At 42.0% G+C, this 143,579-nt stretch overlaps 2 protein-coding genes across 4 annotated transcripts; both read left to right on the forward strand.

The window, feature by feature from the left end:
* The first annotated feature begins 5,980 nt into the window (after nt 1–5,980).
* Tagap (T cell activation RhoGTPase activating protein) lies at nt 5,981–60,610 on the forward strand. Of its 3 annotated transcripts, XM_058583203.1 has the most exons (11): nt 5,981–6,074; nt 29,995–30,159; nt 52,409–52,493; nt 52,588–52,641; nt 52,944–53,013; nt 54,311–54,477; nt 55,149–55,310; nt 55,527–55,636; nt 56,976–57,171; nt 57,766–57,880; nt 58,564–60,610. In XM_058583203.1, exons 3-11 carry the CDS (start codon nt 52,467–52,469, stop codon nt 59,838–59,840), a joined length of 2,178 nt encoding a protein of 725 aa, XP_058439186.1. In that variant the 5' UTR covers nt 5,981–6,074; nt 29,995–30,159; nt 52,409–52,466; the 3' UTR covers nt 59,841–60,610. The 3 variants fall into 3 exon arrangements, with proteins under 3 accessions (XP_058439186.1, XP_046312601.1, XP_058439187.1); XM_046456645.2 differs by lacking the exons at nt 5,981–6,074; nt 29,995–30,159 and adding an exon at nt 51,697–51,855; XM_058583204.1 differs by lacking the exons at nt 5,981–6,074; nt 29,995–30,159 and adding an exon at nt 51,891–51,948.
* A 23,704-nt stretch (nt 60,611–84,314) lies between these two features.
* Nucleotides 84,315–108,947, forward strand: Rsph3 (radial spoke head 3). The gene is made up of 8 exons (XM_046456644.2): nt 84,315–84,664; nt 90,315–90,402; nt 99,552–99,693; nt 101,316–101,461; nt 102,480–102,683; nt 105,068–105,230; nt 107,197–107,283; nt 107,639–108,947. Exons 1-8 carry the CDS (start codon nt 84,549–84,551, stop codon nt 107,962–107,964), a joined length of 1,272 nt encoding a protein of 423 aa, XP_046312600.1. The 5' UTR covers nt 84,315–84,548; the 3' UTR covers nt 107,965–108,947.
* The last annotated feature ends 34,632 nt before the right edge of the window (nt 108,948–143,579 follow it).

Here is a 143,579-nt window from a genome sequence, read left to right on the forward strand (position 1 = left end):
AACACCTCCCAGAAGAAGGGGAGATTCCTCATCCTCTTTGAAACTTCCCCCTACGCACAGGATCCTGTAGAGTGCTTTGCATACCATAGGTGCTCAATAATTGGATTTTCTGCCCTGTTTGCCACAAAGACCCAAATGCCAGTGGTCATTTCCAATGACATTTAAAGAGTCTGTGAATCAGACTAACCACATCTTTAAATCCTGACCTGATTTAGCTCAGATCTGGTTTCACAACTTCAGTTGCAGACTGCCAGTCAAACCAGGATCTCTGGACTCCTTCCATGTACCTGGCACAGAGATGGGTGCTGGGAATATAAAAATGAATACAACAAAGGCCCCACTCTCGAGGTTCTCAACATAGCGACAGGTGAGCCAGTCGCCAGGAGATGGTGTGAGAGATGGAGCAGGTGCTAGGAAGCTTAATGGGAGATGCCCCGGGGGAATCTGAAAGGTCCAGCAGTTCCACCTACAGGTGGAATCTGATCTGGGTTCTGATAGACCAGAGGGGGTTGCAGAGCCAGAGTGGGTTGCTCAAGTGGAGAAGCGCAGCACCCTAAATGCCATGATACCTTGAAATGCCCCAGGAAATGCCATTTGTGTGACCCTACCTCAACAACCACCTGGGGGCAATAAGAACACCCTGGCTTTGGATGAATATGTTATTTACATGTTCATGAAAAAAAAAAAGAAATCTTCTTGTAAAACATAAAGTGCTTGACAACCATCTGGAGCCCTCCTCCTCCACCCAGGCCCCCAGGGCCTTGGGCTGCCTTCCTCTGCCTCTGCCTCCCCTGTCTGGCTTCCCTTCCAAACCACCCTGGTCTCTCTCACCAATATGTGCTGGAAAGGGTGAAATGTCACAGCGCTGGGCCTCCTCTGCCCAGAGCAACGCTGAGCACCAGCTGTGGGCTGCTCAGCACGAGCTCCTCTGCAGGGGACCTGGTCCTCTTCCTGCTGCTCACACACGTGGGCGGCTCCAAGACCGTGGTGTTTCCCCTGAGCCCCGGTGAGCTCATAGCTAACAGTGTCTGCAAATAGAACGTTCCACGGTGGCCTTCATGTTTAAGTGGGAGGCTCTAGATGACACTTACAAGGAGAAAGACGCAGTCATCAACTCTGACTGGTGCGCATGACTGAAGGCCCAGTGTGGAGGCCCCACTTCCACCCTGGCCCTGCCTTTACTCATCCTCCGCCCCTTCTTTCCTCTGAGCCTTCAGGTTTCCCATCTATGAGCAGAGCTGGAGGATTTCCATCCTATTCATGGGACCAGAAAGAATTAAAATCAAGTGAGATAACATGAGTAAAAGTGCTTTGAACTCTAAATCTTGTGGGGAAAAAAAAGCATGCATTTTTGTTATTGTAGAAAATACTGAGGTCCTGGTGTTGGCATTGTGCTGGGTAGCATTTTACTGCAATTCAAGAATAAAATATCAACAGGAGAAAAAGTTAAAATCTAGACACCCAGTGGGGATGGGGGATGGCTTGGTGATAGATCACTTGCCTGGCATGTGCAAGACCCTGGGTTCAACCCTCAACTGCAAGAGAAAATATCATCAATCTCTGCTATGTTTGTCCACTGGACAATTTTAGAACAGAGAAGGAAAGAATGGGACCTTTAATATCATTCCGAATAAAAGTTAGGCACTTTCTGCCAGTTCCATCTGGCACCTAGAGCCCTGGCTGGCACATAGTAGGTGCTCAGAGAACATTTGTTTTTACTGTTCAAGAGTGTTCTGGCCTTGAAGGACTGCTGTGTTGAAGGACTGTGTAGGAATGTTCCCCACCAGGCCACCCTGGGACAGCAGGCCAGAGGTGACTGATCCAGGTAGGGACCTGGATGGATTCCCACCACCCCCAGGTTCCCCAGCCTGGTACTTCCACATCATTCTACAATTTGCCCCTGACTTCAAAATGGCCACAGGAGGTGATGGCTCAGGATGAAGTGAATCCAGATGACCTCAGTGGAAAGCAAATTAAGCAAGACACAGAAAGGTATAACGTAGTTTCACAAGTTTTATTCAGCCATAAAGAAGAATAAAACTGTGTCTTTTGCAGGAAAATGGGTAGAACTTGAGAACAATACATTAAGTAAAATAAGCCAAACTCAGAAGGTCAAGGGTTGTATGTTTTCTATCCTATGTGGAAACTAGAGAGGGAAAAGGAAAAGAAAGGTTGGGAGATCTCATGAAAACAAGGGAGATCAGTAGAGTACAGGAAAGGGACGTGGCGGGGAGGTGGGGAGGAATGGGGAATACTGGGGAGTGATGCTGGCCAAATTATAGTGTGATACCGAGTGCACATGTGAATATGTTACATAGTGTAACACCATTATGTACAACTATAATGCACCAATAAAAAAAATATGGGGGAAAAAAGAACGTAGCCCCATATGTCCTTGAATGCCTCATTCATTCCTGGGGCCTGTTCCACATCCCAGCAGCTACCAGGGATGCAGAAATGAATGAGATTCCTTGTGCATTACAATAGAGAAGATAGACAAGCAGGATAATCGGGCAATAGCAGTTTGCAAACAGACACCCACTCCAAAGTGCACACGGTCCCTGGGTTGAAATGGGAAGAGGCCCCTCAAGAGCTGCAGGGCTCTGGTCACACAGAGAGGGCAGCACTGCAGGTAGGAAGCCTGGCATTGGGTTAGACACATGCAGAAGCTTCCCCCAGCAGCTTTGTGGAGGGGACAGAGAGTTGAGGGAGTTAAGATGTAAAATAAGGAAAATGTCGAAAAAAGAAAAAGAAGAAGAGGAGGAAGAAGAAGATACTGGAAATAATGTGGGTGGCCTGCCCCCAAGAGCACAGAACTTCAGCAATGGCAACTAAAAAGAAAAGGAAGCAGTGAATGGGAAATACTTAGCAGATGGACTCCAAGGAAAGGTCACCAGGGCCACACAGACCTACTCCCGCTCTCAGCCCTGCCGTGTGGTAGCTGTGGGACCTACAGACTGCTTGATGTTGCTGAGCCTTGGTTTCTTCATCTGTAAGGTGGGCCCAACTCTATAGAGTGTTTCAAGACTGAAAAGCAACGAGGGTAAAGAGGTTAAGCCCGCACGTGGCAGGCAGCCATAAACTTAGCCCCACTGAAGGAAATGGTAACTTGTGCCTTAAACTGAGTCGAGTTGAAGGTGAACATTAGGAGCGAGGGAATGAGTGGAGTGGAGGGGCTCCATGCACAGGGTCTCCCGTGTGCAGCCCAGCCCAAGCCGGGTGGAACAGAAGACCACATCTGTGCACCTCGAACCCCAGGCCCCCAAGGAAGGACAGCTTCCTGCTCAGTCCCCGATTTCAGAAATCAGTTTGTCTGCGCAATTTTTTTTTCACAGTCACCAGTAACTCAGAGAACCCCAAATACTAAATCCCGCTCTGTTCCTTTATGCCAAACCCACTGCGGATGATGGAGTTCAGGCTGGAGAGACTGGAGGAGCACACCTCCCGGCTCCACCCCCCACCAGGATGCACCCCCCAAACTCATTCCAGCCACCGCACACCAGACCATTTCCCCTGCAGCATTCAGGGGAGAAGGTGAGGTCCCAGGAAGCCAAGGCCAGCAGCACTTGCACTGCAAGAGCCACCAGCCAGCCCACTGTCAGCTGGAAATTTGTCACCGCCCAGAGAGGCAACGGGCAAAGTTGTTTCCGTTCGCCAGGTATTAGCTACGTCACTTGTTTCCTATTTCGGCATGTTATAAAAATTTCCCCAGGCGAGAGGCTGAAGCCTCTGTTGTGAAATCTGGTTAACACGAGGCGCCGGGTGGTTTTCTGTTTTCATGACATCACTCGGGTTAGTCTCTGTGTGTGTCAGAAAAGTAAAGCCCCAGGAAGCTGGCAGCTCTGCTGGGGTCCCAAAGAAATGGGGGACAGAGGGCAGAGGAAGGACAGGGGAACAGAAATCCCAGGAGAGGAGACAGACCACCCCAGGACCAGGCGCTCAGCAGGGATCCCTCAAGGAAGAAACTTCCTTTGCTTCCTGTTTCTAGACGTGGCCACTCTATGCTTATCTGACAGATGCAGACCTGTGATCTCAGTCCGGTTTATAACATCCTAATGAAACTATTCAAATATTTTACCCACTCCCCCAGAGGTTCCATATCGGCTGGATGTTCTCATTTGCTTTAAATCTGCAGGTGGCTGGAGGAATTGGGCCAGAGGTCAGAGCGATTCCCCCAAGCACCATTGTGCCCAGCCTGGTCTCAGACTTGTGATCCTCCTGCCTCAGCCTCCTGAGCAGCTGAGATTACAGGTGGCAACACCACAGCCAGATCCCCTCAGGAGCTTAAAGACTGCTACTGTAGGCTAGACAGTGAGGCAGCTCTGAAGGTAGAACAGGTGGACCGAACCATAAAGTTCAAAATGAGAACTATATTAAAAAAAAGGGGGGAGGGGTTTACAATAAAGCACAGCAAAGTGAGTATTGTTGGACCCACTTCCAGGAACAGCTAATATGTGCTTGTCGTGTCCATGTTAAGAATTCCTCTGAGAATTTTAATCTAAGGAAATACTTTTCAGACTTTTTTTACACCATAGCACACACAGTGGAGGGTAACATTCAGGTCATGTGTTGAGGTAAACCCAGGCAGCTCAGGCCACTGGCCCACCCAAGGTCCTGCTCAGAGCTGAGAGGATCAATAGCGTGGCTTTGCCCTAACTCCTTTGTGGAACGTGCTGGAAGCTCCTGCTCACTCATTTACCCTGCAGAAGTCTTCCCCAAAGGTTGTAAAGTTATCTATAGGTGGACCAAGTGGTCCTCCATTCTGGTGAGTTATTTATCCCTCAAATATAAGGAAAATCCTTTCCACAAATAAATTCAGAGGAAAACGGAAAATGTTTAAAAGCAGAACAGGAAGTTCTGGGTCCCGTGCCCCACGGTTTGAGCCCCAGTTTCTCTACGCTGTTCTCTCCCTGAACAGTCAACCAGTCTTCAGCAAGGGCTGAAACCCCCTGCCTCCCGCCCCCAGTTCTTCTCTGGGGCTGTGTCATTTATGGACCCTGCCTGCAGGTGAGGGAAATGGCTGAGTGGGAGGTGTCTGGTGGGCAGAAAGGCCGGGGAGCAGTCGCCCTTGATGCGGGAACCTGTTGTCAGGGGCAAAATCAAAGACTCGTGCCACATAATTGATTTTTGGAAATTACAGGGTACTGACATTTTCAGTGTTTGTGTTTTGAATTACAGAAATGTGTCCTTAAATCCCAATACAATTTTATTCAAATATCATGTTTGAATGAAACAGAAGTTTCTCTGTACAAAAGATTAAGCTCAAAGAGTTACTTTTGCTGTTTGTAGAATGGAAAGAATTTGGCTGTGAGCAGGAGCTAGAAACAGCATGTGGAAGAAGACCACTCAAGGAAAGAAACTCTCATTTAGAGGATTTGTTCAGATTCGGCAGGAGCCTATAGCTAACCTTCACAACTTTTCGGGAAAATTTCTGCTGGGTAAATTAGTGAGCAGGAGCTTCCAGCATGTTCCACAAAGGAGTTAGGGCAAAGCCACGCTATTGATCCTCTCAGCTCTGAGCAGGATCTTGGGTGGGCCAGTGGCCTGAGCTGCCTGGGTTTACCTCAACACATGACCTGAATGTTACCCTCCACTGTGTGTGCTATGGTGTAAAAAAGTCTGAAAAGTGTTTCCTTAGATTAAAATTCTCAGAGGAATTCTTAACATGGACACGACAAGCACATACCAGCTGTTCCTGGAAGTGGGTCCAACAATACTCACTTTTCTGTGCTTTATTGTAAATCTCTTTTTTACAAAGTTCACATTTGAGAAGCAAAACTACAGTTTGGCCCCTGGCTCTCTCCCCTGCTAATCTCCACCTGGTGGAGCCAAACAGGAGCGGTGTCTTGCTGCATCCATCCTGGATTTGTCTGTGTGTGCTGGCTTCCACTGAGTTACCCACAGAGACTGACCCCCAACTCTCCCCCCAGGAGAAGCCAGGAGTCCGCAGAGACCCTGCCCTACGAGCATGCCATGCCTGGCCTCCAGAGCCCTGTGGTGTTGACCCCAGGCCCCAAGACCACCAGGAGGCGCCTCCTGCTCTTCAGGAACTGGCTGGTCACCACCAAGCAGAGGTGAGTGGTAGACAGTCTCTCCCTCTGCTGACAGTCTCTTTCCAAGACCCTGCCACCACCCACAGTGCTGCAAGGGACCCGGAGCATTCATGGCACTTCTGTGCTGCAAGGACTGGGATGGTTTGATTCTAACCTTTTGATTGTCAGGTGAAGCCCCAAAGGACTAAATCCCTGGGACAACATCACACAAATAATGTGTAGAAAACTCGGGTGAAGAAAGGATGAGAAATCCATCATTCAAAAAGAAGCCCTATGAGAACATGACCCTTTGATCTCATCCAAAGTAGATAACGGGTTCACACCCATAAATTGGAAATTTGGAAACCCAAATGTTGCCCACATCATTTTTCTCTTTGGGAAGTTTTTCAATTATATTTCTTCAGCATTTGCCTTAGATTAAGGGAAGGCAAGTCAACAGAATACAATGTGAATTTGTGTGCCTGTAGGACAACTGTGTACTTGCAATGCCTCCTCCTGACTTTCCCACTCCCAGGACATGCGGGTGTGCATACGTACTGTACCGTTTCTATGTGTTCTGGATACGTGTCCATCTAATTCATCACGGTTCTCTGGAACAGGCGTTCCCACTCCACAGATCTTTAAAACTGCCCAGATAATTAATTATCAAGGTCATTAATGGGGCCCAAATAAATTCTTTTCCAGGAGCTCAGTCTGAATCTGCAGGGCAAATATGCCTCCCCAGGCTGCGGCCTGGACCTGGTGTGCAGAGGAAAGGAAGAGGCCAGGTGGCCTCTCCCTACACCGCTCCCAGGTCCCTTGCCCCTTCCTCCTCACAATTTTTCTCATATTAACTGAAGGAGAAATGGGACCAAGGGTCAGCACCAACGAGGTCACTCCTTTGCTTTCCCAGGAGTTGGGGAAGGGACCACAGAGGCTGAGGGTGTGAAGAACCCCTGGGGAAGCAGCAGAACGGGACCAGAGTGGGACAGTACCTCATGGCCCAGTAGAGGGGCAGCCACCCAGGGCCAGCACCCACCCCCCTCAGCTCCCTGCTCACTCTTCTCCCCTCGGTTTTGGGATTCTCTCTTGCTCCCTGCGGATCACAAAGCCTAATGGAAATGTAAAGGAGTCATTCCCAGAATCAGGGCCCTGGACCCTGGTACTGTCTGCAAAGTACCAACTCAAGCAAGGGACAGTGGCATGGGCTGCCAGAAAGGCTGCCCACTGGCACTGGATGCCAGAGATGTTCTGAGCCTGAGTAAAGGACCCAGTGGCCGTGAGGAAGAACACAGGGGATGAGAAGGTACGAGCTCCCACACCAGAACCCGGGCCCCAGGTGGAATCCCAGGGCCACGACTAAATGGACGAAGGTTACCTCGGACGGTCAGGTTCACCTCCTGGACATGAGTTGTGCTTGCAGCTTCAGAGCCCCTCGATGGCCACAAGATCCGGAGAGGAGCCCCAGACCAGAGCTGCAGCACCAAGGGACAGGCACCGGCCCCACCCCGCCACTCTGTGATGGAGCAGCTTCCAGGACGTCTCGTGCTTCAGTTCAAGCCTCACGACCCATTTTACAGATGAGCAAAGTAAAGCTCGGGAGATGGAACTGGCCCTGCGTCCACAGACAGAAAGTGCCAAAAGCGGGACTTAACTGGGCCACCTGTCCCTCCGAGTGTACAGCTCTGCACTGAGGCCCATTGGCCCTGGCCCTGGCTTTCTCAGTGAGCCACATCTCCCAGGATTTTGTGCACTTTTCAAAAGAAACTGGACTTCCAAAAATTCCACAGTAGAAAGGCAAGCAGGGAAATAAATGTAGAAACAGGCTTGTTGGATTCATCAGAGAAGTATTGGGACCCCCTGGGACAGCACGGGATATCAAGGGTCAAGGTCAGAATTGATGCTGGCTAAAGCCCAGAGCCCCGGAGAGGGGGGACTGCTTTCTGGGGTGGGGGTGCCTGTAACACTAATTCCTGTTTTGTAGGAGGAAGAACATTTACATATTTTGATACTTTCATTCAATTTCCCCTGAAGAGTTCTAATTTAAGCTTTGTGGGGAAATGGGCCACATTTTAAAGAGCTTCTCACACCTACCCACCAGGCTTATTATTATTATTTTAGATGTTTAGAGATTTCAAAGAATTCAGAAGCTATCTGGCATCCTCCTCCCATACCCAGCCAGGGATGCGATGTTTTCAGAGGCCCAAGAAAGCCCCAGGGAGACAAACAGAGGCTGGGGAAATCCTGCCTGCCGAGGGTCAGGAAGGGGACTCGTCTCAGTCTCCACACGGGCAGAGGACGTCCCCAAGAAAGTGAAACAGCCTCTCAGCTGCTGGTGCTCACAGAACACTAAGCAGGTTGCCACCCAACTGCCACTGGGTTTGTGCCTGGGGCTCACCGGATCCCTCAAAACACTCATGCTCACCTGAGTGGGGGAGAGAGGAAGCGCTGTGGGCAGGGTGTGGGGAGGAACCACAGTGGGGAAACGCAGAGTCAGCTGCCAGCACACCACCAAGCTCCGGGCACTGTGGCCACCATAGGCAGGGGACATTGCCAGACCTGGAGAAATTCCCACTGGGCAGTGACCTAGCACGGCCAGGAACTGAACATTCACACCACTCCAGAACAGGGAAATGATCCAGAAAGCCTTCTCTTCCACGACCCAATAGAGAATCAGGGGGACCGGGAAGGTATGGCGCAGTGCACACACCCCATGCCCTGTGGGATTCCTCAGTGGACCTTGCTCCTTCCTTCCCCTGCTGCTCAGGCCACCTGGGACACCACACCTTCTTCCTGTGGCCAGCTCTTCCCATGTGTGGGGACCTGGCCCCAGTGTGGTGGATCAAAACACACATCCTGGAACCACAGTGCAGGGGTTGGGGCTCAGTCCTGCGCTTATTAACCGATGCTCTGTGTGCCTTCATGTCTCACCTGCAAAACAGGAATGAGAATAGGGCCTTCCTCCAGGAGGCGTTGTGGGGAGGTGAGCAGGATTATTAGCCATGCAGAACTAGACCAGGGCTGGGATGTGTCCGTGCTTGTTATGAAGTGGGGCTGCTTCCTGTGTGCTTTCCAGGAGGGTTCTGTGCCCCACGTTTCACACACACACACACACACACACACAAAGTCTCCTCCCCTAGACTGAAAGTTAATGACTTATTAGCTAATCACTGCTGATGTGGCGGAGGGTCTGCTGGACTCTGGGGCAGGAGCCGCAGTCCCAGCTATTAAAGGGTTTATGATGCAGCGGGAGAGTTTACAATTCATCAGACTAGATGACTCCCTGGTTTACGTGTGTGTTATTCAAGAGGGAAGTTGCTGAGTGTGGGGAATTTATCCAAAATATCCAATTTTAACTTGGAGTTAAATTTTCTACTATATGTTTTCAAGATGTACTTGCTACCATACTCCAATATGTATATGAAGAACTGTTTTAAAGCAGTTTTACCATATTTTTACAAGCTTGGAGATGTGACTTTTAGAGCACAAATAATTCAGAGCCACGTGATTATTTTCCGATCCATGAAATTAGCCTCTGAGAGCAAAAATCCAGTCTAGCCTTCTCCATCCATTGACAAGAAAAACACGCCCTTTGCCTCCAAAGCCAGAGGGCAACTTTGTCAGTTGCATTTTACTATAAATAGTAGGAGATGTGAGGAAGTATTTCATAACCTGCCTGAATTGTTTTGAAACATCTTTTTAGCCTTGAGGCAATAACTACTCACAGTTGATAACAAGCAACTCCAGTACCAGCTACAAAATGTGTAGAACCCAGGGTGAAATAAAATAGGGGGCCCTGTTTTCAAAAAATAATAGAATTTTCAGACAGCAAGAGCAGGACATTAAGCCCAACACAAGGGCCTCTGAGTATAGGACCTGGGGGACTGCATGGGTCCAGGACTCTGGCCCTGGTTTCCCCTCTTACTGATTAAATGAGTTTTAAATCCTCACTTCCAAAGTGAAGCCCTTTACCAACATTGACCATATTAAACAGCATTGACTTTGTTTAAAAAAAACAAAAACAAAAACTCATTTCTTTGCCAAAAATCATGCTTTCAAATAAAACAGATACAAGCTCAACATTATTTTTAAAAATAAAAGTTACATAAGTGCATTTCTCACATTTTATGTGCATTTAAATAAATAACTTTGTTTTAAACTGAAAATGAGAATTTGATATAGATTGTATCAGGCGATCTCATGCAGGGGCTGACCTAACCTGAGTTTCTCATTTTACAAAGGCCATGCCATCAAACACCATGAACTTAGAAATTTTAGATCATCTGTCCCTATTGCCTGCCATAATAGAGACCCATCTATTTCCCACACGCTGGGAAATTTCCTCATCGACACTCATCCAGGGCAGTCCATCTGGAAGGAAGACCTTAGGGCTGCTACACAGCACACCTGCCCAAGATTTCAAGTGTCACCGTTCATTTTCACTTTGTGCCAGGAATTGTTCTGAGCCCTTTGCTTGCAGTAATTCCTCGAATCCTGGGGAAAAAAAAAAAAAAAAAAAAAAAACCATCTGGGAGGAAACAAGATTCCATCACTTCTGCTAATCTAAACTGAGAAGCAGGCCCAAGGAGCCCCGCCCAGCCTGTGCTCCAGAAGAGGAAAGTTAAGTTTTGTCTTGTGAAAGGAGAAATACCAAAGAACTTCTGGGCATCCTTTAAAACCAGGCATTGATATCTAGATTACCCATTAAGGTGTCAGTAAATCTAGTAAATTCACCTAGGAGTGAGTGTGGAGAGGATACCAGGGCTGAGCCCTAGGATGCTTCAGCATTAAAAAGCTGTGATTTCTGGTTTTTAGAGAGGCAACTGAGGCACAGAAGTTCCACAGCTTCCCAAGGTCACCAAGCTAGTGACCAAGTTGGGCAAATAGGAAGGCTAATGAAGGTGCATAAACCGATATTTGCTGTTTGGTCTGGTGTGTGGGATCCATTCCTTCTGGAGGTCTTGGCCTCAAAGTTTCTGCCACTAGTTTATTGCACAACTTCTTGTTCATTTGTTCAACCAGTATTCACTGCATTTGTACATGCCAGGCACTATTGGGATAAAAGGAAAAAGCAGTCCTGCTCTAATGGAGCTTTAGTCCAGGAAGGGGAGATGGGAGATAGGTGAGAAGCCTAAGTGATACAGTATGTCAGGTGCTACCGGGTGGGGTGGTAAAGGAGAGCTGGATAAATATAGGACCTGGGGGACTGCATGGGTCCAGGACTCTGGCCCCAGGAATTGGCAGTTCATGGCAGATGGTCTCACTTGTGTCCCTCTAGCTACTGTGCTGAAGACAGCTGAGGGCTCAGGACAGATGCCAGGGGGAGAAAGAAGAACCAAGCAGGGGCTGGTGGGGGCTTGGCCCCCAAACCTGCAGGCACAGTGCTGAAAGGGGGATGGGTCCTGAATGCAGACACTGTGAAGGCGAGAACCACCCACCACCTTAGGTTGCTGGAGAAAGGGAATGTCCAGGAGGACTATGACTTCCTGGCCCAAGGAGCCAGAATGATGGATTGGCCTTTCCCGAGACGAGAAAGTCTGAGTGGAAGGTTCTGGACCGTGAGACCAGCAGTTTGGACTTGGACAAGTTGACCTGGAGATGTTGGACATTTAAAGGAAGATGTGAGGAGGCAGCTGCCTATGGGAGTGGACTGTGTGGTTGTCTTCTACCAGGTCACATTACTCCACATACTTTTTCTATTAAAAATTGTCTTAGAGGTAAGAAAAGTATCAGCTAGCATCAGCGTAGGTACAACACGAAATAACATTCCAAATTGAAGCATGATTTTTTTTAAAAAAAATCACAAACTCAATTAGTTCAGTAAGGTTTAACTCTTCTTAATTGCTATGTAATGTAATCACATATGACATAAAAGTTTGAGTACAGCTTTTATTCAAATTCACTTTATAAGTTAACTATCTTGAAAAACTTATGACTATTCTAGTGCTACAGAATTGATACAAAATGATTGGACAAGCTGCCCAAAAGAACATACTACTGTAATCCAAGTAGATAAAGTAGAAACGGACGTCCCAGGATTCATATTAATTCATCAAATTCTTTACATAGGATGAAACATCTAAAAGATCCAGTTATGGCCCACTCCTGGTGTTTTGTTCATCGCAGTCTGCTACCCCTGCTCCTGTCCTCCCTGCTGGATACATGGAAAGGGGACCCTATCCCCAGCCTCTCACTTGTCCTGGAGCACATTTTCACAACTTGCCCACCAATGGCACAAGTGCCATGTCTATTATTTTGCAGTATTGATCTATTTGATCACTGAAGCTGAAATCCCTGGATGGCACCTCACACACCTGCCCAAATCACAGAGCAAAATAACCCCTCACAGTATGTTGTCACATGTCAGGTAAAAAAAAAAATACTAAGGTGAACTATCGGCCTTTGTTTAAAAAAGAACTCGGGTTCATTTTTGGCATTGGAAGTGAAAAGCTGAGATTAAGGTTCATTTTACTTATTCAGTCTTAGATAATTTTTTTTTCCTCAGGGCTTCATGGGAAAAAGTAACCTCCATCCATAGGAGTAGGTCATTTTGACTATCTCATACTACTCAGGGGAATTATTTACATAAAGCCTCAGTGTTGATCTGAGCACTGTTCTCCTTATAAACAAGTGAAACCATGAAATGAGTGTCTCCACAGAGAACCCACCTATGGGGACCTGCCCGGACTACGGGGCACCAAATGAGAAATGACTCGTCCTAGGAGTCAGCCTGCGGTCTTTGAGGCCCTCGCTCTTTTGGGTGCCTTCCTCAAAAGAGCCCCAGGTCAAAAGAATCAGCCCCCTGCAAGAATACAGTCAGGACAAGACAGAGAGGGTTGGCAGTGGAGACCAAAAGCCCGCGCTCACTGGGCAGCTGCTGTGTGATACACTCTGACTGAAGCCCTGTGCTATAATACCTAATCTTGCCTTTACAATAACTCTATGCATCCGATACTGGAGAAGATAGCTCCTGACACAAAAATGACACAGAACACACCATGTCAAAATATGGTAGCTTCTAAAATGCAAGCATTTATTTCTTGTTCAGGCACCTGAAGTTTGTGTAGCACTCAGCTGATCTAAGCTGGGCTCAGCCAGGCTGGCTGCCCAACACAGCTGAAGGTCAAGAGCTCCCAGTGGCTCTTATTCTTCAGGGATGAGTAGGATACTCAAGGCCTGTTTTCGGGGGGGGGCAGGGTGCCTGGCATGGAACCTGGGACCCTGTACATGCTTATCTGGTGCTCTACCACTGAGCTACCCCACCACCAGAGCCCAGGACATGTGTTTCTGATAGTGCAGAGTGCAAGAGAGTAAACCCAAGTCACAAGGGCCTCAGACTTAGCTCACTCAATGACACTCTCATCCTGTTGTCCAAACAAGTCAGATGGCCCAAGGTCCAGAGTCAGGGAAGTATGCTGTGTCCACCATGAGGCCATGTCTGGATGAAAACTGAGACCAATAGTCAAATCTAGCACAGGTACTATTATTATGGTCATTTAAAAATGAAGACACCAAGACAAGGTAGAAGAGTTGCCCTATGTCCCACTAATGTCAAGTGAAACACGTCACATGTAAATCCAAGTGGACCCAGGGCTCAGGTTCTCACGCAGGCTGGCCTGAGAGGTGAGCAAAAGAAAAGACACAAAGGGTCAGAAATGGATCAGAAAAAGGTCATGGGGAAAAGCAGGCTGGAGCGGGCTCAGAGCAGTCCTGCCTGAGCTGTGTCACGCCTGTCTTCACATCCGGTGGCCTGCGGGGTATAGAGAGCCCACTTCTGGGAGGGTCACAAGTGTCAAGTTTGCACCCACAGTGGGGAAGTTACTCCCAAATCTTTGAAATTCCCATGAATTATCCAATATTTTGTGTTTTTCGTTATATTTGTATTCAAATAGTCTGCACAGAGCAAAACAAAATCATAACTTTGAAAATGAGAAATGATTCATAAATATACTATAGTACTTTCCCATTGTTTGAGAGTTGGTTTATAAGAAGCCTTTTTTATACATTTAGTATATTTAAATATATTTTGAAATAGATTATTTTAACTTGTGGGATTGTAAAGATTTTCCTTTTAAAACTATTTTTATCAGAACCCGAAAATATATGCTACTTGCATGTCTAAGACAGGAGTAAATTTCAATGACTTCAAAAGTGTTTTCTTAGTACTCTAGTTTTGCATGCAATAGATAAAAAAAGTAATAAAATCAATGTAACTTGTCTTCATATTTCCAATAACTGTACTGCACATAACAAAATAAGATAATGAACATAATTATGACTGATGAGAAGAGTCTTTTACATTTTAACTTTTCAATGTTTTAATTTTCTATTATGGCAAAATGTTGCCAATGTGGACAATATTTCTAAAAACTTCAGTAAAATTCAAGCAGCCATTCCTTATCAATCAGTTTCTTTTTCCTGACCAAATCAAATACATAATAGGCAAAAGGATTATGAAAGAGTAAATCAAAGGAAAAAAACCATCAAAGGAGAAATAACAAACTTGTTTTAACCCCAAAATAGATCAAGTTGCAATTACTCAATATGATGATGATGTAACCCTAGTACTTTCACAGAAAGGAAAAGGATTCTCATGTACTACGTCATTCTGCAAGGGCATATGCCACCCTGGTTTACTGTAAAACTTCTGTCCTGGGATGCTGTGTTATTTTAATTAGCAATGGCCAGGGCAGAGTTTTGGAGTAAACGTGAGCTTTGAAGATGGGCAGTTTCAAATCCCTTTTGGAAAGGATTTTTCTTTCTTTTCATTTCTGAGCTCTGAGAGCTTGGACACATATTTGTAAACATAATGTACAAATTTCATCTTGGTTGTCAAAGCCTTTAGATATAATTGTGGTTAAAAAAATCTAAGCACATTGTTAAACTAAATATAAATAATAAATATTTTTAAAGGAATCTTTTATTTTGATCTTAAACACAAAACTTAAAAACTAGCCCATGTTATATATGTTAGAAATACTGGGGTGCTGCAAGGAATCAAACATGTACTCAGAAGTAGCTCAGCAAAGCAAGCTTTCCTTCTGCAGGAGGGTGTGCTACCAAACCAGACAAGCAAGCACACTGAGGTGGGTAGTCCACATGTGTTTTTTGGTTTTGTTTTTATTTTCATTTTTAATTTTTTTAGTTGTCAATGAACCTTTATTTTACTTATTTACATGTGGTTCTGAAAATCAAACCCAGTGCTTCACACATGCTAGGCAAGCGCTCTACCACTGAGCTGTATGGCCACCCCAGTCCACCTGTTTTTATCCCTAAAACAGCACTGCCCCTTGCTGATAGGAGGAGCTTGGGGTCACAATCTAGAAGACTAGCTAATTTTAAAATTGGGAAGAGGAAAGAGAAGGGCTTACATCCCAATTAAGACTAAATACTGTATTCTGAAAGTGTACCACCAGACTTTCTCTCACATATATTGTTTACCTTAAATGCAATGACCACAAAATAAAAAAGATGAATAATACATGAATCAATCATTTAATTAAAACATATAGAAAACCAAATTTAAAATATATACAAATAGAAAAACATAAGAAGAAATTTTAAATTGAAATAACAAAAGTGTAAAATGTAAAAATAGGAAAAGATTTAGTTTGAAATTATTTTTTAAATTATAATAGGAAATAATCTAAGGAAAAAATGTTCAATACCTTTATAAATAAAGCTTTAATTACATAAAAATAAAAGAACACTTAAACAGTAGAAAGCTATACCATATACATGGATGGCAAGACTCAATTATGAAGCTGTTATTTTTTTTCTAAATTATTCTATGATTGCTGTGTTGATCAAAATCCTAGAACTAATTATTAATTTCTTAAGTGCACCAAAATAGTCAAGGCAAGTCTACAAATACAGTAGGGAGACAGACCCTATCATCCACCAAAACAAAAGATAAAGCCACAGAAATTAAGTCAGACATAGTCAGGTGGTGGCATTGTGGATGATTGCTTTTTTCTTAATATTTTTTCAGTGTTTTTTAAATATCAGCTTATTCCCCCCAAAAAAATGACAATGTGTAAGACTAATATATCTCATTATGGAAAGAACAAGAAGGAAGAAGAGGAACTATAGGAAACATTGAGTATTTAAAAAGAAAATCTGCACAGCGGCAGCACCAACAGATGGCCCACATTAAACGATACCATAGGGTGAATGTGTGACATTGCAAATTGCCTAGTGATGTTGTGCATCATCACAGACTGCGTCTTCAGATATACAGCAATATGTAGATATGTACATACATATGTTTGCTATTGGTAGATTCCAATTTCATCATCTTCACAGAAATAAAATTTGGCTATAGCCCTGTCAATTACTATACATACAAATGAATCTCACTTTACTAAAAAATCCTGTCCTTTTGCAATTTTTTAGTTGTTAATTGGAATGTCAAAATCCTTTTCTCAAAGCATGAGAGTCAAGGGTGGCTGGGACATTCCATTATCTGTTGCTTCCCAGTGCGATTCTGTGTCGTGCTGATTCTGCAGCGTGTGCTGCTTTTTTCCAGCATGGCTCTAGGAGGTTTCTTATTTAAAGCAATTTGCTTTATCTCCTTTCCTTGGGAGATGAGACTTCGCCCTGGGGTGCTGTGTTATCTTAATTAGCAATGGCCAGGGCAGAGTTTTGAAGTAACCGTGAGCTCTGGAGATGGGCAGTTTCAAATCCCTTTTGGAAAGGATTTTTATTTCTTTTCATTTCTGAGCTCTGAGAGCTTGGACACATGTTCCCTCACCTGTGAAAAGAGGAAACAGAACTCCCCTCTTGGGCATTAGTGAAGAATTGATGTGTCAAGTCCTTGGTGCTCAACAGATATTAGTTACTTCCCTTAAATGTTGATGTAAAAACTAAAATGGGGTAGGTTTTTAGGAAAGTGTGAAGGTTTAAGTACATCCAAATTCAGGTGTAGTCTGTTTTTCTTTATTTTCCCCCCAATATATTCTCTTGCTCCTGATCCGTTGTTTACAGTGACACCTGATTGTAAGGATGATGAAAGTTGGTCATAAGGCAGTCTGGCAGGACAGCCCAGCCATGGGATGTGGGGCCGGATGAGGGGCTGAGGACGCCCCTTTATCTGTCTCTCTTTATCCCATTGCTGGCTTCACACATAGGGAGGAATAATAGAAATGAGGGTTATGTTAATAAACAAAACAAGCCCTTGAGATCCTTTCTTCCCTTCTTTGGACATTACACTATCATGCACAGCCAGGAGGGAAAGAAAGGGACCTTCCTTGGCTCTGGACTCGGTATCTGAGCTCCACAGTCCTTTCTGCAGCAGGGGAAGCCCCGGGGGCCATACTCTGCCCAGCTACTTTCCCCTTAGCGGATGTGGTCAGTTACACTGGGCCAATGTCAACAAAGGACAGCTTCTATGCTGTGTACAGGCCCAGAATTTGGGGAGATGGAGGATGTGGGCAAAGTTTGGGGCTATTTTAACCTTCTTAAAGGTTTGGTATCTCTTGTACTGTTGAAGTACAAGGGACCCTACCAGGGTCCTTGGTCCAGTCTCCGTTTCATGAATTCCAGATGCACACAGCTGTTTCTGAAAATAAACCAAGTAAGGTAGCTCTGCAGGGCCATGAAGCCTTATATGCCCAAATGCCACTCTGTGACTTCAGTTTAGAGGTTGATGACACAACAAAGAGCTAACATTCTATTCTGTCTTGTCTGTGCTGACATTTTTATATTACTTATATAATCTGGTCCTCATGGTAACTGGTCCTAGGCATTTTTATTCTCATTTTGATGGGAGAATGGATGCTTGAGCTACCTCCATCCCTAGAACCGCAGCACTGGTGAGCAGTCCCCTGGGGATTTGAACCTGGCTTCGCCCCTGCTTTGAATTGCTATGCAGAGGCTTCAGATCTGGGCACAGATGCATCCACAGTTTATGTGAACTAGGCTTTCTTGAAATAGCTAGTGGAAAAATTATAAAACAAAGTAAAGGGAAAAAATGTAAAACAAAAACAACTTGTCCCAGGAGACTGTAATTCAATTTTACCAACGTTCTCTAATTAAGAAAATTGTCTGAATTTGTCTTCTTCCTTCTCCTCATTTTATAGCCCACATATTTTATAAAAACCTAAAGCTCTGGGTCATTCAAATGTCCTTGAAGAGACTTTGTCCTTTACCGGTTGGGGGTTAATACTTCCTCACTGCAGGCCTCAGTTTCTTTTTATTGCATTCCAAATAGATTTGTTTTCTCCCAAACTGTGAGCCTCAGGTTGCTGTGCTCTGATGCAGGGAGCCCGCCCAAGGCAGGGAACAGCTGGAAGGCAGACAGGGAAGGGGACACCATCTTTGACAGCTAATTACATCACCTCTCCAGAGACTCCCGACTTCCTCCAGCACAGCTCTCCCAGGGCTAGCTCTCCTTGTAGATTATGCAAGGAGACAAATAAAAGAAATGGACAGGTAAAACATAGGAACTTTAAAAGATCGCCCTGACCTTAGATAGCCGCAACCCTGAAAGCTCACTTAGGGGTTTACTAAGTCAAGACAGACTGTCTCCCTACCATGAGACTGAGACCGAGGGTTCAGGGCACAAGCCAAAATGCCCTCCCACCTTTTCTTGTAGGTCCATTCAGTGAACAAGACTACGTTGTTTTACCCCACCCCCTCCACTCCTGCCTGACCCTTCAGTCAGGCCCCCCGACTCTGGCCTCACTCCCATAATTGCACTAGACCACACGTGCCCCGAGGAGGGGAAGATGTGAGCTGTCCCCCAAAAGCTCATGTGTGAAACAGTGCAAGGTTAGAGGTGAGGTTATTGGATAATGAGAGCTTAACCTCCTCGGTGTGTTTATCCCCTGACAGGGATCGACTGAGTGGTGACTACAGGCAGGGAGGTGGGCCCCTGGGCCCTGCCTTTTGGGGTTTACATTTTGTCCTTGTTGAGCAGAGCGCTCTCTCTCTCTCTCTCTGTCTCTCTCTCTCTCTCTCTCCCCTTCCTCATGCCAGGTTCCCAGCTGCTTCCCTCCTCCACACTCTTCCAGCATGGTGTTCTACCTCACCTCAAGCCCAAGGAGTGGAGCCAGTTATCTATAGACTCAGGCCTCTGGAACCCCGAGCCTCTAAGTAAACATTTCCTCCTGTAATTGTTCTTGTCAGGTCCTTCTAGTCCCAGAATGAAAAAGCTGACTAGGACAGGTCACCCTGGCCATGGGGGGCACCCGAAGCAGGTGCAAAGAACTTCGCTGGACAAATGAAATGCTAGCCCAATAGAGGCAGTTAGTGCCTATGAAAGAGTTGTTTTAACTAGAAATTTCCAATCAGAAAATACAAGGAAGGACCATGATAAAGAACAAACTGATGATTCAGCTGGACCAGAATTGACTCCCAGATATCAGGGGGTCTTAAACCTCTGGACGCCAGCCTTCTCCTCTGTAAAATGCTGCTGCCCATGAAAGTTACAGTACCACCACACAGTGATGGAAGGAAAGATAGAAAAGACAATGATTAGGAAATATGTACCACAGACCTAGGGACGAGGGAAGTGCCCCCAATTGTCAACATTTAAAAATGTACCTGGTTCCATGAGCTCTAGTTTTATTATTGTTTTGTTGTTGTTATTGTCCCTGAATCTCTCACAAATCAGAAAGAAGTGACATAAGTGCTTGCCTTCTCAGTGAGAAGGAGCCCAGTGTCCAGTCCTTGTTGCAGGTGGCAGTGGGAGACAGCTGCACTGGGTCAGGAGGGGATGGGTGCATGGCTGCGGGGTATGGAATTAGAGGTGCAGAAAACCCATGGTTTGCCACAGAAGATGGGCTGTGGTAACACCAGCCCTGCCTTCCCCCCACTGGGCCCCCCCGTGGAAGGACAGAGGCGCCTGCAGCTGGAAGCCCACTCTGTGGTTTGACTTTTCCTCCCACTTGCTGCTGAGTGGGCTACGACACTATTACTCACGGGCCTGGAGGCCTCACACCCCAGAGGCAGGGGAATCACAGACCAGGCCTCTTCCTATTGGCCCCAAAGCACTGGGTTAGACACTGAAGCTCACCGGGTTCCCGAGCACTGTTCACTTCCTTTGAACACTGGGATTCCTCCTGCCAGAGCTTTTGAGAACAAAGGAGCCTGTGGCAGCCTCCGTTTCCCCTAGCAAACAACCATGTGGTTTAAGGAGTTACTGTTGTCCTTATCCTCTTTTAAAAAGATCTGAAACTTTTTGTGGCAGCTGCAGTCCTGAGAAAGATCTGCTTTTGGCAAAAGGCCTTATACTTGCATCTCTGCTGAGCAGTGACTCTGGCCAGTGGGCAGCAATAGAATCACACTCACTGGCCTTCCTTGTCCCTTCTGGAAATGAGCTTCACACTGCTCTGCCTCCCAAGCACTGTCCCAGGAGGGAGCACCTGCCCAGGTCAACAGGAGCCGCAGAGGTCAGACAGGATTTCATTCAACATAAGCTTGAGCCGTGAATAGTACTTCACTCCCTCCCCAAAGTAAGAACCTGACATTGCAAGTAAACAAATCATTTAGTACACATGGGCATGGAGGTAGCAGGAAAGGATTGACGCTTGTTATTATCAGGAAGCTTTTGTCTATCTTACCCTCATGCCAGGTTCTATTCTAGTCCCTGGTACATCAAGGGGCTTTCATCCAATCTAATTGGTAAAAGAGGATGTGTGCAGAAAGCATGAGCAACCATGAACCCCATGGTCATCTTTGAATAGCACTCCAAGTCCCAACAGATAGTTCCCTTAAGAAAGTTCTGGGCATTAAGAGTGGGAAAAGAAGTACAAATTGAACATCTCTCATCTGAAAATCCAAAATCTGAAATTGCCCAAATCCAAACCTTTTCAAGTGATGCCACAGTGGAAAATTCCACACTCTACCTCCTGTTTTTGTAAATAAAGTTTTATTGAAACATAGTTATGCTGATTTGTTTACACATAGTTTAAGGCAACTTTTGTACTATAATGGCTGAGTCGAGTAGTTGCACAAAGCAAAAAATGTTAACTTATGTGGTCCTTTACCGAAGAAGTATGTTGACTCCCGGTGTAAAAAATTCCAAGAATCAACCAAATTGCTGTTTAAAAAAAAAAGAAATTATCCTAATTCTGTTGGGTAGGGTTGGGAAAGGAGGTAAACTTGAGTTGTATAATCTGTTCTTGTCCTGCCACCTGAAATATTAAATTGATCTAAATAGATGTCCAGCCCCCAAAATCAATCAAGACTCATTCTTATTCAATATAAGCTTTGTGAAAGGTGTCCTGTAATTATTAAAATGAAATCTGTTGTCTTTATTCAGGATGATGGTATTATCTGTTATTTAAAAAAAAAAAAGCAAAGAAGTGATTTGGGAAAAACATTAGGCTTTGAATCGGAAGGCTTGGGTTTCAATCTCAGTTCTGCTATTTGTGAGGTTTTTGCAAAGTCTTTGCAGCCTTGGTTACCCCTTAAAAAAAACCTCCGACAGGGTGAGGATGAGATTAAATGAGATGTGTAAAGTCCACCTTGAAAGCTAACATGATGAACAAATGCTAGCTCTTCAGAGGGTTTATGTGTGAAATTGTTACAGGTTTATGGCGTGGTATTTGAAAGCTGGTTTACCGGAAAGTCAGAAAGGATTCTAAGCATGTTCATAAATCAACAGATTTCAGAATTTAAACAATAACATTTTGGTCAGAAAAATAACAAAATGTCAACAGACTGAAATGATAAGAAGATAGGAAAGGTGGGAGGTGAGAATGACTAAGAAAGGACTTAAGGGGGAGAAAATAATGAAAGAAGAGAGAACAGACAGAGAGCGAGCCAACATCCCCGGCTAAGATGGCAACGTCAGAGGGAAGTGAGGGACATGGGCTGGGGGCGCCAATGACTTTAACCCAAGAAGGCAATGGTGACTTCTCAACTTTATAAGCCCTTTCCCACCTCAGGTTGTTTGTATGTGCTGCTCCGTGTCTCTGGAATATTCTTCTTGCCTCGGACAACCTCTGCTCTCACTCTAACCCACCGTTCTTCCCCAAAGCCCAATTATCACCTCGCAGAGAGGTCTCCCTGCCATCTCATCCAGCATCCATCGCTTAATAAATGAATGAGTAAATGGCAGGAAGAAGTCACACAAGCAAATGGGCAGGCTGGAGACCTAGTACGTCTGAATTCTGAAATCTGTGGATTTATGAATGGCACCCACAAGTATGGCCAGTGCTGTTTTTACTCTTTAACAAAGTGGCAACCGTGTCCGTAAGTGTTGAAGAATTCAAGTATCCACAGACTCACATGCATCTAAAGTTTCCTGATGCACTGTTTTCATCCCCTCAAAAATTGGGTGCCCAGATCTGCTCCAATGGAGGCAGAGACTCTATTGCTCCCCGTTGTGTCCTCAATACCTATCACAGTGCCTGACACATAGTAGGTGCTCATCAAATACTGGCTGAATAAAGAAAGGTGAACTACTCTTAGCAAAACTCCACAGAACTGGGGGGGGGGCACCCAAAATGATTCTTTGCTTGCCAAAGCACAGAAGAGATGTTGCCAAATTTGTGTGGCTAGTGCTCATGCTAGACCAAGAGTCAGACATTCTGTTCTCTACTACTTAACTAGTAAGTTACTTCACTACCACGTTGTCTGACCAGGAACCAAGCACGGCTCTGGGCCAATACTGTAAACATAGCTTTTTCTACTTTGAATTACTTTTATTCCTTTAAATGACCATAGCACATGTACAGATTAATTCAAATTGTTAATACTAAATTTTTGTTTTGTTGTTCTTGAAATTTACAGATAATTTTATTCACATTTTCTTCATTGAATGGCTTTTACATTTGTTTTTATTTTCCTACAGAAAGAAAGGAAAAAAAGAAAAAACCATAGTATGGATAATGCTACCCCCACCCAACAACAAAAACCAAAGTTGCCTTTCCCAAAACTGTGAGGCATTTCTGAAGAACATACAAATGACACTCCACCAAAATATGTCTCACCAGAATTTATCCTTACTGAGTTTTTGTTTTTAATCATTCTCTCTCTCCTTCCCCCTTCTACATCCCTTGAAGAATTTTTCTATGGATGGTGAACTCTTAAGTGAATATTTGTAGATCTCAGAGTGTTGGTGTCACATATGCATATCCACTTCTTCCTTTCTGAAGAATCCTGGTTTTGTAAACATTCACTCTTCCCCCTTAGCCCTCAGTTCTTAGGGGAAGTTGATCCCTTCTCTGCTTGACTCTGGTGGACTTAGTTGACCTAAGGCTAATCCTTACCCCCTGCAATGATTGGTTCAGAGATAGACATGTGACTTCATTCTGGCCAATGAGATGTTGAGAAAGTTTTCCTAGTGTCTTCTGGGAAATACCAAACTGCTCTGTGGGACTATTTCCATAAATAATAGCATAGGAGACTCCAAATCACACCAGGGAACAAACACCAAAAGGGGGTGTTAGTAATCACAGTTAATGGGAATATTTGCATTGTAAGAACTGGAAATAATAAAACAATCTTTAAAGAATATATCTATATGTATGTATGTATGTATGTATGTATGTATATACATAGGGATAAGGAAAGATATACTATAAAGAATGAGTACGCGGAAGGGGGAAAAGTAGATGAACCTTTTCCCAAAAAGCCCAGATATAAATTATGCAAATTAAGCTAGAAGGCCTGGAAATAAAGATTCAGTGGATGAGTTTAACAGTAAGTTACATGTATCTGACCAAGTAGTAAATTAGGATCTAGAACTAAAGAAATCACCTAGAATATAGGTCAGAAAGATAAAATGTAAAGTACAAAAGATCCCAAGGCAGAATGAGAAAATCTAACAGGGGTCTAATCAGCATGCCAGAACAGAGGGTAAAGAAAACGAGAGGCAAATTCAAGAAATAATAGCCGAATTTTTTTCTGAACTAGAGGAAAAACTTGAGTCTTCAGATTTTCTAAGTAGACTGGATCTAGGGCAGTATAAATAAAAGCACTCAGGCACCTGGTAATAAAACTGTAGACTATCAAAGAAAATGAAAAAAACCTGAAATGCTATCTAAAGGGAAAACAAAACAGATGAATTGAAAGGAATAACAAGTCAACTGACAGATTTCTAAGAAACAATAATGTATGTCAGAGACCATGAACACCTTTAAAAGACTCAGCAAAAAAATTATCATCACGCAAATCTAACTTCTAGATAAATTACCATTCAAATTAACAGCTAAACACAGACAATTTCTGACATACAAAGGCTAAAAAAGATGAGTGCCTATAGTCTTATTGGGGAAAAAATTACTATTTTTGTTGTTGTTGTCCAATGAGAAGGAAAGAGGTACTTCTACAAGAAGGAAAGTGGAGATCCAAAGACCATGGTGGCCCAAGAATTCAATTAAGTGTATTCATACATCTAAATACTTATGGACTTGTACAAATAATAGTAACTGCTAATTGGGAATTGCTTAAAATCAGACTGGACCTGATATAACCAACAATAACAAAAAGATGGAAGGGAAAAGAAAGAAGTGAAGCCATTCTAACTCTTCAAGAAAAGCATAGATCTATTAGTCACCTCTAGATTTTGTTAGAAAAACACAAGGGCAAAGTATACACATTCAAAATGAGTGGGTTACCTCTAAAATAGTGAAAAGAAATGTATGTTTCTACATTTTAACAGGAGATCAAAGAAAATTCTGAAACAACCTAAAAGAAAGTCTGGTCAGTTCCAGGAAGTCAGGAAGGGAAATGAGAAGAAGCGATGTTAAAAGATGCAGGCAGGAGGCAGAAGCCATGCCGGCCAGTTTGAGAGGGAGAGTGTGACCTGCAGAGTGGCCGACCAGCTGAAGAAATGGAAAGGCAAAGTGGAAGCAGCAAGACATCACCAGTGTGACAACCGGAGGCAGCTATCTCGGCTGGGCTGGGAGAACAGAGGGAAGAAGTTGGAATTCCTAGCATCTTGGAGGAGACTATTGCAGAGCAGGAACTAGGATCCTCAGATATGGCTCCGCGGGGATCTCCAAGATCAGAAGAGGGACCTGGGGCTGCATCCTAGAGCTCTGAGGAGGTGTCAGGACAGCAGGTGCTAATGGCCCCAAAGCTGTGTGACAAGGCAGATTTTGAGAATCTTCAGTGGAGTGGGGGATGGGGGGGGGGTCTGAACTCAGCTATCAGATCCCGTTACTGGGTGGGACTAGCTCTGCCAAAGTGAGGATGCATTTCTCAGGTGATGCTGATAAGGACCAGAAGAAATCAAGCAGAGCAGGGAAAACCAGGCAGGAGCCCTTCTCCCCCACCACCGTTCTGTAGCTTGCTGATCAGCAGAGCCTCCCAGGCAGAGGCAGAAAAGCAGGAATGAGGTGTGCGGGCCCAGACCTGCCTCCCAGAGCAGAGGGGTGGTTTGGGCCTGGGAGAACAGCACTGCTGAATGTCACCTGTGGCAGTCTGGCTTCCACACACCCCTTTCTCCTGGTTTAAACTCCATGTTCCAACTTAACAGGATGTGGAACTCTTTCATAGAAAATGAAGAAGCTCCCGTTGCCCGCCAAATGAGGGAACACCAGGTCCTAGCGGTCATTGTTGCTGTCTCTGGGGAACAGTCACCATTGTAACCTCTGGACTGGACTTGTTATTCCTCCAGTTCAGCCACAGTCCCATCTGAATACGGTGTTTACCGGAAGGCCACCTGTCAGTGAACCTCCAAGAACACTTGTTCAGAGTAATAAAGAGGAAGGGAAAGAAAAGAAGACATAGGATGATAAGTAGGCACACCCTCGGATCGCACATGACAAACACGTGAGAAAATGGACGTAGCTTCTACAGTCAAGAGGCTGTGTGGGGCTGGGGATGTGGCTCAAACGGTAGCGAGCTCGCCTGGCATGCGTGCGGCCCGGGTTCGATCCTCAGCACCACATACCAACAAAGATGTTGTGTCTGCCGAAAACCAAAAAATGAATCTTAAAATTCTCTCTCTCTCTTTCTCTCTCTTTAAAAAAACAAAAAAAGAGGCTGTGTGATTGGTATTTGTAACTTCTTTCTGTACCACCCCTTCTGTGTTCTGGGTCCTCAGTCTGTGGAAGTTCTCTGAACAGTGACTTGAACCTCATTCCACGAGGTCTGAATCCTCACCGGCACTGAAGTTTTCTCTCTTGCTGTAGTTTTCCTTCACTGTCATTGCTAGCTAGAGAGGGACTAAGGGACAGCCCCGTGAATCACCAGGATCCCAGACAGTCCTCCTTTGTGATCTGTGTGGCAACGACCCAGTTTCCTCTTGATGCCTGACTGCGTGGCCTGCTCCCTGCCAGAGGTCGTTCCCTTCCTTTTCATTTGGTTCACTGGCGTGAGGATCCCCAGATGCTCAGGGGAAACTTCATCTTCCAATCAATGGGATCACCACTGGGTCCTCTAGTGGAAGCATTCCTTCCTTCTAAACAAGATGTCCTAGAAGAGCTCAGAATCAGGACTATGGGAAACAAAAGTTCTAGAAGTGTGTTTCTAAGTACAATAGATTTCCGACCCAATAATCCTGGCTGAGGGAGGAGCAGTGCCACATGCTGAAGCCCAGTCAACGAGCAAGATCACATCCATTAACTGGGGAAGTGAGTCTGGCTCACTTTCACTTTTCTCCCCCGCTACCCAGGCACTCCCCTGGTTATAATCAGTGTCACCTAGTAAAAACTGACTGATGGTCATTTTCTGGATAACAGCTCCCTGGCTTGAGGGGCCGCCATCTTGGCCTCTCTGAATGCCTTCCCCTCTTCTGAGGCTTCAGAGCCATCCCCTTGCCATCTTCTCTCAACAGCCAATTCCACCATCTCTTCAAAGAGGGGGCATCCCCATTGCACATTCCCTACTCCTGGGAATAAGAGCGTGTCTCCAGAATAGGAATGCAGTTCTTCCCAGGAGCATGGAAAGCTGTCCTCCTGGCATCTGAGCTGCCTAGCAATTGAAGACACATTGCCTCATTGAGTCAGCTCCACGTCAGTTAGTAACCCTCTGCAAGTGAGGCAAGACGCTGGCCACTTCAGGGAGACCATGAGTCCCCCAGAACACACACCACTCGGGGCCCTCTCTTGGGGAAGTGCCCTGCCTACTCTGCACCTGCTCGGCCCTCCCACTCCATGTTCTAATGGCTACATACCAATGGTGACCACAAAACAAGGAGAGGGGTCCTGGAACCCACACCACCACTTGATAATCATACTTCACACCTTATATTTTTATATTCAGTCATGGTGAAGTCAAAAGTCCAAAAAAAAAAAATAAGAGCCAAAAACTGATTGTGAAGATAAAGGGCTTCATCCCATCTTCTAGGAGAGAATATTAACCATTACCTGATTTTCTTTTTTGTTCACATGAACCAAATAATAATAATAATAAATAAAACACGGCGTCTTACTGGATTCAGTATCCTTTGTCCTGATAGATACAGAATTGATCGAAAGGAGGAAGTCCTGTATTAGTTGGTAGTGTGCATAGCCACCCACAGTAAATAACACAAACTACTTAAATAACACAATAGCACAAGCAAACACCAAGGCCCGGCTGCTTCCCTTGAGTAGGTGGGTGGGCAAAAATCCTTTATGAAGATCAGAAAGCTTAGTGGGGTGGGCTGAGGGACAGGAGAAGGGACAGTCACTGCTGAGTATCCACAGCATGGCTTTAAGTTCTCAAAATGAGGAAGAAGGTGACTGTCACTGCTTAAAAAAAAAGAAGACACTGAGCCTCTCTTATGCTTTTGACAGATGATGGGCAGCAAGGGGGAGCTGTGTTAGTACAAAGTTTGTACCCCAAACACATCCCCAAACGGTGCTGGGAAGAGGGCTGTCACACCAGCTCTTGACATACTCCATTCCTCACAAAAGCAAGTTTTGAAAGAAGGACTTGAAATCCTATTTTCCTCCAATAGAATAGCCCATGATCTCACCATAGCAGGTGACATCTTTAAGGAGGATAAATTTGCCCAGTGGTGTAAGCCGTAGGAGAGTGCATAGTGACCTCTTTCTTGGTGTCCTTGTGGAGATCTTTACTGGCCATGCTCCTTAAATCTGGGCAGTCTAAATAAGCCGAGGTTCCCTGGTGCAGTGTGAGAGAGGGAAATGGAATGCACCCATATTTCTTGTTTATTATTTCAGGCAAAAAAAAAAAAAGTTGTTGTTACGAATATATATATTTAGGACTGACAGGTCGGCCTGCCCTAGGGAGTAACGGGGCTGTTTCAAGGCAGCCAGGAGAATCCCTTTGGTTCACCTTTGGAGAAATGAGAGACCTGCTGCCGTGGCCAGCCCCTGCCCTCCCTCCCTTTTGTCCCCATTCCCCCTGGTCAACGTTATGTTGCCATGTGCTCCAGAGATGGTTGAGATGTTTTGCAAACATCCTGAGGCTCAGTGATATTTATGGGTCCCTTGTTTTGCACTGAACTATTATTCCATTCTCATTCAACTGAGATCAACCCAGCAAGATAAAGCCATCCTCCCCTCCTAAATCAAGGGGCAACGGGGGCCTCCTTCCAGCCCTGGCTCTTAACTTCTCCACTCCTAGCCAAAGCCATGGTTGTTTTCTGCCTACAGTTCTCCTGTTGAGCTGAAATTAGGAGCTTCATTTAGAAAAAGCTTGATGAGAGTCCAGAAGTCCAGACACATCCTGCTTTTGGGGGGAACATTTCCTGCAGGTTCAGAATTTGTTTCTTCTATTAATTGCAGGAACTGTGTTATGGGACATGGTGGCGGTCACTAAGATTGAGAGGGAAACTTTCAAGTCTGTCCTTGTCAGGAGGGAATGTTTCGAACCTCTTGGGAGCCCAGGAGTCTTTATTCATCCTTCAAAGCTCCTGATAAATTCTGATTCTTCTGTAAATTTCTCTTCATTAAGTGCCTACAGTGGGCCTGCTGTTTTACTTTTCTTTTGATCTGTTAAATTACACTTTTTATTTATACCTACAACAAAGCTGGGAAGCTCCTAAATAAAAGAGGGGAGGTCCTTCCATTGACTTTTGATGCTTTCAAAACCAAAGTCATGGAAAAAAATAATGACCCTCACCTGTTATTATTGCTTTTATTATCAGAACGCCTGGCCACAAGTGCGTCATTGCTGGGATGGGGGGCGGGGGAATGACCTCTCTCAACTGCATTCAGGATGCCATGTTATAGAGGCTGTGCCAGATCTCAACACAGGTCTCTTCTCCACTTGGAACTGGACCTGGTAGAAGTCTCAGGTGTGTGGGTGCCATGTCAAATCAAGGCTACCTGACAGCTCCTTACTTTAAGAGCCTCATACTTGAAGATCCTGAAACATTTGCTGATGCTTCTCTTTATGTCCAGGAAATATCTTTAACTAAATAGATGAACAACCAAATAAAAGAATGGATAGAAAAGCCATGAGGGCCAATCTTCCAAACTGGGGCTGCTCAGGGCCTCTCACAATTGAGGCCATTAACTGGATACTTTCCATCAAACTCCAGCAGAAGTGTCCAACAGTCAGATGGAGGATCCAGACCAAACATTCATTTTATATGTGGTGTATGTGTACAATGGAATATTACTTAGCCATAAAAAGAATGGAATCCTGTCACTTGCGGCAACATGGATGCAATTGGAGGTTGTTATGTGAAGCGAAATAAGCCAGACATAGACAAATACATGTTCTCGCTCACATGTGGAAGCCAAAAAAAGTTGTTCTCAGTAGTGGAGAGTAATGTAGTGGTCACTAGGGGCTTGGAAAGGTTGGGGTGATGGAGGGAGGCTGGACAACTGGTACCAAAATCCTAGTTAGAGTGATAATTTTCAGCATTCTACAGCACAATAGGATGACAACAATTTATTATACATTTTATAAACATCTAGAGGAGAGGAGTTTAAAGTTTTCCAACACAAAGAAATAATAAATGTGTAAGGAGCTGGAATGCTGTTTACCTTGATTTGATCTTTACACGCTGTATTCTTCTATCAAATTATCACACTGTGCCCTGTAAATATAAACAAGGATTATGGCTCAATTAAATTTTTTTTACTTCTCATTTTCTTTTTTCCAGGTCTACCAAGAGCTTCAGATCCAAAGAGAAGCTGCATCTCTCTGACTTGCAGGCAGCGTCCTGGGACAGAGAGGAACTGCTGGATGATGCCCGTGACCTCATTCCCAATCCAGGAAATTCTCCCTTCCTCCCCGTGGCCTTGGACCCTTGTGTTACAGAGTTTCAGTGAGTACCAGCCATTTCTACTGCACAATTACCACACAATGTTCCAGGAGCCCCCAATCCTCCCATTAACTCTTGACCATCACAACAGATGGAACATGGACGTATCTGCGGAAGGGAGACCAAGGTGTGGCTGCAGTGTGGTCCCCTGAGGGTTTCTCAGTCTGTTTTTACCTTTTCCTGAATTTACCCAAATTAGTTTGCTTTTAAAGAAATTAAAGAAGTAAGTTGTATGCAAAAGGAACATTGGAAGAGAAGGCGTTGACTCGTATCTTTCCCTATCCATGCCAGGACTCGGGCTGACTCTTAGTGTGGTTTCTCTATAAAGGTCTTATTACACAAACTAAGCCCCTTTTCCTTAAAGGGCTGCTCCTACCCGGATCTCTCGTGAGAAGACTCCGAACCGGGTTAGCACTGGAGATGTTTCTTTCTTTACATGTTTCTAGCAGCTCCTTCCCAGAGTCCTTCTCAGAGTAAAATTGCTGTAAAGATAATGATATGATGTTGTTGTTGTTATTATTATTATTATTATTATCATCATCATTGTTTGGTACTGGGATTGAACACAAGGATGCTCTACCACTGAGCTTCATCCCCAACCTTTTTTTAATTTTTTATTTTGAGACAGGGTCTCACTAAGTTGCTTAGGGCCTCACCCAAGTGCCGAGGCTGGCCTCAAACTTGCACTCCTCCTGCCTGGGTCCCCCCAGTCTCTGGGATTACAAGGGTGCGCCACTGCAGTCAGCATGAGCACAGCATTATTACAGTGATTGTTTCTGTCTTTGGCAATGGTTGTCCATGTCAGCCATGTGGACGGACAAGAGCCTCCAAAGATCAGCACTTGTTCCTTCCACGTGGGGCCAGAGGTCTTGCAAACAAGTTCAAGTTTGTTTTCAACATTCTTTGCCAGGTGGACCCTTGTAACACACACACTGCTAGGGGCAGTTCCATCCTCATCCCCAGAAACCGAGGCCTCCCAGTCCCCCACCTGCTGTTGGTCCCCAGCCTGGCAATGGTACATGGTAGCATCCAAAAATTGTGTTGAGTTGCTCTTTTCTGGCCATTTCTCTGGCGCCTTCTTCATCTCTTTGTCATCCAAACTCATCTGGGCCCTTGGTTAGCTGGCAGGACCCACCTGCTCTGGAGGTTCTTCTGGACATGAAGAACCTAGAACTTAGAACCACGGAGGCTTACCTTGGAATCTTGGGCCTACCTTTTCCTATTTTCCATGAGCAAATTCCCTCTCAGCTTACTCATCTGTTAAGGAAGTGATTAAATCTGCCTCATAAAATTTTGAGGAGGAATAAGTAAGTTTTGAGGATTAAGAAATGAGGCACCTTAATTAAAATGGTTATTAGGGAATTCCTACTCCTTAGCAGATTTTGTGATAGAAATGTTGGCTGCTAATTGCTTTTTCTCCAAGGGGAAGTTGAGGCCATTAACCGAGATGATTGATAAGATTAGAATTGCCAATCAAAATGATGGATATTCTGGTACACCCCTTGTAATCACAGCAACTCAGGATGCTAAGGCAGGAATACCACAAGTTCAAGGCCAGCCTAGGTAACTTAGCAAGACCCTATCTCAAAACTAAAAGGGCTGGGGATGTGGCTCAGTGGTAAAGCACCCCTGGGTTCCACCCCTAGTGACAAACAAACAAACAAAAAAAGATTTGCCAAAGTTTCTGGTCTCAACTGATCTCAGATGATGACTTTAGGAATTCACCATCAACCTCCCTATTTGTTTCAAATTGTTCTTAAAAAGTGCTTAATGTTTTTAAAAGTGCTAAATGTAAAATCTGAGGAGGGTTTTTATATTGTAGAGCAGATACTCACATCTGCACAGAGGGAGCTAAGAAGAAGGTACATTGCAGCCCTGAGGAGGCCCACGTTAGGCCGAGGCCTCCAGAGCCACCCCAAGAACTGAGATGTGAGGAAATTCACTCCCACAAAGTCGGCAGCCACAGAGGACAGCTTGGGCAGGAAGCGGACAGGACTGTGTTACTTTCCCACTTGCTACAGTATTCAGTCTTTCAAACTGGGCGTCACAGACAGATTTTCCTCTTTCTAGACTGGCTTCCCCTGAGTTACAGAAAGTTACTTCTTTTACTAATGTGGGAGTCCCACTCCCTCCACCACCAGGAGATGGAGAGGTCCTCTGCAAATCCATTCATGGTGGCCAGGGGATGGCCACGCCCTGTGACCTATTGTAGCCACTGGGATATCATGAGATCATATGATGGCCCTTCTTGGCTCAGCCAGAGTCCATTTCTAATGTCAGCCCAGGCCACCCAGCATCTGGGACATTTCTCTTCACGCAGAGGAGCTTCAGATCCCAAGCTGCTATGAGCTGATGCACGTGAGCCCCAGGCTCAGAGCCTGCTTGGGGCAGAACCTGGTTGATTTGAGAAATACAAGAGTGTGTTAGAGGGGCTGGGGCTGTAACTAAGTGGCAGAGCGCTTGCCTAGGACATGTGAGGTACTGGGTTCGAGCCTCAGCACCACATAAAAATAAAATAAAGGCATGCTGTCCATCTACAACTACAAAAAAAAATTTTTTTTTTAAAAAAAGAGTGTGTTAGAGCTTCCATAACAAAGTACAACAGACAAGGGGGCTTCATGGATTGTCTCACACTCTGGAAGATGGAAGACCAAAATATCAAGGTGTTGGCAGGATTGGTTCTTTGAGGGCTTCAAGGGAAGGGCCTGTTCTGGGCTTCTCTTGTTGGCTTATAGATGTCTGTCTTCTCCCTGGGTCTGGTGTGCTCTTCCCTTTATGCATCTTTATGCCCAAGTATCTTATTTTGTAAAGCCAGCAGTCATATTGGATTAGGGCCCAGCCTAATGCCCTCACTTAAACTTGATCATTCCTTCAAAGGTGCTATCTCCATGTCAGGCCACTGTCAAGGTGCTGGAGGTCAGGACTCCAACGCATGAATTGAGGAAAAGGGACAATTCAACCTAACAGCAAGAGACCCACTGGATTGAGTAGGAGAGTGGACGGTGAGGCTTGGGGGAGAAGGCAGGGCAAACAGAAAAGACAAAGGGCCTGAAAAGCTCGTGGGAAACCAACCCCTTTACAGGTGTTCACGGAACATCCACTGTACATCCTCCGTCCTGGGCTCAGGGAATTCAGAGATAAATCCGGCCGTCACTGTCCTTAGGAGCTGAGTCTGATGAAGACAGGCTTGTGAGAGACCAAGTGCTGATAGGGACAATGAGGGGCACCGAGGAAGAGCCTCCTGCCCAGTGCTGCCTGGAGTTGGCCAGGAGAGGTTGGGTGAGGATGGGATTGTGCCCAGCCACAGAGGAGAGCAGCCCTGGGGGCCAGGCCCTCCCCCGGGTTGTTACAGCCCCTCAGCACTGACTGAGGGGGCTCCAGCTTCCTTGGGCAGTGCTGTGCAGATATCCCAGAACACCAACTCTGCAGAAATCCCCCGGCAGGAGTGGGGATACGAAGGGCCATGGGGTCAGATCCTACCCTGTGGAGGGTATGGCCTGGCAGGAGAAGGCGGACAATACATGAAAACGTAAGACATGGAGTCCAAGGGGACGGTTTTCCGGAGAAAAACCAGGTGGAATGACAGGAGAATGGCCATGTGTTCATTTGGGGGGCTAAAGTAACAAGTTTTGACAGCTCAAGAGGCCAGAAGTCCAAACCTGAAATACACACAGGGTGGGTTCCCTCTGGAGGGTTAGAGGGAGAACTGTTCTGGGCCTTTGTCCTTCTGACCTCCGTTGCCTTCCTTGGCCTTCCTTCATTTCAGTCCCTGCCTCCATCTTTACATGGTCCTTCTGTGTCTTCCTCCTTTTTGACCTTATAAGGACCCACCTCTGGATTTAAGGTCCATCCTAATCCAGGATGATCTCATCTCAAAATCCTTGTCTTAATTACATCTGCAAAGACCCTGCTTCTAAGTGAGATCACCTTCACAGGTACCAAGAGCTAGAATCTTGTTGAAGGTCCCAGATCAACCAAGTTCAGGGTGAGACACAGGGAGCATCTGAGCTGGGTCTTGTAGGAGAGGCAGGATTGGCCTGTGGAGAAAAGTGGAAAGGACCTTCCAGAAGGTCAAGCAGGGAGAAGGTGCACCCACACAGAAGACAGCAGCCATATTGGAGAATTCCAACAAGGAGTTAAGCAACACAACAGAAATAGCAAACACAGAGTGCTCATCTCCTCCCTTCCTGTAGAGCAATTCCAGCTTGGCCTAGAGTTGTTTTGTTCCAATTCCCTTAAAATATCTATGTTCAGGCAAAAGTACCCAGGGAGTTAGCAGGACCCAGGCATGCATAGCTCCCTGCACCTCAGCTTTATCCTGTAGCTGATGCAAGGTATCCACCAGCTCATAAATGTCCATCAACTAATGGGAAGATGATACCACAGCAATCAGGGAGGGCAATGTCTGTGCCAGATGAAAGATAAGGTCGACAATTCCTAGATGCATTTGGATGGGGGCAAGAACAGATACATTACATGCTACCTTTTCTACTCTTTTTAGAGTGATTTGAGATATGCTGTATACTATTATCAAAATGCAGGCACACATTTCTTTTGACACCAAAAGATAGGGTTGTCACAGTCTTTAGACAGCTGTGTTTGCACAATGAGCCATCAGTCCTGGAGAGCTAGATGATCCATTCAGGTAGTTCTTTGGTGGCTAGTCATTTTGTCCCCAACTTGTGCTCTTACTGTTAAACTTTGTTAATTTCTCTTTTAAAACCCACATTGAGTCACACTGAGTTAACTCTGTCGTGGGCATTTCCATCACTTGACACAGAGTTTCTTAGCAACAGCCAGAGGTGGGACTTTTTGGCAAATGCTGTTTATCCATCTTTGAGATGAAACGTTCATTAAAATGAACTTAAAATCAAATTCCAGTAAAAACTTTCTTTTTTCAATGATAATGTTTGCTTTTTTTTCACTTGCCCATAACTTTCGGGAAAATTCTATTTGGGATGAATTTTCTCATAATTGTTTTCAGTGTAGCTTTTTTTTTTAATGTGCGATTATTATTAATGGAAAGTTCAGGGGGAAAAAATCCTGTTAATAACTTTTGAGTTGTGTGACTGCTTTTTAAAACAACCTTTTTCCAAGTAAAAGAAAACTTAGCCTTATTATTATTTTTTTAATTAAAACCATTGCACTTGGGAGCTCAATGGTAAAGCACTAGCCTGGCATGCATGGGTCCTTGGGTTCAGAGTCCCCAAACCAGAGCACCACAATAACTAAATAAATGTCATCAACCAGGAAGTCTTTTAATAATTTAAAAAAAAAAAAAAAACTTTGCATCTGAGGACTATATGGACCCTGAGCAGTTGTGCCCAGGGATAGCTTCCCATTGAAACCCTTGAGGAGTTTTAAATAATACTGATGGAAGAAATTTTTTTAAATAAATACTGATGAGTTTTAAGAAATTAAATATTTCAGAAACTTGGTCTGGGTCCAGTCCAGGCAAGCCCTGGATTATTAAAAGCTGCCCGGGTGATCCCAGTGCTCAAGCAACACTGAGGGATGTCCTAAGACATGACCACCCAATATCCACACTCCTAGAAGGATCAGAGGTCTGGAGATCAGAGAAGGGAAAATTAATTCCTACTGGATATAATTTTCCACCTGTTAAAGGAAAAATAGTTGTTTCTGTTATCTCTGAAGCATTTGGCCCTGAGGAAGACGTGGAGGCCCAGCTCACACGTCTTGATAGACCCCATACACAGTTGGGACAGTATTGCTAGTCATCACTGCTGACCCTTAGAGAGAGATTGGCTCATCACTAGCATTAATAGTGAGCAACCCCCTGCCTAGCTTCAGAAAAGTACTTCTTGAGCTTGTGGCCATCAAAGAACAAGAGACAGACTGGGAGACCAGCCATCCTCCTGATTCTGTGGCCACCTTTTCCCATTGTCTTTTCCCAAACTCATTATAGTTTTCTAAGAAGCTGCCAGGATGGAGCTCTGTCCTCTGCTCATGATGGAAAGTGTGGCTTCTAAGAAGGGCCACGGAGAAAGTCAGCCTGAGTACCACATAGGAAATGCATCTCCCTTTCCACCTGGGCAAGGCCAGGTGGCACAGAGTCCCCAAACCAGAGGGTTTCTGCCTCTCCTCTCTCCTGCCTGTAGACTAATACCTGGATGAGCCCAATGGACGACATTTCATCACCCCAAGCTGCAGAGTGACAGCTGGGCGTGCCTGAAGCTCACCCATGTCCCCTACAGGAACTTGTTCACTTAGCAGCCTTTGAATGCCAGTGGGTACCCACTGAGGGAGGACACTGGTCTTAATGAGATGCAGCTCCTAACCTCCTAGATAGCCCAGGGCTTCTTTCCCAGTCTTGTTTACGTGTCAGAGTGCCTGAAAGTCAGGTGAAGTTTTTTGAGTCACCATAAAACTTTAATATGTTGACTGTAAAACAGTTTTGTACCAAGTCCAGCAGCATCACGGAGTAGATTTCACCATAGGTGACTGTTAGTGAGAAACTCTTGATAAATATGAGAGGGGGGAAGGTTAAAACTAAGCCAGCTTTATTTCTCAACTTAAATTTGTTGGTGTTTAGGAAGAGACCTCCATTATTAGGCTCAGCAACAGTGTAAGTGAGGAAATCTGGGCAGAGACCCCTAGGAGACCCTCATGGGCCTTCTGCTCTTGGACAATCTCACCCAGACAAGCAAACCCTTCATTTCCAAAGAAGAGGCTGTGAGATGAGGTGTCTCAGATAAGGCTCCTGTTAGGGGGGTTCCCTGTTGAGAAATAGCAGTACAGGAAATATTTACATACTTCACTCATTTAATGAACTCTGAGTAAAATGTATACAGCTTCATGTCCAGGGACACTGCTGAAATATCACACAAGCTCTCTTGGAGTCTTCCCTCTTGAAAATCAAAATAAAACAAAAGTGTGCAGGAAGGCAAACCAACTGCAAAACTGAAACCTGCAGGAATAAGATTTTCCATCTGGGACACTTGTGGGGACATGAGCAGAATCCCCCCAGTCTCCTAGTGTGGACTTCTGCCATGGGACTCAGTGTCTGTAGGATTTTATGTTTTTACCTGTCTATTTTTGTTGGCAATTCCAATTTGGGGGCTGTGGTGTTAGCATGGGCTCACTGTTCCTGGGGAGGCTTTTCATATTTCCTTTTTGAAACCCCACTTCTGTCCTCCACAGCCAGCATAAGGGCGTCACCTCCTGCCCCGAAGGCTCCAAGCCCTTCTTGGGGAAGGGTGCGGGAAGTCCCCCTCTGCCTACCCCTAACACCTCCACCAAGAACACTGAGCAGAGTCTACATGAAAACCGTTTGGGAAAGTTATAATAATAACTTTCTTATCCTTCTATTGAATACATGACCAGTGTAATTCCCCATCACGTGCAACCACAAGAATCGGATCCTAATTAGAATAAGTTATATGTATGTACAATATGTCAAAATACATTCTGTTGTCATGTATAACTAAACAAATTATTAAAAAAAAAAAAAAGAAGAAGAAGAAGCAAAGCATCCTATCATACAGTGCGGCTCTCACCAAGGACAGCGCTGCTGGAGGGTGAATGACTGAATATTTGTTAAACTTCTACCATTGTACAAGTAACCTAGTATTTTCCTGGTTGTGTGTGAAATACCTCAGTCACCAACAGAACAAGTCAATAAACAATGACATAGTTAAAAAAAAAAAAAGTTTGGGCAAGGAAGCTCAGACAGGAGGATTGAGCCAACCGAGGCACGTGGGCAGAGCTGGGAAATGGCCCACCTCGGGGAACCCGCACACGCCTCCCCGGCTCCTGTGCCCAGATCTCCCAGCCTTCTGGAGAATTCCCCTTCAGTTATGAAGTGGGTGTGGCTTTGTTTTTTTTTTTTTGTTTTTTTTTTTTTGTCTCTCGGATAACCTGACTCTTTATTTGAAATGCCTCCAGTTGGAGAAAATAGGAAGTAAGTGAGTTTCGTTTAAGGAAGCAGAACTCCTGTCTGCCTATCACATTAAGGGGAGCTTAGAAAATGAGAAGGAAGAAAAGAACCGCCAAAAAATGTAATTTCCCCTTTGACAATTATTTCTGAATAAGAACTTGAGCAATCTCTCGGGGATATGGGGGTTTTGTCCCTGTTAATTCACTTAGAAATGACAGCCCACGCCCCTCCTGATGGTATTGGCTGGCCTGCAGGTTTGCATAGTCGCTTGAGTTGATATCACTGACCCTGAGCCCTCGAGACACCAGCAGCTCTCCTGGTACTGCTTTAAAACCACCTGCTTTATTTTATTTATTTATACGTTTATTGTCTTTAGCTATCAAAGCATAAGGTGGCCCACAAGGTAGAGAACTGATACTCTTTGACAGAAAAGCAAGTGCAGGTGTGCTGCTGGACACACACACACACACACACACACACACAAAGGAGCTGAAATGCGTCCTCCTCGAAATTCAGAGGTTGAAGCCTAAGTTCCTCAGAATGTGACTATATTTGGAGATGGAGTCTTTAGAGAGGGGATCAAGTTAAACTGAGGCCATTAGACTGGGTTCTAATCCAATCTGACTGTCATCCTTACTAAAGAAAATATGGACACAGAGACACCAGGAGGCGTGCACAGAGAGGACACAGCTAGAAGGCAGCCATCTGCAAGCTAATAAGAAAGGTCTTGGAAGAAACCAAATTGCCAATACCTGATAACATCTAGCCTCCAGAACTGTGGGAAATATACTTTGGTCATGTAAGCCACTCACTTTTTGGTATTTTATTTTGGCAGCTCTAGCAAATAGGGTGTGTGTGTGTGCACGCACATGTGTGTATAAAATGAGGAACTGATAAAAATTGGATTGAGTAGTCCCAAGGCAAAGCCTACTCACCAAACCAGTTCTCGATTGTTGCATCCCATGATCCTGGTGCCCGCTGGAAGCCCCTTGTCTAAGCTGAGGAACGAAGAGTCCCACTCCTCCCTTCTCTGTTCTTAATGGTGTAAGGGCCCTTCTGGCCACACTCTGACATGTGGTCAGCTACTTTGCCCCATAGAACCCTATGGGCACAGCATGCCCTATGAGCCAGTGCTCCTCTCTTCACACTGAAGGACTGTGGAACAAGACTAAATTTGAATGCCTGCTGCTAGAACCAAGAGACACACATCAACAGCAGCTGACAACTTGGAAAAAATGTAAAAACAGAAGGCGCCTAACATATACCCTCCATCCATTTCAGAGTCATGGGTTTCAAACTCCCTTAACGCTCAGTAAAACACTTTGCATATTGTGGGGACTCCAAAAATATTGATTGACTAAATACAAATAATATCAAAACTAAATTTCCAGAAGTATCCCAGTTTAATCCTCGAACACCCAGAGAATGTCATTCTTTTCTGGAGTTTATAGAAGTCCTGCTCAAAGTTGTATATACTCCACCCTTCAGTTTTGCATCCTGAAAACTACCTTCTATTTAATTTCATCTATAAGCACTGTTTTTTCCCCCACAACTGGTTGGCTTTAATTTTACATCTCTTCAGTATCTTAAACTTTATTATCTTGAATGCACTAAAAACAAATGACAAGTGTTGCCCTCTCTAACCCACCTCTACCTCACGATCCCTTCCCCTTCCCTAATAATCCTAGGGTTATTCTTAACACCATGAGAAATACTGTATGAATGGCTCACTGTGGTGCTTTAAAATAAAACTAGATGGCTTCTGCTGAGAAAAAAGAGGCATTTGGCGCTTTTTCAAATTGGCATTTGCAGTGCTTTGCAGTGGTGTCTTCATGGCTCATGTGCGAAAGTCATGGTAATTAGTTATGGAGTCATGATTTGTATCAGTTATCTACGGCTGAGTGATAACAACCGGAAAACTCGGGTCTGTGAAAACACCATCAGGTTCTGCTTTATCTTGATCCTACGGGCTGGCTGGCACATCCTCTGCTGGTTGTACAGGACTCACTCAAATGACAACATTCAGGAAAGTGTCTGAGGAGGAAAGCCCCAGAAGGCCTTAAACACATATCTGAAGGCTGGTGCTGGCTGTGGGCTGGCGGATCTTGTCTCTCTTCCACGTGGCCTTTCGTCCTCCAGAAGGCCAGACTGGCTTCCTCACGTGGCTGTCTCAGGGCTGCATTTGAGAGAGCAAAAGTAGAAGCTCGTGGCCATTGGAGGCCCACGCTCTAGCACTTGCACAACATCCCTTTTGCTAACATTCTCCAAGTCATGAGACCAGCCCAGCTTCAAGGTCTGGGGAAGTAGACTCCACTCTTGATAGGGAGGCTGCAAAATCTTATGGCCGCACTCAGTCAACCGCAGGATTGCAGCCTCAGTCGCTCCAGTGTTCTCACTTGATGAGCACAAACCTGTGAGTTGGGAAAGCCGTGTCTCTGAGATGGTGCTCTTCAATGGAGGGAGACTGAGGCCCTGCCTCCCACCCACGTGGAGAGTGCACCTGCTGCTTCCAAGGGGGCCCAGTGCCTATGGCTGCCTTGGGAGAGGATTCAACACAAACCATACAGATTAATCCTCCCAGAAAACGGCTGCTGAGCCACAGGTTTTCAAACTTGGCTCCATATTGGGATCATGTGGAGAGATATTTTCTTGTTTTTAAATACTGAGGTCAAGGGCTGGTGGTTCAGTGGTCAAGCACTTGCCTGGCATGCTGAGGTTCTGGGTTCTATCTCCAACACTGAAAAAAAAATTATATGTATACATGTACATAAATGCACATAAACATCTGTGTGTATGCACATACATCGGTGTGTGTGTGTGTATATATATATATATATACACACACACACACACACACAAACATACACATATATGCACTAATGTCTGGATCCCCTCTCCAGAAATTTCAGTTTCATTGGTATAAAAAGCAGCCTGGACATTGGAAATTTTGAAAGCTCTCCAGAGGATTCTCTTATGCAGCTAAGATTGAGGAGAACTGGTGTTTAAACTTTAAACTGCCTTTTCTCGTTTGGCAAGAAAGAATCAACTAATGCCTTATTTACTGTACACACCTGGTCATTTGTGTGCGGTAAAGACATGTAGGAAAAGGATCATGTTACACACCCCTGCGTGTTCTTGTAGATGACAATAAAGGAAGTATGCCATCAAGTATCCCGGGTCTTCCAAGGGTCCCCGGGGGAAACTGAGCTCTCCTGATGAGGAGTAGACACCTGTAGGCACACCACAGACTCTCAGGCTCAGAGCAAGCTGGTGCCGCTTGTGGCTCATCTCATTTCCTTAACCCAGGGCCACTGGAAGTGAGTCACCAATAGGGGAATACCATGTTTATTAAAATAAAAAAAACATAAAATTAGCAAAGCCTATTTAATTATCTCTGTTTAGCTAGTACAAGTTCTAGGGATTATTCCTTTTTTAAAGTTATTATAATTATTGGTGCATAGTAATTGTACAAAGTAATGACTTCATTGAGACAGTTCCATACATATGTATAATGTACTTTGGTGGTATCCACACTCCCCGTTACCCTCTCTAATTCACCTCTACCTCAAGATCCCTTCCCCTTCCCTAATAATCCTTGGGTTATTCTTAACATATTTTGTTTGAAAAATTCCTTAAGAGTAGCCCCCAACATCCTTGTCTGTGAAAACAGGGTTGAGCACAGCAATTGGGAGCAGAAATGTATCCAAACAACCAATAAAAAGCAGAAGTATGAATTATAATGGGAGATCCTGTCATTTCACCCCTACTCAAAAGTAAGCATTGGTGAACTGCAGGCAGGGATCCCAGGGCTTATCTCTGGGTGTCAGATGAAGTTTTTCATTGTAATGGCCTGTGGTCTAATTTCAGGGGCAAATGTAAGTGTGAAAACCAGCAAAGAATCAGGAAATAACCAAGTATTTGTAAGATACCACTAACTAAACCCTGCCCCTGCCCAGGAATAGAGGCGCAGTGCATTACTTTGTATTCTTTCTTGATACTTGCATCTTTCAAGTGTGCACTTCAGACCAGCCACATCATTCTCACTGAGAGCTTTCTAGAAAAGCACATTCTAGCCAGGCCTGGTGGCATGCAGCTGTAATCCCAGCTGCTCGAGAGGCTGAGACAGGAGGATCACAAGTTCAATGCCAGCCTGAGCAATTTAGTGAGACTCTGTCTCAAAAGTAAAATGAAAAGGGAGCCGGGTGCAGAGGGGCACATCTATAATCCCTTGGCTCTGGGGGCTGAGGCAGGAGGATCATGAGTTCAAGGCCAGCCTCAACAACTTAGTGAGGCTCTAAGCAACTCAGAGAGACCCTGTCTTAAAATAAAACATAAAAAGGGCTGGGGATGTGGCTCAGTGGTTAAGTGCCCCTGAGTTCAATCCCCTGTACTGGAAAAAAAGAAAGAAGAAAAGAAAGAAAAGGGGTCAGGGGTGTAGCTCAGAGGTAGAGAACCGCTGGGCTCAAGTCCCAGTACCACAAAAAAAAAAAAAAGAAAAAGAAAGAAAGAAAAGAAGGAACCAAAAGCAGTTCTCACGCCCACCCCAGACCTGCTAAATCAGAAGCTCCAGGGAGCCTCTGGACCTAGGTCCTACACCTGCGCTGGAACAAAGCCCAAAAGCATCCGATACATGCTCATGTTTGGGCACCACTGTGCTACAGATCTGAAAATTGGTTGTCATTTGAAATTTACTGAAGATCTGACACAGGACATATTTCAGAGAAATGGCATTTGGGTTCACTTTCCAATAGACATATGTGACATTTAGGAAAGATGTAAGAGTTTATTAAAAATAGGTCTGGGGATGGGGTTGTGGCCCAGTGGTAGAGCGCTCACCTGGCATGTGTGGGGCACTGGGTTCAATCCTCAGTGCTACATTAAAAAATAATTAAACAAAATAAAGTTATCGTGTCCATCTACAACTAAAAAAGAAATTCTTAAAAAAATAGGTCTGATGATTTCTAGTGTTTCCTGTAATACTTTCTGACCCAAAAGCATAAAACATTTTGGTTCATTACCAAGAGGTAAAGATCTCTTGGGTCATTTTTATGGAGGAAGATCCCAGGAGTAGTGGGTCAAAAAGAGCACCAGGGTGGCATGATCTCCGTCATTCCAGGAAGATTCCAGAAGGGGAGGGCTGAGCAATTGCATATACAGATGTCCAAACCTTCTCCCATGGCCAGCGGCCACTTGCTCACTCTCTGTCCATTCCCACTCACCGGCTGTTCTCTATGGGAGGTGTACCTGGCTGGCCTCGCCCTCACTGGCCAAAGTCCTTTCTCATATGAAATGACACCAGCTTTCCAGGAGCCCACCAGGATGTGTCCTGGGGTCGTATCAGCATGTCTAAAGGTCTGCAATGAGCAACTAACTCAACAGGCCCAACCACTCGTGGGTAAGGGCCTGCTGAGTGGCTGGTAGCTGACAGAACCCGTGCTAAGAAGGGACACGAGAAGACAAAACCAGCCAATGAGCATAGCACTCTAATCTTGCCAGCCCATTCCAGCCAGGCAGGAGCATACCCTTCTCCCCGGGCAGGAGCTGCAAGGCGCTGCCCACATACCCAGCCCCAGGACTGGGAGCCATCTTCAAAGGCCATTGCTAAGAGGTTTCCTCAGGAGACACCAAATAAGGCACAGTATTTGAAAAAGAGACCACACACACTCAAAATAACAAATACTTTTTAAAATTTTAAGCAGAGACGTAAAAGCCCTGGCTAATTTGTTTCATATGACAAATGAAGAAAGTGCTAAGTGAAAAAAAAAAATCAAACTTAACTACAGTAAATATATCTTTAATAGAAATTCATGGGGCTAACTAAGTGTTTTTCTGTAGTTTCTACTTTTTTTGTTCATATTTTCACAGATGCCAAACATGAATTTTGTAGGCTACTAACAAAGAACCTCAGTTTTCTTTCTTAAAAATAAACTACTGGCTCATATCATAGGAGACTGGTGTTCAAGGTCACTGCTGTGCCCTTTTTGACATTGTGTTTTCTGTGGGCACTTTTCCAGGTCAAATTATTCTCAGTAAGAAGGGGTTTTCTGGTTCTTGAGGTGACATATGCAATTAGTTGAAGCTTCGCCTGTAGTTTATATCATCAGCAATACACATCCTAATCACTTAATCTCAGGATGTTTTATTTTTAATCCTTCATCTTAATCTCAATATGTGAGGAAGCCAATTTCAAAAGATCTTTTTGTTCTAGTCTTTATTTTTCAAGCCAGCTTTCTGAAAACATGGAGTTCTTAAAATATTATTTTATGCTGAGGCTATTTTGTGTTCCAACACAGAGATAAATTAATTATCACAAAGATCTGAGAGGCAAACCTAAGATATGTGCACCCACCACCTCAGAGATGCGGGCCTTTGTGGGTACGGAGAACTATTCTGCAAGACACGGTGACAGTTCAGCCTTATTTCAGGGATGCCGTGGTCCCAGCAAACCTCGGAGAAGTTCAGGTGACATTCATACCACAGAGAGTTAAAATTTGGCTGGAGGACAGCCCTTTTTCTGCCAGGAAAAAAACGATGCCCTGAAAGGCTGTGACCTCGTTTACTCTGGCCCAGCCTGAGTCCCTAGCTACTCTCGCCGTTGGGCCCTCAGTGAGCACCAGGGCTGGGGAGTTATGCAACACCTCCTCAGCCACATCCTAGCTCCCACAGGCTTTCCTAGACGTTTCTTAGAGGACAGTCAGCCAGCAGTCACCGTATTAGCAGGGTGGGGGGTACTTTGCAGATCACTGAATCCCAGATGGTCATTTAAAGGAGAGCACTGAAGTCCAGTCCAGCGGGTGCCTGTGTCAGGACAACCAGGTGTGGCTGGCTCCCCAGCCCCTCAGACCTCTATTCCAAGTCCCCATTTCCAGGACCTCCTCAGCCTCCACATCCAAGGAAGTTGGCCCCAGAATAGTCACACATCCAAATCACTCAGGGCAGAGGAAACTAGAGAGTTCAAGAGGAGCCTAAGGAGGTGTTCTCCTCTGGAGGAGATGAGAGACAGACGGAGGCGAGAGACAGGCCAGGTGCGAGCTCACCCTGATATCTACTCACAGAAATCTCACTGTCCATGGTGATTGGGTGTGATCTCCAGCCCAACTCAGGTGAGGCCTCCTTACCAAAGGGCTGGAAAGACCAGGTATCCACTCTGAAGCCCTGCTGTTAACATTAGCCTGCCGAGGGCCAGGGCCAGGTGTGCAGGCAGAGGCTGGCCGCCTCCACAGGGATCCAAGTCTGCAGGAATGATCACTACTCCATTGTGACAAGGAGAAGGCTCTCTCAGTGAAAGGAAAATAGCTAATAAAAAATAAGTAAAAATAAGATCTCCCAAAGCAAATTTCAGTATCAGAAACATATAGTAAGATTTCAAAGTCCTCATTTTATCACACAATCTCAGTCGGGAAAAGAAAGTATTTTAATGCATGCCTACCACGTGCAAAATACCGTGTCAGACACTTGTAAGGTTAGCCTTTGGGTGAGGTTGATGCCAAAGGGCAGGAAAACAAGTTTGATCCAATCTGCAAGAGGCTCTTTGAGGAGATAGGGCTCCCTGGCCTGGGCATAGGAGGGGATTCCTCAGGCAGCAGTCCAGGAGGAGGGGCCAGTTTACCAAAGACCTGGAGAACCAGAGACACTTTCAGGAAATGACCCTCGACAATGTAGCTAAAGCATATGACAGGCGGGAGAGGGAAAGGGGTGTAGAGAAAAGACTGGATTCCTCCTTTAAAAAACTATCTTAACTTGATCTTCCTAGAAGATCGGCCCTTGGGTAGCCAGACACTGGGGTGATGTGCAATTCCTTAAGGAAACGGAACTCTTTGGGAAAACAGCCGTGTATGCAGGAAGCTGTTGACATAAATATGGCAAAGAAACGAAGGGACACAGGTCTGAGTCACTAGGTGGCCCCAGGAAGAGAAAAGAAAGTGTGTTCAGGAGGTGCGTCCCAGGCAAGATGGGTAAACAATAGGGGCAGAGATCTCCCAAAGTCTTGTTCCCAACAGGCAGAACCAAAGTGGTACCTGAACCTAGAAGCAGGAGAAGGGACAATAGTTCCTCCAGGTACAGCGTGCACTCACACACACGGTATAGCAAGGACAGGCCTGGGAGCAGAGCCTGCTGCCCTTACAGACCTGCCACAGAGAAGGCAAAGCCCATTCTTGGGAGAAAAGTCAGCTGTGACCAGGTGCTAAGTGATCAGTCTTGGTGTAAGAAGCACCTGTACAGGTGCTGTACAGGGTCTCCTTGAGATTACCTTCAATCCAGCCTAGCAAAACCACTTCCTTCCCATGTTCTGAAGATTCTAGTCATGCATGATGTTACAAACTTGCCTTGTAGGACCCAAAAATATGAAAAAGTAAAACTGATTATTCATCTTTTTAAAAAAAATTTTTACATGACTTCTTCCAAACCTCACACTGTACTTACATATACTTCTGCTATTACTCAGAAAACTGCAATTAAAGTTACTGTGAGATTTTCAGAGTCAGGGGTGCAGGACAGTTCCATTTCCATGTGATAACTGTCTTTGGTCAGGGCCACACTAATGAGAGAAGAATGTCTCCGCAGCATCCTGCCAGAACCAGCTGCCCATGGTGGCTCTGTATCAGTCACAAAATGTACCTATTAATTAAATACCCACTGCCAAACTCTCCAGGGCCACCAAGTGAGGGCACCTCCCTCTGGGTCCTATCAATAATTGAGTCTATGATGGGAGCCAAAGATTTCCTGCTTTTAAAAATGTGGGAACCCTAACTTTCCCTTTCTTTTGTCATATTTACTACTAACTTGATTCTAGAGAGCACATTCCTTGGTTACTAAAGTAGGTGTGGTAGTTTCATGCAAGACTTGCAAGTAAGAGGGAAATTTTGTTGATGTAAGCATTTATTTATGCAGGTCACCAAATCATTGGTGTACACTTAAAGATGATGTAAACAGTATTTTATTTATTTATTACTTTTATTAAAGAAACTGACAAAAGAGATGCTGAAGTTTCAGGATCTTGCTCTGTATCTAACTGTCTGCTAGGTGAGTGCTCCCCCTCAGGACCACCTTAGCTTGTCAGATGTAAATCGATGCACTACAGATGAAGCACTTAAAGGGTTATCTTTGAGACAAAGCATGGAACAGTCAGGACTTAGGATCCAGACATTCGAATGTGGCCAAATGGCTTGGGCAGGTTAACTGACCAGAGGATGCCAGCTATCTCACTATGAAACCAGGAGAACAACCTCCTTCAAATGAGCCGGTGACAGCAGTGAAATATCTGAGAACGCCCAGCAGAGCACATGGAGGTGCTGAGAGAAACCCTCCACCCGCTTTCCAGCCTCAGAATCTTAGCAAACAGAGCTAAGGACAGACTCTAAGATACTGCATGGTGTTGAAAGAACAGCTCCTACCGGATGATGAAGACATCCAAGTCTTTTCATTTCAAAAAGAGACATCCTATTTATTTATTTGTTTGTTTGGGGCAAGAACATGGGGTTTGGAAAGATGCTGAGCTTGCTAGTTGCAACTCCCAGAGAAAAATCAGCATTTCAGATGGAAGCTTTTGGAAGGCTCCATTTTCCCATCACCAGGAGCCTGCTGCCTGATGAAGAAATGACCGTGTCAGGGGCAGCAATGCCCTGGCACTCGAGGACGCCAAGAGCAACCCAGACTGAGGTGTGGCTCCCTGGTAGAGCACATACTGAAGCCCCTGGTTCAGTCCCCAGCACAGAAAAGTAAGGGAACAGTCTTAGAGAACTCAGTGCAGATGCACTAACACCACCAGAACACAGGTCTGGTGTTAAACCCACCCAGCCTTCGCTCCACGCGTCTTCTGTTTTATTACAGCCCTGAGGCATCTCAGAGAGGAGGAAGGATACTTTCCTGCCCACCAAGGCCCGCAGAGATGTGGCTTTCCACACTCTCCACCGTAGCTCTTGCCTCCAGCTGCCCCGTGTAGTCAGTAAATGTCCGCCTAGAATCCTGTAATTCATTCTCAAATAAAGAAGAAGGGAGAGGAGGAGAGGAAGAAGATGCCAAAGTAGAAGGCATTTTTGAAATTCAATGTAATTCATAGCATTTGCATATAAATCATTTCTTCCCAAGTTGCCACAATATTGTTAACAAGCCTGGAACCCTCATTCCACTCTTCAAAACTGCTGTTAAAAAAATGAACACGTTTAGATGTAAGGCATAATCAATTGAAAGACATCATTCTCTACCTGAGGAAGGAATATATTTCCCAGCCACAATCAACTCTCACGTAGGAATTGGAAAAGCCTTACCAGTACCATCGAAGGGGAAAGGGCCCTGGCTGGGTACAGCGGACTTCCCCATTTTCTCCACTGGTCTTTTGATGGCTGGGCTTGTATGGGGGGACATTTGTGTCATGAGAGGAACTGAGAAGTGAAGTGACCACCATAAAAAATCAGAGTCCCGGAGTGGAGGAGAGGGGGTGAAGACCACGTGGGGCAGCTGGAGGCCAGGGCTGCGGTGGAGAGTGTGGGACATCACAGCTCTGTGGGCTTCGCTGGGCAGGGAGGCGCTGTCAGAACTGAAGAAAGCAATATGACAGGGTGGGGGTCCTCGGACGACATACCTGGAGGAGGACTTTCAAAACAGCGATGGTAACCAGGGAGGAATCATAGGCATGTAGTACCCAAGGACGTGGCGTTTTCTCACATGAAAACCCACGATGTGAATCAGCGGTTCTCACGCGTTTGGGTCACTGGAGACTCTTAACAAATGCTCAGGAGCTTTAATTTATGTAAGTTATGCCTATCGCTATGTTCCACAGGAGAAACGAAGACTGAGGAAATCTTAAACCAAACACAAGAATATACAAGACTAGAAGGTAGGGATGTAGGCCAGAGGTAGGGCCCTTGCCCAGCATGTATGAAGCCTTGGGCTCAAATCTCTCTCTCTCTCTCCCTCTCTGTCTCTCTCTCTCTCTCTCTCTCTCTCTCTCTCTCTCTCTCTCTCTCTCTCTCTCCACACACACACACACACACACACACACAATATTGCATTTCATTAGCCATCTGAACAACACACTTCATGTAGCCTCTAGAAAAATGCCATCGTGTACTCCAGAAAATAAGAATTTAAAAGACAAGTCAGGCATGGTGGTCCTTGCCTGTAATCCCAGCTCTGCAGGAAGCTGAGGCAGGAGGGTCTCAGGTTTGAGTCCAGCCTGGGAAACATGAGACCCTGTCTCAAAATTTTTTTCAAAAAAAGTAGAATTCAAAAGGCAAATAAGATCTTAGTATTATTACAAAAACAACTTCACAAACCCCTGTGGGGGTCTTAGGGACTCCTAGGGGCCTCTGAACACACTTTTTTGAGAATCCTGATATAGAGCAATCCTGAGTTTTCTGGAATCTCCTCCAGGACTGCAGCTTGGGTTTGTCAGAAGAGGCAAGTGGACAGTCCCAAGATTTCCCACCCTTCTCCCATCAGAGAAACATACTTCTTATTAAAGAAAATTTTATGTCTTATAAACATTTACATGCCACATGACCTTTCAGTGAACAATAGACTGGACATTCAGTGGAGGACTCTTAGGATTCCATCCCCAGTGATGTTGGAGATGCTAATGATGAAGTTGTCAAGTCATGCTTATACACTCTGATGTTCAGCCACAACAAATCCCTGAAGATGCATCTCTCAGAGAACCTAGAAGAAAAAAGAAAAGAAAAAGTGCTAGGGCTATGCTCAGGGGGGAGGCTTACCCAGCATGTGCAAGGCCCCAGTTCCATCCCCAGCACCTCAAATACAGAACAAAACAGAATTGTAATTTTTTAAACCACTGGTACAATGTGTATTGTAGGTACAGTACATATTAGAGAAAAAAACCTGAGGATTAGGAAAGATGATCTTCATTCTTAAAAGGAGGGAAATATTTCAATCAAGCATTGATATTTCAATTGTAGGAACAGTATATATATATATATATATATATATATATATATATATATATATGGTTTCTAGAAAAATCAAAAAAGTATGTGTTTCAAGTGAGGAAAATTTCATAAAATATACTAGCAAAGAAGACATATTATAACATGGAGAGAATATTATAAAATAATGTACTACAACTGTTTTATAAGTAAATATGTTTACTCAGAAATTGTTTAGTGAGTGCCTGGTGTGTGCCTGGCACTAGTCCAGGCATGCATTGAATATAAATGCCCTTTTCTTTTTCTTTCTTCATTGTAATGCTGGGGATGGAACCCAGGGCTTCACAAATGCGAGGCAAGTGCTCTACCACTAAGCCACAACCCAGTTCATAAATGCCCTTTTTAATTTAAAAGAAAAATCAGCATATTTGCTTTGGAGGTTATGAAGGCAAGAGAGGGACAATTGGGGACACTGGGGAAACTCTGGCGATGGGCTATGGCAGTTTTAAGAGAGGGATCTGTCTCTCTTCAGGAAGTCTATTAATTGGAATTTGCCTTCAGGACGTTACAGGACCAGTTTACAGGACGAGTCTCCACTGCTCTGTCCTTGGATATCCTGAACACACCTCAGAATGACCTCTGTCAATGTATGGACCACAGAGCTATCCATATGAAAAGGTTCTGGAATTAAAGATGCTAAAGATGAACCAGTCAAGTTATTTAGAAACTTTTTCTTAATAACATACGCATATGTCTGGCAGCATCCTGATCCAGAAATGGACCATGACAAGCCCTTATGGGGTCCCTTGAAGTCAACACTGTCCTCTTTGGGGAGCCGTCCTGGGACTTCTCGCTGTGCAGGCTGCTTTGCAGCACTTGAGCAGTGTGCGGGACACTCCTCGCGGCTGCACACCACGTTGTGAGATTGGGCCCATCACTGGACGGCTTAGGCTGTTCCTCTCAGTGCTACATGACTGTCTGCACTGTGATATGTCACAGTTTGTGTGTGTGGAAGTTCTTTCCTACATACTTCGATAGAAAAGATCAGAACTTTCCTTATGCCCAAGGAGAGATCTGCAGAGACACTCGCCCTCCCTTGTCCACTTTAAATTGGTCTGACCAAAGGAATTTTTTTGTTTTCCTTCCATATGGAAATTAGAATTGATCTGACTATAAATTAGGTATCAATCATTTTGACAAGGAGTTACGGAAAGGATAAAGGGGTTAATATGTGGATTACTGTCCCTCGTGAGGTTTTTCCTCATTCCAAAGAAATCAGCCTGGCTCTTGATGGTGATCAGTTCTCAAAGGTGGGAACATGTCTGGGGTTTCTTTCAGGTTCCAGGACAATGCCCTGCGCCCAGGGCTGCCAATCAATGTTTGGTCCTGGTGGACAGAGCTCAGGGAGGGTGGAAGGGAAACAGCATTGAAACAGGATACAAAGGCAGGGGGTCGGGGGAGGCACCTAAAATTACCACTTTAGAAAATAAAACAATGTTTGTGCACAGAATAACACAATTTCTTATTCGCACATCCCACCTCTGACATTAATCAGCGCCTTTACCTTTGTGCAGGATGTCATCTTTTCCAACCCTAGTAGTTTACAGATTTTGTGCTTTGAAGTGGAGGCGGGGGTAGGGGTGAGGGGAACCATCCCTGCCCTAAAAGGAATGAGGAAATGAGAACTGAGCAGTGTCTGGCTGGCTCGGTCTGTGTGACAGCCCGTGATGTTCCTTCCGGTCCCAGCAATATTGTGAATTTCCACCTGCCCGCCCCTGCAGTTTATAACGCACAGCACATGAAGTTAGAGCAGGTCAGTCCCTCTGCCAGTGGGTTAGCCAGAGCGGAGTGACATGCCGTGCCTCTCCTTTCCCACAGCGCACCCGAGATAAAAGCACTCTGGCCAGAGACCCTCCGAGGGTAAGTACATAGATTAACAGGACTAGAAAACGAGCTGCCTCCCAGGTCACAGCTCCCTGAAATGACGTGCAACAGACAACGGCGATGCGGAGGGTACGCCCGTGTTTAAAAAGCTCCAAACATGGAATGCTTGGCTTCAATGTGAAGGTGGCAGTTTTAGGGAGTAGGAATTCTTTAAATGTTATCTTTGGTTCGTGCTTACTATACATAGCATCCTGGATATACATTTTATACTTTTTGAGTTGGATGAAAATAATTAATACGGAGCAATTAATATAGTACTTGAGAGCACTCCAGAAAAAAGGGTAGTTGTTATTGGAATTAATATTCAGCCGATCTCTTGTTGAGGATATAATAATAAATAGCAAAGTTCGGGATGGTAAGGACATCTGGTTTAAGGTTTTAGAAATAAGTGCAATCAAATACTGTTCTTAGTGGCATCTGACATTTGGTAACAGGCTGAATGAAAACTTTTCTAACAGTTTCAAACTCCACTTTGGCAAAGAGGCACTGAAATTGGCCAACTTATTCTTTTCCATGTGATTTATTGTAGACAGAGTCAAGGTCCCCCAGAAGTGAAATCCATCCCTAAAAAGCCAGCCCAGATACCAATGAGGTTGAGAAGCAACTTCGATGCGGTATGTGCCCATTTTACATCTGCTCATTCATATTTTCTAGAGGCAAGAGCCAAAAGACATTTACTTAATTTTATTTTATTTTTTTCTCTTTTAGTCAAAAACACTAAGTGCCGGTAACATGGAGACATTAATTGAATGTCAGTCAGAGGTAAGGAAGTGATTTTTTTAAACTTCTTATTTGTATTACCAGAAGATGAAAAGCTTTCTGTTTTAATTGAATATTATTTAGGCTGTTTGATTATCAGTCAGAAATGAACATGATAAATGCAATAAATTAAACATATTAATTGAGATCTCCTATGATACTGATTCTTACTAGAAAAATCAAAACACTCTATTGACCTAATTGTTAAGATGAATAAAATGTTGTGTGTGTGTTTTGTGGAGAAAGACTGAATAGATTTCTTCAGTCATGATTTATACTGATTTATACATGATTTATATTTTTAGGGTGACATCAAGGAACATCCCCTGTTGTTGGCATCATGTGCGAGTGAAGACAGCATTTGCCAGCTAATTGGTGAGTTTTGAAAAATACTGATCTTTTCTGCAAGTGCTAACGACCAGTGCTCTTGGTTTGCAAAACCACAGTATTTTACTCTACTAGGAATTTTTTTTTATAACTGTTCTCCTAAAGACCGCAGAACATTAACCCTTAACTGGCCGGCGTGCTCCAGCTCACTAGAACAGCGAGCACCGTCAGTAGAGAGATCCTCTTACAGGCAAACTCCGCAATGCGAGGGGTTTTTAGTGGGGCTGACAAATCTCCTGGCCATTTGTTTTGGTGGTCACAGCATGTGTACATTGAAAAATACACAGTGCCTTTTCTGTGTTCTTCCTTCCCTAATGGAGAATGCATCTAAGAGCTCATGAAGCGATTGTTGTTGATCTCAAATCCCAAAGAACCTACATTTGCTCTTATTTATTTATTTATTTTTCGGTGCATTTCATTGTAACATAACCCTGAGCCAGTTTTCCTGAAGACTCAGGACAGGGCACTTCACTTTCATCCAGCTTCTACTTGCCAGTACGAAACATGTGGTAACATATGCCAGTCATTTAGAAAATGCAGATTTCGTGATTAGGCCAAAAGGAGAAGGAAGGGAACTTTTGAGATACAATAGTCATGGCACACTCTGGATTTTGGAAGAACAGAACACTGATAATGTGTGGCTGATAACTTTCAAATGCCAGGACTAGGTTCCAGGCTTCCTAAAGCAACCCATGGGGCCCCTGTCCTAAAGTAGCACCCTGAAAGCCAAGGGGACAGAAGTCCTGAGTGGTGTAGCTCCCTCTAGTGACTATGTAGTGCTAGTGCGGCTGCCGAGGGTTGATGTGGCCCGCCCAGCCAAGAACCTTCTAAAGGATTTTGGGCAAGTCACTTCCTCTCCTGTTAAGTTTTGTTTTCATTCACCAGCCAAAGTAGCGAATTAAAATAATCTATTTAGTCATAAATGTCCCCTGTAGTTATTAAGGCTAGTACCTTAAGATGGTTGTTTATGACCTGCAAGGTTATGTTTTGCTAATTTCTTGCAACAAATAGCTGAAGAAGATAAAAACAGGAAAGGTGGGGACGATGAGGAACCTCCGGGTGATATACAAGGGCTGGTTGCCCTGGTAACCATGTGGTTGTTTTTTCAACTGTTTTTCTAGATCAAAAGTCATGCCCTTTGCTTTCTCAGTTTTTCAGAATTATTTCCCCACACGGTATACTAGAGATGCCAGTATGTGACCGACATAGCCATTTTCTTGTGTGGATCCTTGCTTATGAACCCTGTAAGCTGATTTTTCTCTTTCTCATGCTTTCTTGTCTCTAGAAGTTAAGAAGAGAAAGAAAGTTCTGTCCTGGCCCTTCCTCATAAGAAGACTCTCCCCTTCGTCAGATTTCTCTGGGACTTTGGAGCCAGACTTGAAAGTGTCACTATTTGATCAACCCTTGTCAATTGTCTGCCATGAGAACGGCGCCCTGCCCAGACCCATTCAGGTGAGTGTGCTTCACTTGTAAACCTGCTTTGGTTTCTGTCATGTGAAAAATCCTTGGATAATATGAGGGTGCTTCTCCTACTAACCTTATTGGGGTTGAGCTTTAGAATTTTCCATTCTTGCAAATGGTGCTCCCGCATCCAAGCACAGTTGGAAGAGAAGATGCCAGTTTATGATCTAGAAATTAGTGTTTGCCAGTGAGCTCAGGGTGATGGTCTCTTCCTCACCCCTCTGACTTCACAGAGGCAAGAAGGCTGGAAATGTATAGCTTCCGAACATCAACAGGCAGAGACAGAGTACAGAGGATATGATCAGAGAGCCCATGTTTTCATGGAAGTATTGACAGGTGGGAGGTCTGATGTCATTTTAGACTGAAAAATGAGCGCTTCACAATTTACCTCTTAGAAAAACAGCAGGGTGAAGGGAGACAGTTGGCAGTGGCTGCCCTAGGAGCCAGCTCTGGCCTCAAGACTCTCGTTATGATTATCTTAGTATAAAAAAAAGAATTAGCTTTGGGGGGAAAGGATATTTTACAACAGGTAAACTGAGGGACTATTCATGAACATTGCCGTAATTCTCTTTTCCAACTTGTATAGATTTTCATGTATCTGTACCAGCAAATGTGTCCAAGCCTTGGGTCAGCATTTCCTGATCCCACGTCTGTTCCCACAGGATATTCTCGCTATCCTCTGCCTTAAAGGCCCCTCGACTGAAGGAATATTCAGGAAAGCAGCCAGTGAGAAAGCCCGCAAGGAGCTGAAGGAAGCGCTCAACTGCGGGGGAACCGTGGACCTGGAAGGGCTGCCCGTACACCTGCTGGCCGTGGTCTTCAAGGTGAGCCACCACACCTGGGTCAGAGGGCTCCGCCTCCACAGCCTCAGGAAGCAAGGAGCAGGCTCCTCTCCCTACAAGGCACACAGCTGAAACTGGAGTCTCATTGTAGCTGAGCCTCTTAATTCTTCTCATAAGCACACGGGTTTAACAATCCCAGATTTCATTCCTCCAAAACAACACGAGGTGTAAACAGCCACACCCACTTTTCCCCTCCAGGACTTCCTCCGGAGCATCCCCTTGAAGCTACTGTCCTGTGACCTCTTTGAAGAGTGGATGGGCGCCCTGGAGAAGCAGAACGAGGAGGACAGAATTGAGGCCCTCAAGCAGTAAGTCCTCGAAGTCAGGAGGCAGGGCCCAAGGGTCTCCATTTTTTGCTCGTTCATAAAACTGGCCAAGTGCACCGCGATCCATGTTTCCCTGAAATTGTGATTGGGAAATTAGAGTGTAATTGCTCATTCACTCCCAAGATAAAAACAGGAGGTTCCCTGGATTTTTTAAAAGTAGTTTTAGCCAAATAGAAGAAAGTACTTCTTCAAAACATAGAAAATGACTTTAATACTCACAGAGTTCAAGGGGTGGAGGATCCAAACATATAAAGTGTTCAAAAAGGTATAAGAGAAAATCAAACGTGGAGACTTTAACACAAACTAATCAGCAGAGAGTAGGAATTAGGGTTATTCTTAACTACAGTAATTGGTGTCGAGCAAGACACTTTACCATAAACTTCCCGTAAAGGGTAGGAGAGCCATTTGGATGGGACTTTTTGTTCATAAAATTCCACTGCATATTCTGTTTGTTCTTATAATTAACAAAAAGGAAAACTATATAAGACATTCCAGTGAGTCACAATGATTACATATATAAATGACAATGTGACCTCTTGGAGACAGCACTTTTGCCATATCCTAAGGAAGCCTATCTATGTATTAGAAATGTCCCCCACAGCTAAACATTTTCAATGCCAACTTTGCAGACATGAAGACATCAGAGTGTTTGCCCCACCACCACCAAAAAAAACCCCTAAGATTATCACAATAATTTTCTACCTAGACATAAAACTCTTTGATAACAACAATTCTTCTGAGAAATGAAAAGGATCTGTATATTGGGGTCACCATTTCATTCTTTTGAAAAAGTGAGACTTAAAAATCCAATGATTGTCGTTAGTAGTAATGTTTCTATTTAAGTGCTGCCTGGAACCACATTTATGGAAACATCCAGTCTGACTTATTCTCAGAATGGTATAGAAATGGGTCATCTTGGTTTGGTGCTCACAGTTCAAAAAAAAAGTCAAGAAAATCAATCTTGTAATGTTCAAAGAGAATTTCTACAAAGTTAAATGCTTACTCAACAAAATGGTTTTGAAAACATAAAGGCACATCCTGGTGCTTAATGCGGGCTCTGTTTCATAATTTAAGATCCATATAAATAATAAAGGGCAGTGCTACTGGTGTCACGGTTATAGCAACCTTGTGGTTAATCAATCTCATTCCGTGTCAGTTGCTGCTGAAGTATCTGTAAGGGCATTTCACAATATTACTGGGAAAATGCACCTTCCCCATTTTAAAGGAAGTCTGGTTTGGGCAGAAGCTTTGAACAAGCTGCAATAAAGCTGGATAGGCCATCAGCCCCCTTAAAAATTACTGTCCCTTCTCTTTATTCCAGGGTTGCAGATCAGCTCCCTCGACCCAACCTCCTGCTGCTCAGGCACCTGGTCTACGTGTTGCACCTGATCAGCAAAAACTCGGAGGTTAACAAGATGGACTCCAGCAACCTGGCTATCTGCATCGGCCCCAACATGCTCACCCTGGAGAATGACCACAACTTGTCATTGGAGGCCCAGAGAGACTTGAACAATAAGGTTGGTTTTGCTTATTTATGAGAAACCCCTGGTTTATGATCTCACCCTCTTTGGCAGAAGCCAAGCAATGAGACACTTCTGGATTTCTCAAAGTGACTCGGGGTCACAGTTCAGGTCTAAAATGCAGAGTGCTATTGTTGTGGCTCTGCTCTCTTAGAGGTGTGGAAGAAACTGAATAAATCTGTGTCCTGTCTTCCTGGAGACAGAGAACATCACACCCCCTGGGTAGGAAGCCCTCTTGTTTCTGTCTGTGCTTTGGGACCAGGACCCAAAGCACTCAGGCAGTCCAACTACCAATTTGGGAAACTATCTGCTTAAACAATACTTTTTGCATTTTCACAGTAATATTATGAAATGTCCACTCAGATACCTTAGTTTTTTAAAGTCAGTTTTTTTTAATTCTTCCATTTAAAAATGCATATCTCAAAACACATATATCTAACTTGAATGTATATTGTTACCAAATTCCAGTATGCTCTAGTCTCATTTGGGCACCTCCCTAGTAGTTGACTCCAGTGTGTCCTCCTTCCTTGCCTCTGTCCTAAAGCAAATGGCCCTAAAGTTTATAATCTGCTTGTTTTTTTTTCCCCAAAGGTAAAGACATTGGTGGAATTCCTCATTGACAACTGCTTTGAGATATTCGGGGAGAACATTCCAGCTCATTCCAGCATCACTTCTGATGACTCTCTGGAACACACCGACAGTTCAGGTATAGAATGTGCTGTCATTCGATTGTGATCCTGGGGAGAAATTTGTGCCAGTCCATACTAGTGATGTGAAGTCTCCCTGGTATTTAAAGAATTTGCCTTTATAATCACCAATCAGACTGGCCTCCAGTCTGTAGGAAAGTCAGGAAACCTGACAACCTTGCTCCCAAATTTCTTTCTAATATCTCTTCCGTCACTCTTTTAGCCTGAGTCTGAAACTTTTCTCCTTCATATTCTAGATCTCAAATAACTGCTAACTTTACTAAGTAACCTTGAACTATATATCTGGGTAAGAAATTTTAGTCTCTACATAATGAAGTACAAGTCTATTAAAATGGAAATGGATCCTACAAAGGAGCCATTCAAAGGATTGGTTTTAAGATTTAAAATAAAATAATTCAGTGAAGACTGTCCTTCTTCCTTCTTCTCCTTACTCTTTCTCTCTTTCCCTCTCCCTTTTTTCTTCCTCCCTCCCTCATTCATTTCCTCTTTCTTCTTTACTTCCCATCTGAAATAAATTTGGAAACAAAATTTTAATGTGATAAATTTCTTGTCATATCACGCTCCAAAACAGTTCCACCAAATCACCTAGAACCATATTGGGCATGAATAGGGTGGGCTCTAGTAAATATTATTTCTTAAAGAACTTGAACACAAAGCTCAACTCTTCATTAACTTTCCCCAGACATGTCGACCCTGCAGAATGACTCAGCCTACGACAGCTATGATCCTGACTTTGAACCCACCAGTGCCATCCACAATCCCAGAAGGCAGCCCCAGGTTCCCACAGCCATGGCTGCTGGTCTGGACAACAGAAGGCCCCAGGACACCTGTGAGTTAAGCCCAGAGCCCATTGTGAGCACAGTAGCCAGACTGAAACGTTCCATCAACCAGGCAGACAGGAGGTTCTCAGAACCCGGCATGCCACCCTCACAAGAGTGCCTTGAGAGCCGGATGACAAACCAAAAACTAACCAAAAGTGAGGATGACTTCACCGTGCCACAGGCAAGCCCTCATTTGGAAAGCGAGGACACCGAAGACCCATTTCCAGAGGAGGTCTTCCCTGCAGTAGAAGGCAGAGCCAAGAGACCAGTGGACCTGATGATCAAGAACTCAACCCAGAGTTTGCCTTTGCTGCAGGGGCCAGGACCCAAAGCCTTCTCCAGCGGCTCCCTGGGTGGGTCCTCTGACAATTCACCAACAGCTTCTCCTTCCTGTCCCAAAAAAAATTTCTTCACCAGACACCAGTCTTTCACCATGAAGACTGAGAAAAACAAGCCCAGCAGAGAAATTAAAAAACACTCCCTGTCATTTTCCTTTGCCTCTCACAAAAAAGTGCTGCCCAAGACCCCGAGCTGTGGGACTGGGAAACCCAAAGACTTTACCAGAGACCAAGTCAAGAAGGGCGTGAGAAAAGAAAGTCAGCTTGCTGGAAGGATCGTCCAGGAGGGCAGGCCTGAGGTCTACAGCCAAGCAGCTGCAGGCTGTGGCTTGCCACCTGGGGCCCCCTCAGTCAATGACGTGTTCCAGATGGTTGACCAGAGGAGCCCAGGAAGCCCGCCATCTTATGAAGAGGCCATTCAGTGCCAGGCGTCTGGACTCTTAGCCTATGGCAGCCAGACCGTGGGAAGTATGCGGGCGAGAATGCTGAGCCAGGACTCCAGGCCACCACCTCTTCTGCCTTCTCACCATGGAGGAGGCTCCAGGATTGTCTGCCATGAAGAAGCACTTAGTGGACGCAGCCTGTCTTCCATGACTGAGTGTTGGGAACAGGGTGGGACTGTGAGTCCCTCTGGGGAAACTCAAGAGCCTGGGACCACACCCGGGAGGCCTGAGCTTACCAGGCTAAGGACTGTGTCCGAGTTTATGCAGAAGGACAAGCAGGACTATCTCAGGCGACGATGTAGCCAGCCCATCTTTGAGGCTGACCAACTCCAATATGCTAGAGAATCCTACATTTAGGAAGGAAGGCCATTGGCCATGACTAGCTGGTGGCATCTCTGTAAAAGAAAGAACTGCTTGTAGATTGTCTTCAAAAAAGTCATGAATAAGCTCTTTCAGAAAGTTGTATAGAGCCCTCCACGAGGACAGCGGCACGGTGGCACTTCAGAGAGTTTCTGTGCATACCTGGATTTGTGCAATATGTAGCAAATGTATAAAATGTATTATAGACAGGTGTTAGGTGCAAGGACTGTCTACCCAATGCCTGAATGCATTTATTTGTGTCTTGTGGTACGTTGCTATTCTTTGCCCCCCCCCCCGGGCATATTTTTGTGGGTTAGTGTTTTAAAATCTTCTTTGCTTTTTTAATGTTGCCCCAAATGTCATGCCAATTTTCACATTTTCCATCAATTCCATCTAGGGAAAAATGTTTAAATCGTCAGTGTATATTTACTCTACTAAGGAGGTTTGTTTATTAACTAACCACAGCAGAAGACAGAAATAGAGTTCAGCGTTCAGAGTTGTCAAAAAACATTAGAAAAAAAGACCATAAAGAAAATTACGAAAATACTTAAATAAGTCCTTTTAATGATCTAATTAAATTAGGATAGATTAGTGGAAACACATTACGTCAATATTAACTCACTTAGAGCACTTTGAGTTTTCTTTGTGGTTCAATGGTGTCATGCAACAGTTTGGAGGTAAATGATTTTATATGCATTGGGGATCATATACAAAACTTCAATGTAATTTCACTACAATAAATTACCTTTCTTATTTGCAAGTGAAAATTTTTTTTTTTTTTTTTTTTTTTTTTTTTTTTTTTTAGGTCTGGAGACTGAACCCAGGGGTCCTCTACATCCCCAGTTCTTTTTATGTTTTATTTTGAGGCAGGATCTCACTAAGTTGCTGAGGCTGGCATTGAATTTACAATCCTCCTGCCTCAGCCTCCTGAGTTGATGGGGTTACAGGCATGAGCCACCACAATCCTGGTTCTTACTGACTTGTTACCTCCTCTCCCTTAATGAATAGAATCTACCAAGAAATTTACTCACACCCTGGTTCATTCAGCAAGCACTTACTGACTACCTGACCAACAGGCCAGCCTGGGTACCTGCGCTCAGGAAGACTCAGCCCTGGTGTCTGGGAGTTTGCAAAACCATAAGAAAGTGCCCACTATAAGCCACTTTTTCAATGGGCAGTCATTCAGAGGCCAGAAAAATTTAGTATGCCAATACAGTGTAGTATAATAAATGCAAAATTTTCCATTTCAAGTGTTTTAGGCTTTTCAGTGCTTTTACCTATCTTACCTCATTTTTATTGATGCTCGATTTGCTTAATTGTTACCAAGTATAATGATAAAACATGTGACATATTAGAATTTTCCTGGTCAGTGATAAAGATATTTATCCAATATCTTAGAGTAGTGAACTTTAGCTCTCTTTATTTGGTCAATTTTTTTTCACAAAATACTGTGTATACTTTTGACATGTTACAGTAATATTTTTGTGTTGGCTAACTACAGAATAATGAAGATCCCTTCTTTTCAAAGGTGATTTATTAATAATGTTGCACAGTGTTAACCACATTATAAAGCAGATTGCTCAAGGCAACTGCTCAGCCCTGATATTAAAAATACTCTATTTAGTCCCTGTAATGGGGCAGATCCTCCCCATGTGACCGCTAACTGAAGAAGAGCAAGGCCTTTCCAGAATTTAGCACAATTTAGGGACAAGATATAATGCCTAGGACCTGCCCCTCCAGTGACCTACTTCCTCCAGCCACACCCCACGTACCTCCAGTTATCATTAATCCATCAAGGGGATTAAACCATTGATGAGGTTACAGCTCTCATCATTTACAGCAAAAAAATAATTTTAGCATTCACCATCTGCAAGAACTATGCTAAGTATTTCACTATTTGATAAAATGTATATATAGTTACATAGAGAGATTTATAGATATATATGTAAATAAACATATCTTCCACTATGGTCTTAGTAACTTCTTAATGGGAATCAGAGAATTCCCTTCAAAAGGTCACTAAGACTACGAGTTAGGAAGCATCAAATGTGTTCCCACTTTACCACTGACCTGAGCTACATGGGATCTTACCCAGTTTGTGGAAATCATTTCCAAATTTCTTTATTAAAAAAAAGGGGGTGCTGGGGATGTGGCTCAAGCGGTAGCGCGCTCGCCTGGCATGCGTGCGGCCCAGGTTCGATCCTCAGCACCACATACAAACAAAGATGTTGTGTCCGCCGAAAACTGAAAAATAAATATCAAGGATTCTCTCTCTCTCTCTCTATCTCTCACCTCTCTCTTTAAAATAAATAAATAAATAAATAAATATTAAAAAACAAAACAAAAAATAAAAAGTAGGGGCAAGAATTCTTTCTTTCCCAGCACCCATGAGGCCCTGGGTTCAATTCCCAATACCACCAAAAATAAATAAATAATTAAAATTAAAAATACGAAGTGGGAGTGAGCCTGGCATTCCCCGGCACATGTGAACCACGCTGTTGGCAGACGCTTATGGCTCCCGGCAGTCAGCAATATCATCCTCGTTACTCTTTAAGAGTGGAGGAGAAGGTGCGGTTACCATCTCAGGTATTGTGTGGTGTGGGAACCCCGCTTCCATCCATGGGGCCATGACTTTTTCAATTGGGATTTTCCATACATTCATTTGCAAGGGCTGCTAACCCAAGTACCACAGAGCAGGTGGTGTGGCCGGCAGGTAGCTATTGTTGCTCTGAGATCTGGTGTTGTAGGGTTGGGTCCTTCTGAGGTCTGTGAGGGAGGGTTGTTCCAGGCCCCTTCCTTGGCACAGATGGTGTGTTCTTCACGTTGTCCTCCTTCTATGTGTGTCTGTCTCTAAGCTTCCCCTACCTATAGGGACACTCACTGGTCACATTGGATTAGGGCCCACTCTAATGACAGCACTTTACTTCTTTATAGGCCCTATCTTCAAATACAGTCACATTCTGAGGTATAGGTAGTTAAATGTACATATAGTTTTAATAAGTGTGTGAATTTTGATGGGAGGGGGACATAATTCATCTCAGATCACCAAATTTTGCAAAATAGCACTTAAAGATACCTTGATTACACCAACTCAGTTAATACTTAACCATAACTAGAAGACTAAGGCTTCCATCGATATCTGGATGGCACTAACATGGTACTTCAGTCAAGAATCCAGGAACACCAGGGTTCTGTTCTTCATGGGCATCATAAGGTCCTGTGTTGGTCAGTTTTCCATCACTGTGACCAAAATACCTGGCAAGAACAACTTAGAGAAGGAAGAGTTTGTTTGGGGCTCAGGGTTTCAGAGTTTCAGTTCATGGTCAGCTGGCTGTGGGCCTGAGCTGAGGCAGGACATCAGGGCCACAGGGCATTCAGAAGAAAGCTGTTCCGTTCATGGCACCCAGAAAGCAGAGAGAGAAAGCTTGTGAGAAGCCAGGGGCAAGATGTATGCCTAGGACCTGCCCCTCCAGTGACCTACTTCCTCCAGCCACACCCCACCTACCTCCAGTTATCATTAATCCATCAAGGGGATTAACCCACTGATGAGGTTACAGCTCTCATCATTGCCCAAAAGTCAGACCTCTGGACCTTTCTGCATCGGGAATCATGCTTTCAAAACTTGAGCTTTCAGGAGACATTAAAGATCTAAACCATAACAAGGTCATACCGTGGCAAATGGGGCAGTCACAAATGTGCCTGATGCCCCAGAGCGAGGCACATGGTGAAACGAGATTGGAAGTCAAGGCTTCCCCTTAAACTCAGGTCTACTCCCCTGGGAAATTTTCTCTCCTCCTAAAGAGAACTGAAGTTGGGTGCTTTTGCTGGAGCCGAGCACAACTGCCATGCCTCAGAACTTCAACCCAACAAGTATTCTAGTGGCATTGCCCCGGGTCCTCCGGCAGCCGAAGCAGCAGCTAGAGTTTGCAGCACTAATAAGTCAAATAATAGCTAAAGGCCATGGTGCTTCCTGTGACCAGAGATGAGAACGTCCAAAGAGCTGTTACAAACACTGTGGATCCTCACGAGTGACCAAAAAGATAGATGGGCGAATGTTCCTGACTGTGATCTGGTGGGAAGAACCACCAGTACTTGCTTTCCTCCTGGAGGGTCAAGTCTACAAAAGGCCAATGCACTGGGATCCCACATAGTTCAAGTTTCTCTTTCAATTGATTCATATAATCCTAACTCTTCACCTGCAATGGGAAAATTACTAAAGAGACAGGAATAGAAATAGTTCCTTAGAGATGGAAGTGAATCCTATTTTAACACTATTTCAGCTGAGGCTGAGACCCTACATTTCATCCACTCCAGAATACAAACCAAACGTGAGGATAACCCAGTGGCGTGAAGTGCCTCCCTCTTCCTGTACTGAGAGGGAAGTGCTGTGAGATGAGCAACCCTGCAGAGTCCAAACTCTTGCCAGAAAAAGGAAACACAGAATGTTCACATCTCCGTGGGAGTAGAAAGACAACATGTGGACCCGGCCAGAGCACGCAACCCAAGTGCACAGAACCTGAGCCTGCGAATGCCCCAAGATCCACTCCCACAGACAAGGCACTAACCCTGTCTGAGCAGCGGTCTCTCCACCTATGAAATGAGGAAATAGTAATGTGCGTGAGCTGGGGAACGCGTGCAGCCAAAATCCCAGACACAGAGGCTTCCGCAAGAAGGACGGAGGAACGAACAGAAAGCTGGAAAGTGAGAAGAGAGTGCCCAAATCTGCAGGATCCAGTTCACAATGCCAATGCAGGGTGCCCTGTCCAACAATTACCAACAACTAAAAGTGCCAGCTCCCAGCCCTGCCAAGCCGCCCTGAGAGCAAAGAACTTGGATCCCCAGGATATCACGGCCGCCCCCAGGCCTGTTTTGCTTTCAGTAGAGAACCCACACTCACTCACGGCCAGAAGCAAGACAGGTCCTGGCCATTCTGGGGAAGGGTTTTTATGTCACTATGGGGAAGCTGAGATAAATTCTCAGACATTTCTTTCCCTGCTTGTTCTTCCTCCCCTTCAATCCTGCATTCAAGTCGCAGCAGTATGATCTCATTAGAAGAGAAAATAGTCTGATCCAGCTCCACTTACGATGTGAATGTCATCTTTAATAAGTACCTAAGCATCTTTTTCTTTGGTCTTTCATCAAGATAATGAACTATTTTATTCTTCCATTGGATTATATTTTTGATCAACTTTATTGAGGTATAACTTATATATGAATCTATTAAAAATGCACAAATGGAGGAATTGTACCTGATTTTCACACCTGTAGAAACATCATCAGTCAACACACTGAACATGGTGTTGGTAAGACTTGGCATAATCAGATTTGCTTCATTTTTTTATTGTTGTTGACAAATTTATCTTGATTATCCATTCTAATTGAAATGTAATAGCCTCTCATTTAATTTGAATTTTCTATTGATTTTGTTTATTATTATTGTTGTTGTTACTTAGGTACTGGGGATTGAACCAAGGGACATTTTACCACTAAACTACAAAACCAGTCTTCTTAATTTTTATTTTGAGACTAAGTTCTCTCTAAATTGCTGAGGCTGGCCTCAAACTTGTGATCCTCCTGCCTCAGCCCTCAGGAGTCACTGAGATTACAGGAGTATTGCATCATGCCTGGCTCAAATGACTTTATTTTGCTGAAATCCATTCCAATATTTCTATTGATTGTGCTTGTTACGTTCTGTTGAATAAATCCTTTCCTAAATCTTGTCATGAAGATTTTTTTCCTCTGTTTTCTGCTATAAGTGTCAAAGTTTAAGATTTTATCTTTAGGCTTATCTATGATCCACCACAAGCTAATTTCTGTGTATGATATGAGGTAAGACTCAGTGTAGATTGTTTTTCTTGTACACTGAAAGACTACTTCTTAAAAAGACTCTCCTCACTGATTGCCTTGATGTCTTTGTGAAAAATCAATTGACTATATATGTACAGGTCTATTTTTGGACCCTATTCTGTTCCATTGATCTATATATCTATTCTTCTGCTTTTATCTCACTGTTGTGATTATTGAAACTTCACTGGAAGTCTGTAAATTACATGATATAAGTCCCACAACTCTGTTCTTAAAATTATTTGGATTACTCTAAGTCCTTTGCATCCATCTAAGAAAAGTTTTGTATTATTTTTTTTCTTTTGAGATAGGATCTTGCTGAGTTGCTTAAGGCCTTGCTAAATTGCTGAGTCTGGCTTTGAACTTGAATCCTCCTGCCTCAACCTCCTAAGCTACTGGGATTATAGACATGCCCCACCATACCCAGCCAGCCATCAAATTTTAACATCAATTTGTCAATTTCTGAGAATTTGATTTGAATTGAAGTGAATCTATGTATCAATTTAATGAGAATTGATACCTTAAAATTATTGAGTCTTCCATTCCATGAAAATAATATATGTTAAATAATTCTGCTCATGTGGGGCTTTTAAAATTTCTTCCAGCAGTGTCCAGTGATTTTCAGTGTGCTCTGAACATCTGTTATTAAATTTATTCCCAACTATTTTGTTTTGGAACCTATTATAAATAGAAGTGATTTTTTCATGTATATTCTCGTTTTTTTGATGCTGGAACATAAGAACAGAATTGATTTTTGTATTTTAACCTTGTAAACTTGGCCGTATTCACTTATTACTTCTAGTTGTTTAATATATCCTCAGTATTTTCTATGGAAATAATCAAATAATCTGCAAACAAGGATAATTTTGCTTCTTCCTTTCTAATCTTTATCATTTTCTTTTTCTTCCTTTATTGCAATGGCTAGGACTCTACTATTGAGTAGAAATGGTGAAAATGAGGACATTTACCTTTTTCCTAATTTTAGTAGGATATTATTTACTATTACACCTTTATGTGATGCTGGCTATAGGTTTTTAATAGTGTTGTTTATGAGTTTGAAGATCTACCCTTATATCCTTAGTTCAATGCAATTTTTTTATGAATGGATGTTGAATTTTTCTATAGTTTGTCTCTGCATATGAAAATCATCATATGGTTTTCCCCCTCTAGTCTGTTAAAGTGATGAATTACAACTGATTTGTTAATGTTAACCAAACCTTGAATTCATAGAATAAACTTTAATATGCATTATCTATGTATGCTCTATGATATGTTATCTTTAACAAATTTCTTTAACATTCTGTCCAACGTACCATTGGATTTGATCTGCTGTTGCTTTGTTCAGGATTTTTTCATCTATGTTCATGAGGGAAATTAGTCCATAATTTCCTTTTCTGTAAAGTCTGTAGAAAAGAGGTCATAATTTTCTAGTCCTTCAGATTTAGAGTAGTTTAGGATTTTATCCTAGACATTGTGGGTATTATATAGTCAAGACTCTAAATTCTTTTATATTCATCCCAAGATTGCTGATATTTTTGTTTTAATGGGCAATTGACCTGTTTATATTCAAATTGTAAATTCTGTCTCTTCTCTGGAGGGTGGCAATTCAAATCTCAGTTCACTGCTAACCTTACCTGCAAGCTGCTATAAATCTGCCCTGTACACATGTGGTTCCTGGGGCAGCTAGACACCTAGGCAGAATTCAAACACAGAATCTAGGTCACCCCTTCTGTGGCTTGGTCCCTTCAAGGACTCCCCCTTAATTCTTGTGCCCATAATTGCCCCAGATTCAGTCCCTGGTTCTTCCACCAAGAAAGACGGAAGGCTTTCCTTTTGAATTACACACACACACACACACACACACATATACACTTTGTGGCCATTGCCCAAACTAAAAGTAGGAAGCTCCAAGATTCAACTCCCCCCACCCCCCCACCCACCCCCCACCCCCCACCCCCGGCCTGCTTTTTGTTCACTCCCTGAATCCCTTAGGTCATGGATTTTTGTGGTTTGTCCAGAGTTTATAGTGCTATTCATGGAAGGCTGGGCCTACTAGCCATACCTCTGGGTGCGAGTCTCCTTTGCCGCTCCATCTGCAACACCTCGTTAAGAGTCCTCAACCATGGGCTGGTGTCCCTGCCCACTGACAGGCTTATTAAAAGGATAACATACAATCATTTCTAGGACAATTATTCTGGCATGTTAAATGTACTATCCAGTACAAAGAGCTATTCAGATATATGTAGAAACTGGCCATTTTCCCAAAATGCAAATATGTCCCAAATACATGTTAAGATATATTAAAGTCTTTTTTAAAAAATGAAATAGCAACACATTAAGTGGAGGGCTTTCACTGGTAGGTGATAGAGTCACCATCTGATCATTTCACTAGTGACCCAATCTATTTTTATGCATGGATTTGTAGCAAAAAGTTATAAGATTTTTGTTATGATTGAAAATAAGAAAGATCCTCCATCTAGATTTTTGGCCAATTTATAGGTGGTATGACACATGAATTACATGCATATATTTCCTAAGAAAACATTTGTATGACAATTCTTAGATGTCTAAATTCTTTAAAGGACAGCACCACAGGCTTCATGGCACATTGAGATGCATATAACCTAAATTCACTCATTTCGGGAATTTTAATTAGAAAGAACATTCCATAACTCTTTTAAAGACAGGGATCGCTTGTCTGTTCAACAAACCTTGCAGCAGATCCAAGTAGCAAAGCAATCTGTGAAACTGGGCATCTAGCCCCAAAACAGATCCCCTCTCAAATTGCTAATGTGGTATTGCTAAATCCAGCATTTCTTGCCTAAGAATTTTCACAGGTGTTCATTTGCATGTGTGAGATTCCTCCTATTACATCCGTTTTTAAGCAGGTTGAGACAGATTTCAAATCCAATTTGTGGACCCTGGTATCTATCTATCCCCATAGAAGAGAGTGATTTCCCCAAATTTCCAGCCATTCCTAGAAGATAGGTAATATTTAAGCCACACTTGACTGATTTGAGCGCCGCATCATCAGGCTTATAAAACATCTCCTTATGTAATGGCCCTGCCTCACTTGTCTTCCCTGGGGGGTTGATAAGGTATCATAATGACCGGAAGCCCCATCTTCTACACCCCCTCAGCCTGGCTTTTCAGGCTTTCCACTCAAGGACGTCTATTTGCTCTTGGAGACACCACCTCCACTACTGTCATTCTTCTGAATGTGACCTGCAGGTGGACCAGGTGCCTCACTTGACCCTGCCTCCCTCCCTCTGCAGCCCATTGTTCCAAGTGTGCCCTGGGACCCCAGCTGTCACCCTGGTACAGCTCCCACCACATGCAAAGCTGATGCTCAGCTGTGCCCTCCCCAGCCTGTTCTACCTGGGATGCCTAGCCAGCCCGGCTCCCCTCCACCTCACCTCAGGAATCTCCTGAAGCCCACCTCCCATCCTCCTTTGTACCCCACACTTTAACTCATCGTTTCCTTGCCTCTCTCCCCTGGTAGACTGGAACTTCTTTAAGGGTGCCATTCCTCCTTGCCTTCCCTAGTGCTGAAAAACTTACTGAAACCTGTTAAAGCTTTCATTATGTGCTTGCTTAATTAATGAAAGAACAAAAAAAGAAATGAACACGCGCTCTTCAATTCAACCAAGAAAATATGACAGTGGTTCCCTGCACATATTTTAGCAACTTGCAGCTCAGCTTTGAATAAAACTTTCTCTGCACTGGAATTTCCCCAGACTAGTATCACTCATTCGCTTTCTCCCCTCTCCCTCACAATTTGCCACATGCTCCATACTTTAACCCTTTCCCACGAAGCCTTTTTGTCTGCCACATTCTAGATTCTTCACTCCTTGGATGCCCATGTAAGGCCTATCTTTCTTTTACTTTAAAGATTTACTTAAATTTTTGTGCCAGGTACTACAACTAGATGAGGTGGGCTGGGTTTTTTTTTCTTTATCATATTTTGTTTTTTGGTTTGTTTTCTTTTTACTGCTAACTCATTTAATTCTCACAACCACCTCCTGAGGTGAGTACCAACACCCATGTTGTGGTAGAGGAGAAGATTAAGTAATTTGTGCAAGGTCCCACAGCTAAGCGGAGCTGCAGCTGGTATTTCAACATAGGGTGCCATACCCTAAAAACCTGCCATTTCACTCCATGCCTGGGGTCGGGGCACGGAAATAGTCAAGGATGGATTCTGATTTTATGTTCTTTCTGCAATGAATCTGTTATATTTGACAGACCTGAAGAATTTTTCAAACCACTATAGTTTCATCAAAATGAGTAAAGCTTATGTTTGACCAGAGAAAAAGGCAAAGAAACACCTGGCTTTAAATTTAAATCTCATACAGCCAGAAGTACTCCTGTTTCCATAAGTACGCTTCCTGTGTTTTTAAACTGTGAGAGGATACCACAGCATGTGATTTAGGAGTACCGTAGGGGGTCTGCCCAGGGTGGAAGCACAGATCACAGGCATTACCACTACCTGCCAACTTCAGTTCTCAGATCTCTTGACAAAAACAACTCTCGTTTTCAAGAATAGAAGGGTTAGGGGGTTTTTATATTTTCTTACAAGAAATTTCCATTCATTGGCTTTAAATTTTACTTTTTATTCAAAAGCATGTTTTTATATTGAAAATTTCCTAGGAAAATGAGAGCCATTTGTTCACACTCTGAATCATGGTTTTACTCTGACTGGGTGAATGGTGAGCATCCCCAAACTCTTGCTAGAGAGTCACCGAAAGCTTCTAGATCAAAAGGAAATGATCAGTAAATATCTTCTCTGATTCTGAGTTCTTCTGTAGGAAATGGAAAAGTAGAGAGTCTACAATTCTAAGTATTCACATCAGTTCAAATAACAACTTGGCAGAAGAACAAGAATCAATCTGAAAGCTCTGCTTCGTCAGGTCAAACTGAGGTTTTAAGGCCCCAATGCTTATATATATTTGGAGTTTCTCTATTAAGAAGGAAGGAAGGAAGAAAAGGCAAGTTCACAAATACAAATGAACACAAATATTTATCTAGAATGAGAAACAAAATCACAATTTACAATTTCACTAAAACTGATAAACACAACAAACAAATCCTCCTGCTCACATCTCTATTGACCGCCTGACATATTTCTCAAGTGCTCCTTTTTCTACATTTTTAACTGCATAGGCATTAAATCATTTCTTTCTAAAAATGAAAATATTTTCTATAGAAAGAATGACAGGTGTTTTTCTTTTAGCTTGATTGAAATTTGGGGTTCCTTTCAACGGCAGAAGTTCAGAATGATTTATTTCAGTTTCTCCTGTCATTATTGGTAACGGCCATGTAAAATTTTTGAGATTGTTGAGTTTGTAGAAAACTCTATCACATGTTTTGCATAAAGACAATGTAAAATCAGGGTGGGGGGGGTCGAGCTGGGGGGGGAATCTGTCCACAGACTACCTTCTGGCTCCATCTGTTTCAAACCTCGTTCCTCCACTGTACACATACTGCTAACGCTAGATGGTGGGAGAGTTCTTACAGTAGTACCTATTGGAAGCCACCAAGGCTAGTGGGAGTCTCTCTGGGAACCCTTCCACCCCAGGGCAGCTACTCCTCACTTACCTCTTCAAGGAAGTGACTGCAAAGCACATAAAGAAACCCTGCTGTGGTCTGAATGTTAGTGTGGCCCCAACAGTCTGTAGACTGAAATCCCAGCCCCTAAGGTGATGGTATTAGGAGGTGGAGACCTTGGGCTCATGAGGGTACAGCCTCACAAATGGGGTTTGTGCTTCAGGAAAGAGGCCCGAGAATGACCTCCTACTCCTTTCATCGTGGGAGGACACAGGGAAGAAGCACCTGCTCTGGGCCAGACAGGGGGCTTCATCAGACACCAGACACTGAATCTGCCAGTGCCTTGACATTGAGCCTCCCACCCTCCCGATCTGTGAGAATTAGGTTTCTGTTGTTTACAAGCCACATGGTTGATGGCATTTTGTTATAGCATCCCAAAGGGACTAAGACAGTCAATGAACCTAAACTACATATATCATTAAGTCAACTTTCCCTTAGCCTCGTCCTAAAATCCTCATAGCCACTCGCTCCAGGGCCTTCCAACAGGATGGGAAGTCAGCGTGGAAACAGCAGTCTTAATTGATAGTATCAAAATACCTTTTGGAGATTTTACAAAGTCACATAAGCACATGAACCCAATATGGACTCTTCCCAAAGCCTCTGTGGGACCTTTGTAAGCAAGAGGCCCTGAGCCCCAAGCTGCTTTGCTTTACAGTAAGAGCCACCTCTGGGCTCCCTAGTCTTTGAAGCCTTTGGTCTTCCATTAACAATCATTAAAAAGAACATGCCTGTCCTTAGAGTACCTACATCTTCCCCCACCCAGCCCATAATCCTGGCGACAGGTTGCCAAACACAGAGAAGGAAGGCACCAGCACCAGGTGGCGCCAGGTGCTTCGCTGGGGTCCACCTACCTTGGCTCACAGCAGTACCCAGATGTACTCCCCTGCTGCACATCAGGAAAGAGGCTAAGAGTTGCCCAGTGGCCCTGGAGGTCCCAGGGCAAGCCACTGAAGCCCTGGCCCTTTCCACATCCCTGGCAGCTCGCCCCAGCCTTCCTTTCCTCACACTCATTAAAGAGAACACTCAACCATAGAGAAACAGAAGGGATTAAACAAATCACCTGTAATCACAGTACCTCCCGGACACATCCAAAGCAAGATTTGGGTATACTTTCATGTTTTACAGGCATGAAAATTGAAAGTGTTATATGAAATCAACCCTACTTCTGTCATTATTAAAGAAATATGTGTCCCTTGTCAAATATATGAAAAATGCTTAAAAGCATAAATAGTAAACTAAAAGCCTCCTAGGTTCACTTTGTAGAGCTGCTGTAATAAAGCACCGCAGACTGGGTTGGGGGGTGTTAAACAATAGAAGTCCAAGGTCAAGGTGCTGGCAGGGTTGGCTGGTTCCTTCTGAGGGTTAAGAGGGAAGGTTCTGCCCCCACGCTTTTCCTGGTGGTTTGCTGGCAAGTTTTGCCTCCCTTGGATTGTAAAAGTGCTTCCCTACTCTCTGCCTTCATCTTCACTTGGCGTTGCTCCCACGGGCAGGGCTGTGTCTGACTATGTCCACATTTCCCTGTCTGAGGAGGACACCAGTCATATTGAATTAAAGGTCCTCCCCACTCCAGTAGGACTTCATTCTGACTTCACTACTTACATCTTCAAAATCCCTACTTCCAAATAATATCACATTCTGAGGAATTTATCATTTTCATTGATCTAAGAAGTTAATGATTCAATTCTGGAAGAGATGTTTTCAAAGGCATAGAAAGAAGACGTAATATTTAATATTTTAATACTTAAATTCTTAATACTTCTAATTTTCATTGCTGTGTAACTGGTCCCCCTGCTCATTAGTGGCTTATGATGTATAAGGATTCTCCAGAGAAACAGAATCAATAGTATATATATATATATATATATATATGTGTGTGTGTGTGTGTGTGTGTGTGTGTGTGTGCCTATGTATAGGTGATTTATTATAAAGAATTGGCTCATCTGATTATAGAAGGTGCAGAGTCCCTGATCTGTATCTGTAAGCTGGAGACTCAGGAAAGATGGTGGTGTAGTTCCACATTGAGTCCAAAGGACTGAAAACCAGGAGCAATGATGTGTAAATCCCAGTCCAAGGGCAAGAAGACTGACGTCCATGTTCAAGAGGTCAGCAGAGGGAACAAATGCTCCTTTACCCCATCTTTGATTCTATTTATCCTTCAGTGGATTGGTTGAGGCCCATCTACAATGGGGAGCGAAATCTGCTTTATTTAATCTACTGATTCAAATATTAATTTCATCCAGAAACACCCTCACAGACACATGTAGAATAATTCTTATCCTAATATCTGGGCCCCCTGTGGCCTAGTCAAGTTGACACATAAAATTAAACATCATACTTAATAACCATTTTGTTGTGCTCACTGGTCCTGGGTGGCAGAATTTCACAGGGTCCAGTAGAAATGGTTTGTCCTGACTCCATGATATTTGGGAACTCAGGTCAATAAGACTCAAGCTGGATATAAGACTTGATAGCTGGGGACCAAAAATGTCTGGAATTCTTTCATTCCCTCTCTGGTGCCTGGGTCATGATCACTGGGCAAAGCAGTTGCCAACTCAGAGAAAGGGGACAAAGCCCCCACCATTAATGGAAAGAATGAATTCATGGCAATATTTTCAAAACCACTTAATAAGTCACCAATGTTAATTTTCTTTGGTAAATAGGATTTGGGTTTGTATTATGTGTTGAATTATGTCCCCACTCCAAATTCCTATGTAGATTACTGGCTTCTCTATGCCTGAATACTTGTAAGATCTGTTTCCTGCATCCTGGTAATATAAAAATATTGCCATTAGCTTCTGTTATGGATTGAGTATGAGGTGTCTCCCAAAAGCTCCTGTGTTGAGGCAGGAATGTTCAAGGTGAATCCATTAGATTGTGCAACTGTAGCCCAATCAGTCCATCCTAGTTTGAATGGACTAACTAGGTGGTCACTGTAGGCAGGTGGGGCTGGCCGGAGGAGGTGGGTCACTGGGGGGTATGCCCTGGAAGGACTCATCTTCCCTGTGGCCCCCTCTCCCTCTCACTTTATCTGTTTCCTGACCCCACTATGAGCTGAACAGTTGGGTCCTTCTGCCAAGATTTGCTGCCTCATCTTGGCCTGGAGCAATGACTAGGCTGTCTCTGGACTGAGATCTCTGAAACTATGAGCCTCAAATAAACTTTCTCTCCTCTGCATTGTCAGGTCTTTTGGCCACAGCGATGCAGAGCTGACTAAAACAGCTTCACTTGAACTGGGTGCATCCTTTTGATCTGTGTATTCAAGTACTTTTTCAATTCAGCAAACACTTGTTTACTGAGGTCTTTAACTGTTGCTTGTATTTTCCGATAGAAATACCTAAGATTCTTAGGTTGAATCATTATCCTTTCTCCTATGTATCTATGAACTTGGTCAACAATTTTAATCCTTCACATTCTGGGAACATTTCTCAGGTTGGTTCTTTAAATTACTGATTTTCATTCAACAACACTCTCTAATGTGGGTTGGAATTCCATCATTGTGTTTTTAATTTCCTCTTAATCACTTTTTTTTTTAACATTTCCTGACTCATACTCTGATTGAGATACAATGAACTTCTCTCAACTCCTCAAAATTCTGAGGTTTTCTCACCTCTTAGGCTTCATACAGGAGATTCTTTGGCCCGGAACACCCCTGCCCCACCTGCTTCCTCCAGCAAACTCCTGCGTTTCCTAAGGTCTGTGCTGAGGCACCTCTCCCACAGGAAGCTGTCTCAATTCCCAACACGTTCAGGGGTCCCTGTGCTGCTGTTGCCCCCTGTCCAGCCTGTTACTTCACATAGCACACCGTGCTGGGCATGCTGCTCCCTGTCTGGCACCTCAAAAACTGTAAGGACAAGGACAATTTTATCCTCAGCCCCTGACACAAATTCCAGGCACATGATAAGCACTCAAAAATTTATTTTGCCTACAACATCACTCCCTATCACATTCAGTTGTCATCTTTACTCTTAAGAATGCTTCCCTTTATGGCTCTCTGTTCTTACACCCTGTTGGCGCCAATGGCATCTTTAGGAAAAACAAAGAGTTTCACTTTCAGAGATGCCTTCGTCTAATTGTTCAAAGCAAGCTTCCGCCAGGCACAGTAGTGCACACCTGTAAGCTTGGCAACTTGGGAGGCTATGGCAGGATGACTGCAAATTCAAGGCTAGCCTGGGCAACTTTGTGGGACTCTGTCTCAAAATAAAAGATGAAAAGGGCTAGGGATGTGGCTCAGTGGTAAAGCACCCCTGGATTCAATCCCCAGTATCTTGCAAAAAAAAAAAAACCTTCCTCTTCCATGACAGGCTTGTTACAGGCTCAGTTTCTCCTCTTCCTCAGCCTCCAGCTCCTCCTAACCCTCATCCTCCAACAAAGGAAGTCAACCCAGACCCAGGGCTTGCCAAGAGACACATGTTGTAATTGCCCTTGACCTCAGTCTGTCAACCTTGATGTATGGTCAATTTCTTTTTCAGGCAAAAAACAGACTGCTATGCTCAATTCCCATCACCCTGCCACCACCTTGCTTCCACCCACTGTGGTCTTGCAGATTTTGGGAAGTGCCCTGTCCCTGCTGCCCATGCCCTTTCATTAGAACTTAGAAGAAACTTCACCTTCAGTTTGTGCCATTTTAACCAGGAGTCTCAAGCCCTGAGTTTTAAAACAAATTCTAGGGATGAGTACATATTAGAAATTTTTGGCAAGTGTTCTTGAACACACTTTGGGAGCCTAGTTATTCATCTACATTACATTAGAGTTTCTTATTGAAGAGACCCAAGTGTTTAATATTGACAAGGAGTCATACACAACAATGCACACCCTACCAATACTACCAGTGTTTTCAGACACCAGGCAAGCTATACGAAGGGGAAAAGCAGGAGACACCAGCATCCCAACCTCTACTTTGAGATGCTTTTCTTTTGACAGGACAGGGACTTAACTGTCACAGTGTCTCCATCTTCTGGATTTCAGTATAATCTCAGTCCTGCAGAAGATCCCCCATGCATTCAGTGAAAGTAAGTTTATACTTTTGCTTCCTACTAAGAGAATTCAGGTTAAGAAAATTTGGTTTAGATGAGATCTCGCAGATAACTAAAGGATTTAGAATTAGTTAATGCATACACAGGAAACAACATTTATTTATAGTTCTATTTAGGGGCTGCTCAGTGGTAGAGCACTTGCCTAGCACATGTGAGGCACTGGGTTTGACCCTCAGCACCACACAAAAATGAATAAATAAAATACAGGTATTGTGCCCATCTACAACTAAAAAAAAAAAGTTCTATTCAAGAGTTTTGGGTTATAAACAATTAGCATATTTGGGGAGGTAAAAGAAGTGAAATATAGAATATATTTCATAAAATGCAATAGAATATATTCCTGAAGAATTATATAAAAATTAAAGGTTCTAGTATTAATATATATTTCATATCAGAATGTGTCTTAAAGAAATATCATTATAAAAAGTTTTAAATTAAAGTTTCTTTTGTCAAAAATTATGCCTAGCCATTTCTTAGGTAATTTTTTAGTTTTGTTTTTTTTAATATTTTTCTAGTTGCAGATGCACACAATACCTTTTATTTTTTATTTATTTATTTTTATGTGGTGCTGAGGATTGAACCCAGTGTCTCATACACACATGCGAGGCAAGCACTCTACCACTGTGCTTCAACCCCCGCCCAAATTTTTAGTTTTTAATCTTTTATTTATTTTTTAAATTTATTCTAAACTAGGTTCATCAATCTCTTTATCTAAACCTTTTATAACTCCAAACTTTTGAGAAAAAGACAATAATACTGTCGAATTTAAGAAAACAAAGACATACAGATTCAAACATATTAGACTGCTTCTGAGCACCTGAGTTTTATTTTTTAAAATGTTGAAGATTAGTGTCAACTGCAAAACTCAAAATTCATATTCTCTTCACCAAAATCAAGGTAATAATATAGCCTCTACTTCTCCAGTCCTGGCATCTCACCTACTCAACCTACAGACTGTTGTCCTCTGGATGTCCTTAAAACCTTCATAATATCACAATGTTCCCCAGAGGCAAATAAAGCAAGTTGGACCAAAAAGTATAAAGACATCAGATTGAAAGAAAAGAGGGATACACACATTGCCATCATTCAAGCCCCTAACTCCAGGGCTACCTGCAGCCCACAGGTAGTTCCTGTGCCCATTCTTGAAGGACCTTTGAGCCTCAAACCATCCCCTTTTGCCAAGCAAGGTCTCTAACATAAACAACTGAGAGTCCACATTATTACAACTTTCATTATGTAATATATATAACATATATTATATTTTTACTATAAAGTTTGGCATAAATAATGTTTAAATCTTTCATTAACATAGCATTTCACACTTTTCTAAACATTGTTACATTATCTCTTTTAAGATACAAAGATCATTGAGTAAGATGAGCAGAGAAGCTTTACTATCTCTGGTTTTAAAATAACAAACAACAAAATAAAACAAAGACTACAGTTTAAATTTTAACTAAGGTCACACATCTAGTAATGCAAACCAAGAATTGAACTCAGGTCTTACTCTAAATCCAGAGCTGTGATCTTCCATTGTTGGAGCTCAAATCATCACCCTACACCTATGCACATTCGCAAACAGGAAAGACTCTGACTCTGACAGCAAACCCCTCCACAATGCAAATAATTTCTTCCAAATGACCTACTTTATAAACGTGACTTTTAAAAAACAGCATTTCTTTAACGTAACATAACACTTGTGCTGCCATTATTTTACTTAATAAAACCAGTAAAGAATTGGCGACCCCTTGTGGCAAAAATTTAATTCATGTGCTACCCATTTTTCAGTTGAAACTAGTCCAAAGGCCTATGCACTTCACTAAGAAATTAAGACAAGAGTAAAACTTGGAAGAGAATGATCTATGGTTACAGGCTCTAATTCTGCAACTGTATGCTCTCCTCAGTTACTCCACATGAGCTTCAATCTCTACTACCTCAAAGAAACAGCTGACTGTCAAGTTCATAGATAACTTCCCCTCTGGCAACCCAGTGGGTACTTCTCATCTTCCTTAATCTCTCAGTATATTTAACCATATTGACGACACTGTTCCTGAAAACTCTGGTTCAGCAAGACCACACTGTTTTCCTCCTACCTATAAAGCCTTTAGAGCTCAGTTCTTTCTACTCCGACTTTTGCAAGGAACTCCAGACTCACATCTCGCACCTCGATGTGTGCTTTTGGATGCCCAATAGCATCTCAAGATCAACACATCCTGAACAGAACTCTTGATTGCCTACTCCTTCCAACAGTTGACTGTCAGTGAGTGACATGATTATTGAGTCATTTTACTCAAGCCAAAACCTTTGTGGTCATCCTGTATCCCTCTATTTCTCACTCTCACTTCTATCATTGGTAAATTAGCTTAATCCATTCTCCACAGTATCCCAAACATGCCCTTATCTTCATTTTCCCTACTATTGCCCTAAATTAAGGCATCTCCCCTCTCTAAGCCACATCAACACCTAAACTGGTATTCTACTCTTCACCTCTCACATTCCATTCTTCATGTAGTAATTGGTAATCTTTGTAAACCATAACTCAGGCCATATCATTCTCCTCTAATTTTCTGAATGGCTCCTCTTAATCCAAACTCCTCTCCCATCCCACGAGGCGGATAGACTAGCTCCTTCCTCAGTCACAGTGCTCCAGCTACCACACTCTACTGAACTGCTGAACCCTAAAACTCCCTGTGGTCAATTCCTCCTTGCAACAGTGGGTCTTTATTTTTATTTCTCGGTTCTTTTCCACCACCTAAAGTAACCACTAAGAACTCCTGACCATAACACCCCACTTTGTTATCATAGCTCTTATCATTCTCTGAACTTTTCTTTTTTTTTATTTTCTGGTCTACATGCTAGGAGGAATCTCTGTCTAACCCCAGCTCTTCCAACAGTGCCTGGTTTAAGGCAGCTGCTTAATGTCTACTGAACAGTAAACTGTTCTAAGTTTTCTCTTGCACTCTCCTACCTATAATTTAAAATATTTTTTTAACACGTTCACTTTTTTCACATCTAATAGGAAAAGATGCTCCCTCTCCTCTTCCCTGGGTCAACTGTGCACTTCTGCTATTTAATGTGAAGCTATGTGGTAGGGCTATCGACAGAGCAGGACAGGATCCCTATCCAGAAGGAACTCCATCCTTGCTGTAGAGACAAACATGTTTAACAGACCATTATAAATGACACATGGTGAGTAAAAGACAGAAATATGGCCAGGGACTACAGGAATCCAAGTTAGAGGAATCAGAAAGTCTTTACGGAGAAAACAACTGGAGCTGAGAATTTAAAACATGAGTAGAAAATATTTGGGAGAAGGGACAGGGAGAAAGCAAAAAACACAGACCCTGAGGTAGAAATATCACGTGGGATTTCAAGGCCCAGCTCTATTGAGGAAAAGGCCCAAGGAAGAAACCAGTAAGATTTGAGATAGGAAAACAGGCAGTAACCAGGCAGTGACAGGTTGTGCCGTGGCTTAAGGAACCTAAACTCATTAGGCAGTTCAGGTATGGAAATTCTAGAAGAGAGAACTGCTGCATTTCAGCTGGAACATTCTGAGCCTCCATCGGAGGTCCAATATAGGATACACTGGGTTGGAATGAACAGGTCAGTGGCTGGTGAGATTAGGAAGGATACAAAAGGAATAATTTCAGAATCAAGGAACAAGTAACAAAGACAGGACCTGTGATTACTGGGATGTGGAGAATGAGGGGGCAGCAAGGAAGAATGCACGAGGGAAGAAATGGGAGGGTCAGAGGTGGGAAGACCACAAGCACGATAAGCTGATGCACTAGTTCAAAGGTGCTAGGATCAGACACAAGGGTTTAAGTCTTGCTTCTATCACTTGATGCATGAGTTTGCTGAATTTATTTAACTTCTCTAAACTTCAGTTCTCTTATAAGCTAATGAGAGTCATTTCTACCTCATGAGGTCATTATAATAACTAAGTGAAATTACATATATAATTATGTATGCCCTGTTAATTATTAAGGAATTTGAGAATTATCTGTGGTCACAACTTACCTTTTCTCTCTACTACACATGAACCGTCCATGTTTCTGTGCAAGCCAAGCCCGCTACTTGTGCATAAAAGCCCATCTCTTCTCACTTACATCATTCCACCAATTCTCTCTCCTACATCCTCCACTGTGCTCCATGGACTGAGTCACTCCATAAACATATTCAATACTCAATTTTGCCATTAAAAAATACAAAACCCTCTCTAGACTCAATTTACTTCTAGGTACAGCTCATTTCTTTCTTTTCCTTTGGTGAAATTTGCTACCAGCTCCTTAAATCACAAAATCCTCTCCTCCCACTCTCTTCTAAACCCAGTGCAATTGACTGTTCTCCTTCTTAACTCCACAGATCATCAACTACCTCTCTGTTGCTGGATCTAATGTTTCTCTTCTTATTTGGCTCAAGAATTAGATCAGACATGCTTGATTTCTCCCTTCTCTATGAAACGCTATCCACATCGGAATCCCAGGTGGCCAGTCTTTCTGCATCTTCCTTCGCCTCTGTGGCCACTCCCTTTAATCCTCCTTTGCCAGTTATTCCTCATTTTCCCGACCTGTAAGCACTAGAGTAGCTCAATGGCTCATCTCTCATCTATATTCCCTTAATAATCTCAAGTCTCATGGCTTTAAATGCCATCTACCTGCTGTTGAATCAAAAAATCCTTATCCCTATCCTGGACTAGTCTCCTGAAACTCTAGACTCCCATATCCAACTTCTTCTCAATTATTTCCTCTTCAATGACTAATGTGCCTTTCAAGCTTAATGTGACCAAAACTGAACTTCAAAACTTAATGTGCCCAACACTCACCCCAAAACCCTTTCCTCTCCAGTGTTTCTTGTAACAGTAAATGACAATTCATTCTTCCAGTTACTCTGGTCAAGCTATGACTGAATAGCTTTAATCTGAGCACATTTCCCTGAAAAGAAAAACAGGAACAGACAAAACACAACACAACCAAACCACACAGGTTATTTGAAGATTCTGAAGAGCAATCAATAGGTTTGAATATGATGGACTGGGATCCCAGGGAAAAAGGAAATACAGAAAGTGGTAGGAACTTTCCCATTGCTTTTTCTCCTTGGGACATTTGCTGAGTTTCTTGCAGGGCATTTAGGGAAAGCAGAAAGCAGCTCCTACAGGTGTCAAGAGCCTTTCACACCTGGGGAGGTAAAAATCAGAGTTAATTCTAAGCTGAAATGGCACTGGCAAACAAGAAACTAGTGGTCACTAAATGGCTAACGACCTAAATTTTCAACGACCTCATAGAATTGGAAATACAAAAAAAGAAAGAAAATGGAGTTCACGATCACCCAAATCTGGGGACCTGTTAAACATTCCCGGATTTCTTGTAGAGAGAGGACAGAAAAACCGATGCTCTAGAATAAGGGCAAGTCAAAGAAAGATCAGCCCTCAGAAAGTCTGAATCCTTGGTTAAAGATCATCTGCTTCTACTTTAACTTCCAGCCAGAATAAAATAAAACCTCTCTGGTGAAAGATAACCTCAGCCAAAACTTTTGCAGCTTTATCTATTCAATGTCCAACATTTAATTAAACATGTTAGGTCATCTTGGTTTTCTTTCTCTTGTACCCAAATCCAATCCATATTTCTACCTTAAAAACAAATCCAGGCTGGGCGCCCTGGCACACGCCTATAATCCCAGTGGTTTGGGAGGCTGAGGCTGCAGGATTGCAAGTTCAAAGCCAGCCTCAGCAAAAGCAAGGTGGTAAGTAATTCAGTGAGACCCTGTCTCTAAATAAAATACAAAATAGGGCTGGCGATGTGGCTCAGTGATTGAGTTCTCCTAAGTGCAAGTCCAGGTAAACCCCCACGCCCCCACAAAAAACAACAAAAAAGATACAGATCTTCACTTCTCACCATACCCTCCACTGGTGACTAAAACAAACCAACCAGCCATTCAGCCAGGCCAACTGAGAACTGCCTTGGCCCCACTTAAGTTTCTCAACTAGAGAAAAAAGGGATTTATTTTAATCAAATTATATAAAGCTTCTACTCAAAACATCTTAGCCTAGGAGGAAAAGCTGAAGCCTTTGCCCTGACCTTCAACAAGGCACAACAACTTGGTTACTAGCTTCATCTACTATCACACTGCTCCACCCACCCCTGTCCCTTACCCTTGTCCTTCAGTAAAAATAAAATCCCAAAGAATCTTTAGTGGCTGGCTAACAAGTTCTTCATAAATTGGTATAGCACTCAATACCCATTGTTCCTTGCCCCGACATCCTCCTAGCAGAATTTCTCTTCCTCATGGCTAAGTGCTTCTTAGAAACCCCACAAGATTGAGGCCCCAGTCTAATTCAAATGTGGTAGTCCTGTATAGATCCTAAACTTTTATCAATGATGTGATGCAACTCTAGTTACTTGGTAGTTTGTAGGTTAGTTTTCCACACTTCCAATAAAGACAGAATATGCACTCTTCAGCTTTCTAGTCTATGTACTTCTGTTGCTATCTTGTTAACAATGACCCAGGTGACAAAGTAAAAAGGTGGAGAAAAGCGAGTTGACTGTGTGCTGAACCCCCAAGTTACCAACTTGGGAGGTACTCTATCTCTGAACCGAAGTTAAATAATGAAGTCTTTATTGTTTCAACTGCTTGGAATTGTTATTCTGTTCCATGAGGGCAAAAGCCTTCTCATAAGCTAATGTTCAACGTTTCCATGACATGGTGCCAACTTTTCTTTCTACAATATCTTTACAGTTCATCTATGCACATCCCACTTAGAGTTCTCCATGTACACCTGGGCTTTTGAGTGTTTGATGAAGACAATCTAAAGGCACTTTCATCCAGGATCTTGATCACTCAAAATACTATCACTCTGATCAGTTATTTAAATGTCTGTCTCCTCTAATACTTTCAAAATTTCCTCAAAATTAAGTGATAGGCTCTAGAATCTTCAGCAGTGTTTTTACCTCTAGCATTTACCATAGAGATTTTTTAAATATTTTTTTTTAGTTGTAGATGGACACAATACCTTTTTATTTATTTTTATGCGGTGCTGAGGATCGAACCCAGTGCTTCACAGGTACCACTGAGCCCCAGCCCCTACCATACACTTTTAGCCAAACAACGCTGACATCTTCTTTAGACCTTAAACTTCAAATGAGAGGAAAGCGGACATCTAGCAGCCACAGTTCTGAGTAGTTTACCTTCATCAATGTTTTTAATCTTCAAAACGAATCCTAAGAAACCAATCCGATTTTCCCCACTTTGCAGATTAGGAAAATGAAGGAACACATTAAACTTCCCCGGAGTGTTGCGGTGCTAATACACTCGAGGTGTAAGGTGAAGTCCAAACGCATCCTGGCCACGAGGGCTGCACTGACTGCATTCACTGAGACGCAAGATTTTTAATCGCTGGCGCTAAACCCGAGGCACCTGCGTTTCGGGGCGCAGACCCTCCCTACGTGTCCCGGGGCCTGGAAGACTAAGGGACGGGAACCGGGCGTTTCTCCTACCCCACACCCGCCCACCCCCTGGCCAACGTTGTGTCTGCGGGGGCCCCGCCGCTCCGAGCGCCCACCACGAGCGAAGGCCGGCGGGGAGAAGCGCCCGCTGCGCGGCCCGCGGGGGACAGGCCCGGAAGCCCCTCTCCGCCCCGGCACGTAACAGAGCCGAGCGCCGGCCAAGGGCGTGTCGGCGCTGGGCGGCAGAGAGCGCCGGGGCGCCGCCGGAGAAGGCCGAGAAGGGCCCTGAAAGAGCAGGTGGGCCAGCGAGAATGGCACTGGCACCAGCCCTGCTTCGCCGCACCCCAACGACGGCCCCGAACCCCTGCCGCGGCACCCCCGGACTCCGCCGAAGCCGCCGTGCCCGCCCCTGGAGCCGCAGGGTCCGCAGCGCGCCGACGGGACGCACGTGGGCGGAGTCAAGAGCCGGAAATGCCCCTAGCGGTGGACCTTCCCGGGAAACCCGCCGGCCGGAACTGTCTGGAGACCCCGCCCCCAAGCGGAACCCCCAGTTGCTGAGCAACCGGAGCCGGCGCCGACGACTGGCTCTGCGCTACCCCGAGCAAGTCGAGTGCAGCTCCCGCCTCCTGCTCCGGCAGCCTCGCGTCGCGCCCACCTCCCGGCCCGCCGCCGCTCCTCGCCTCGTGGAATTCCTGCTCTTGGCACTACCCGCAACTCTCTGGCTCTGTCGCCTCCCTAACGCCCACCTGCTTCACCGAAAGCCGGGCAGCTCGACCCCGGACATGACCTCCGCGCTGACTGACCGCACCTCCGGGGCCATGGGCACCTACACCTACACCAGCAGGCCCCGGGTCCTGCCCTGCCAGCGCCGCCGTTACCGGGACAACCTGTTGCAGCCGTGAGTGACCAAACCAGCCCCTGTCCGATCACCACTTTCGCCCTGGCAAAAGCTGTCCGTGCTTTCGTTTGCACTCTGCCAAAATAAAATTTCTGAGTAACTCCCGTGGTGTGAAGCAGTGAAGCCGAAAGGGACGTGTGTGGACTCTCTTAGTTTACTTTAGTGACTCTAGTTGCTGACACGATCCATAACACGAATACGAATTTCCCTATTTCCCAAACTAATGCTTGTTGAGTCAGTCATGTACCAGACACTTCACTGGGGAAGTGAAGTGAAACATTTTTTGGATGCACAGTGCTGTGAAGTTGGTTTCATAACTTCATTATGCAAATGAGGAAACTGAGGTATAAGGGTGACAAACACGATAGCATTTACAAAATCCTTCCCACACCAGTCTTTGGGCAGGACTTAGGTTGTCTTTATATGCAGAACTGCAAATTTATGATGAATTTTTGCAAATATTCAAACAACCGTACATAGAAGAGACCATAAACTTATGGTTCTATTAAAATTGTTTACATAAGCCTCAAATTTTGGAATCAGCAGAACTTCACACAAATGCAGGCTGCATGGAAGCAGGAATCTGCATCTTTTGTTTATCTAGGACTATTCCTAGCACTAGTAAGCACTCAGTACAAACCGTGAATGCACTATTGAGCATCAGCAATGCAACTCTTGATACTTATTTCATACCCTGAGTCTAAATTTATAATTATCTTTTTTAGGACAAAGATTTCAGTAAAGATTGCTATCACTTAAGAGAAAAATTAAGACAGAAAACATTAATTTGAAGGGAGATATAGATGTTATATAAGGATTCAATATAAAAATGACTCCAAGAACACTTTCTGGTGAATTTAACTGATTTCTCACAAATCATTACTAGTAAATCAAACCAATAAATTAGGACTGAGAGTCAATGTTGGTTTATTAGGGATTATTTTTTATAATTAGTTGATTTATATATTGAAGTAATATGTATCAAAGTAATGCAGAAAGCACAGTAAAATTTTAATTTCATGTAAGTAGTTGCTTTCAGATCTTAATCATTGATATCCTTGTGGATAAGGCTGACATGATATCCTTATGAATAAAATATTGAGAAAGTGTCCAGAAGAATATTGTTAGCTAAATTTGCTGGTGAATGACAAAATGACGATATTTGAAAAGAGTATGCTATTATGTCACTCTGTCTCTATTCCATAAAATCTTTAGTCCTATTTTGTTCAAAATTTTATGTTGAACTAGGCAATTCGTTCAGTTTTCCAGATGACACATAGCTGAAATGGATATCTTAATAGGCTTGAAGTGAGTTAAGGTTACAAATTATCCAACTGGGTTTATAACTGGGTTGAAACCAAAATATGAAACTTAATTGGATAGGTTTAAAGTTCTGTTTCTTGGGACTTCATGAGACTAACCAAATGCTGACAAAGACAAGTGGGCAGTAAACAAGTGTTAGTGCAATGATTACAACAAGAGAGAAACACAGCATGCAGTGAGAACATACAAGAGGGTCCCTAGCTAGGGGAAGAAGGACATGTCTATAGAGAGACAAGAAGAGCCTTTTTGAGAATATGACATTAAAGTTAAGATCTGAAGATAGGAAAGGATGGGGACAAGAGGAAGGGGAGGGATAGTTTCCAGGAAGAAGAAACAGCATGTATAGAACCCCTCATAGGAAATGAGTCCGGTTTGTTTGAGGACCTTATAAAGTCAATGTGACCAGGGAAGAAACAGACCTATAGGAGAGCAACAGGAGCTAGATACACCACATTCAGGCTTGGTCTTTGTTTTAGTTAGCTTTTTCATCTCTGTAAATACCTGACATGAACTTAGAGGAGGAAAAGTTTAATTGGGGCTTACAGTTTCAGAGGCCTCAGTTCATAGATGATTCAGAGTCCATTGCTCTAGGCCCAGAGTAAAGCAGCTCATCATGGAGGAACAGCCCCGTGGAGGAAAGCTGCTCCCCTCATGTCAGGGTCAGGAAGTAGGGCGGAGGGAGGAGCCATGTGGAAGATGCATCCTTCCAGGGCATACCCCTAGAGACTTATGTCCTCCAGCCAGACCCCATCTGCCTATAGTTACCACCCAGTCCATTCAAACTAAGATGGACTTACTAGGTTACAACTCTCACCATTCAGTCATTTCACCTCTGGATATTTCTGCATTAACAGAGGAATTTTGAGGGGACACCTAATACCTAAAACCCTAACATTCTGCCTCTTATTCCCAAAAGCTCATATCCGTCTCACAGTACAAAATGCATTTAGTTCATCTCCAATTGTTCCACAGTCTTAACAGTTTTAGCATTGCCCAAGAGTCCACCTCCAAAGTCTCATCTGAAACTCAGGGCAAACTCTTTGTTGTGAGCCCCTGCAAAAATCAAGAGAAAGTTACATATATCCATGTACAGTGTAACAGTGCAAACATTCCTACCCCAAAAGGGAGGAATAGGATCATAGAAAGGCCAAAACAGGACCAAAACCCAGCTGGGTGAACAGGTCCAATAACTCCACATACAGCATCTAGGACACATGGCTATGATATTTTATTTCCAAAGGGGTTAAGTATCCCCCCTGCTCCTTTGGCCTTGCCAGTTGAAGGGCACATGGGCTTTCTTTTAGCCTGGATCTCTGCAGCCAACAGCTTTTCTCCACAGATGGTCCATGTTATTGGAACTCTTAATTCCCAAGATTTCCATTCCAGCTTCATCTTCACAGCTTCATGTGTTGCCCTCTCAGGAGTGGCCCACAAGGACCCTAACGCTGATACACTTTGCCTGGCCTCCTGGGCCTTCCTTTGAAATTCCCATGGAAGCTTCCGTGACCCCCTAACTCCAGCAACTGCATTCCTGCAGAACCTATACCATGTGAATGATGCTGAAATCTGTCACCAGCTCACACAGTACCTACACCACCAGGAAGAATGGCTGCAGTGACCTCTGAGTGCCTGTGCAGTTCATCATGGTGAAACAGTTTCCCAAGACCCCTTATATGAGCAGGGCACGCCCATGATCTCTGAAAAGAATTTTCCCTCCTGTGCCCAGGAGCCTGTTGTGGGTATGGGTGAGCAAATTTCTGAGATGCTCTTTCCTATTATCTTGTGTAAAGTACTTGGCATCTCTTTAGGGACTATAATATCTTCATTAAGCACAGCTTTCTTGGCCCCAGCTTTACTCATACTTTTCTGGCCTAACAAGTTTTTAAAACACTTCAGCCCTGCTTTCTGCTCCTTATTCTCACAGTAAATCTGACGAAAATCTGCTGGCAACATCCAGCAGATGTTGTGCTGAATGCTGTGCTGCCTTGAAATTTCCTGCACCAGATTAATTAGCCCATCACTTTTAAATTCAGCCTCACACAAAGTCTAAAAACATGGGCAAAATGTAATCAAGTTCTTTGCCAGAGTATAATATCTAGTCCAGTTAGTTCCCAATGGAGTCGTCATTTCCATCTGAAACCTCATGGGCACAGTCCGCATTCTGTCACCATTCTGGTCTTCTGAGCTTACACTAGAATCACCCATTAAACTCTGCTTATAGCATTCTAAAGCTCTTTCAACTTGCATCTCTAAACTTTTCAAAATTTCTCCTGCAAATCATTTCCAAAGGCTTCTGAACCATATGGCCAAATTAGTCACAGCAACAACTCACTTCTCAGTACCAATTTCTGTTTTAGTTAGCTTTTTCATAGCTGGGACCAAAATATGTGACATGAATGACTTAGAGGAGGAAAAGTTTATTTGGGGTTCATGGCTTCAGAAGTCTTAGTCCAAGACAGCTAAATCCATTGCTCTGGGCCTGAGGAGAGGCAGCCTGTCAGGCAGGAAGGGCCCAATGGAGGAGAGCTGCTCAACTCATGGTGGAGACAAGAAGCAAAGAGCAGAGAGCTAAAGAGGCCACAGCAAAGAGGGACCCTTCCAGGGCATGCCCATAGTGGCCCACCTCCAGCCCTGTCACAATTGCAGTTACTACCCAGTCCATTCAAACTAGGATGGACTTATTAGATTACAACTCTTACAGTTCAGTCATTTCACCGCTGAATGTTCCTACAGAAACACAGGCACGTCAAAACCATAACAGTCTTTATTTTAGTTATATTATAGGCTATTGGAAGGAGAGGGAGAGAGAGAGAAAAGAGAGCACATGTTTTCCATTTAAAATTATCTTTATTGATGGTTTTTAATTTATAAAAGTAATATATGTTTCTTGAAGCAAATGAAAAAATAAAAATACAGATAAATAAAAACAGTTAATCATCTCCTGCCTGCCTCTACTCCTGTTTCCCTGCTTTAACCAAACCTAACAGTCTTTTTTCTTCTTTTTGTACACACATAAATGAGCACATATGTATATATGGAAGAGGCTTTATTTCTGAAATAAAGTCATACCAGCATATATTATTATGCAATTGGCCTTTCCCATTATTCAACAATTTCTAATTCCTTTTTCCCCCTATTTTATCTGCCCTATTTTCTTATGTATACATGCACATACATATTTAATTATATATAAATGGACTCACACTCATGCTTGAGGGCATTATTAGGACAATCTGATACCTCACCCCACTTCCCTTGCAGCCTGCTCACTCACCCCTACCCCAAGGTAAACCATGTTAACAACTATGTAAATTCTTTGGGACTTTGCTCCTTCCCTGAAAGAGTGGCCAGCCGAGCTGAAGTAACACTCAAGTAATTTACAAGTTGGAAAGGAAGAGTTGTGAGCTAAAAATAAAGTTAGCATATTGGTCATAACAGAAACTGCCAATGGAGGAGGTCATCTAAGGACAAGAGAAAGCAGAGCCTGATGAAATCCTCCAGACCAGAAAGAGCTGCAAACAAAGGTTGAAAAAGAGCAGCCAGAGAAGAAATAGGACATCATTTAAAGAACTTCTGATGAAAATACCCACTGTGTATTCATATTTCTTACTAGTGATCATTCCGACCCCTGAGATTAAAATTGTATTAATTTTAAACCATACCTTTTAAAAATATCTTTAGGTTAAAAGAATAATGAGAAATTGGACTTTTTTTAAAATCCAAAATTTTTTTTTTAACAGAGAGAGAATTTTTTTTTTTTTTAATATTTATTTTTCAGTTTTCGGCGGACACAACATCTTTGTTTGTATGTGGTGCTGAGGATCGAACCCGGGCCGCACGCACTCCAGGCGAGCGTGCTACCGCTTGAGCCACATCCTCAGCCCCCAAATTCTTTTATACATGTAACTTTTCAGTCCTCAAATCAAACTTTTTTTAGTTCTTCAGAGCAGGCTCTTTTTCAGATGGGCCATTTTCACATTTGATAAGTAGTCTTACAGATTTACAACTGAAGCTAGCTCTGCCATTTACTAGCAAGGTGACCTTGGGCAGATTCCTTTCTGTTTCCTCTCCTGTCAGATAGAATCATAGTTCCCAACTTGAAGCTTATTGTGAGCAATAAATAAAATAGTACGTATGAAAGAATCAGGCATATAGTAAGCTCTATATAAATGGCAGCCATTTGTCTCCTTTTTTATGGGCCATAGTAAAACAGAAATCTGTTTTCTTAAAATGTTTTTATCTTAGTCTAAATACTGTTGACAGTGAATTTATTTCATAGACATCAACACTCTATTAAAATACTTATTTAGAATTTGCTGTTTTACAGAGAAGAAGAACCTATGCGGTATGGAAACATAATGTATGACAGAAGGGTGATCCGAGGCAACACTTACGCACTTCACACAGGGCCGCTGGTAAGCACAATTTGTGTATTGTAACTCAGAGCTCTCAAACTGTGCTGAAGGACAGGTAGCACACTGGAGATGACATTGGAAACAATCAGTGAATTCAAAGACAAATAAACAGATATTACCCAGTTTAACAACAAAGAGAAAACATACTCCAAAAAGAAAGGCAGCCCTTAAATTTGTTGTTTTTGTTGTTGTTGTTGGTAGGTTGGTTTTTGAGATGGGGTTTTACTGTGCTATGCCAGATGGTCTTGAATTCCTGGGCTCACATGATCTTCTTGCTTCAGTCACCTGAATGTTGGCATTACTGGTATGTGCCACAGCACCTGGCTGAATCTGGAGTCTTCATTGGTGCTGGGGATTGAACCCAGAGCCTCACATGTGCTAGGCAAGCACTGTACCCCTGAGCTACACCAAGCATTTCAAGGAGATTTTTTTTTCAGTCCTGAGGCTTAGACCAGGACCTCGCACGCACGTGCTGAGAACATGCTACACAGTGAGCTTCGTTCCCAGCCCCTGAATTTGGATGTTTTTTTGTTTTGTTTTTGTTACCCAGGGGGGTGCTCTACCACTGAGCTGCATCCCCAGTCCTTTTTAGTTTTTATTGAGTCAGAGACAGGGCCTTGCTAAATTGCCCAGACTGGCCTGAAATTTGGGTTTCCCTGATCTCAGCACCCCACCCAGTAGCTAGGAATGATCCCCATACTCAGTTAGATGGGGGATTCAAAGCAAAACCCAGGCTCTTCACACTCCAAAGCTCCTCTGCCTGAGATAGGGATGGTCTTGTGTGTGTGTGTGTGTGTGTGTGTGTATGATAAATATTTGTAACAAAATTTATCATTCTAACCATTTAAAGTGCAAACTAAGTGCTATTAACTACCATCACAGAATTTCGCAAGCTATCACATCACTATTATTTTTTAGACCAGAATTTATTATATGCTATTGCATTTAGATAATGAAATACAAAATTATATAGAGAACGTTCTGCTGACATTTTATTATGTATTGAGTTTATATAGCAGGGGAAATAAAAGGTTTATTTTATAACTTAAAAGAAAGAAAGAAAGAGAGAGAACCTTTGGGATCTGAAGAATGATTTAAAAAAAAAAAACTACATTCATGTTGTCAAATTTCTAGGAGAGGAGGAACAGTGTGGGATGAAAAAATGTTGGAAGTTAAAATGCTTGAAAACTCCACAAATTTAACAAAATGCCTACAGATACAAAAAGCTAAGTGAGCCTCAGTGATAAGCCCAAAGAAATTGACACATCAAATTTCTGAAAACTGAAACAAAAACTCTTGGGAGGAATGGCATGTTGACTAAAGAGGAACACTGGTTGAATGACACTGCAGTTTCCATCTGGACATGGAGGCCAGAGGGAGTGACACAGTATTTTTCAATCCTGAGAGCAGAGGACTACCAAGCCCCAATTCTAATCCAGTGAAAATATTCTTAGCCAAGACATTCTTAGATGAAGGACTAAAAATTTGTCATAAGCCGACCTACCCTTAAAGAATATCTACAGGAATTTCCCTAACAGAAAAGAAATGGTTACAGCAGGAGGCTTGGGACTTCTGAAGGGAAGAAGGAACAAAATTGTAGGTAAAAATAGGGGTAAATGTAACAATTTCTTTCTTATGATTTTTAAAATTATGTTTGATGGTTCAAGCAGAATTATAACATTAACTGATGCAGTGCTTAAAATACATAGATGAAATATTTAAGATGATTACCTTTTTAATTATATATAATTATATTTTAAAGTGGGGATAATAAAAGGATTTTAAATGGGGGTAGTAAAGGGAAGTAAGGTTTCTATACTTCACTTGAAGTCGTAAAATGTTGATAGACTTATATGTTACACATGTATTGTAATACCTGGAAGAGTCATTAAAAAATACACAGATATACATTTAAAATTTTTCCAAATAAATCAAAATGGAATTATAAAAATGTTTACATGTTCGAATGATACTCTGAGTTTCTCTATCAATTTAGCATCCACCAGACACACAAGATCCACCTGCATGAGTCTCTTTGGACAGCCTCACCATCAAGGTTGGACTGCAGGCACAGCTTCAGTGACACAACCACAAATGAAAGTTTAAAACCCCTGGAAAGTCAGCACTGTATGTCTGTACACACAGAGGGAAAGAGAAAGAGAAAGGGCCCTTATACCTATACTTCCTTTTTGATCTCCCTCAGTAGTGAAGATTGAACCCAGGGACACTACCACTAAGCTACATCCCCAGACCCCTTTTTAAATCGTTGCCCAGGATTACCCCAAACTTGCAATCCTCCTGCCTCCGTCTCCCAAGTAGCTGGAATACAGGCTTATACCACCATGCCTAGCAGGCCAGTGCCTTTATGGGGTCCAGGGCATTATCCAAACAGTTTTCCCAGGGGGAGCTTTAATTAATCAGTTTAGAGCATTTTAGTTGATGGGTTTAAGCCACTAATTCCTGTAGGTCATGCTGTGACTAAGAGCTGGTCACTTTAAATTCAGGGCAAATGTTTGAATGGTCTGTTTAAGTAAAGCAGCAGGAAAGCAGGGAGTCTCCCTTCCCTTGCCAGCTAGACAGGAGAGATGCCTCTAAGTTTATCTCTAGTCACTGGATGGAACCATTCAGGTAGGGTATAATGTTAGACATTGTACCAAGGTTTGTCACTGGACAGGGGTCCAAGGAGGGCCCTCCAAGTGGACAGTGAGAGGTAAATTGGGCATGGACAGGTTCTTGTGCCACTGAAATTAATTTCAGGACACATGGAAAACAAGGCACAAGCAAATGTTTATTAAAAGACAGCAAAGCAAAGATAAACAGACCCCAACACACACCAGCAGCAGGTGCAGGTGCTCCTTGACTCACAGAGGATAGAAGGCTAATGACACAACCAGGGTCCAGTCCCCTGACTACATATAGGATTTTTCTAGGAAGAAAAGTACAGGTTCCCAGGCAAGCTTTTGTGAAAATTGAATCTTATCTCAATCAGTTCATACTTGAGGTTCACAATGTCTCTTCGTGGTTAAGCAGTCTAGCCATAAATCAATTCTGGGAACATTGTATAGGTCCTTGAATCTGGTGACATTTAAATAGATTGTTTTTGTTCTAGTTGATCTGGTACAAGAATATGCTGGAGGTTTTGTCTACTTAACTAAAGAGACAAGCATGACTGGTCATGCTCATAAATGTGGCTCTCCCTCCCTCCTCTAAAGGTCTCTTCTCTCTCCCTGAGAGTTCATCTATCTCAGGGTGATTGAGCACTGCTTCAGGTATAAGAAAATTATAATTAAAACGGGGCACCAATTCATTCCTGGATTTTGGCAAACACATACACAAAAAAAAATTTGGATGCCAAGGCAAAATAAAATTATATGTACTCACCATGCCCACAGGAAGGCAGGAAAAAGAATATACAGAAATGACGGTGAGGTTGTAGCTCATTGGTAGAGTGCTTGTCTCACATGTGCAAAGTCCTAGTTGTGATCCCCAGCCCTGCAAATAAAATAAAGTTGCATACAATTTCTGTGTGTGGCTTTTGTCCTGGGAGCTTAAGCATTCAGACCTTTTGTCCGCCCAGGGACGCCAATTGCTTGGTTGCTCGTGGCTAAAACACTCAGGGGTCACTCCAGGGGAACTGGGCTGATTGGGCTGCGCAAAATAACCACACAAGGACAGAAATACCTTTTCCTTTGGGGTTGCTCCTCTGACCTTAAGGGTCTGCAGAAAGAGAGAGAACATGCTGACCCCTTTTATTGAGGAGAAGCTATTCAAATGAGGCAAAGGGTCAGGTTTCAGGGGGCTGAGTCTAGCTAGCTTCAAGATGTCTGCTGTCAACAGGTTGACTGACATCTAGGTAGACCACACCCAAGGGCACAGTAAGATAAGGGATCACACAAAAAGCATTTCCATGAAACATTCTATCCCAAACAGGGCAAGGGGTAATATTACAAAGGAACAGCAGGTGAGCTTAGCTCCACCCATGGGGCTGTAGGATGACACGCCCATGCACGAAGACACTGTCCCAAGAACCCAAGAAAGGTGGGGCAGTCTAGTGGCATTTCTGCTACCCAACCCTCAATCACTCAGCCAGGAAGTGACTCAGTCACATGCGAGGTTGGTCTCCCACATCTGTATGAATAGTGAGGCCTATGTTCATTAAAAGAGAGATGAAAAACAAGAACAAACAGAAAACAAAAAGTAAGATGGCAGACTAAGCCCTAATATATCAGTAATTACTTTAAATGTAAATAGTCTAAATAATTAAAAGATAAAAGTTGGCAGAGGGAAAAAATAGTGACCTACCTATATCGGTCTGTAAGAATTATCATTTCAATTCTGACGTTTTAAGTTGACTGAAGGCAAAAGGATGGAAGATACATCATGAAAACATGAATTTTGAAAAGGTAGTTTGAAGAATCATAGAAAAGAAATTAAAAACAGGTACAAAAGACAAAAGGAAAGACAAGAAAGTAAAACTTAACTCTAGAAACTTTGTGCTGAAGTCCTTCAGGTTTTGGACCATCATTCCTAAGCCAGTTCTGTTGCTTGTTGCTCCCTTGCCCAAATTTCCCCAAAATCTTCACTCACGATCTTAGTTACTGGAAATTCACCTGTTTATGAAAATTGCCCTGTGTGCTGTAAATTAGTCCACTAATACATGTATTTTAAAACAGATTGGGCAAAAGGAGACATTTATGATATCTATGATATATGACACTTTCTAATGTTATCTACTAACCAGATAATAGAGACCACATCAGCCTAACATCCTCAGAATTGCCAGACCGCCATGAATCATCTTGTGATACCAGACTGATGTCATCCCAACATAACCTCCCAAGTTCCTAGAACCAAGTCTCCTTTAAAATAAGAGACTAAGAACCTCTAGATGGTTTGCGTTCTCTCTTGAAACTGTCTCTGCTTTCATAATAAATCTGTGTGTCTCTAACTGATGTGTTCTTAAATTCATTTCTGTGATTTTGTCAAGAACCCTACTCATCCTGAATTGTGGTCCCCCTCTCCAGGAACTCCTCAGACCTCCTCTGGTGATAGTTGTGGCTATATTAGCATCAGAGAAAGCATACTTCAGAGCAAACAAGACTATGAAAGACAAAGACATTATAGAATGATAAAAGGAACACAATTAAACCAAGATGATGTAGCAGTCCTAAATTTGGATGTCTCAAAACAAGATGTATGTTTGAAATACATTCAGTAAAAACTAATAGAACTGAAAAGAGAAATACAGATATCCACAATTTTAGTTTCTCTTAGAAAAAAAACAGCAAGATTATTGGAGATTGGCCAATATCATCAACCAATCAACAGGTCATAGCAGTCAGGAAGATGTTCTGTAAATGTGAACAGCAGAATATGAATGGCTCTCAAGCACCCGGCAATAGCTGCATGACATATCTACCATATGCCCCATGAACACCTGTGAGAGAACTAAAATCACACAGAGTATGCTTCTCTGACCATAACAGAAAAACTAGAAATCAGAAACAGAAGATAACAGGAAGATGCTTAAAAACAGGAAAACAACCAGAAAGTAAAACAGATTTCTGAATAATCCATAGGTTAAAGAAGAATGTCAAAGGAAAATTTAAAAGAACACTTATAACTGAAAAAAATATAGCACATCAAAATTTATGGGATGGAGGCAAAACAGTGCCAAGAGGGAAAGAAGAAAGGCTTTGAATCAATAATTAAGTTCCTACCTCAATAAACTAGATAAAAAGAACAAAATAAACCCAGAGTAGGAGAAGGAGGAAAATAAAAGATAAAAGCCAAAATCATAAACAACAGTGAAAAATCAGTGAAACCAAAGTTGGTTCTCTGAAAAGATCAATAACATTGATGAACCTCTAAAGACTGACAGGAGAGAAAACATAAATTGCAAATATTAATAATGAATATCAGAGGATGTAACTACAGGTACTGTAGCCTTTAAAAGATTGAAAGGATGATAATGGTATTCAAAAGTGCTTTTGTCTACTATCTCCTCTCATGCTCAACACAGTGCTTTACTTCTGTGGCCCCAAATGTTACTGGAATTGAATATCCATACTGCCCACTGCTCTGAGTGACCAAAGATTTGGGAGCAGAAGTTGGTGGAAAGAATTCTTTTTATTGAAAGCTGGCCCTGAAGAAAATAGAGGGGGCTTTTTGTCTCAAGTCTCTATCTTAGAGGGCTTCAAAGCACAAAGACCTTTTATAGGAGAAAAAGCGGTACAGCAAGACAATGGACAAGAAATCCATACCTCTCTAGAGGAGCAGGTCTCCTTTTCTTCCTTCCCAGAATTTAGCAACAATGGACCTTGACCTCCTGGGATCAGCACCTGCATTTTCTTTTCAGACAGCCATATTACTTTTCTGCAAGTTAATCCATATGCTTTACCCATAGTGGATAATACAACAAATACTGTGTACCATGGAACTGAAGAAGGGGGCAGTGCGTTACAGAGGCCTTTCTTTAGAATTTAGAATACCAGAGAAAGGGATGGGACATTAAGGATTAGGTAGGCCAATAATTCTAAGAACAGCTTCCCCAGTGAGCTGTTGTTACACAGATATGTCTGGGGTGGATGGGTGTGGATTTCTACACACATCAACCACGTAATTCTCCACATTTTGCAGAGTGTCCTCTACTTCCACCAAATTCCAAAACTATCCCTCTGAGGATTGCATCAGATTCAACAGGTTAAGGCTCAGTCCCACAGGGCGGCCTCCCCTTCAAATGCCAATCTCAAGCACAGGTTGTGGCCTGTACTTCTGACCAATTGCTATGAATTAAGATTCCCCTGACCCTCTCCTTGAGTTTGATTAATTTGTTATTGCCACTCAAAACTCAGAGAATCAGAAACTCAGAGAATCACTCTGTTACACTTACTGGTTTATTATAAAGGGTATTGCAAAGGATACAGTTGAGCAGCCTGACTGGAAGAGATTCACAGGGCAAGGTGCATGAGAAGGGGTACAGAGCTTCCATACCCTCTCCTGTGTGCCACTGTCCTGGAACCTCACTTGTTCAGCTATCAGGAAGCCCATCTGAACCCTGCTCCCTTGGGGTTTTATGGATGCTTCATTATGTAGGTATGACTGATTACATCATGGGGCATTGGTGATCTATTTAACCTTCAGCCTCTCTCTTCTTCCCTGGGATTGAAGGGTGAAGCAGAAAGTTCCAACACTCTAATGCCACATTGGTCTTTCTGGTGACCAACGCCATCCTGAAGCTATTTAGGGACCTTTATTCACCACCCATTTCATTAGCATACAAAAGATATTCTTATCACTCCAGAAATTCCAAAGGTTTAGGAGTTATATGCCAAAAAATGAAGATAAAAGACCAAATATATTATTTTAAATGAACCACAGTATTACAAATACAAACAAATATACACATGTAAATTCAGCAACATAGATGAAAAGGGCCAGTTCCTCAAACTACAAAATTCACTAACGTGAAATAGAACTTCTGAATTCTCATAACTCCTAAAGAAACAATTTCATATTTAAAAACAATTTCATATCTAAAAAGAAAAAAGAAATCTTCAGGTCCAGATAGTCTCACTAGAGAATTCTTCCAAGCATTGAAAGAAGAATTAGCAACAATTCTAAACAATCTCTTCCAGGAAATAAGAGAGAAAGGAACATTTCTCAACTTGTTCTATGAGGCCAGCGTTATTGTCACAGGAGAGTAGAGAGATGAAGTTCCAAACCTTTGGCCTTGCGTCCCAACAAAAGAAAGTTTAAAGTCAGACATGAAAAGCAAAGCAAGAGAATTCTATTATGAGTGAAAGTAAAGTCTGGCTCAAACAGAGAATGACTGTGGGAGAGAATGGGTTGTCTCCAGGCAGAGAACAAGGAAGGAAACAGGCTACTTCCAAATTTATTGCTGTTTGGTGTTTGCCAGGAGAACGGGGTTCCACCGCCTGCAGTCTATACCAATCACATTTTTGACTCCTCCCACCTGGGAGTTTTTGACATTGGTCCTCATGGGAATGGTCATGGTTACCATCCCATTCAGGGGGGTCTTCATCTACAAGTCAATCCTATGTCAGTGCTGATGCTGGGTTCAATGACTGGGTAGACTTAGCGCCCCTGAGCTTTAATGAAATTTCCCTTTGAAATACACAAGAAACCTATGGCATAAATCCTAACTTTACAGTGACTTCAGTAGAACCTGTTGGAGTTAGTCTCAATGATCTTTCTTGATAATTTCTTAACTGGCTCCTTTTGTTTCTACCTGTTTATTCTCAGTATTAGTGTACCCATTGTTGTTCTATAAGTTACTTAATTGTTTATTAAAGGCAATTCAAGTAAACCCTGTGATCCTGCTAGGTTCTTGGTTCACAATTCACTGCTCATTACTACTACCTAAAATTATCACCCTGTTACCTAAAACAAATAAAGACAATACAGGACAAATAAAGAAAAAAGAGAGCCATGTTACCACTGGAGGTGCCGAACTGCTGGGAGCAATTAATCCACTTGTTCACCTGGAGAGACTTCATTTGGACTTAGAATGTTTTCTTTGTGAGCTAATGAAATTTTTAAGGAAATTCTGTTCAAACGAAATTTAGATTTTAAAAAATCATAATGCTTTTCAGTTTCTTAACCATACATTAAAATTTATTGTAACAAGAATAGTTAAATCAGTTTTATGGAGCACCCAAGGAAAGGTGTGTTATTCCACAGGATTCTGCACCCATTTGTTCTAGTTAGCAGGCAGACTTGGAAGGTCCTTTTGTGCTTTGTCAGATACCTTTTTTGAAAGGTGTATTACTCAACAAAGTAACAATAAAAATCTTCATTATCAAGTCACTGATAATCAAGAAGCACTATTATGGGATGCATGCTTTTTATACTATGCAGAAATCACTTTCATTTTTTGGTTTGGTTTGGTTTGACTTGGTACTGTGTATTGATTCAGAAGTGCTCCACCACTGAACTACATACATCTCCAGCTCCCCACACCACCCCACACCACCCTCACCTTTTTTTTTTCTTTGCAAAATAGGGTCTTGCTAAATTGCTCAAGCTGCCCTTGAACTTAGAAGCATCCTGCCTCAGCCTAGGAATCACTTTTGGAATGCCTTGAGAGGTGTTTTCTAACTTTTAGAAGCCTTTTCTTTCTCTCCCAGTCTGGGCAGACTGATCCTCTAGAGCTTCAGAGAGCACAGGCAGCTAAAAGGAGGGCTCTTGCCAGGAAACGAGCCCAAGAGCAGCTCAGACCACGGACACCAGAACCTGTGGAAGGCAGGAAGCACGTGAATGTGCAGACAGGTATGTGACCATGCCATTGACACCAGGGCTCCTTTGTTCACTTAGCGGTCTGTGTCAGTTCATTTTTACTTGGTCTTTATATCACGTATGTATCTTCTGTGCTCACCAGTCCTTCCCAATCAGATGTAAGGAAGCCCATTCGTTAAGCAAAGACATATCTGTACTATTATCATATTGGACATGGGTGGAAGTGTGGGTTGGGATTTTTTTAAGACAAAAAGGGGATGGGTTGTGGCTCAGTGGTGGAGTGCTTGCCTTGCATGTGTGAGGCACTGGATTCGATCCTCAGCACAACATAAAAATAAATAAATAAATTAAAGATATGGTGTCCATCTATAACTAAAAATTTTTTTTTAAAGTTTTATGATCAAACTAATTCTCTCTTAGCCCTTTTCACATATTTTATTTTAACCTGTGATTATTTCTCTTAGCCCAACATGAATCACAGTTCTTTTCGTGAGGAATTAATACTATAGGACAGCAATGTAGTCCTGCTTGGCCTTTTATCTATCTTTTGAGAAGACGAAGCCCACTCATATCTGATCCTCTGCCTTCCATACCAGCCTCTTTTGCTGTCTCCTTCTTTTCTCCCTTCACTTTTCATTGCCTCCAGAGCCACACAGGTCTTCTGAGGCAGGTGCCAGGATTTTCTACTTGTCTCACTGTTACCTGGACCCAGAGGATTTGGCTGTCAACAGTATCTTGGTGATCTGACAGTACCTGGCATCTTCCTTGGGCTAATGTGACTTCTTAAAGATTCATCTTGTACCCTGCCAAAATGGGGAGCAGATTCATTCAGATTGTTTTTGTAGTAAAGATTAAAGGAAGAGATCCATTCACACTTTTCCCCCTACCTCCAAGCCAAATCTGGCCTAGATTTGAACCAGTGATCAGTCAATATAGTCTAGATTCTATGGTAGCAGAGATAAGGTGTTGGTTTGTACCACCAAAATATTAAGTGATATAATAGCCCCTTTTCCTCAGGGACTACACAAGTCCCATACCTGTGGATCTCCTCTATTATTGCAGAGATTCCATATGACAGTAATTATGATTCCTTTTACATATGAAGAAACTGAGGATCCAGAAGATATATCTTGGCTAGGTCCTGTGTTCTGGCTAGTGCTCATGTGCTTCACATGGTACCGCATTGTCCCTGTTTCATATAAGTTATTTCTAACTTAAAATTTGTTTTCATACATGTGTTTGTAATCTGTAGGATAGAGAACATTAAATAACATGGTGATTTGATTCATGATTTATAATATCTTGGAATTTTCAAATCTTTATACATCGACTGTGTAGGAACTCAGTTGCACCTACACTTTATCAACACACCATCCCCTATTACACTTTGCATCTTATACACACCTGTGGTCTCATATTCTTCAATTCCATTACCTAGTACTTGTAAGTAGTCCAGCCTTACTGACTCTATGATCTTCCAGATACATAAAACTCTTAATCCAGTGTGTAAATCAAAGCCCACATTGGCACTTTCATTCCAGGACTTATTTTCTAAACCATTTAATTCTGTTTTGAAGGAGATAAAGTTTCAAATATATATGTATGCTTGAAATATACCAGAATTTCAAATTTAGTGTATATGGTATTCTTCTTAGAATTGTACCTTGAAGAAATTGCTGATCGTGTAATAGAAGTTGATATGGAATGCCAAACAGATGCGTTTTTGGACAAACCACCGACACCACTCTTCATTCCTGCCAAGACTGGCAGGGATGTGGCCACCCAAATACTAGAAGGAGAGGTACAGTATATTCTTTCAGCTTCCCTCTAACATCTTATAAATGATATAAATTTAGGTTTAGGTAAGGCATAACATAGACCAGAACCACTTTCACATTAAGAAGGATTCTGCTTTTTGGATTGCTCTCCCAGATGTGTCTAAAATAGTTTGTCCTATAAGTACCCAGAAATATTTTTAAATAATATATTCTGACTTATCCTCTTATCAGAAATAAAATCATCAGAAATATTTTAGAATATTTATAATTTGGTTTCATTTTTTTATATATGTGCTTAATGTATGTACTTAAGACAGATTTGCACCAAATAAGGAAGACGAATATTCCCGATAGAAGAGATTCTACTCTTAACTTGTGGATTATATACATTTTAAGAAGATACTCTCCGTGTTTAGAAGAGTCTTAATTACATTTTCACATCAATGTGGAATGCATAAGTAGACCAGTTTATGATACTGAAGAAAAGAAGGCAATGATTATATGCATAAATGAGATTTAAGACTTGAAGGAACTTGAAAGAACTGTCACTGACAGTGGGAAATAAATAAGTCTTCAGAAGCTACAGAGGAGGGTGTTTTTGCCTCCAAACCCTAAACATTAATTACTTAAAATATTCATATTCTTGTTCCTTTGTTCATCAGTTTTAATGAAAAACAGCCAGGAAAAAATGAGCAGGAAAGGCAAAGAATAAGGACAGGATAGAATATTCCCTTTGGCTCCAGGACAGAATATTTCCTTTTGGCTTTGATCTTAAAGTTACTGAGTATCAGGGTTTACATTGATGAATGTATACTTTTTTCATAATTTGACTTACTAGATTTTTGCCTATTAGCACAATGCTGTGTACCTTAAGGGTTATTCTGAGAATTAGAAATCACAAGTACCAGCACTCTGGCACACGGACAGCATGACAATAATACCCTGTTGTTAATATTTTTTTATATTTTCATGATGCATTTAGTTAGTAACTACAGTTTTGTTTACTTTTTGTGTGTGTGTGTGTGTGTGTGTATGTTTAAGCTTTTTGACTTTGACCTTGAAGTTAAACCAATGTTAGAAGTTTTGGTGGGGAAGACAATTGAGCAGGCCCTTCTGGAAGTGATGGAAGAAGAAGAGTTGGCCAACCTGCAGGCCAGTCAGCATGCATATGAAGAAATACGGAATGTGGAACTGGCCGAAGTTCAGCGACTGGAAGAGCAAGAGAGACGACACCGAGAAGAAAAAGTATGGAATTCTATTTTTCTTTGTTAGCCAGTTGTGTGTGTGTGTGTGTGTGTGTGTGTGTGTACTAAAGCAAGGGCCCAAGGGCCTTGCACATGTTAGGTGCATCCTCTACCACTGTGCTATGCCCCCAGCCACTCTTAATCTTTTGACTCTTTAATGTATTATGTTCAAAATTACATGTGGCATGTTACAAAGCTAAAGACATTTAAATATATTTTTAAAAAATCTATAGTATTTGTTGCTCAGGTCTTTCCTTGAGATCATAAATATTTCTTGAACTGACATTTTAAAATTTCAGTTTACATAAATGTATCTAAATTGAGATTCTAGAAGTTCCCAAATTAATTGAAAGTTCATAAATTAAATGTGTCTGAACTGGAAGGTACTCTTAAATATCAGGAGTCAGAAAGATATTGATTTACCGTAAGTCGATGAATTCTGGGTCTTTTTCTCAGTGGTCAGTCCTTCTCTGTATCCCCAGGGATATTCCAGAATTACTTGGATCCTTACTGAATATTTTGCAAATTATAACTTTAATAAAAGAAATTCTACAACCCAGTTTTTTAAAATGTACCAATAGCCTGCTATTAGGTAACTCTAGATTTAGTAATCTTTACGTGTCTGTCCGATTCTGACAATAATTTTATACTTATGAACACCTTCTATTGTATATTAATGAACAAATTAAAAAGCAGTGCCCGAGTACCTAAACCAGTTAAAATAACTTCCCAAAGGGCCCAGTTTACGATGAAGAGCAGTTTGTTGGGAAATTCTTCTCAGTAGTTAATCAGCTGGACCTCAAGTTTTCCTCCAAAATGCATAATTGCTAACAGAGCACACAGTTTATGGTAAGGATCGTGCAAATGCAAAACTTTTCTTATAAATAAAATAACACTGACAGAAAAAACCTTTATGGAATTAATTAGTGAAATCTTTCTCAAAAATTTTTATTTATTATTAGGAAGTATATTATGGAAAAATCAAGAACATAAATCATCTAGATCTATAATTGCTGAAACTTTGGAAATAAACTTAATTAGAAAACATATTATTGCTCCCACTCCCACCTGGGAGTAGAGAAGTGTGTTCGCTGGTTTTACAGATGGTATATGATCTAAAGGAAGTAACAACAAAAAAAAGAGGCTTTCAAGTTCAGAACATTTTAGCTTTGTGGATTGAATTTTTACACAAGTTTATTCATTGATCTATGATATTTAATTTAAAATTATAAGCAATTATAATTTTCCTGTCAGTGTTATTCTATAATACTAATTAAAAATATAGCCAGGTGTGAGGCATGGTGGCACACACCTGTAATCCCAGCAGCTCAGGAGGCTGAGGCAGGAGGATCACAAGTTCAAAGCCAGCCTCAGAAACTTAGTGAGGCCCTAAACAACTTAATGAGACCCTGCCTCAAAATAAAAAATAAAAAGGGCTGAGGATGTGGTTCAGTGGTTAAGTGCCCCTGGGTTCAATCCCTGGTATCAAAAGAAGAAAGAAAAAGAAATATAGCCAGGTACTATGTAATCCAAGCAACTGGGGAGGGCTGAGACTGAGGATTACAAGTTTTAGGCCAGCCTCGTCAACTTAATGAGACACTGTCTCAAAGTAAAAAATAAAAAGGGCTGGGGATATAGCTCAGTTGTAGAGTCCCATTGGGTTCAATCCCCAGTACTATAAAAAATTAATATCATTTTGATAGCATCTGTACAGTCAAGCAAGTTTATTGTTTTGTTAGCTTTCATGCTATGACCTAAATATTTGGCAAGAACAACTTAGAGCAGGAAAAGTTTATTTTGGGCTCGGCGTTTCAGAGGCTTAATCTGTAGTCAGTAGACCTCATGGCACTGAGGTGGTGGAACATGGCTGAAAGGTGGGGGGGAGGAAAGCTGCTCAGCTCCTGGTGGCCAGAAGCAGGAGAGAGATCAAGGGGTTGGGGAGGGAATGTCCCCAGGGACCCACTCCTCAGAGTAAGTCTCACTGGGCCAGAGTTCCACCCAGCACAGGAGCCCTTCCAAATTAGGATGGATTGATTAGGCCACAGATCTTATAATGTGATCATTTTACCTCCAAATATTTCTGCGTTAACACAGGAAATCTGGGGGGCATCTCATAGCCAAACCAGAACCATCATGAAATTATTTTACTTGAATAAAATAATCATAATCAGGAAATGAGTTTTACTCCGTCTTTCATATCTTTCTGAACTCAGTACCCACTAGTTGAAACTCATTAAAATCTTGATGAAAGATCTTTAATAGATACCCTGCTGTCCACTTTTTGGTAAGTCCAAATTCTTTCACTTATTGATTTCACTAAATTCAATGTCTCGGGAAGACAGAATGCCTAAATAACCATCTTTGATGATGTTTTTCTCTTGACAGGAACGTCGTAAGCAGCAGCAGTGGGAAATAATAAACAAACATAACGAGACAGCACAAAAGATTTCTGCCCGTGCATTTGCACAGCGTTATCTGGCCGACCTTCTCCCATCTGTTTTTGGCAGTCTCAGGGATAGCGGCTACTTTTATGATCCTATCGAGAGAGGTTTGTGAAGATTTTTGTTAGATTAACTCTGTTTTAATAAGCATCCTCTTAATGGTTCAAGTTTATTTCATGCCCATTTTTTATTTTGAATTAGGATCTATTTCTGAAACAAAAATGTTAATTATAGTTGTTTTAAGTGAGCACTATTACTGATAAGAGGTGTATTATAGTACCAAGCAATTAAGTAAAATTATGTATCAAAAATTAAAATAAGCCATCTTAAAAAAGGTGTACTATAAAGATCTTTATTGTAGAGTGTTAGCACTTCTTTTTTTATATATTTATTTTTTAGTTATAGGTGGACACAATATCTTTATTTTATTTTTATGTGGTGCTGAAGATGGAACCCAGTGCCTCACGCATGCTAGGCGAGCGCTCTACTTCTGAGCCACAACCCCAGCCCTAGGACTTCTTTATTAAGAAGCAACATTGTATAGTAGAAATGTGGACTTGATGTCAAAAATTTAAATCCCAGGTTCATCATTAACTACCTCCATGACTTGAAATGAGGACCTTTCAGGAATAATATCATAAAGTATATGAAACTTTGTGTAAACTATAAAGCACTACATATGTGCAAATAGTTTTTATTATTAACTTTTTCCCAGCTGATTCCCTATTCCAATCAGAAACCCTTTGGGGGCCGCTACAGAAGACACCCTTTCATTTAATTAGGTGCTTGCATTGCACTGTGTTAGGTATTGGAGACAAAATAAAAAAGTAACAGGAACTCCAGTCTCTGGCTTTCAGAGCCTATAGTGTGTGGGCCATCTGTTAGCCTGTCCTCAGAGCCTACTGTCCTATACAGTCCTGCCTCCGAGAGATACGGCAGATATAATGGCCATTTCTCAGAAGTACAGATGGAAGCTCAGGAAAGATAAAGCCTTCTTCCTGGGAGCTTACTATGGCTCTCACACTGGCCTGGAACTCCAGCTCCAACCCACTGTTCTCTCTGTGCTGCCGTCCTACCGTTTGGGCTCATGTCAGGCCTCCTACTATTAGTCACAAAAAACAGTAGCTTTTTTTCCCTATCATGGGTTGCCGTAAACATTGGGTAAAATTTGCAAATGAAATTCATGCCTGAGATTTCAATTATTTATAATAGCAAATATAATAGTCTAACAAACTCTCCACTGTCATACTATTGAAAAATACCAATTAAATGCCTGCCTCCCAAAAAAGCTGTTTTCAAAGTTTAACATGCATATTATAATGGACCATATTTTTGAAATGCTTACACAGTATATTTCAATTTCAGTCAGAACAAACATATTATTAATGCAAACACCTGATTTCTTACCCATTTCTAGATGGCTGCCCTCTGACCTGCATCCTCTGAGTTCAATCAGCTTCCATTATGCCAGGAGTCTCAACTGGGGGCATTTGTTTTACTGGCAATGCTCAATCCCAGATGTGCATCACATTTCACTGGATTCTGCCAAAACCACATTTTCCTGTGCCTCCTTGATCTGTCTGACATTGCACCTATTAAGCAAAGTTTAAATTATGTGACTCCAAGTTTTTAAAATATAACTTCCACTTTGATAGAAAGGAAACTGACCAAAACATAGCCTTTGCAAAAGTTATGCTGTATAAGTCTATTTAATATTTTCTATTGAGAAAACAATGGTGATAAATCTGTTACATTAGGGGAAAAGCACTTTCTTCCTATTTATAATGATCCATAAGGCTGAGGAAGAACAGAGTTACTTTAGGTAGAGGGGAACAAAGAGAGGGGGAGGGGTTATGGGGTAGGATGGATAGTAAAATGAGTCAGACATTATTACCCTATGTACATATATAACTATAGGATTGGTGGGATTCTGCATCATGTACAACCAGAAGAATGAGAAATCATACTCCATCTATGTATGATGTATCAAAGTGCATTTTACTGTCATGTATAACTAATGAGAACAAATTTTTAAAATTTTTAAAATGACTTCATGAAATTTCCTTTTTACAGATATTGAAATAGGATTTCTCCCATGGCTAATGAATGAAGTTGAAAAAACCATGGAATATAGCATGGTGGGAAGAACAGTGCTTGACAGTAAGTTCTTTTATTGTTTTTATGAGTCATCTCTAAAATTTTCAGTGGACAAACAAATGAAAGAAATATTCTAATTTTATATTACTTAAACTTTAAATCTATTCATTATATTAACAAAGGCCCAATTTTTGCCCTTAAGTTTTTGTGTGTAATTTTATTAGTATTAATATCTCCTGTTGTCACTGTTTTATAAGTGGTGTTCTGTTAAAACAAGCAAAGAATATAACTCATATTCAGTATATAAAATGGTGAGGAAGTTAAGACTTTAAAGGTTATGATATAGGAAGGAGGGGCCTGGTGAATGTTTTATACTCATCAAAAATATAAAAATCATAATGACTTCTGAACTTTGCAGTGTTGATCCGGGAAGTGGTTGAAAGGAGACTGAATACTTATGAGCAGAAAGACAACAGATATCCTTCTCTAAGATCAGAGGGATTTTATGATCCTAGAGTAATGGGAGAAACCCTGGGGAGTTATGATCCAAACATACCACAGACCCAGGAGCCATTGCTGGGCACAGACTACCTACAAGGAACACAGTATGGAAGAAGGTCCTATTCCCAGGAAAGGAGGTTTATGGAAGAAGGAGTGCTCTTGGAGCCGGAGGAAGACACAGAAATGAGGAAAACCTTAGGGAAGGAAGACCCTTCAGCAGCAGGGGGAGCTTGGGAGCCATGAAGCAAGTCAACAATAACAATCAGGTAATGATGCACAGGCCCCTCGGGAACTAGAAATTACTTTGTATTTAGTCAACATGTCTTTTTGTCTAATGAACTGAGCAAGTGAATTGTGATAAAATAATAAAACAAGTAAAGATAACACTTTAACTCATTTATTTAATAGAATATTCAAAGGCTATATTGTAATCCTTGATTACTAGTTTCCCGTTACCACTATATGTATCGAAAGAATCTATTTTTCCTTAATCCTTCTAACTTGTGGGGGGTGGGGGGTAGTATGCTATCTAATGTGTAATATTAGATATCTAGATCATAGATTCTAACTACATATCAGTGCTTTCACCATTGAGTTTTTCCTTCTCTATAGGGAAACTATTTCACCCATTCTATGAAAGAATAACTAAATGTAGTGATACTGAAGACAAAAGTACTTCCTCCCTGCAAGAACAAAAACTCTCTCCCTATTTGTATTAAATTAAGCAGATCATTACCCTTTATATATTAGGGGATTCTCTGGGTGGGTGATATGTTCTCATCTGTCTTTTTTCTCATTCCTACTGTGAGAAAATTCAGGCAGCACCAATAAAGCAAAAGTCCTTGTTTACCCTTATGCAGTTCATTCCCCTCTCCAGAAGAAAACCACTGTTATTAGTTAGGTGAGTATCATTAAGGCCTTTTCCAAGTATTTATATACATCTATGTTATATACAAATTTATAGGTTGATTTTTCTTTTTATATATATATATATACATTAATACATGTAAATTGCTTATCTTTTAAACATTAATACATGTAAATTGCTTATCTTTTAAAAACAGGGTATGATGTTACATATTATGGCTGTTATAGGGAATTCACATTTGACTTTTTTATCTGAATTTGTTTAGAGAATTTGCCTGTGGTATTGAAAAATCACATATTATTTTATTTCCAAAATCTTGTTGATATAAAGCAATAAAGGTATTCTTCTGATCCTTTAAGTGGCCTACTTTTTAGAATATTTATTGCTATATTATCTGTAGTGATTTGAAATAATTTTGATTATTAAAATTATCAAGTAACTTTCAATTATTAACACATTTACTTCTTAAAATTTCTTAAATTAGGTACCAAGGATATAAATGTGGAGAGTGTACCCATTTCCCCAAATATCACTCTATCATTTAAGACCTCCACGGTCTTCCAGGGCATGTGTGATAGTGCTCACATTTTCACTTTCTAATGTTAGTGCAGTCGGCCAGTAGACATCAGTGGAGGGCCTGCCATGTCGGGAACTGGCAGGAGGCTGCAGGTGAAGTGGGTACCAGACCTGAATGCTACATGCACGTTTTTTACAGCCCAGCAGTGGAGCCAAACAAAATAAATGATATACATGGAGAACTCAAAGCTCACGAATTTTAAGTGATTTGCAGTAGGTGACTAGCCTAGAAAGTTAACAGGACTAACACTGTAATACAAATCTTCTTATCTGTAATCCAATGTACTTTCTTCTAACCAACCTGCTGTCCTTGTGAGGTACAAAGAATGATTTTAAATAAATTATTGCATTAATGGCATTTTAAAAATTGGAATGACACCTGTTATCTATTACTGGGATAGTTCCATCTTGTTAAACAGTGTTTATGCTGAGCGTGGTGATGCATGACTGTGATCCCAGAAACTCAGGAGGCTGAGGCAGGAGGATCACAAATTCAAGACCAACCTTGCTCAGCAACTTAGCAAGACCTTGTCTCAAAATAAAAATAAAAAGAACTAAGAATGTAGCTTAGGGGTAAAAACACCCCAGGTTCAATCCTTAATATGAAAGGAAGGAAGAAGAAGGAAAAAAGTTTTATGATCATTCTAAAATTTATAAGATACTAATTATTTTTTTTTAATTTTTGGTACTAGGAATTGAACCCAGGGGCAGTTAACCACTGAGCCACATCCCCATCCTTTTTTTAAAAAAAATATTTTTTATTTAGAGACAAGGTCTCGCTGAGTCGCTTAGGCCTTGTTAAGTTGCTGAGGCTGGCTTTACACTTGCAATCCTCCTGCCTCAGTCTCTGGAGTCACTGGGATTATAGATGTGTGCCACAGTGCCCAGCTATAAAATATTAATTTTGGCAAGAAGATTAAATAAGGGTTGTCACTAATTATTATTATTACTTATTTTAAAAAATCTACAACCAATTTTTGGAAACCTTAAAATGGATTTGAGACTGATATCCTCTATGATTCTAATTATTCTTTATAATTATCCGGTCGACTAAACATTTTTCAGATATTTGCTAAGCATCTAAATCTATGTTCCGTACTTCCATAAATTAATTCAATTTATTAAATATGTAGAAATCTGTAGACCCCACATTGAAACTGATTAAACAAAAATAATTGGAAGATTAAGGTATTGCCGTGTGAGAAAACTCCGAGAAACTGGTTTTATATTATTTGGAAAAAAGAATATTAAATGGAAATTTTGAATTTTCTTAAAATTTATGAAGAATTTCTTCAGGCACATGAAGAATTTATGATAAATTATAAGGCAATATGCCTAAGTTTCCTGTGTCTAGAAGACTTTTGGTAACCGCAAGCAACTTTGCAAATGAGTTGGATGTATAAAAATCTTCAAATTGCAATTGGGTTTGCCTACATTCACTAACATTCTTCTCATGAATTCTATTCCTTTCCATTGTTTAAACTAACCTTAAGCTGACAGAAGCTAAATAATAAAATGAATAATGTAATAAATACATATATTGTAATTCTTGCCATATTTGCCTATCACTAAAATAGATGAAAGAAGCAGAATGTCATCTTCTCTGACACAGGCATCATTGCATTTGAGCCATCTGAGGGTTGTTGACAGGGCCTGTGGAGTCCTCTGAGCAGCACAGGGTGGAGATTGAAAGCATGAACTGAAAGCCAGATCTGCAAGGAGACAGTCTTCACAGAGAAGGTGGTTTGCCATTCTCAAAGCTTTCCTTTTCTTATTTTAACTGGGAAAAGGAACTGGTTTTCTTCTATTTTTAAACCATATGTTCCATATGGTGGGGGGGCTGTAGAAGGAAAATTATTTGAAGTGTATAATCCCTTTCAAAGTCACAATCATAATGAGAGAAGCAGTATTTTGTATATTATGTCAAAATGTTTCTTCTCTCCTGGTAAGGTTTTGTTTTTTTGTTTTGTTTTGTTTCAGTGATGGGATAAGACCCAGGTCCTTGTGCATGGTAGGCAGGTACTGTACCACTGAGCTACAACCCCAGTCCCAAGTTTCACTTTCTGTATTGTTAAAACATATCAACCACATCAACTGATTTTTTTTTGCATCTAGCCTTAATATTAATACGCTTTACTTGCTGTGAAAAATTTGACACATTCTGCCTTACTCTTTTTTCTACAAGTAAATCAGAAAGTATGTGTGTGTGTGTGTGTAATGGCTCAATAGCCAAGGCTATTTATCTCAACTTATTTAGCATACAGGCATTCTGAAGAGACCCAAACATGGGCCTAATTCCCCCATTGACTGGCTTGCACCTATTGTTTCTTAAACATAGTGCCTGGGTCTAACCAGAATCAGCCTTCTCCAATCTTGTTCAGAGATCCAAACAAGAATGTCACAAAAAGGGTGTCACCATTGTGAAAACACAGCACTCATAGAGTTGGATTGGTATTTGTAATTCTCCCTTATATTTAGAGAATATGTTTCAGTGATATCAACTTACATCATTAAACTTTAATAAACTGATAACTTAGATGCTGTTTTTCTTATTAACCTACCAAGAAAAGTAGAATAACTGAAGGGAGTTAAAAAAATAAGGTAATTTAGTTTAGCTTATAAATAAAATCAATTATTCAAGATATTGAAGAGTTTGAAGTTTCAGGATAAAATTATTTTAAGGATAAAATAGGATATAAGGATTCAGGATGGTGAAATAGAGAAGGTAGAGTGAAACTAAGAAAGCAGACAGTCAGCTTCTCAGCAAAGTGGGTGAAAAGAGTTGGTGGGGGGGCTTTACCAGGATTTAATACTAGATACTCAAAGCAGATTGGGGACTCAGGAGGCTGGATGTAATAAAATAAGGAAGAAATCCCAAGTGCCACTGCCACTACCGTGGCCAGAGACACCAGCCAGAGCAGCCCCACCACAAGCAAACTCGAGGGATAAGGGAATTAAAGGAACCCACATTTTTAGGAGGCCTGAGGAGTGTCTGGGTAAGGAGAGATCAGAGATCAAAGACACTACGCAACCAAACTGAAAAGCATTCTGCACAATATCTTTGTGCAGGAAAGAAGATGCATCTCTCCCGAGTGCTTTCAGAGGACACAGGAAGGAACCACTTTGTAGCCACAGCATGGGGGCCAGCAGCTGGAGAAGCCAATTCATGGCAAACCCAAATTTGGCCCAAAATACAGACCTGGCAAATGCACTGCCAACATAGAGTGTGCCTAAGTGACCAGGTGAAGATCAAACATGGAGAGGGGTTTACTTAAGAGACTACTAGTCATGGAAGCCCAACTGGTTCTCCCCGTCCCTCTCCAACCCAGCTGCTTGTAGGAGCGACTGGGAGAGATGCACCTGGCTGGGAATTCAAAAGTGTGTCAGGGGAGAGATTGAGTTTGGAGACTAAACCTGAGACCAGAAAATGTGGGGTCCACAGGTGATAGAGTGAACTAAGAATTGGCTCCTCCACCACAGGAGTGGAACCCAGGAGAGGTCCCTGGGTGAAGTCTTCTAGCATGGACTGGCAATTCCTGGGCCCTGGAGGTGCGCTGATTTAGAATCTTCAGACCAACCAATTGACCTTCAACAAAGAACCAAGAACCTGGAGCCTACCTAAGCCAAAACCCTACCTCCAGGAGTTCTGCCTACAGGATCACCTCTCTCACTCCAGCAACCCCATCAGGAGGGTGGAGCAAGCATCACACTTCAGACCACCTCACCTAATACTTCTGAGAAGGAAAACTGAGAATCATTTGAACTTCAGTGGAAACAATTCTTTAACTTTTCATTGAGATTTTATTTTCTTTTCTCTGTTCAATTGTGTCCTTACAGAACATGGACATTTATACATATTCATAGATGAGTTTTTTTTTCTCTCATTTCTAGTATTCTTGAAGCCAGTACTTTGAGGACCAGGATGTTTGATTAGTGTATTTCAGTTTTGTTTTTGTATTCTTTTATTTTTATTTTTTTTTTTAATTTTTACTTTATATATTTTTTCCTCTCACTTATTTGTTTTCCTTGATTCTCTCTTTTCTATAGCCAATCCATATTGTTCTTTCACTCTAACTATAACCTCTTACTTTTATCTTCTCTCCTCTTCCCTCATAATCATCACATCCTACATCACTTCTGTTCTCTCCCTGACCACCACTCAAAATTGTAAACACTTTTGAAAACTTACTGTTTTTACTGCAGGCAATAACTGATCATATCACTTCTGTTTATTGTGACAATTAACATTGTAGATGCCATAGCAAGAACTATTTGGTTTAATGTTGTAGATTGTTTGCATTGGTTTTGTTATTACTTAAACACTGGAAATCTTCAGGGATGCTATAAGTCCACAGGGTAGAAACTCTCCTGCCCCAGATCTATACTGTTACATAGGTAGACATACAAACAACATGAAAAAGCAAGGGAACAAATAACCCCAAATAAACTAAGACACTTCAATAACAGCACCCATCAACACCACAGTGGAGGAAATGTCAGAGAATGAGTTTAAAATGTATGTAGATAAACAGTCTAGAAGGTAAAGGACAATGTAAGGAGTGAAATCAGAGAGAAAATCAGGAAATGAAAGATCACTTCAGTAAAGAGAGATTCTGAAAAAAAAATCAAGCAGAAATTCTTGAAATGAAAGATTCAATAAACCAAATTAAAAATCCAATGGAAAACATCACTAACAGACTAGACACTTTGAAGACAGAGTTTCAGGTAATGAAGACAATATATAACCTTGAAAATAAAGTTGACCATGGAGAAAAGATGTTAAGAGACCATGAATAGAACTTCTAATAAATATGGGATAACCTGAAAAGACCAAATTTATTTGAATATTGGAATAAATACAAACCAAAGGAATACACAAACTTTCTAATGAAATAATGTCAGAAATTTTCCCAAACCTAAAGAATGAAATGGAAAATCAAATACAGGAGGCTTGTAGAACCCCAAATATACAAAATTACAACAGACCCGCACCAAGGCACATTGTTATGAAAAATGCCTAACATACAGAATCCAGATAGAACTTTAAAGGCTTCCAGAGAAAAACGACAGATTACATTTAGAGGGAAACCAATTAGGATCTCAGCTGATTTCTCAACCCAGAACCCTCAAAGCTAGGAGGTCTTGGAGTAATATATATCAAGTTCTGACAGAAAATGGATGCCAGCCAAGAATACTATACCCAGCAAAATTCAGAACTGATGATGAAATAAAAACCTTCCATGATAACAAATGTTAAAAAGAATTTGCAAACTAGAAAGCCTGCACTATAAAATATACTCAATAAAATATTTCATGAAGAAGAAATGAAAAATAAAAGTGAAAACTAGCAAAGGGAGGAACTACACTAGAAGAATGGTCAATCAAAGGAGAAACTAATTCAAATTAAAAACCAGAAATGAGTCAAAAGGACAGGGAATAAAAATCATTTCTCAATGATAACATTGACTATAAATGACCTAAACTCATCAATCAAAAGACAAAGACTGGCAAATTTGATTAAAAAACAAAATCCTACAATATGCTGTCTCTCAGAGACTCACTTCATAGGCAATGACATCTACAGACTGAGAGTGAAAGGAGGGATTAAAAACTGATCACTCACATGGATCTCATAAACAAGCAGTGGTTTCCATTCTAATATCATATAAAGTAGATTTCAAGCCATAGTTAGTCCCAGAAGGGTCAGAGAAGGACATTTCATATGGCTTGAGGAAAATATGCATCAACAAACAATGTAGCATCTACATACATCAAACAAAACTTTCTCAATTTCATGAATCAAAGAGACCACAACACAATAATACTGGGTGACTTTAACATGCCTCTCTCACACTTGATAGATCCTCAAAAACTAAATAAACTCTATAACTAAAAAAAAAATTAATAATTTAGACTTAACAGATATACATAGAATATTTTATCCATCAATGACTGAAAACACTTTCTTCTCAGCAGCACACATTCCTTTCCTAAAATAGACCATATCATAGGCCACTAAGCAACTCTTAGCAAATATTTTTTTTAAAAAAAGATAATACCTTGCATTCTATCACATCATAATGAAATTAAATTAGACATCAATGATAAAAAAAAATAGAAGTTCTCTAACACCTGGAGACTAAATAATATGCTGTTGGATGACCAATAAATCAGGGATGAAATAAAAAACTACATGGGATAAATAAAAATAGTGACACAACAAATCAAAATCTCTGGGACACTATGAAGGCAGTTCAAAGAGGAAAGTTAATTGCATTGAGCTCATTGATTAAAAGAAATAACCTAAAATTACCTCTCAAAGTCCTAGAAAAAGAGGAACAAATCAACACCAAAAGCAGTAGAAGACTGGAAATAATTAAAATCAGAGCCAAAATCAATGAAACAAACCAAAAAAAAATTAATCAATGAAATAAAAAGTTGATTCTTTGAAAAAATAAATAAAATTGATAAACCATTAGTCAAGCTAATGAAGAGAAAGAGAGAAAACTCAAATTACTAAAATTCATGATGAAAAAGGAAATTATAATGGACACTACTGAAATACAGACTATAAAAAACTGTTTTGAAAATATATACTCTAATAAAATAGAAAATCTTGAAGACATTGACAAATTTCTAGAGACATATGACCTACACAAATTAAATCAGAAAGACACATAAAATGTAAATAGATCAATTTCAAGCAATGAAACTAAAGTCACCATCAAAAGCCCAGGACCAGACAGATTCTCAGCTGAGTTCTACCAGACCTTCTAAGAACGCCAGTCCTCCTCAAATTATTCCATGAAATAGAAAAGTAAGGAACCCTTCCAAACTCATTCTATGAAGCTGTCACTCTGCTACCAAAACCAGACAAAGATGCATCAAGGAAAGAAAACTTCAGACCAATGTCCCTCATGAACATAGATACAAATATTATTAATAAAATACTGGCAAATCACATACAAAAACATATTTAAAGGTTAATGCACCATGATCAAGTGGGGTTCATCCCAGTAGTACCAGGTTGGTTCAACATACAGAAATCAATAAATGTAATTCATCTTATCAATAGACTTAAAGACAAGAATCACATGATTATCCAATAGATGCAGAAAAAGCATTTGACAAAATATAGTGTCCATTCGTGTTCAAAACACTAGAAATACGAGGGAATATAACTCAACATTATAAAAGCTCTATATGTTAAACTGAAGACCAACATCATTATAAATGGTGAAAATTTGAAAATATTTCCTAAAATCTGGAACAAGACAAGGATGCCCTCACCACTTCTCTTCATCAAAGAAACTCTAGCTGGAGCAATTAGACCAAAGAAAGGAACTAAAGAGATAGGAAAAGGAAAAGAAGAGCTCAAACTATGCCCACAACATGATTCTATATTTAGAAGACACTCCCCCAAAATAAAAAACTCCACTGAGAAAATTTGTAGAACTCATAAATGAATTCAGCAAACTAACAGGATATAAAATTAACACCAATATATCAATTGTGTTTTATACATTCATGATGAATCAACTGAAAGAAAAATTAGGAAAACTATCCCATTCACAATAGCCTCAAAAGAATAAAATATTTGGGGATCTAACAAAAGAGGTAAAAGACCTCTACATTGAAAACTATAGAACACTAAGGAAAGAAATTAAAGAAGAACTTAGAAGATGGAAAGATCTCCCATGTTCTCCGATAGGCAGAATTAATATTGTCAAAATGGCCATGCTACCAAAATTGCTATACAGAGTTAATGCAATTCCTATTAAAAATCCAATAACATTCTTCATAGAAATAGCAAAAACAGTCATTAAATTCATTTGGAAAAACAAATGGCCCCGAATAGCCAAAGCAATCCTCAGTGAGAAAAGTGAAGCAGGAGGCATCACAATACCAGACCTTAAATTATTCTACAGAACTATAGTAACAAAAACAGCATGGTATTGGCACCAAAACAGACATGAAGACCAATGGTACAGAATAGAAGACACTGAGGCAGACCCACATAAATACAATCATCTCATACTAGACAAAGGCACCATAAACATACATTGGAGAAAAGACAGCCTCTCAAAAGACATTTCTATTCAACATAGAAACTCTAGCCAGAGCACTATCCAAAAAAGTGCTGGGAAAACTGGAAATCCATACATAGCAAAAAGAAATTAAGCCTTTATCTCTCACCCTGCACAAGACTCAACTTTTTGAGGATCAAGGACCTAGGCATTAGAACAGAGAAACTGTGCCTACTAGAAGAAAATGTAGGCCCAACTCCTTAGGAAGCAACTTCCTCAACAAGACTCCTAAAGCACAACAAGAAATGGGATGGTATCAAACTAAAAAGCTTCTTCACAGCAAATGAAACAAGAACATGAAGAGGCATTTCACAGAAAAGAAATACAAGTGGTAAACAAATATATGAAAAAATTTTCAACATCTCTAGCAATTAGAGAAATGCAAACTAAAACTACACTGAGATCTCATCTCATTCCAATCAGAATGGCAACAATCAAGAATACAAGCAGCAATAGGGCTGGGGATGTGGCTCAAGCAGTAGCGCGCTCGCCTGGCATGCGTGCAGCCCGGGTTCGATCCTCAGCACCACATACCAACAAAGATGTTGTATCTGCCAATAACTAAAAAATAAATAATAAAAAAGAATTCTCTCAGGAAAAAAAAAAGACTTCATTGGAGCTTTCAGCATTAGCTCCATCTTTAAAAAAATAAGAATACAAGCAGCAATAAATATTGATGAGGATATGTGGGGGAAAGGTACACTCAAACGTGGCTGGTGAGACTGCAGATTAATACAATCATTATGGAAAGCAGTGTGGAGTTTCCTCAGAACTTAGAATGGAACCACCATTTGACCCAGTTATCCCACTCCTGGGGATATACCCAAAGGACATAAAGTCAGCATACTACAGTAACAGCCATATCAATGTTTGTAGCAGCTGAATTCACAATAGCTAAGCTATGGAACCAACCTAGATTCTCTTCAGCAGATGAATAGATAAAAAAAAGTACTATATATACACACAGTGGAATATTACTCAGCCATAGAGAAGAATGAAATTATGTCATATGCTGGTAAATGGATGGAACTGGAGAATATCATACTAAGTTAAATAAGCCAATTCCCCCCAAAATAAAGGTGAAATGTTCTCTCTGATATGCAGATGCTAATACAGTAAGGAAGGAGGGGAGGAAAAATAAAAATGTATTGGATTAGACAAAGGGGAATAAAGGGGTGGGGGATGGGAATAAGAAAGACAGTAGAATGAATCAGCTATACCTTCCCTGTGTTCGTATATGAATGCATGACTAGTATAACTCTACATCGTGTACAATCTCAAGAATGGGAAGTTATACTCCATGTATATATAATATGTCAAAATACACTCTGCTGTCATGTATATCTAAAAAGAATAATTTTTTAAAAATATAAAATAAAATTTAACAATTTTAACTCCTTTTTGAAAGTGGAATTCAAAACAAGTAAATTTTTATCACTATATTCATGATTTTTTTTATTGGTTTTTCAAAACATTATAAAGCTCTTGACATATCATATTTCATACATTAGATTCGAGTTGGTTATGAACTCCCAATTTTACCCCAAATACAGATTGCAGAATCACATCGGTTACACATCCACATTTTTACATAATGCCCTATTAGTAACTGTTGTATTCTGCTACCTTTCCTATCCTCTCAACAAGTGCTGGAGAGGATGTGGGGAAAAGGGTACTCTTGTACATTGCTGGTGGGACTGAAAACTGGTGCGGCCAATCTGGAAAGCAGTATGGAGATTCCTGGGAAAGCTGGGAATGGAACCACCATTTGACCCAGCTATTGCCCTTCTTGGACTATTCCCTGAAGACCTTAAAAGAGCGTACTACAGGGATACTGCTACATCGATGTTCATAGCAGCACAATTCACAATTGCTAGACTGTGGAACCAACCCAGATGCCCTTCAATAGATGAATGGATAAAAAAAAATGTGGCATTTATACACCATGGAGTATTACGCAGCACTAAAAAATGACAAAATCATGGAATTTGCAGGGAAATGGATGGCACTAGAGCAGATTATGCTTAGTGAAGCTAGCCAATCCCTAAAAAACAAATACCAAATGTCTTCTTTGATATAATGAGAGCAACTAAGAACAGAGCAGGGAGGAAGAGCAGGAAGAAAAGATTAACATTAAACAGATACATGAGGTGGGAGGGAAAGGGAGAGAAAAGGGAAATTGCATGGTAATGGAGGGAGACCCTCATTGTTATACAAAATTACATATAAGAGGTTGTGAGGGGAATGGGAAAATAAACAAGGAGAGAAATGAATTACAGTGAATGGGGTATATTCATGATTTTTATAAAATAAAAATTTTATTATTCTTTTTAGATTATATCAATATTCATACTTACCACTAGGTGTCAGTCAAACGCTATGGCATAGCTAACTGGTCATCAACTTCACATTTTTAAAAATTTTTTTTTAGTTGGACACAATACCTTTATTTTATTTTTATGTGATGCTGAGGATCAAACCCAGTGCATTCCACATGTGAGGTGATCACTCTACCACTAAGCTACAAAACATATGTTTTTAATGACCAAAAGAGATCTTGATAGGTAGAGTTCAAAAATATAGGGTTAGGGTATAACTCAGTGGTAGAGCACCTGCCTAACATGCATAAGACCCTAGGTTTGATCCCCAGCACCATAAAAGAGACTCCAAACTCTCACTGAATATTTTGTCCTAACATTTTGATAGGTCTGGGAGACTGGGGACAGGGGTCCCCAGACTCTTAAAAAATGTTTGCTTTGGAGTGAACTTTAACTGTAATATGCTTTGATATTCTCCTATCTGAATCTGGATTCTTAAAAGATGGTCACCTAGCCTTTCTTTAATCACTCTGAGGGTGCAACTTTTACAAGCTGTTCTAGTAGTGATTCTCTTATTCAGTTTTGTTTCCTCAGCCCTAGGTGATAGTAAATACTTGGCCTATTACATTTGCTGAACAGTTGTCATTATTACTGAATCAAAAGCTGTCCAGTTTGTGTTCTAGGCCTGTCAGTCATAATCATGGAAGCATGTTTGTGACAAAGTCCATGCACTGTGCAGTGGCCCCTCGTAGCCCACTCTAACATATTGCTAACCAATTTGGCTACTGGTTATTATAGCACTCTAGGAAAAAAATTGAGTTTTCAACAGGTCCTAAATGCACCATTATATTAAGGCACAATACAGAAATCAATGTGTTTGGAGAAAACACTTCTAGGATGGTAGAATAAAGGCCTCTGAAAATCTGCTCTCCCATAAAAGCAATGGAAAGTAGACCAAAATTGCCCAAATAAACATGTTTAAAAACAGCTCTAGAAACCAGCCAAACCCTCAACAATGAGGAGCTTTAGTAATGCAAAATGGCTGAGCCCAGTAAGAAGAGCCAGCTCCAGCATCACAAGGCACCCTGCCCGCATCCTGCTCTCCTCAGCTCCAGGAAAGACTTGGAAACCTGCAGACTCTAAACCACAAAACAGAAAAACCGCAGCCTAGCAGCCACTGATGGGAACAAAACAGGCTTGATGCTCCCCCAAAAAACCACATTCCAGAGACAATTGTCATTATTTTACTATTTGGCAGTTGCCTGGAAAAAGCACATTTACAGGGCTTGTCTTTATTTGACTTGACTCAGAGCTTGCTCAGTGACAAAGTCCTAACCAGAGGGCACTAGGTGTCTGTCTGTTTGTTTGTTTGTTTGATTTTTGGTGCCAGGGGTACTAACCACTGAGCTACATCCACAGCCCTTTTTATTTTTATCTTGAGACAGAATCTCACTAAGTTGCTTAGGGCCTCACTAAGTTGCTGAGACTGGCTTTGAACTGGTGATCCTTCTGCCTCAGCCTCCCCAGCTGTCAGGGCACTATTGTTAAATTAATAAGCACAATTTTTAAAAGCAGGAGCAATTATTTAACATTACAGCTACCTGAGATGGTGACATCAGTTGTAGCAAAAAAGAAACTGGTGGGGGCAGGGGGTGGGGAATGGAAGATCTAGGAAATGAGATGTCCAAGGGGGATTTGGAAAACTTTGACATACTCCTGGGAATCTCTAAATTAGGGTGCATTTGTAGGACTGTGCATGTGCCCAGGAAAGACCCAAGAAGGCCTCAATTTCTCCTCTCACTTGCCGAGAGGATCTGCAGAATCAGAAATTGTAGACTAAGGCAGAATTGTAAATTGCCAAAGTATTAAGGCACGTCTCAACCCCTATGGAGCCCTTCAGCAGAGGATGGAAGACTTAGTGGTTAGGGCATTTAAAGAAATCTCTGTCTAATCACCAGCTAACCACTAACCGAGCAAAGTCTGCAAAAGAATAAAAATTTTACAGAATTTTTTCCTTTAAACAAAGAGCAACAATAAAAAATCAATCAATTAATTAATTTTTTTAAAAAACAGCAACAAAAACCTAGCTTGGAACAATAATCTAACTTCTAGAATTAAAAGTTTTATAATTTGACTAAAATGTCCCATTTTCAGTCAAATTATAAAACATGCAAAAATAAAAAAATGATAACACTTGCAGAAGAAAAAAAAAGTAGTCAATACAAACTTTCTGAAGAAACCCAGATTTTGAACAGAAAAAAGACATTTGCCAGGTATTATATGTTCAAATAACTAAAGGAAACCATGTCTGAAAAATTTAAAGAAAAGTCTGAGAATGCAGTCTCACCAGATAGTGAATTAAGAAATAGAAATCACGAGAAAGAAAAAGAACCAAAGAAGCCAACATGAAAAAAATCACTTCAGGGCCTCAATAACAGATTTGATCTGGCAGAAGGAAGAATCCCTAAAATTAAAATTAAGTCAAACAAGATAATCCAGGGCTGGGGATGTGGCTCAAGCGGTAGCGCGCTCGCCTGGCATGCGTGTGGCCCGGATTCTATCCTCAGCACCACATACAAACAAAGATGTTGTGTCCGCCAAAAACTAAAAAAATAAATAAATATTAAAAATTCTCTCTCTCCCTCCCTCCCTCTCTCACTCTATCTTTAAAAAAAAAAAAGGTAATCCACTCTGAGAACAGAAAGGAAAATGAGTAAAGAAAAACAAACAGAATCTCAGAGACTGTGAGGCACCTTCAAGCTGCCAATATGCACAAAATAGCAATCTCAGGAGGGGGAAGAGAAAGAGTCCGAAAGAATATTTGAAGAGACATGACTACAAGCTTACTACATTTGATTTTTTTAAATTTTATTTTAATATTTTTTATTTAGTCCAATATACCCAAAATATTCAACATGTAAGCAATATTTTTTTTAATGGAGCTACTTTAACTACATTTGATTTTTAAAAACTAACAATACTGATTTTCTTATCCTAGGGATCCAGTGAATTCCACATAACATAATTTCAAGAGAACCATTATCTAAATACATCACAATCAGCCAAGAAACAAAGTCAAATAGAATCTTGAAAATAGCAAGACAAAAATGACTCATCAACTGCAGGTACTCCTCGACAAAATGATTTGCTGAGCCCAGGCATGGTAACACACGCCTGTAATCCCAGCAACTCAAGAGGCTGAGGCAGGAGAATTGCAAGCTCAAAACCTGCCTCAGCAACTTAGCAAGCCCTAAGTAAGTTAGCAAGACCCTGTCTCAAAATAAAAAATAAAAAGGCTGAGGATGTAGCTCAGTGGTAAAGTGCCCCTGAGTTCAGCCCTCAGTACTGGAAAAAAAATAATATTTTGCTGACTTACAGACACCATGGAGGCTAGAAGGCAATGGTATGATATATTCAAAATGCTGAAAGAAAAGGCCCCATTCAAGAATTCTATATCCAGCAAAACTGTTCTTTAAAATTAAGGAAAAAATAAAACATTCCCAGATAATCAAAAATTGATCAATCCTCAGAACAACAACAACAAAAAAAGAGAATTTGTCATTTGTCATAGGCAGGCCTGTTCTACAAAAAATACTAAAAGGAGTCTTTCATGCTTAAATAAAAGCACTAGACAGTAACTCAAATCCATAAGAAGAAATAAAAGTACTAAAAGATATATTTGTAAGTGTGTGTGTGTATATATTATATGTATATAATATATACACACCACATAAAGGTGCTTTTCTTTGTAACTTTTCTCCTGTCATTTAAGACAACTGCATCATAAAACAATCATTAGAAAATTGTATTAATGAACTTCTAATGTATGAAGATGTGATTTGTATTGCAGTAATAGTACAAAGAAGGAGGAAGCCACAGAATGACACTAGAGAATAAACGTTATAGGCTGTTGAAATTAAATCGTGTTACTCTGAAGAAGATTATATTCAATTAAGATGTTAATTACAGGGCTGGGGTTGTGGCTCAGCATTAGAGTGCTCATCTAGCATGTGTGAGGCCCTGGGTTCCATCCACAGCACCACATAAAAACAAATAAATAAAATAAATGTATTGTGTCCAACTACTTTAAAAAAAAAAGATGTTAATTGTACTTCCCAGAGAAAATAGCTTTAAAAATAGAACATGAAACAAGTGTATTAAATGTATATACTAGAAGATCTCCATTTAATGCAAAAGAGGGCAATAATTGAGGAATAGTGGCACAAAAAAACTCAGACATGTAAAATACATAGCAAAACAGTGGGTGGAAATCCTAACCTATAGGTATTTATATTAAAAATAAATGGTTTAAAGACTCCATCCAAAAGGCAAAGATTAGCAGAATGACCTTGAAATAAAATGATTCGCCATTACTATCTACAAGAGACATACTTTAGATTCAAAGATAAATAGAAAATAGAGGACAGAAAAGACAATAACATGTCAACATTGACCAAAAAGGAGCTGGAGCAGCAATACTGACATCAAACAAGAGGTGAAGACAAAGATGGGCACAAGAGAAAGAAATGCATTTTATGATGATGAGAGAGTCATAAATGTATATGCACCAAGTAATAGAGCTCCAACATACATGAAGCAAATACTGAAAGAACAAAGGGGGAAATTAGGAAACTATTAAAAACAACAGTTGGAGCCTGCTATGGTGACACACACCCGTAATCCCAGTGATTCGGGAGGCTGGGGCAGGAGGATCGCAAGTTCAAGGGTAGCCAGCTCAATGGCAGAGCACTTGACTAGCAAGCATGAGCCCCTGGATTCAATTCCCAGTACTGCAAATAAATAACTGAATGAATAAATAAAATAACTAGTGTTGGCAGGGATGGGGGAAAAAGGGAAACTTTATGTATTGTAGGCAGAAATGTAAATTAGTACAGCCATTATAGAAAAAGTACCTGGAAAAATTAAAAATAGAACTACCATATGATCCAGTAATTCCACTACTGGGTATTAATCCAAAAGAAATGAAACCAGTATGTTGAAGAAACATTTGCACCCAATGCTTATTGTAGCACTATTCTCAATAGCCAGGATTTGGAATCAACGTAGGATGAGTGGAGAAAGAAAATGCAGTGTATATACACAATGGAGTGTTATTTATTTCTTTGGAAAAAAAAAAATGAAATTTTGTTATTTGCAGCACATGGATGGAACAGGAGGATATGTTAATAAGCCAGGCACAGAAAGACAGATATATGTTCTCATTTATAATGTGGAAGCCAAAAATTTGGTCTCCTAGACATAAAGATTAGAATAGTGATCACTAGAGGGGAGGAATGAGGTAGAGGGGCAGAGAAAGGTTGGATATTGGGCATCAAAACAATAGAGCTTTAGCATTCTATAGTACTGTAGGGTGACAGTTTGCAGCCACTTCTATATTTTTAAATAACTAGAAGAGTTTGAAGGTTCCCAGCATAAATAAATTATAAATGTATGAGGAACTAGAAAAGCTACTCACTCTGCTTTGATCATCACACATTGTGTACATGTATCAAATTATCACACTATGCCCCTAAATATGTACAATTATGTGCCAATTAAAAATAAACTTACCTGTCATGTAAAGAACCAAAAAGGAACATATTCTCAAGAGAAAAATCAACTGCATCCAGTGCCACTATGTAGCAGATGCTGGAACTAACAATAATTTTTAAAAAACTATCAGAAGTCTCCTTGTTGAGGTAAAACAAAATGGGTGGGTTGTTTGTTTTGCTTTTGGTACTGGGAACTGAGTCCAAGGGTGCTGTACTACTGAGCTATATCCCCAGCTCTTTTAACTTTTTATTTTGACAGGGTCCCACTAAGTTGCTATGGGCCTGACTAGGTTGCTAAGGGTGTCCTCAAACTTGTGATCCTCTTGCTTAAGCCTACCAAGCTGCTGAGATTACAGGCATGTGCACCAAACCTGGCCAAAATATTTTCAATGAATGAAAAATAAGATATATCATGAGGGAAATATAAATGATGAAACAACCAAATGATGGCTGGGGAGGCTGAGGCAGGAAGATCTCAAGTTCAAAGCCAGTCTCAGCAACTTGGTGAGGTCCTAAGCAACTTATAAAAAAATAAAAAGCGCTTGGGGTTGCTCAGTAGTAAAGCGCCTCTGGGTTCAATCTCCAGTACCAAATAAATAAATAAACAAAAAAAAAAGACAAATAACATCAGCAAATATTATTCTAGAACTGAAAAATATAATATCTCATATACTGTCCACATCTCTGCCCTCCACCACACACACACACACACACACACACACACATCATTTATTTGCTTTTAGGAAACTTTCCTTCTTCAAATATTCAGCTCAAGGGTTCCCAATTTCTGAAGCTTTCCTGGGACTCCATCGCCCTGGTAGACATGCACCGGGCCTAGGCAGTACTATGGAGGAGAACTTGGGGAGAAAGGAGTACTTGCAGGTACAGGGTTTCCCCACTGCCTGTCACAGTCAGGAGACTGTGATTGAGCAGAGCTGGACATTGGACTCCAGGAAAGGAATTTCAGCCCAGAGTTCTTACATGCACATGATCTGCTACAAACTAGGGGAAGTACCAGCCCCCCTCCCCACGTACACACCAGTATGCTCAGGGCTGGGAGTCAGGGTTTTAGTTGCTACTGTGTGATCTAAGCGGATCAGTGGCTTCCAGTCCTCATCTGCCACTCAGCATCCCACCAGGCTGAACTGCACCAGGAGTTAGAAAGACATAGAAACAAAAGAGTTGAGCTTGTTGTCGCAGCTCCTCTAGCCCCTGCCTTAAGCACTTGGCTACCGTCAGGGTCTGTGGAGCAGGGTGCAGATCCTAGTGTGGTACTCCACAGAGGCCAGCTTCATTTTTGGAAGGCCCGTCCACAGAGGGAGAGTCCTGGCCAAGTTGACTTCCACTTCACAGTTCAATCCCTAAATTCAGAGGGTGCCTCGTTCCACATTCCATCCTCATCTATACTGTTTCAACTGTAAGGACGAAGAGGGCTGTCACTCACATAGCTCTACAGAGGCACAGTGGGACAGACAAGAGGCGACGTGCCCTGTTACAGCAAGCTCGGCTCTTGTTTTCTGTCCTTCTAACTCCTTGATTTGCAGATATCCGGATTATAACTCATTGCATTTCATAATGCACATTTTTTTAGTTTTTGAACAATAGTTCCCCAAATGACTAACAGTTAGTTTACTTTTCCACACAGCTTGTAATATTTTTATGTTAACATGGGTCAGAGCCGTTGTCATAGATATGAGACCTGTGTGGCCACACAGGACCCAGTGTTTTATAAGGGCTCCAAACTTGATTCAATGCTTTGCTGTGCCTCGTAAAATTCTAAATTTTTAAATAAAGAGCTCCACACTTGCATTTTGCACTGGGTCCCACAGGTTATATAGGGGGTGTTTCTGGGAGCAGCATGAACAATCATCTTTCTTGTTCTCATATTTGGGAGACTGATTATTCTACCTTACCACCAGCATTGGCCCATATCCAGCATGGTGTGTTGGCCAGGGGCAGACACATCCTCGACCAGCCAAGAGAGTCAGGAGCAATCCTCTTAATCAAGAACAGCTCTGGCCAAAGAGGCAGGCCAATCCATTGAGTCTCAATCTGCTTGGGAAATCTGGCTCCTAGATCAAAGGTAGCTGACAGATTGGTATCATTAGTCAGCTCAATTGCCATCTCCTATGCTCCCCCAGAATAGTCCACCCTTCCACAGAAGGTTGCTATTCATACCGTGGCCAGGGGATGGTTGTCAGGATAGTGCCATGTACGATCACAGGGTTCAGTCAGTCAGCGGCCATCCTTTCTTTTACTAAGTGACACAGCATCATGGGAATCTGGACACAGGTGGCATCCCCAAGGTCTGTGAGAATAGCCACCTAGGTCTGCAGCCTTGCCCTTGAGTGTTCTCTGATGGCATCCTGACAGCATGAGCATAGGACCTCAGGCCCTGCTCAGCTTCAGTTTAAGACCTGTCACATGATAGTATCACTGTTTATCTGCCAGTTTCTACCACTAGTCGGTGAGCTCCTGAGGACCAGGATGTATTTTGTGTTTGAATTCCCAGTACTACATAGCAGGGATCAACAAATATTTGTTGAATGAATAAACTAAGGAAGGCTTAGCCAGATAATGTTGACCTGGTTTAGACTTTAACAGAGCTATTATATCAAGTTCAATCATTTCATTGTTTTCTGTGTTTTTCTAACTCCTTGATTTGCAGATACCAGGCTTATAACTCACCTGGTTTCATAAATCACATGTTTAGTTTACAAATATTGGTTGCCCAAATGACCAACATTAGTTTACCTTTGTCATATAACTTGTAATATTTTTGTGTCAAACTGGTTTCCAGGTCTTTCCCATGTCTCTACTTTCCCTGAATTTGTTTTCCACTTGTTTTTTGAGATGAGTTAATAAGATGTATAATTTCGATATTGTTATTAACGTCACCTAGAAAACTTCTTTCAAAAGGAATTTTATCAATCAAGTCAGCGAATGCCTCATTTTTGTTAACGACCTTGTTGGAATAAAGCAAGTTGCTCAGTGCTTGAAAGGTACGTTGAGATGACTTCTGGGTTTAGTTGTCTTTGTTCTGTGTGACACGGCAAGTCTCAGGGTATTTAAGTGGGACTCCTTTCTCAGAGATTAGGCCACAGCCCCAGAAGCTAGGAGAGCCATGCAACAGCGCCTGGCACTGCTGCATCCTGCCAGCCGGAAGGCGCCGGCTGCAGAGGCCTCCCCAAGCCAGAGGCAACAGAAGAGGAAGGGAGAGCAGGGCAAGGCGGTTCTGGAATGGCTGGTGTGCTGTGCAGTGTCCAGACACCAAAAAGACTTCAAGGACAGCACTTGGGAGTCTGACCTGTGTTCCCTGGAGTTGGAGTTAATTGCCCTTGAAAGAGCTTACTGCGCATTCTAAAGTGCCACCAAGCAATAAATAATGCCTTCATAAACCAGCAATCAAGGACAAGCCCCAGAGCAAGAGCCTTCCAAATCCCTCAGGACTTCACAGGGGACTGCTCAGCCTCTTGCCCACACAACTAACCTTCATTTCCCGTGTTTCCACTGACCCCACAGCCCAGCAGCCCCGAGACTGGGCATCTCTAGGGTGACCACACCACCAGTGGCGCAGTGGCACAACATCACAGCGTCAAATACTTCAACACCATCCCTGAGAGCCTAGGGGACAAGCCATTCCCAGCCACTATGTCAGCACCTTTTAAATCCGTGTGTGGCTTCTGAAGAAAGGCAGCCGGCTACATCCCAGGATCTTTGGGGAACCCGGAAAGTTCCCTCTGAGAAGACAACCCAGGCTTGCATACACCCAGAGGGCACTAAGGGTGGATGACAGTTGCACACCCCCCCCCAGCAGATTCCCTCTCCCTGGCCCACCCCCTCTGACACAGGGTCAGAAACAACAGGCAGCAGCAGCAGGGGGCAGAGCCTGGGAGCAAAGAGGGAAGCCTGGCGCATCCCGCCTGGAGCCGGCTGCAAGGGGAAAGGAAGCGCTCCCAACTTGATAAGAGTTGTCGTGACTGTCACCCTTTATTAAAATGACCGATTCACTTACATGAGGTATGGGAAGTGTTGGATTCCTGAGGACAGAAATTAGGATGATGGAAATTATGCAAAACATAATTTTTTTGAAAAAAATCCCATTTTCCTAATTAGGACAGAAATTAGGAGTTGCCAGGGGCCGGAAGGGAGGGATGATGGGAGTCTAATTATGGGCGGAGATCTTCAAATTGGCAAAATGTGATAGTTGAGATGGTTGGCACAAGGATGTGAATGTGCCTAACACCACTCATCTAAACTCTTGGAAGTGGCTTAGATGGTCAAGTTCATGGCACGCTTTTTTTTTTTTAACCAAGATTTTTTTTTAAGTAGCCAGAAAATCTATGGAATCTGCCCAGGATTTCATCTAAGAGGCAAGGAGAAACAAGTCCACAGACTGGGCTTCCAGAGCCCCATGGGAGGGAGAAGAGAGCTGCCCCTGCCTGCCCCTCCCCTGCCTGCTGTCTCAAGTCCAGCTGGTTCACAGCCATGAAGAGTGTTTCAATTAAATGCGACCAACGTGGAATTCTCCTAGACCGCTGCCCTGTTTCATTTCTTTTGTTCTTTGTTTCACAGTCATTCTTTCTCTCAGCATGACATGGAGGGAGGGCAAACCAACATTCACAGAGTTTCTCAGCAGACAGTATGGCCAGGCGGCGATGGCAGCCAGCAGCATCTCAGCAGGTCTCTGAATCGCAAATAGAAAATACGAAGTGGTGACTTCAGGTGCTTTTTACTGATTCCTTTTAGGAAGGATCTTTAGAAGTTTAAAAGCTTCCCAGCATAACAGGAATTCATAGCATTTTACACCAGTCTGAATTGAATTAATTAGTTGAGCAATTCCTAAGAATTTGTCCTTGCAGAGCTACATTTGGTGATCTTGTTTTTAAAATTCTAATGGAAAGTGAGTGTGGGATTTTATAAACACAAAATGAAAAGGCCCTCCCAAAAAGAATAGTACTGTAAGTCTAAGTTCTTTAGCAACGGAACATAAGAGAATTACATTAAATATGTTCACAAGTTCAGATGAGACACAGGACTGGCCATCTCCACACTGGGTTTGACAGTAGAGTCTCAAGAGTTCAGCATCTGTTCAGCATCTGATCCACATCCCCAGCCCTTTTTATCTTTTATTTTGAGACGGGGTCTCACTAAACTGCTTAGGGCCTCACTAAGTTGCTGAAGCTGGCCTGGAACTTGCAATCCTCTTGCCTCAACCTCCTGAGTCGCTGGGAACTTGTTTACTTCTTATAGTCAATAATATACATAAAGACAATGTCAAAAATCCTCTGCCATTTTCATCTGTGATCCTCCACTCAAATCTCAAATGCAACCTCCCCACCTCCCACCCTTGCCTTTTCTTTTCTTTTTTGGTACTGATGATGGAACCCAGAGTCTCACACATCCTCAGCATGCGCTTTACCACTGTGCTGCAACCCTATTCCCGAATGCCCACTTTTTAAAGTCAATGCAAATGTCACGTAACTCCAGTCTCCTAAACATCCTCCAAGATGCCTCCTTGCAGGGCTTGGACTGTGAGTGCAGCAGGACACTGGCCACATCAAATGTGACAAGACTCTTGGCTTCTGCAGTCAGCATCTGTACCAAACACTCAGGTGCCCAAAAAGCCCAGAACTGTGTAAACCAACATAGAGGCAGCCTTGTCCAGTGTGGACAGAGGCTCACGGCCACTGTCATCCTCACTCTGCTCTGTCCCTGGGAGAAAGACACTGAGGCTAAGCAATTTACCCCGAGCTAGCAGAGGTGGGGCCAGGATGACACCCCATCACCTATTCCTGATACTCCCACCCTCACACTTCTGGGTGCTCCACAGTTGCCCTCTAAGTGAATTAGGAAATTTATTCACAGAAGCTGTGGTTCACATGTTAATTTTCAAGAGATCTGCCAATGCATACAAAATATATACCAGAACTTTGGTTTTCAGATTATCTCTGATGTGGATTTGCTGACCATTTTTAGATGGAACAGAATGCCAAGAGGTTTATATTACTTGAAAATTAGAAGTGACTGTGTTCACATTTTTTTTTTTTGCGTTCACATATTTCACACAGGATTTAATTAGCTCTGGAGCTACCTCCACATTAGTACAGAAAATGAAGTCACAGTTTACATGATACTGGAACATGATAGTCTTCCCAGAATATCAAGAAAAAACAAGGTGTGACTCTTGTTTTAACATTTTTAGCCAATAAGTTGCTATGCTTGGATTTTTCCTAGAAGTATTTATAAACAAAAATGTCCCTAATGCTAATATAAATTTATCAATTCAAACATTGTTTCAGTTTTCTATTTTTTAATTTTAAAGGCAACAAAATATTCCTGAAATGGCTCATATACTTCTTTCTTTGTGGAACTAGGGATTGAACCCAGGGGCACTTTGCCACTGAACCACATCTCCAGTCCTTTTCTTAAAAAAAAAAATATATATATATATATATATATATATATATATATATATATATTTAGTTGTCAATGGACCTTTACTTTATTTATTTATATGCAGTGCTGAGAATTGAATCTAGTTCCTCACACATGCTAGGCAAGTGCTCAACCACTGAGCTACAACCCCAGCCTCCCCAGCCCCCCTAGCACGTTTTGATTTTTATTTTGAGACAGGATCTTACCAAGTTGCCCAGGCTGGCCTTGAACTTGTGATCCTCCTGCCTTAGCCTCCCAAGTCGCTGGGATCACAGGCATGCACCACCACGATCTGCTCCATTCATCTACTTCTGATCATTATATTCTGATCACACACCTATTATGTCCTCTTTTGGGGAAAATTAATTTTAATGATAAATAAAATTATAGCACCTAACAAGCAAACTATACAAAGAATTCATCTATACTTAAATTCGTTATTTCTAACACTTTTTACTTCTTGTGTAGAACCTGCTAATATTATTCCTAACAAAATCAGTTAATGAAATATGTTTATGTGACATCATTATTATACAATAATTGTAGCAGACCCACAGATTACAGACTTAGAATTGCTTCGATATTATTTTTGTAAAGTATTAGTCATTAATAATATTCATGTAAGATCCTGGAGTATCAGGTACTTCCCCCGATTGTAGTATATTGGCTTGAATTCCAGCTGGATGCCTCTTCTGTTTCTGAAAAGTGGGACTCATGGAAAATCAAGTCATTGGTTAGCATTTTAGATTTCTCCAAGGAGATAACGGCCTGTGTTAGGTGTGAATTTTACATGTTGTCTCTGTATTTTCACAGAAGACCAACTTTCTCTAAGATCATTTTTCATCCTTTGCATTAAGAAGATCCTGACCACAACATTTTGAACAATTTGGGTTTTTATAAGAAAATATTTTGTTTTATTAATCATAGTAAAGTTATGCATAACATCATATGGAAAAATAAATTCAATTTTGTAAATAATAGTTAAATAAAAATATTTAAATAGATAAGTAGATACATCTGTATGGAAGTAAATGCCTTCAGATTTGAATGCATGTTGCCTAAACTGAAAACTGAAATCACTGAATTCATGTATCCATTAGAGAGGAAATAAGGGTCTTTGAAATGGTAGAACTTGTGGAAGCATGATCAGGTGTATTTGTCAGTGAGAATCATTTCCCTGTTGGTCCAGGTCTCATTCCCTGTTCCTTAGTCTTTCCTGCAAGTTTGCTGATGAAGAGAAGGATTTCATGATTTCTTCTCTGACAACCTCCCAGTCAGTATTCATTTTTTAAATTAGGTGGGGTGGATAAACGAAGTTCGAAGATTTCTATTTTGTGGTTAATCTCTCTATTCAAATTATAGATCATTCATTAAAAACTCTCTTAAATATATCATTTTTTTTATAAAAAACATAAAGCACCATCTGATATTTATAAAATGAAGAAACATGAACCCAAAAGTCTAGCATTTAATAAGAAAAGGCGTATTGAATGTGGCCTGTCAAACATGAGGGTTTGCTAGTAGGTCAGCAACCTGCAGCACTTTTGGAGGAAGTGCCCAGAGTGCACTCCATACCATGAGAAAGAGGAAAGGCTGGATTTTCACACTTTATTCAACAAAAATTTTATTTAGTGCCTACTGTTTGCCAGGGCCTATTTTTGTGACTGAGAATGCAATCCTGAACAAGTGAGGTTGTTGCCTTGACTTTTACATCTCCTGAAATTCATGAAGTCCTGCCTCCTCCACCCAAACCCAGGCAAGCATCTTCAGTCTCCTATGATCACTGTGAGATGCAGCTGACCGTTTGGTGTTTGTTTGGGTGCAGCTGTGGCAGGAGGGTTGAGCCCAGGGCCACACACATGTAAGCAAGGGCAGTACTACTGAGCTGCAACCCTGACCCCTAAAAGTACTTTTAAAAGCAATATTGTTTTCCAGTAAATACAAATTGTGATCCATGAGGTCTGGAGCAGGGTCTGAACTTCTTTGTTTTAAAGCTCCCCGGCTTAGTGGGATAAGCAGCCAGAGTTACAAAATTGAAAATCTCTGAGCATGGTTTCTTCTCTGGGCTCTTTCAATCTTGTTTTCTTTTTTTTTTTTTAAATTTTTTTTTTTTAAAGATAGAGTGAGAGAGGGAGAGAGAGAGAATTTTTAATATTTATTTTTTAGTTTTCGGCAGACACAACATCTTTGTTTGTATGTGGTGCTGAGGATCGAACCTGGGCCTCACGCATGCCAGGAGAGCGCGCTACCGCTTGAGCCACATCCCCAGCCCCTCAATCTTGTTTTCATTTGACCCAGAATATAGTTCCCAATGTTACAGAGAAGTAGAAATTAGGCCCAGTGAATTGCGGGATGCGACCAGACCCTAGCAATCCCTGCCAATCCCTCAACCCCATAGAGCGGAGCTGAAGGTGGCGTGGGCCATGTGCTTGACCCACAGAGGACTGCGTTACCAACTCTGGCCTTCCCTAGCCATCTGCTACATTAGTGTTCTGTTAGGAGTTTGTATGCGAGTCCATGCCAGAAATGGGACTTATTTATAATTAGAATAACCACAATCAAATTGTACTTTATTTTCTTTTTCTAAAAGTTAAAAAAAATCCATAAAAACATCAGACCCTTTTTATTCAGAAATTCAGGACATACCTTGATTTTAAGAATACAGTCAAGGGTTTATTCTCAGATAATAATGACCAACACAATATTGTAATGGTAAAAGTATTATATACTGCCAGGCATGGTGGTGTAAACCTATAATCCCAGCAGCTCAGGAGGCTGAGGCAGGAGGATTGTGAGTTCAAAGTCAGCCTCAGCAAAAGCAAGGCACTAAGCAACTCAGTGAGACCCCGTCTCTAAATTAAAAAAAAAATAAATTACATACTAAATATCTTGACACATTAAAACTTTAAGCTTTTTTGAGGGGGGGTTGTTTTTGTTTTTTGTTTGTTTGTTTTGTGGTTCAGGGGATTGAACCCGGGGCACTCTATCATTGAGCTATATCCCCAGCCTTTTTTATTTTTTGAGACAAGGTTTTGCTAAGTTGCTCTGGCTGACCTTGAATTTGTGATCCTCCTACTTCAGCCTCCCAAGTTGCTGGGATTACAAGCATGTACCACTGCATCCCACAAAACCTTAAGAGTTATCTGTTTTATTGATCAGTTTTGAATACACACACACACACACACACACACATATGTATATTGTTCCTATAGTGCTTTTATGTTTAATAACTTCCTTTGGTTGAAAATGTAATTTTAATAAAAGGTAGTTTATGAGTTTTTAAGTTGATTGCACCATAAATTATAATGAATCTGGCAGAATAGAAAAATTACTACGTATAATTAAATTATAATTTGGCCTGAACAATCCTGTCATTCAGCTTAGTGACTGAAACTTCAAAGCATGCTCTTTTTAAATTATTTCTTAAGCACCAAATCATACTCAGTGCAGAACATAGTACTTTTAAAGGTAGACTCTACGCTCCTAGGGCTTCCAAATTAAACAAAAATGAGTTCACTTTGAAATTATGTCTGGAAGAAGAAAGGCAAGGATGCAAGTCTTAATAAAAATCATTTGTTCCTCTGAAATCAGTTGGAATTTGTTCAGAGATACTAATAAATTACTTTTCTCGTTCATTCCGTCATTAAATATTTATTGTGCTCTGAGGCTTTAATGATACAACGAAGAAGACTAACAAGGTCCCTGTCAGCTCAGACAACTGGAACTTGAAGTCAGACCTCAGAAGAAGCCCAGGGTCTGCACAAATGCCATCATCAGACACAGATGGGGATTTAGCTGATACCCAGCATCAAGAACTAGATTAACAACTGTGGAGAGTTTTGATTCAGTAGTAATCTTAAAGTATATCCTTCTGGAGGCAGAAAAAAAAGGAAAGTCTTTTTGTAAAATCCACATCATACTGCTGAAATACCCAGCACTAGCATTTACAAGTAACCGTGCTTAGGAAGGAGGAGCCATTGCTGAGGCCCAGTACTTGGTAGTATGTAAGCAGGTCCAGGAACATATTCCTCCAGACGCTTAGGAGAGTGTGGCTGCTGACCGCATTGCCCACAACCCTGATTCTTCCCCAGAACCCAGCCTGCCCAGGCATTGTGTTTCACGGGTGCTCTCCTGCCAGCTTCAGTTAGTTTACTGACTGGAGAATCAATGTTGAGAGGCAGTGGAAACCATCTGCTGAAATGCGCTGAATCTTTCTTAAAACTGGAATCTGGCACCACAGGCCCTGCAGGATCCAATCGGGTCAGCACAGCAGTGTCTGGAAGCAGCTCAACCCAAACCCCTCTCAGGGTCCCTGAGATTCTGGGAAAGAAGCCACAGACAGTTTATTCAATTAAATTCAATGTCATCCACAGGCAAGGTTAACAAAAGAACAAGTATAAGTTACAGCTTCATCACAGAGAATATTAGCCAAAGGGTCCCAGTACACTGAAATAGAGGGAACATGGATAACTGATCATTGTGCTGCTACAATTTGATCTTCAGCACCAAAGTTTCTAAAATTACCTAACAATACTCTGACAAATATTCGAGATCTTACAGATTTAAAAACAATCAAATTCGTTTGACTGATTCATCAAATCTAATCCACAACTCCATTTTATAGTGACTTGGTAAATCAATCTCTCTCTCTCTCTCTCTCTCTCTCTCTCTCTCTCTCTCTCTCTCTCACACACACACACACACACACACATGCTGTCATATGCTATACACAGGAAGTTTGGGTTCTTACTGTTTTACTGTTTTCTGGTACTTAAAAAATATATAGTCAGTTGATGCCAGTAGAGAGAATGGTTTGTTAGCATCCTCAACTGAAACCAGAAGTAAATTGTCCCAAAAATGTAACTGAAATGTTAGTTTTTTACACTTGAGGCTTGAAGACTCTCAACCCTCAGCCCTTCTCCTGCCTTAGTGGTAATGCACATTCTTGGGAAATAATGTAAGAATATTAGAAAATATCACTTTGTAATTCTGAATTGTTAATGGACATGTTTTTTACTCCAATCACTTATAACAGATGAAAGAAAACTAAGATAGGAATATGTAGGTTCCTTGACCATAGTTTTATACTGTAAAGACACTGTTGTCCCAGAATGACACAAAAAATGATTTTTTTTCTTACTTGGATTATAATTAATTTAATGTTGCTAAGGTCCTAGGGAAAAAATGTTCTTTTCTAATAACAAAGTTATCATGAGTTTTCTGTTTCTCAGAAAAGATAATAGCCCACATTTATGAAATGTGGTTATAGTATGCACACAAAATCATTGATTTATATATATTTATCAACTATATGACAATAGTCAAATAAAATGAGCTTGCTACCCCTGAAAGAGGATTCACTTGACTTTTTAAGTTTCAGAAATTTAGTTTCCTTCTACTCATACATATAGTGCCAGGTTTTCATTGTTTTTATACACACTATTACTTTTTTAATTGCATTTGTGAACTTGACTTTGATTTCCCATATGTAGCCATATTTACTTTTTTATTAATTATTGGTTTACTATGCACAAGCAGTGTAGGGGAGATCAATAATCATTTTTTAAATATTCTTTTTTAGTTGTAGATGGACACGGTACCTTTGTTTATTTTTATGTGTTGCTGAGGATTGAACCCAGTGCCTCACATGTGCAAGGCAAGCGCTCTGCCACTGAGCCACAACCCCAGCCCAATAATCATTTTTAAATTATTGTAAAGGTTCTAAACTGAGTTGATTTGGGATGAACACTCCCACCAAAAACAATTGGAAAATAAATATAGTAACATTTGATTTGAAAGTATCAGCAATCTACCAAAGCAGTATCTTTCAGTCCAAAATATAAAATAGATGCAAAGTCAAGGAAAGTAAGCCCAACATTTGGGACCACTTTTCCCCTTGAAGCAATTGTCAACTTAGAAAGCAAAAGCAGTACTGGACAGGTTTAGAAGGAACAGAGATTCTGGTCACCTCAAAGGCTGGGAGAATAAAGTTAGACTTCTGGGTCCACCCAAGAGAAAGGGCACCCACAAACACCTAACACTGTTGGTTGGAACATGTAATTGCTAACGTCTTAGAAGAAAGGTGAACCAAAATTAGACAAGCTTTAAAAGACTAAAGCCCAGCTATATAAGTCATTTCAATCTCTGACAAAAATAAGGTGATCTGTCCCTAGCCCATCCATCTGCCAAAAGCAAAATTAAATCTCCTCTGGAAGAAGATAACATCATGCAAAGCTTCAAATTATCACTAAAAAACTTTTACACATAATGCATAAAACAAATCCAAAAATAACTAAGACATAGGGGAAATCTGTCAAATTCTACTTTAATTATGTGATCAAAACAAACATCACTGGAATGGGACTATTTGATATTGTGTACCTTCTGATGTGATGCACTAAGAAGGACACAAATCAGACAGTTATTTCTGTCAAACAAAACCTGACTCTAATCAGAAGGAAATAAACCCAAATTGAGAAACCTTTTGATCTGTATTTATCAAAATCATTGATGACATGAAAAACAAAGGAAAGCTAAGGACATGTTTCAAAGTAAAGAAAACTAAAGAGACAAGGCAACTTAGTGCAAGACGTGATTCTGGGTGAATGTAAGATAAGGTGAAAAAAGTCATAAGGAAGGACCTTAACAGGAAAATTGGTGAAATTAGTATATAGAGTATTTTAGATATAAAAATATATATCACAATTAAATATCCTGCATTTGCTAATTGTGCTGTAGTTATAAAGAGACTATCTTTGTTCTTAAGATACATGTGCTGAAGTATTTAGAGGTTGAAAACAAGTCATCATGTCAGCAATATATTCTCAAATCTACTATCTTGCATTACTAGCAAGAATACAGAAAGGGAGAAAGAGAAGCAGAACAGACTATAGCAAAATTAAGTGAGGGGTTCCTGAGTATCTTACAACTTTCCTGAAAACTTGGGATTTTTCAGCATACAAGTCTGAGTGCACATAAGCTAACTGAATCAAACGATGCAAATTAAATAACTGTTTTTAAAACCCATGGATCAAAGAATAAAATAAAAAGAAACTTAGAAAATATCTTGAGGTTACAATGGAATTGAATAAAAATATGAGGTTACAATGGAATTGAATAAAAAGAAAATGAAAACAATGGAAGACAGGAAGGAGAAAAAAAGTAAATGAAACTGAAGTTTGGTTCTTCAGGGAAAAAATAATAAAACTTATAAATCTTTAATTAGACTGTTTAGGAAAAAAGTACAACATTAGAAGAAAAAATAAAGAGGAGATATTACTACAGACCTTACAGTTATTGAAAGGCTAAAGAATATTACTGAATGATTTAAAGTATAATAAAGGGGGGCTGGGTTGTGGCTTAGCAGTAGATGCTCGCCTAGCAGGTGCGAGGCCCTGGGTTTGATCCTCAGCACCACATAAAAATAAATAAAATGAAGGTATTGTATCCAACTATAACTAAAAAATAAATATTAAAAATTACAAGAGAATGTTATGAACACTTTATATCAATAAATTTAACAAATCAGATGGAACAAGCAAATTCTTGGAAAGATGCAGAATACTGAAGAAGAAATTTAAAAGCCTAAATAGATCATAAGTAAAGAATTTGGCATTTAAAGAATAGCAAGGCCAGTGTGACTGGAACAGAGAGGCAAGGGAGGAGAAAATTAAAGAAGTGAGAGGACCTTATCATGTTGAGCCTCAAGGGTTACTTTAGAGACTCCATTTGCTTTACCTTGGTTGAAATGCAGAGTTTTTGCAAGATCTTAAGTAGAGGAATTATTTCAGTGACATGTCAGTAATATCAACTCCTTAACAGAATATGGACATTAGGGTTACTAAGGAAAAAATAAAAACAAATCCTCTACATTGGCTTGCTCTTAGTTGACTTTAAACAATCACTAAATTTGGAAGTCACACAATCTTCCACCAGCTTTGCTACAGATACTACCTATAATATGTAAGTTATGGTAACAATATTGCCTAGATTACTTTTCAGAGATGTGAAGACCACTTTTGCTGAAAACACTGACCCTTCAGTTGGGCCTTCAGGAGTCTGACAGGTGACTGGAGCAGCCTGAAAAGGAGTGACGTCTCTGTGTCTATGTTGTATAAGTCTCTGTTGGCAGCCTTAACCCATCAGCTCTGCATGTAGACATGTTGCACACTGAGAGAGATTTTGTTTGGAACTATAACACACGGTTATCTTGACTTAGACTTGCCCAGCTCCTCTCTACCCACTTCAAGGCTAAAGACACCTATCAGCCACATGACAGGAAACACCAAACCATGAAAGGAGGTAAAAGAGGAAGCCCCTTAGTTGCTGAAAGATCTCTGCTTATTCCAAAAAAGAGATGAATATTCCTCCCCTCTGTTAGTCTCTCTCTCTCCCCCTCATTCCTCCTTTATCTGTAACCCTCTATTCCTGGAGTTGAGAAGTGGATTTTCAAGCAGATTCTTCTTCTCTGTTCTTTGGTCCTGAATGGAGCCCTCTCCTTTCCCTCCCCCTTCCTATATGCATCTCTCAAGACATTCATTGTTTTGTCCACTGGGACGAACTTCCAGACCTGGGTTTGGTTAACGCCAGGACAAAATTCCTACCAGGTGTCAGCAGAAAAGAATAAAACCTGGTTGCAGAAGTTGAATTTCAGTATATGCTCCTCTTCCAGCCATAGGAGCAACTTGGGGACTAAAGCAGGAAGAAGGGATGAGGCTTCAGCTTGCAGCTCTCTTCTGAGCTGGTCACCAGCCCATACATACTCATGACACATTGCAGGGAGCAGTGGCTTTGCCATGGGAATGGCCCTAAGGCTGCCCCCCTCTGATTGGCCCCTGCAGTCTGCTCACAGAACAAGAGTGCAACAGGCAATGGCACCATAAGAAAGTACCAGGGGAATGCTTGGTTAGAGCTGTCAGGGAAGGCTTCCTGAAGACAGGCGACCTGAACCAGACCCGGGAAGCAGTGGAGAGGCTTCAGAAGACCTGGCTGGAGCAGCCTGAGCAAAAGCCACAAGGGAAAGCGGTCAAGGGGGAAAAAAATATCCTTGTACCTCTTGAAAATTAAGGTCGGCTGGAGAAAATAAGTATTAACAACCAGAGAAAGAGAGTCTCTAGGGAGAGTCCTGGGGGTTGGGAGGCCATCTAACTGATGTATGAGCTGTGGGAGCTTCCAGTGTCAGCAGCGCTCTACAGTGCAAGATGAGATATCAGGAAGGACAGGCTCAGGCTCACTAGGACTGGGTGAGGCCAAGACTGCACTTCCACAGCCAAGAATTCAAACCAGCATACAATAGCTATACAAGCATGCCCATGTTCATGGAGTGCAATTTACAATAGCAAGTTATGGAACCAGACTAGATATCCATCAATAGATGAAGGGGGTGATGGTACACACCTGTAATTCCAGCAATATGGAAGGCTGAGACAATAGGATCTCAAGTTCAAGACCAGTCTCAGCAGCTTAGTGAAGCCCTAAGAAACTTAGCAAGACTCTGGCTCAAAAAATAAATAAAAAGAGCTGGGGATGGGGCCCAGTGGTCAAACATGCCTGGGTTAAGTTTCCAGTGTCCAAAAAAAAAAAATTATGTATATATACCACGTGGTATATATACATAATGAAGTTTTACTAAGCCAAAGAAGAACAAAACTGTGTTATTTGCAAGAAAATGGATGGAACTGGAGACGATTATGTTAAGGGAAATAAACCAGACTCAGAAAGTCACAGGTTGAATGTTTTCTCTCATTCGTGGAAGCTAGAGAGGCAACAGGGAGGAAAAGAGGGAGAGGGATCCTCATGAAAATAGAAGGGAGATCAGTTGAGTAGAGGAAGGGGGCCGAGGGGGACAAAGGGGAGGGGAAAGGGGGGTTCAGAGGAATTAAGTTGTCCAATTTGTATGTGCATGTAGGAATATGTCACATTGAGACCCACTATTATGTATAATTATAATGCACCGATTTAAAAGAAAGAGAGAGAGAGCGTGAAACTGCACTTGGATTAAGAGCACAGGTGCTGCTGCAGGCGGTCGTTGGTCCACTCCGCGGGCGGGGAGCTGAGTAGGGGGTGGGGGTGACAATGCAGGGTGGGGCGGGGCATCGCGGGCAGAAGGAAACAGCAGAGCGGAGCCAGCAGGAGTCCGAGGCCGAGGTGCACAGGGCGTGGCTCTGTGAATGGAAGTGGTGGCTGAGAGAGGGACCGGGAATGACAGGCCCGGGCCCGGGAGCGCACACAGTTGGAGTAGGTTAACGGGGCGAGAAGTCGTGGAAGGGAGATGGTGGAGCCCCTAGTTCAACTCTGGAAATGTCCCCACAGGGGAGGAGAAAACTTTTTGAGCGGGAACCGATGTGAACAATGCGCAATCTGTGACTCAACCGGGACCTGAACGGGGAGAAGCAGCTAGCGGACGCCGCAGTAGGCAGGGAGGCGGCCCAGAGTCTGCTCAGGGGGGGCTTCCAACTGGGTGTAACTGGGTTTGCCACCCACGTGGAGACGGTCCCCTTCAGTGCTTACTGTGTGTATCCCAACATCAGGGGCTTCAGTTCCAGGAAGGGGCATATAGGTTTTTTAAATTAATTAATAAGCTGCGGCTCACTTTATGATGGACAGACAGACAGCCTGGCGCCTGCGGCAGGCGATGAAGTTTTAGACGGAGCGGCCAGGGGACCACCGCCAGGCGCCATCTCTGCCCTGTGGACCTAAGGAGACCCCAGAGCCGTGCAAAGAGCAGCTTGCCAAGCAGAGGGGACTGTGGGGAGGCCCTGAATGGGGACAGGTGAATGCATCCGATGACAGACCGCCACGCGGGAGAACCAGGGAAGAGCCGCCTGCCAGCCGGCGCCAGGATGGACTTCGGACAGACAAGCGCAGAGTCGGGCCCAGACCCCGCGCCCGGGCAGCGGACTCGAGAAAGCCCAGGAGGAGGCAGGGCCGCTGGGAGCGCAGGCCTGCAGAGCCCGGCAGGACCCCGCCGGGCGGAGGAGGCGGCTCGGGAAGGCCCCAGGCGCCCGGGGCGCACGTTGGGTGCGACCACAGCCGGGAATCCCCGGCGGGCGCCCCACTCATCCCCGCCCCCCAGGTGCGGCTGTCCCCGAGGCAGCGCAGGCCTGCGGTGTAGTCCCGGAACTGGGGAGGTGTGATGCAAAGTCGCACTGACCCAAAGAGATCTTGGTCAGCGAGGAGGAAGGGAAGGACGTCGCCAAGTACCAAGGGTGACTCAGGTTTTGGATTATGATTGGAATCCAATACGATTCCATTTAGAGGAAGGGGAGACACTACAAAACAATGAAACTCTGTACCCAAGCACGTCAGGGGCTGGAATCAGAGAAGAGAAAACAGAAATGAGGCCGCTCGGGACGGAAACGCCAGTGCTGGTGGGGCACTGACGGCGGGAGGCCCCTCGCACCCGCCCACGTTCAGCAGGAACCTAGCTGCCCGGAAGGCGACTGCCACCTGGCTGAGCTGGCGCTTGCTGCCCCCTACCCCCCACCTGCCTCCCATCTGCCTCTCGGCCCCTTCCCAACAAGCATCCCCTCTGCCCCCACCAGCACTTCTGCCTTCGTGGGAGCCCCCACCCCAAGTCAAGCCTAACCCAAAGGTCCCAGCTGAATCCCGCCCCCCTCTAACTTGGTGCCTGGTCTCTGAGACGGGAAGTTAAGGCATGTTGCTCCTCTTCACAGCCTCCGAGTTAGATGCACAAGGTGCTGAGACCAGGGAAGAATGAAAGGAAGGAAAATCTGAGTCTAGGACAAAGCGGAAGTCCTGATGGAAATGAGAAGCAGGGGGCTGAGCTGGGGTGCTCAACGACAGTGGAAAGGCCAAGGCTACAGGCAAAGACTTGAAAGTCAGGAAAATGCAGGGAGCACTGAGCATGAAGAATGTCCTTGGGGCTAACCCCCGGGAGCAGGCAACTTCTCAGCCCTCCTCAACACCCGTGTGGCAGCTGTGTGAGCCCCTGTCCCCGGCCCATGAGAGGACAAGTGACCCAAGGTAAACATGTCAGGTCACATTCTCTCACACAGGA

Source organism: Marmota monax, unplaced genomic scaffold, assembly GCF_021218885.2.
Source record: "Marmota monax isolate L192 unplaced genomic scaffold, Marmota_monax_Labrador192_F-V1.1 WCK01_AAM20220418_F8-fsc00668, whole genome shotgun sequence".
In the NCBI taxonomy this organism is placed as follows: domain Eukaryota; kingdom Metazoa; phylum Chordata; class Mammalia; order Rodentia; family Sciuridae; genus Marmota; species Marmota monax.

What these genes read in the sequence shown, in the direction of transcription:
- Rsph3 (XM_046456644.2), top strand. Translation starts at nt 84,549, where the DNA reads ATGACCTCCGCGCTGACTGACCGCACCTCCGGGGCCATGGGCACCTAC. An exon ending in CCCAAATACTAGAAGGAGAG is followed by an intron (nt 101,462 to 102,479) that starts GTACAGTATATT and finishes TGTATGTTTAAG; the next exon opens with CTTTTTGACTTTGACCTTGA. An exon ending in GACGACACCGAGAAGAAAAA is followed by an intron (nt 102,684 to 105,067) that starts GTATGGAATTCT and finishes TTCTCTTGACAG; the next exon opens with GAACGTCGTAAGCAGCAGCA.
- Tagap (XM_058583204.1), top strand. Translation starts at nt 51,917, where the DNA reads ATGACGTGCAACAGACAACGGCGATGCGGAGG. An exon ending in AGACAACGGCGATGCGGAGG is followed by an intron (nt 51,949 to 52,408) that starts GTACGCCCGTGT and finishes GATTTATTGTAG; the next exon opens with ACAGAGTCAAGGTCCCCCAG. An exon ending in AGAATTGAGGCCCTCAAGCA is followed by an intron (nt 55,637 to 56,975) that starts GTAAGTCCTCGA and finishes TCTTTATTCCAG; the next exon opens with GGTTGCAGATCAGCTCCCTC.